This window comes from Telopea speciosissima, chromosome 9 (genome assembly GCF_018873765.1).
Source record: "Telopea speciosissima isolate NSW1024214 ecotype Mountain lineage chromosome 9, Tspe_v1, whole genome shotgun sequence".
NCBI classification, from domain to species: Eukaryota; Viridiplantae; Streptophyta; class Magnoliopsida; order Proteales; family Proteaceae; genus Telopea; species Telopea speciosissima.
In genome coordinates this window covers 21,649,414-21,793,592 of record NC_057924.1, presented here as the reverse complement: position 1 = coordinate 21,793,592, position 144,179 = coordinate 21,649,414, and the positions used below count along the sequence as shown (strand labels likewise).

Sequence of the window (144,179 nt, the reverse complement as noted above, 5' to 3'; positions counted from 1 at the left end):
AATTTTGCAGCTCTCTTTCAATAGATAAACCAAAAGAAAAGCAATAAAATCAAAGCAAACACAAAGCCAGATATTGTTTTGTCATCTGTAATCAAAGCAAACACAAAGCCGGAATAGTAGCTTTAAGATAGATTCTTTGCGATCTGTCATCTTCATGTGAAATCGCCTACACCAGAATCGTAGACAAATCAAGATGTTTCCAGGACTCGAGTCTCCTATTGTTTCTGCATTATTCCACAACTAGGAAATTGTGATTTCATGCTGACCATTATATATGGTCCTTCTTTCTTTCTTTCCCCCCCCCCCCCCTTTTTTTTTTGGTTTACTTTCAATATCGTCTCTAGCTTAATAAAATTTGTTTGAGTCTGGAGTATCAATGAAGAATGTTTGAAAAATCATATTTCTGTAGATAGACAGTAGGAGCAGAATTTTTAAAACTAAATCTGCTGGATGGAACATTTGAACCAAAAGCTAGCTTCCAGAAGATGAGGTTAGCACAGGGTAGCTGTGAAAATACGGATTGAACAATACAAGGTAGCAAACTTGTGTTAAGTATCTAACTAATGTGGTTGAATCTAATAAACTAGGCACAGTGAGCCTAAGTTTTTTTTTTTTTTTTTTTTTTTCAGTGAGCCTAAGTTAATGGTGGGGGGGGGGGGAAAAAGGGAGTTATATATTAGTGATGTCTTTTGTTTTTCCTGCATTATTTTTTGTGTTTGGTTTCAAGGGAAGTGCAAATAGTTCCTTCAGAAGTGAGATGTTTTACAGGAAAATGAAAATATTTCCCTTCACTTTCCTTGCAACCAAACAGAGCCTATGGTTACTCGCCAATTTCTCCAACTGCATTTGGTTAAACTTCATTGGTGGGAAAATCACATTATTAAACTAGAGTAGGAATTAAGATGGCCCCTCTAGTCATACTTCTTGGAGCAGGGCCCATCTATGTTATCTCTTAGGACCAATTTCAAAAGGTTCTGGCATTGGCACCACCATTTTTCTGTTTGTACTAATTGCCTTTTCTTTGAAAAACAAAAAATTTCTTTACTTCTCATGTCCAAAATAGCCAAGTGCTTCAGTTAGTTAAGATCATTCAGTCTATGGAATCTCCTGGCTTTCTAGAATCCAAAAGAATGGAGAATATAATTTGGTTTAATCTGTTGTGTTAATTCATTGACAACTTGATGGGCCTTTAACTCAAATTGGTAGAGCACTTGGAACATGAGCATGTTCCAAGAGGATGGTGGTTCGAGTCCACCAAGGCCCTCTTTATTCAACTGTTCATAGCATAGTTAGTTATGCCACTAATCCACTCAAAAACCCAATTTTAATGGCATCTTTGAAATTTGACATCTTTTTATACTTACTTTGGTTATGTTAATGAGATATTTTAATTTTATGCTAAGGTTGGTAAGAGAAAAGGATTTTACAAGTCTTTTTTGGTATAATTGACAAAGAAATGGCAATATTATAATTAACATCAAATAGGGAAGAACAGATTGTACCAAACATCATTTTCGTTCTGAACAGCGTTCTTGAGAACGTTACCAAACGGTCATTTTCGGTCTCAGAACGCCGTTTTAAACCAAGAACGCAAAAGAACATTTCTAGTCAAGAACGAACGTTCTTTGTTCAAACCGTTACCAAACGCAGCCTAAGAGTGGCGTGCCTAGCCCTATGAATCCAACCTTTGTTCCCAAATTGATATATATTATGATGCAAAGGTTTTTTTTTTCCTTCTTTTTGGAGACAGGAGGGGTATCCGATTTTAGGCCGACTAAATCCCCCTGGGCTCGTATATGACCCCCGCACCACGCACGAACCAGGAGCTTCTGGACCCTAGTGAGCCTCAGGCGGGTGGCCCCAAGAAATTATGCAACGGTGAAGGTTTGATCACGAGACCTTGCTTCCTGAGGCGGAGTCTCATGTCCCCTCCAAGCCAACTGCGCTAATCCTTTGGGGTTATGATGCAAAGGTTTTATTACCAAATCAGAAGTTTATTGCATTGTGTTCACAGATGATTTATTGTTGTCTTAATAGTGCTACATGAATAAATACAACATGTTTATGATGCAAATAAATTTATGATTACATGACAAAGTTGAATGCTTGGATGACCATGTTTATAAGGTGTTACCATCCTACTGGATACAATAAATCCAAGTATTGGTTAATAAAGTTGTGTAACCAAATTGGGTGACTTAGTATGCAAGTAAAGTTGAGTAGGTGAATTAATAAGGAAGTATGGGGGTTATAGTTTCCCATAAATAGTATATTAATATTATATTAACATTTATGTATAAATGTGATAAACCCACATGTGGGGGTTATTATGAGAATGCAAAAATTCATATGTCCAGAACCACATCCCTGAGAGAGATTGGCGGAAACTGCTATAGAGGAATTGATCACGACAGGACGAGACATGAGAAGAGACTCATGACTCAATAACAGGCCATGTAATTCAGAGTAAGAGAGTAGCGGTTGGCAATTCATCATTGTTGGAACCACAAACTAGTACTCGTCGAGAAGGAATCTATAAATATGTATGTTGAAATCTTCTACTAGTAGGGGCTTCCCGGTAGTGGCAAGCTCATCAAAGAGCTCCTTTGCACGATGAAGGAATTGAGTGATGGTCTCATTGTGTTTGAGCACCAAGTTTTGTAATGCAACATTTAGAGAGAGCAGACGAAGAGTATTTGGATTGTTAAAGGCAGCAGTAATTGCACCCCAGATCTCTTTGCTGGTAAGGCGTCCAACAGCGAAAGGGAGAGCATATTTATCAAGAGAAGTAATGAGTAGACTCATGATGGCGGCACCTTGAACACCCCATTCTGCAGCTTGGACTGGGTTAGCAGGGCACGGTTTATCTCCAGTAACATAGTCATAGAGGCGTTGTCCAGTCAGGTAAGTGAAAACCTGCGTCTTCCATTAGATATAGTGTTTGGAAGATAATTTGATGGAGAGGCAGTGATGTGCTCTAAAACTGGGTGTAGGAGGGCCGGTTGTTGAAACAATAGAGGTGTTGGGATCGCCCATAGCTTCCACTCGTTGGAGATGGAAGAGAAAGAAAAGAAAAAAGAAAATTAACGTTTAGAGGAGAGAAGCTCGTTTGAGCATATGGCTCTGAATACCATGATAGACTTTGGATTGTGATTGATTTCAATAACCTTAATTGTCTCCACAATAGTGGAGATATTTATAAGATAGTTACAAGAGATCCCAATCAATTAGGAAACTAGAGATTACATCTTGTGAGATCTTTAGAGATCCACAAGAAATAGGAAACTAGAGATTCATATACACTAGGAGATTACATTGTCACATGTGATAATAACCAAGTTGGTAAGGGCTACTTCTCCAAGGAACCGTGGATAGTAAGATGACATGGCCAGTTCGTGGTTGTTAGAAAGAAAATAGGGAGAGAGGATATCTCTATGTTGTTAATTAATTACTCATGAACAAGATGATTTTCATCTTCGAATGTCTCGAGAAGGTGACAGCAGAAAAATGCATAAGGTTGATGATGGTGGCAAGATAAATATAAAGAAATTCATAGAAGAAGAGATGTCCAACAGGCAACACCAAAAACAGCATATCAACAATGCCGTTGTGGAACATATACAATCTGACCCAAGAAATGGAAGCCAGTTGGAAAGGAAACCAAATGTGCAAAATCTTTTCTCCTAAAAATATTAAATTCCAGAACAAGTCCATTAAATGGACATATGAAAGTCCCCAACTTTTGCACAAAAAAGTTATTATGTCCTCATTGCAATTTCCTTACAACTTGATAAAGAAAAGAGAGAGCATGAGAACCATCTATAACTTTTCTCCTAGAGAAATATGCACTGAAGTGGGGACCCATGCCTCATGGAGGGTTCAGATTTGTCTCCACCGTCCCCAAGTGGGGAGCAGATCCGGACTCAGTGGGAGTGGGAAGGTTCAGAGGCATTGGAACCAAAGGATCGTAACAATTTTTTTTTTTTTTTTGATGAAAAAAGAAAATATCTCACTGGAAAGATAATAGTGTCTGAACAATATTGTGATGGAGAACAACTTGTTCTTTGTGGACTGCTACATATTTTGTTAGAAATATATGCAAACCTAGAAACATATATATTCCGTGGGCAAGTGATTGGAAGGCCTTTGGTTCCTTCGGCTGCTTGAGACAAGAGAGGAATTAATCTCCCTGGTCGAATCACGGAGGTTGGGTCTTGAAGCAAAGGAGGGAGGTCCATGTTGGAGCACCAGATTTCCTTGATGTTGTAATCTAGCCGAGCTGCATATTGAAGACCTATTTGAAGCCCATAAATTTCTGTCTCCAAAAAATCGTTAGTACCCAAGAAACCAGCAGCGGTCAATAACAATTTACCTTCCAACAAAATAGAACACATCCACCCTGATCTTTTCAGGGGAGATAGAGTAGTTCCTGCACAAATCAGAACATTGTAGTCTAATATGGGAAAGGACTTGAAGCAGAGATCACTAGGCAGATCGCTGATAGCAGAACAATGCATAGGGGAAAAGCGAAGTATGAGTTGGGGGTGAGATATTTAAGTCAATCAACCATTTGCGGATGTTTGAAATTACTCCGACCGGGTCTGGTTTAATAGAATTATGGACCACTTGGTTCCTGACATGCCATAAAAAGTAAAAAGTGATAATAAAGACTGAAAAGAACCACTTGGAAAGTGCCTTGCTTCGGAGATTATCATTGAGAATATAATTACAAAGGTGAAGTAAAGATTGATGGGAGAAGTAGTCCGTTCTCAACCCCAGAGGGCCAGTCATCCAGATATGTTTAGACCAGTCACATGAGAGAAAAAGATGCCATATGGATTTAGGACAAGAGCCACATAAAGCACAATGGGGATCAATCTTGATCCATTTTGAGAGAGATGCTTTAACCGGGATTCCTGCATGTAAAACACGCCAAAAGAAGTGTTTAAATTTAGGGTGAATGGGTAACTTCCAGAGGAAGCGCCACCAACCAGCAAACCCAGGATGAGAAGACAATCTCAACAATGATGTAAGAAATTTGGCTGCAATCCGAGTGGAAAAATTACCACTTTTTGAGGCAGAGCATATCCAAGAATCAGAGTTATTATTAAGAGACACAGAAGCACAAGCAGCAATATAAGCAATAGGGAATTGAGGAGGAAGTCAATCAGTAATAAGTCTATTCGGTGCGAAATACTTACAGACCATATCTCCCCTTGAAAAGTCTTGCATAACGTCAGTAAGACAAAAACCTGGAATTGTTTTAACCCACGGATCAGACCAAAAAAAAGAGTTCTTCCCATCACCAATAATGCGAAAAGACATTGATTTTAAGATGGGAAGTAGATGGGCAATACTGTTCCAAGACCATGATCCCCTTTTGATGACAGTTTTTTGATCAAAAACAGAGGAATTGGGAAAATATTTTGCTTTTAAAACCTTAACCCATAAGTCATTAGGAGTATTAATGAGTCTCCAACCAAGTTTAAGAATCAAAGATTTGTTTTGAATTTCATATTTCCTAAGACCGAAACCACCAGAAGCTAAAGGTAAGCAAATTCTATCCCAGGCAATAAGGTGATGATGTTTACCAGAATCAGTTTTACCATTCCAAAAATTGAGACAAATTGAGTCAATGGATTTACATACCTTTATAGGAAATAAGAAAGAGGACATTAAATAAGCAGGTATGGAGCTAAGAACAGATTGGATAAGCACTTTTCGACCTGCATAAGAGAGATGGTTAGCTTTCCAAGTTGAGAGTCTAGATCTGATCCTATTGACAATACCTGTTAATTCATTTGTCTTTGATCTTGAGTGAATAAGAGTAGTGCCTACACAGGAATTCTTAGATGAATCTTCAGAGATCCCAATAAGAAACCATAGCCTATTTCTCTCAGGCACAGAAACATTCTTACTGAAAAAGAGACTACTTTTTTCAAAATTGATTTCTTGACCTGACAGGTCAACAAACAACTCCAAAATGGCTTTAATAGTGAGAATGTCATCATCAGTAGCTCTGCAAAACACAGAAGTGTCATTTGCAAACAACAGGTGTGTGATTTCAGGGGCGAATCGAGCAACTTTTATTCTTTTGAAAAGATTCAAGTCTCTATAAACCTTAAAAAGTCGAGAAAGAACTTCCATTATTAAAATAAAGAGGTAGAGGCTTAGAGGACAACCCTGCCTAATGCCTCTGGAAGCAGTGAAGAAATCAAAAGGACTATCCTTCAATTTTATAGAAAAAGAGGTAGTAGAGATAAGATTGGACTCAATTATCGGGATTCTGTTCGAGAATCCGTTCAGTACAAAATATCACTTTTTGAAGTTGTTGCTTGAACGGATTTACCAATGGACCCACATGAGTGAGTTGCGTTTGAGAATCCATTCGACATTGTATTGTTTTACTGAGAACGGATTTACCAATGGACCCACAGGAGTAAGTTATGTTCGATAATTCATTCGCACTCTTTTGCTGTTTTAAGAACATTAAACCTTAGGGACCATTTATAGACCCTTCCTACACCTCCTAACACTATGTTCACGCATTCTTAGGCTATCCAACTACTATGGGGGAACATGTAATACGACGATCGATAACAAAGACAACAAACAATACGCGAACCATTGTGAGTGGGGGTTGGATCTTGTTTATCCTTGAGTGTTTTATGCTAAAATGTTATGTGTGACGCATTCATGTATATGATATCTTTTATGCATAAATACATGTTTTCATTATTTAACTATGAATGTGTTCATGTGTATGTAAATTGATGGCTATGCATTGTGATTGTGATTGAAAATGGATGAGATGGTAATTGATGGCTAAGCAATGCATTGACTCCTATTGCAGGGCGAGTGGCCAACTCATAAACTCCAAAAAATCCAGCCTCTGTTTCTCTCCAAATACAGCTTCTTGTCTCAGAAGATGATTTTTGAGAATTTTTTATATTCCATATGGACATGGCCCTACAAAGCACCTGGGTTTGCCCATAGTCCTTGGTACTAATTAGGTTAAGTTGTTCTATGACTTGAGTAATAGATCCACAAAAGAGATGCATGGGTGGGCGAAGCAGTTCCATACATACACGGGCAGAGAAGTTTTACTGAAAGCTGTAGTTCAACCGATACTAAGTTATGTTGCTGGCCATTTTAAACTCCCAAAATATATCCATGATAGGATTGGGATGGAAATGTCACAATTCTTTTGGGGGCGGTAAGGATGACTCCACTAAAATTAATTGGTTGTCATGGGACAAAGTGACTCAATCGAAGAAGAGGGGAGGTTTAGGCATTTAGGAACCAACGATTCACAATAGTGCTTTTTTGTCAAAACTAACATGGATAATTTTTAGTGAACCAATCTCCCAATGGGTCCAATTCCTCAAATCCATCTACTTCCCTAAGTATGGATTCCTTGAAGCTAAATTGGGTAGTTCTCCCTCATGGACTTGGAGAAATGTCCTTGAGGGTAGAAGGGTGTGTTGCAGGAAGGTCTTTTGTGGAAGGTTAGTAAAGGATACAAGATACAGATTTGGATTGATCAATGGGTACCTGACCTACCAAATTTCAAGATCCAACATCAACATAGTCCAGATTATCCTCTTAAATCAATTTTGGACATCATTCTCCAAGACACTAGGTAATGGAACCTTTGGCTTATTGATGAATGGCTCAACCCAATCAATAAAGAAGCAATTATTCTGATCTCTATCTCACTTTTCCCATCTGAAGATAGACTGGTATGGGGAGCGTCGAAGGATGGTAAATTTTTAGTTAAGTCTTCCTATCATGTTTTGTGCAACTAGTAGCAATTAAAAGAAAAGGAATGCCCTTCTTCTTCAAAGCTCATTTCATGGGAGATAACACCCTCTATTGTTTGGGCCTCTATGTGGAACTGTAGTTTTCTCCCAAAGATTAAATCTTATCTTTGGAGGGCGTGTTCATCGGCTCTTGCTACCAGTGATGGTCTCTTATGGAGAAACATGAAGATAGAACCGCATTATTCTAGATGTGGAGCAGATTTTGAGACGGCAGATCTCATTATTCTCTAGTGTCCCTTTGCAAGATCAGTCTGGTTTGGGAGTTCAATTACTTACAAAGTAATCGACGGAGGTGACCTTACTATTCAGGATTAGATTAAATCTTGGGGGGCCTTCCACACTCTTGGAAAGAAGAGAGCCAAGGAGATTGATGGGCTTTGCAGCTTTATCGCTTGACAGCTCTAGTTGGCGAGGAACAACTATTTATTTGTCTGACGGGTTTGATCCCCACAATATGTGATTCAAGTGGCCCAAGCAGCCCATGTGGAATTTTTAAGACTTAGATTCCATAAACTGGAATTCCTTAAGACTCAGATTCCATAATCAACCACAAGTGTGGAATCCAGTGCAAAGGCCCAGCCCAGTAAATGATTGTAACCTCCTCACCCATTCTATAAGTTGAATTGTGACACTTCATGGAGTTACAATGGAGCTAAAGGTGGGCTTGGTATGGTTGTTAGGAATCATGAAGGTAGTGTCGAATTAGAAGCTCAATGTTTCGTTAATGTGATTGTTGGAGAAGCATTGGCCATGCGTAAAGGAATGCCGGAGAGTATCTCACTAGGGTTAGACTGTCTTATGGCAGAGTTTGATTGCAAGGAGTTGATAGAGCATATTCAGAACCCAACATCCACATACCCCTTGTTGGTTCTACCTATTGTCGCAGACATCCTTTACCTATCTTCCAATTTCCAGGACTCTCACTTTTCTTTTATTTCTAGGGAATCAAATACTATTGTTGACGCCCTAGCAAGGAAGGCTTTGTCCATGATGTTTACGTACAACGGTTTGGCCGTTATCCACTCCATGGTTGAAGGAACCTATTGCCCTTCCAACCATGTGCTCAACACATTTTGATGACTATGTCTCCTTTCACCAAAGAAAAAAAAAACGATAAAAGTAAACTGTGAAATCAAGACGGAGGGGTCCGGCTCAGTAAAGGCACGTCCAGTTTATTGGATTTCACTGCTAAGACCCACCAAAATGCGATTTTCATGACGAAACTCCAAGTGCAAAGTATGGTTGTCAAGAGGCATTTGTGAAATTTTATAGGGTTGTAAGAGAGGGCTACAGGGGAGGTAAGTACACCATGTGGAAAAGGGAGTTGAGATGAATAAGTGAAAAAAAAAATTGGCTTTAAAAGATGGAGAGAAGAAGGAGATACGGCCATGCAAAGAGGGGTTCTTATAGAGATCCAAATGGGGGCAAAAGCCCTTGAAATGGGCCTAAAAATGGGCAAAAAACCCGAGATGAATTTGACACAAGGAATCTGGGCAGGCACGAGTCGTACAAGGGAATTTGGGTCAGGTCGTCTAGGTTTGACGTGGGAATCCAGGCCTGGCTCAGGTGTTGTCACGTGCACATGGCAGCCCCAATGCCATTTGATTTAGTTTTTAATTTTACTTTTAATGGTTTAAACTTAAATTGTTAATAACTGTTTGTGAAGCTTTCTTCGAGCAATTTCCATTTATATGGTGATCAAGCCCAAACTTTGTTGGGAATGTGACAAAAAAAATGACATGAAATGCGAGGGATTCGTAATATGGTTTTTTGTACTAATTGAGGGCTAAACGGTATTGGATTTGAATAAAATTACGAGTTAAAAATAGCTAGATAGGCCATTCTAAGAGTTTTGGCTCAAATCAAGAAGGTTCAGACACCAAAACCATGCCAGGGGTAAAATGACCATTTCACAATTAAGTGGAAACCAAACGTCATCGGATTTGAATATAATTTATGCATATGTTCAAAATATCTAGATAGGGCCATACCAAGAGTTTTGGGTCAAATTAGGAAGGTTTGAACATCGAAATTATGGTCAGGGGAAAATGGTCATTTTTGTATTAGAAGGCGGCCAAACAGCTTCGTATTTGAATGAACATTTATGTAAGAGTTTAAAATATCTAAATAAGGTTATCCTAGCGGTTTTGGCTCTATTTGAGAAGGTTTGGGTGTTGAAATAATGTCAGGGGTAAAATGATAATTTTGGCCATGTGATCGCCATGAGAGTTAGTGGACATTGATCATCATTGCCAAAAGGTCCCCCCAATGTTTCAAAATGGTAGTGTTTGGAATAAACATACTGTGAGAGAGAGAGAGAGAGAGACTTTTTTATGGTCTTCCTTCTGACTTAATGGATCTAATTACAAAATGTAATGTTAAAAACCACAAAAGAGGTTAACATAATTTCATAAAGGGTGAAGAAGGTATCTGAAATTATTAGAAAATTGAGACATCTAGGTTTAATACAAATCTAGCAACATATCGGGCAATTATCATATATATCATATATCACTTCTGTGATATTCAAGTGAAGTGCTATATATCTCTAGGAAAAAGATTGTCTGCCACGACACCAATGTGTAGATTCTTGTGCACATCCTGTTCTGTCCACCTATAAACCCCATATTATCTCTTCCTTAAATCCCCTTATTAGATGATTCGATTTCTCACCCCCTCATTGGTGGGAAACTACACTCTAGTGTTGTATGGATCCCTCTCCTATATCTATAATGCTTGTGTAACATTACAATGTGTGGATCCTAGTCAAGTTGGGGTTGGCCTACATATTCTTCAGACCATTGTGGTTCTTGAGGAATCTGAATTGCATAATCACTGCTTGAAATGTCAGAAATTCTGAATATGTTTAATATCCCACTCTCATTTTATGTTCCATGTTAATCTACAAAACTGCATTAGGCTTAACCATAATAATGGCTTGTCATGTTTTTTTTTGTTTTATGAAAACAAAAAACATTATATTACTTAAGAAGAAGAATTTACGTCAAGATTAGGGTAGGACTTGGTACATATGTTGTTGAGAGTTGACTGGGTCATGTTCATAACTTTACGATAAAAGAGTTTGTTACTACACCAGTTAAAACTAACACTAGTAAAGTTGGCAGTTTCATCAGCTAGATTAAAGTAAAGATTAAGTAAGTTCCAAGGTAAGTGCATAGAGTCAGTAGGCTGGAGCTTAGTTAGTAAGTTCGTGTATTATAAGCGTATCCGAACGTTGAATTGAAAAATACTTCTTATATCGTATATATCCATATATTTGATAATAAAAAAAAAGGTGTTTTTTAAAGGTTCCCGTTTTATACCCGTATAAATATGTATTAATCGAATATAATACTTTTAAGTTGAAATATTAGTTTATGTTAAAAAAAAAAACTAAAGATAAAATTAGAAAACACGCAAAAACCCCTCAGTTCTCAAGAAGGGGTAAAAACTTATCGTCTTCATTCCACTCTTCGAACCCTAGTCGTCTGTTGCGGTGCTGCGGTTGCTGCCCCATTCACTATTTCATCTCCATCTCCGTTTAATGGCGGCCGATGAGATTCAAGGTTCAATACCCCCTGCCCCCTTCCTATTCTCCGTCTCGGTTCAAGGTTAATTGCAGTGGCCCTTTCTACTCCTTTCGATCCGGTAAGTTTTTCGATTTTGTTGTGTTAATTTTTTTGTTTGATGAATGTCTTTTTGCTGCTTCTTATTGTTTTTTGTTTGTGACATCTTGAAGTGATAAAAATAGAATATGATTAAAATAGAAATAGGGGACAAAGAATTCCAGGGATTAAAAGAGAAACAGGAACAATATCTTGATATTAGAAAACTATTCATCCTTGTATTATTGTCACACCTCGAACCACCCCCTAGGAGGATCGGACGGGTGACCCGAATGTCGAACCACATCCGTAAATCCCCAAGGATCCAGAAGCAGTACTTACATGTCACAAACCACCAATAGAGGCAAAAGATATTAAATAAATATCAGAGGCAATGGAAGGTAAAAGAAAAACTACCCAAAAGATATATTATATTAATTACAGTACAATCCCAAGTACCTATGTTATATCATATACATATTCTTTTATGTTTGTAAGTACAGTACACAAGAAAATTTCGCTTCCGAAATGATAGAAGCAATAAAACTGCAAGATCTTCACGGGACAGCAAAATATGAAAGTTCTACAGGTTCATCAACAGCTTCATCACGCTTTGGTAAGTGAATCAATACCTGTAAAATCATCTAAAAGAAACAATCCACGAGGGGTGAGCTCCACCAAGGCCTGTGCCATGCCTAGGGCATTGTTCTTGTATAACTTATGGCCTTTAAACCCTATTTAATCATTTAAAAATGAATTTATTCCTGTTTTGATTAAGTAGGGGTTATACCTTAGGTTGCTCATCATCTGGTGTATGGAACAGCAACACAGGTCTGATAGTTGTCTCCGGATCGATAGGTATGATATTATCAGAGATTCCTCTTAAAAAAATGAGCACCGGTTCGGTGCACCACAGGTTTCTAGTGGATAAGTCCCAGGATCCATTGGGTTTCGGACCTACATTCGGACTTTGGGTCAGGGTCCGAGCACGGGCGTAACAATTATATCCTAATCGATTGTCTTTTCTTGATGACTCATGGTACCGTCAGATTGGTAGAAGCTTATAGATTTCAAGGCCTCAGACAAATTTCTGATCTGCGATACTGGCTCTATAAGTGATTCTGATCCTTCTCTCTATCTGAAATCACATTAACATCAAGCCTGAAATTATCCACTCTCTGGGAATCTTAATTAGTACATTTCTATCAAGGAAAATTGATGACGATCTTGAGAGACATTTGGATTTATTCTCAGCAGCCCAAGTGTATGGAGAAGAGAACTCAACTCATTTGTTAGAGACAAAGATGAACCCCACTGAATTCCATAAGACCACAGCTTTCCCTTGAAACAACAAAACCACCTCTTCATACGTTGGATCATGTATACATAATATAATATTTTCCTTGTTCTCCTATATACAAAATTCAGTAAGACTCTGTACAGCTTTTATTGTACTAAAGAGATATTTTCATGCACTTCCTTGAAAGATTTATAATGTTTCTCTATTTGAAACCATAATTGTAATCATGGATATAGAAATTCTTGTAGCTGAAATGAATAAAATCATTGCGTATTAGCTATTATGTTGTTTATTAGGTGGTGAATGTCTGTTACGTAGTAAATATATGCCCATATTTTTGCTTATAGAGTGGCCGTATTAAACACGTATGAAACACGTATTGTATTATTGCCGTATGCATTTTATTATGCTAGATTATTGAAAAGTATTATTGCCGTTTAGTCCGTTTACTTGTATGTATCCATTCTCGTTCAATTGCCGTTCCCGAACTTACTAACTAAGCTCCACACCAATTAGTTTATATCTAGCCAATAAGGGTGTTAAACGATCCAATCTGATTTGGTTGAGTGTGCTTAGGGGTAGAAACCGAAACTATATAATTTTTAAAAAAATTTGAACCATTTATTAAACAGATTCGATTTAAATAATTTTATTAGATTTCTTGTAATTTTTATTCAAATGGATTCTTTCTTTTTTTAATTTTTTTTTTTATTAAAACGGAAGTAAACTTAACATTAAATTGAATTGTTGATCATTATATGTTTTCTTTTTAATAATTGTAAGGTTGTAGTTTTTTATAATTGTAAAGTTATAGTGTTTATTGTTTATTGTTTATTATAACCATGAATAACTTAATTAACTTACTATGCAATATATTAATCGATTTTAACGGTAACCGTTTGTTTAAGTGATTTGATTTGGTTTAAACTGTTTAGTTAAATGGTTTCAATTTTGAAATTAAAATCGAATCATTTTATTAAATTGTTTCATAAATTTTTGGCTTAAACGGTTCGATTCAGTTTCAATAAACAATTTCGGTTTGAAATCCCTGAAACAATCGATGACTTATATGGATATTGCTAGCTTCCTCAAATGCAATAAAAATAGTTTATTCAGATGCGACAGACGAAGATTGGAACACTGTCTAAGTCGGAGAAATTTTTTATATACTTATCTGGACTCCGGAATAGGGGTGCCACCTAGCTTGAACCAGTAAAACCGACCCAAAAACCTGACCGAACTGAATCGATCCTTATCAAATTGGTTTTTGGACTGGGGTATAATGGGACAGGCTAAAAATCAGACCATACCGAACCAATCAATATCCAAATTAAAAATTGAACTGAATGAAACCGATAAAAAAAATCATAAAGTATGAGTTTTTTTATTTATTGAAAGAGTATGACGTTATGAATAGGTGAATTGATTATGCATTGATTTCAATATTAGTGAGAAAATTTTTGGTTTTAAGGGTATTTGTTATAAATAAATGAGTATAAAGTTATGAATAGGAAAATTGATATGAACCAATGCTTCCACTAATCTCCTTATTCACTATACAAAATTAGTTGGACATTTATATGAATGATTTGATAGTATGGTTCATTGTATGATTTCAATATTAGTTATCTTCTCATCTATTGATTTTAATATTAGTTGTCTTCCCCTTATAATGATAAACAATGATTTCTTACAAATTCAATTTATCCATTGATTTCAATATTAATTATCTTTCCTTTTTCATTTTTCTTGTTTCAATTAAAACATGAACACATCAAATCAATGTCTTTATTTTTGGTTATTTACTTATTTGACTTGGAAATACGATTTAAAATGTTTTTACTGAATCTTTCTTCACTATAAATTATGAATGTAAGATTTTATTATGGTTTAAACATGAAAACGAATCGATCTAAACTAGTATAAACTCGATACTAGAAAACCTAAATGAACCGTAACGATTGAAAATGGAAGTTTTTTAACAATTTGATTGTGGTCTCACTCATTTCCAAATCGAAACCGATTCAACCTGACTAAAACCATCGGACTGAATCAACCGTTTGACACCCCTTAGTGCGGGGGATGTAAATGTAAATATGAAGAGAGTAAGACCCATTTTGCATATGGCTCATAATAACTATTAAGTATTAATGTACTTTATTGACGATATCCATAGGTTAGCTTTAAAAACCCCTCGAATAATTGGACGAGTCTCTGTTTTTTCTTTCTTGTGAGAGAGGTTTGAGTCTGACTCTTCTCTCGACTCGACTCGACTCTCTGTATCTCTCTCCGCTCTTTGCTTTCTCTGAATTTTGTACTTTAATGGCGAACAGCAATCTACCAAGAAGGATTATCAAGGCAAGTCTCGATCCCTCTTCTAATTTCTTTGATCGCAGTCATTGTGGGGTGTTGTGTTGATTTCAGAAAATTTTCATACAAGGACCGTTTCATGATTTTTCCCATTTGTACTTTTCGTCGACAACCTTGCGTTTTGGGTTATTTTTCGTCAATTTAATTTTTTGAGTTTAGGGTTTGTGATCCTGCGTTTTGATTGTTAAGTACTTTTTTTTGGCGATTGAACAGGAGACGCAGCGGCTCCTCAGCGAACCAGGTGTGTTTCTTTCACTTCTGCTCTTTCTCTCCATCTTCCTTTTAGCCATCATCTTCTCATAGTATCTGTTCATTTCTAGGTGGCTTGTTTTTGTTTGTGCTTTAGTTGGTCTGCAATCTGAAAATTTGTAATAAGTTTACGGTTTTGATTATCTTTTTATGTATTTTTCGGATGTATTATTTCTCCATTTGAATTTATTGTTTTGGATTTGTTAGCTCTTTATTCACTCCCCCTCCCATCATCCCATCTCAGGTACTAATTTGTATAGATATGGACGTTATAATATCGTTGGCTTGAGACATTTAGTGAGTAAATAGCTAATTTTGGGAAAATTCTATCCAATTGAGTTCTTTTTGATCTGTTTGAGCAGCCCCTGGAATCAGTGCGTCTCCATCAGAAGATAACATGCGGTATTTCAACGTTATGATTCTTGGCCCTACACAGTCCCCTTATGAAGGTAACCGCAGGGAAATGGTCTTTTTGGACTAATTGCATATTTAACGTTTATGACCGAGTGGAAATGTTTATCAGATATGTATGTTTAACGAGAGTTCATCTGCTATGTATGTTTTCCTTGTTACGTGACTCTAAGTTGTTTGATTACATAACTGTCTCTGGAATTGAACTTCTGAAGTCGTGAGAGTTTTGAAATGAAGTTAGATAAAATTCCTTCTCCAAACAAATTCTGATGACTAAGGAGCAGATAGTTTCACTAGGAAACCATGTACCATGTATCTTTACGATTACTTGCTTTGTTTGTTGTTTGCCATACATTATCTGGAAAACATTAAATTTATCTGTAAAATTTTTGAAAATGTAAAATTTTAATTTTTGGCCAAGCAAATGGAGCCTGATCTGAACAGGAGGAATTGTGTTTCTGTATCAACGGTTATAAACTGGTTGATTTTTATTTTTTATTTTTTATTTGTTATTTTTTTTGTACACGAAGAAACTGCTATTTATTATTTAAATAAGAGAATAAAAAGAAGGTGTAAACCTTCTGGATCAGAGCATAGGGAGGAGAGACGAAAATAATAGGGCAAGGCTTTATAAACGAGGAAAGGAGTAAGGCTTATCAGAATTGATGGATTCTGATTTTGGTTGATTTTGTAGGTTAAAAAGGTAAGAAAATCTCACTTTTTAATTGTTATCTTCTTCCTTTGATTACCAAATATTTTAATGACGTTACAGCCAAAGCAATATAAAATATCTACTTCTTAAATCATCTTCTTATATTTCAGTATCTTCCCCAAAGACGATGGGATTCCAGTGACGAGGGTCATTCGGTTAAGGGTAGCTGAAGGTTTGGTGGAGGAAACTGATACAGAAAGAATAGTAACATAGAGGCATCCAAGACCTACTTTCAAGAGCTCATCGACATGGCGTTGTTCCAAGTGGCACGTCTTGTTGTTAGGCGAGATGTAGCTCCTTTTCCTTCTATATGCTAATTAAGGGAGAATCGAAGATACACTCCACGTGTTTGATAAATTAGCTGAACCAACAGTTGGTGCTTGTATAGAGGCTTATAATGAGCAATCATATTTTGAAAAAAAAAATTTACTTCATAATTTCTCTCCTAGAAACAAGCATTGGAAATGCTTCGACATGTAAAATATTACCATGTAAATTTTACACCGAAACAAACACTTAATGGAAAAAGTAAGATGTGCAGTTACAATAGCATATGCATATAGAATGCTATGGAAAAACCATAAAAAAACTGGTAATTGCTGCAAAAAAAAGGGAACAAATCTCTCATAGCAATTCATTGGTGAAGAGTATTTTTAGATGCAATATGGATTTCTATCCATTTTGGGTGGGCCTTGGTGCAATGGTAAGGTTGCTCCGTTGTGACCAAGTGGTCATGGGTTCAAGTCTGGAAACAGTCTCTCTGCGAAAGCAGGGGTAAGGCTGCGTACAAAATGACCCTCCCCAGATCCCGCAATGGTGGGAGCTTCGTGCTCTGGGTATGCCCCTTTTTTATGGATTTCTATCCATCATTGTATAGAAATGTGTAGAGTGCAAGTTTTTATGACTTCTGTATTGTCAAGGATGTCCCTTTTTATAAAGTTCATACAAAATATACAGAACGAAAACCCATGTATGTTTCTAGTTTCATTTTCCTCATAGGATTTGATCCCAAGAAAAGAACCATCAATCCAGCAAATTTTGTGCAAGCTTAAGCCTGATCTAAGATTAAAGACCCTATCTTTAGATTCTCGAAAGTCCACTATTGATGGCATGTGTAGTTATTCTCCACTCTTCATAGACTTGGCCTAACGTAAGGCTAGGTTTCACTATAGTAACCCCAAGTAGGATCACAGGTACAACAAAACATAGGTACTGATTTCAGACTTGTATCAGTAACAGAACTAAAGTGGGATGGATGAAGTGGAGAGGTGAGTCCGAGGTGTTGAGTGACCGATGTATTCCTTTAAAGCTTAAAGGAAAGTTCTATAGGATTGTTGTTTGACCGGCCATGATGTATGGGGCAGAATGTTGGATAGTTAAGAAGTGTCATGTTGATAAGCTTTATGTAGTAGAGATGAGGATGTGAAGATGGATGTGTGGAAAAACAAGGAAGGATAAAGTACAGAATGAATATATAAAAGTGGACTTGGGAGTTCGCCCGATCAAGTATGACCTCGGACAGGGACCCATGTTGCAAGCCCCATTTAACTGAGATTCTTCCGACGTATTGGGTTGTGCCTCTTTTCTCTTACTATCTTTGATCTTCCATTTTTCTATTTATTTCCTATTTTTCATTTTTCATCTCTTTCCTCATCCCTCTTTTCCCATCTTTTTCTTCCCCTTTTTTGGTTAGAACTCTATTTTCCCTACTTTGTTTTGTTTGGATCTATGTAGCCGACCCCATTAAGTTGGGATAAAGCTGAGTTTGTTGTTGTTATTGTATCAGTAACAGAACTAGAACTGAGACCTAAGAACACTAGGTTATATTGGTGTTCTAGCACCCAATAATAGCCGCACAGTACATAATGAATAATCCCAACCCAAAGGTATACTAGGCATCAGAAAAGACTTAAATTTCAGAAAACAAACTTGTAATCAATTAACACAGCAGCGGCCAAGGGATTGGGGGGATGTTACCATCTAATGGAAGGAATATGGGTGTGGGTCAGACCTCCAAAAATCAGCCCAAGTTGATGGCTAAGGACTGAGATATGGCAGGATCATAAAAATGGAAATTCAACTCTAAAATTTGTAACTTAGTGGATTTGGGTCAATCCAGCCAGCAGGTGTGCCTCCAAGCAAGGTCGAATTGGTCTCCTAGATGGGGTAATATATTCCCAAAATATCAGCAACAATGCCTCCTTAGTTGCAGAGATATAGCAGCACCAAAGTCTGTGAGAAAACTCCCAGATCTGGAAGCCGCAGGTACAGGTTTGGGTGACTTTTAATATCTCTCAGTCCAGCCCCAGATCAGGCCCAAACCCAGATTGAGTGAAGATCTTGATGGCCTGAAGTAGTTCTCCAAATCCCACCTCTGATAGTTGAAAGGTTGCTGATATCAGGATCTCGAGTTGCAGCAGTAAACTCCAGGAAAAACAGAACCGCAAGGCCTGAAACAGTGCTCTCTGACTAGCAGGAGTATCAGCAGTAGTGTGGGCTTATTCTGGACTTCAAGGATCAGTCAATAGCTCCAGAACTTGGTATCAGTTAAGTTCAGAAATTAAACAGAGAAAGGGGAGGGAAGGGAGTATCGATTGGAAGAGGAAAAAAAGGAAGAAGAAGGGGGATAGAATGGGTTGAGCCTCCCACTCTTCTCTGTGCATTTCACTCTGTCATAGGTCTCTCACCTTACTGTATCTCACGGCTCTCATGATCAATGGACCAAGGTTTCTTTTTCTCAATTCGATGGCTGCTGAATACAGCCCCTTGCTTTTATTTATAACTTCAGAAATTTCAATTGTGTGGGGAGTACAAGTTAAGAAACTAAAAACGTCCTAAACTAGCTTACATCTTCAAAAATAGAAATAAGAATAAAATCTAACTCCTAACTACTAAATGAAACTTCTAACTCAGCCATGGTTACAAAAGTAGTGACTTAAGAAAATAGTAACTAACTAGAGACTAACAAAATAGAAAGTGAATAAGAGAGATATGACTGCTCATCATCCCTTAAACCAAAATCTCCATGCAATGGTCTTGAATTCAATCTCCACCAGTTGTCATGGGGCCCACTTGAAATCTGAGAATATCTCCTTCAGCTGCTGGCTCGATACAGCAGAATAGGAACCAAATATGACTGAACTTGAATGGAATTAATGGACAGAATTTGACCATTGATATGGGCCAAATATTGGCCTACTTCAGAGTCCAATCAATGGACTTGGACCGCATCATGACTACTTAACTGAATTGATGTCAACATGGTGAAGGGCATCAAAGCATCTTCTGGGAATATCTTATCTATCCTGAATGAGCCTAGGGTTCTGAATTTGTTGCTGGCCAACAGTCTCTGCCAACACATGTAATATTTGTAAAATATCAAAATTTTTTCTAGAGCTGCTACCCAGGAAAAAATTTCTTAAAGTGGTGCCAGGAATAGCTTATTGTAGAAATAAGTCCTTATTTTTGTTGATTGGTTGAGTGAAGCTCTCCCTGTTTCAAGAAAAATATTTTGGGATCTAGGATGACTATCCAGTTTTCTTAGGTTGATATGTTGGCTAATGCATTATTTTATTTGCTGTCCAGGAGGGAGTTGCTAAGTTTGATTTGCATTGTGGGTGATGCAGATACTCGGCTGGATGGTTTGATTCATTGGGATTCCTAGACCACAAGGAACCAATTCCAAACCAGGTTTTGGTTCAGTAGGATATTTAGGGAGATTTATTTTATTTGAGAAAGTATTATGTAATCTTTTATTTTGGGTAGGATACATAGGAAGAATTTAGCAAGTTTTGGAGTTGTTTTTGATTAGGAATCTTAGTGGTGGTTTTTTTTGTTTTTGATAGGTAATAGCAACTTTATTTAAGGAAAAAGGAAATAAGGAACAATAGAGAGAATTTACAAGGCAAACTATGAAACAAGACACCAAGCTGCTCTTCCTTGGACAAGACCCAAGGAGGACAGTCTCAACTCAACAGTACAAGAGCACTAGTGATGAGTCCACACCATTTGCACACCCCATGCTTCTCTCAAATAACTGGTAGTCCTGGATTCCTTTCCTCCAAGGGGAACACATCAGCTTTTATGTCTCGAAGAATGAGAGGCCTCAATTTGGTATTGTGGTGGAATAATCTGAAATCTCTCTCCTGCCAAATACAAGACATTGTAGAGCAGAATGCTAGCTTACCCAAATTATGTCATTGGTCACCCCCGCTGAATTCCTTTGGCACCCGCTAGGCCTCTGGGACAATGTTTACCTCCTATTGATCAGAGAGGGAGCAAAGTTAATGTAGTCCTAGATTGGTAGGAGACCAACTAGGAGCCAATACGCCAGGATCTAATATGAACTGGTAGTCCGATTGGGGCAGAATATGATTTTAGGTCAAAATTAGGGTTAGAGTTAGGGTTAGGTTAGGGTTTGAAAGGTTGGTTATGCTAGGCAGGTGTAGGGGAGTCGATCAGTGAAGGTCCAGTGATGGTTTGATAAGTGGAAGTGCGAAGAGTTAAATGGCAGCCGGTTAGGGTTTCAGGTTTTGATGGCTGGAATTAGCTGGAAAGTTTTGGGGTTTAGTGGGGAATTAGGGAATATAGGGTTTGGCTGGGAGTTTGGGGACCAAACTCAGATCGAGTTTCTCAATTGAGGAGGGGAAGATTCAATCCAAATTTGGAACAAAGTTGATGGTTGGATTGATGTGTGGGTGATTTAGGGTTGTGGGGAATTGAAAATAAAAAGGGGAAAACTTAGGGTTGGGGCTGTAGAGGATTGGGAGAAGAAGTATGGGGTTGAGGAGATCTTAAACTTACTTGCAGTTGCAGAGGATAATCGGCAGCAGCAGAAACTTGAATAAAAATAGAAGCTTGGACAGAAAACTTTTTTGAATAAAAGTCAGATCTTCAACTTGAACTTGATTTAAAAAAAAAAAAAACAGATCTTGAACTTGAACTTGAAAGTAGAACTTGAGAGGAACCACTTGGGCTTCACAGCGTAGAGTGTCGATTGGATCAAACACCAATCCCACCAACGAACCACCCGGGCTTCACACTGCAAGGTGTCAATCGGATAAAACACCGATCCCACCAGCCTTGATCAAACACACAAAAATCTTCAATGAAGGAGAAGAGCAGCAAAAGCTTTTCATTAATATCAAAATTCGTGTTCAATGTTTGCCCCTTTACAACCTTATATAAAATATTCAAAAATAGACTCTTACACTAAAAAATAAAGGCCTAACCCAATCTTTAACCTATTAGGTAACTTAAATTGACTAAGAAACTGAAATAGACTCAAAACAGAGTCCTAATCTAACCCAACTTAAATACTTAAAAGAAAACTACTAAAATAATTATAATAGAACCATTGGTTGAACCGGTTCAATTTATGAACAAACACACCAAAATAAAACTAAGTATGGAACTAAAACAACTAATCGCGTATGCAACCTAATTACCCATAGTTTAGGCCCATAAAAGTGGTCTATTACATTGAAAACCCGTGGGATCAAAGGCCCAACATGTACACAACCCAACCCTAGACTCTTTTCTGTCAGTGCCTCATAAATTTATCTATTGTTTGGTCATTGCTTGGGTTGGGGAATATATGGGTTTCAGAGGCCTCCTGGTCAAGATTCAGGCCCACAAGTTTCAGTTTGATTGAGCCTTTTCTGATGAAATTTCCTCTTCGAAGAAGCCCTTCCGTTGTTGGTCTGATATCGAGAAGAAAGAAGAAAACTCCTCCTTTGATATATTTGCCCTTTGACCTTATTTACATAATTACCCTTCTATTCTTTAGTTATCCCATTCTTTCCAAAAGTTATTTTTTGATTCCAGAAATAACCCCGTTTAAAATTTAATTTCTTTTGTGTCCTCAACCCATTTCCATTCTCTTGTTAATTTTAATTTTTAAACTATTTACAATTCCCATTTAGATGAGATTCTCCTGACTTGTTGGGCTGTGCTTCTTTCCTCTTACTTTTATCTTTTGTCTTCTATCTTTCATCTTTCACTTTTCCGTTTATTTTCTACCTCTCGTTTGTCAAATATCCATTTTTCATTTCACATCTCATTTCCATCCCTCTTTTCCCCTCTCCTCATCCTCCCTTTTATTTTTTTTTTTGTATTACACATCAGTTTTCTCTACTTTGTTTTGTTTGGATCCATGTAGCCGACCCCATTAAGTTGGGATAAGGCTGAGTTTGTTGTTGTTTACAATTCTGCCACTCCATCCTCGATTTGGGCTATTTGTTTATTGGGTGGCCTCGTAGCAAACCCAATAGGGTATTTTGACCTGGGTTCCGCATCAGGATCCCTCTCCTTCTCGCCCATTCTCTTTTCGATTCCGATCTGATTTCTTCTCATCATGTTTGGTGTTCTCCTTAGTAATTCTGTCGTTCGTATCCCCTGTTCTTTTTTTCCTTTTTCCTTCTTCCTTCTTCCTGGTTCTCTGATGCAGCAAGGACTCTCGGTTGGGCCAAGGCAGGGCTGTATCTGCCCAAATCTGGGTTTATTGAAACCCATATCGAGTAGCCTATGCCAGCCCATTCTGCTACATTTTCAATAGAGATATTTCCCAGATTTTCTTGTTGGTTAAGGAGGAGATATTGACCAGATGGTGTGGGGCCCGTGGCCGGCTAGCTCGGAGAAGATTGAAGATTATTAGTCCTAGATTTTAGGAAGTTTTTTTATATCTTGTGTGGGAGGTTTATTAGCTAGAGATTAGTTTATTTTTATAGGTTATTTATTGGTAGTTTGATTGTTTCCTTTTCTATAGGATTCTTTATTAACTAATTGGATGGGGTTGCTTTGTAATTGTTTTTAATTAGGAAAGTCTATAATGCTGTAATCGATTTTCAAACTTAGAAATACAAGGATGTGGTTGGATTTTATAGCCAACGAATCGGGAAAAAAAAACAAGAGAGCTTTTGTTTGAAACCATGTTATGCTGTGAGATGCAATGGGGAGGGTGAGATGCCTATACCTATGAGTGGGTGAGAAACCCAGAAGAGAGTGGGAGACTCAATCCTATTTATCCATCTTCTTCTACCTTCTGTCTTCTATTTCTCTTATTTTCTATTGAATTCTGTATTGGTATTCTATTCTGGAAATTATTGATCTATCAAAGACCAATCAAAGGGAACCATTCTACAGGAATTTTGTCAGATTAGTGAATGCTGCTTAACCTGCTGATCGATAGAATACTCAAACAGAGCTTGCGATTTGTCTTGAAGATTTCTTGCTGAGATCCTGCCTTAGGTCTTCTGACTTAACCTTACATTATTATCTTTCGCACCTGATATTATTGCTGTTACCCTCCTCTGGTTTCTGTATTGTCAGTGCTCTTTGGATCTGGTTGAATCCACTGGAATTTCCTTGATACGACTCAGAAAGGTCCGAAACTTCAGGGGTTAGGTTGCACCCATATAGCGATTCAGACCCTGGTGCCCCTGCCTCACCCATCAACTCCCTTCGCCTCACCCATCAACTCCCTTCGCTAATATTTTGTGTACCTTTTAGTCGATTAATGGAGATCTGGGTGTGAAGATTTCGCACCTGAAATCTTAGATCAGGTTATTGCCATGTGAAGGAGCTCGATCTACCGAAGCGCCTGCTGGTTTACCACTTCCCTGTTCCCAGTCGAGAGGTTGAAGACAACCTCAAATCATGGGTTGCTTCTTAAAGTCTTATTACAATATTACCCCTCTTTGTATCTAATTCAGCTTCTAGCTTCTACCCATTAGTTGGTTTCATTCTAAGTTTGTTCTTCCCCTTTAATTTTATTCCTTTCTCATTCCTGTTCCCTTGCCTTACTAAGTAGGTCTGAAGATTCTGTTTAATTACCAAAATGCCACCCTCCTTTGAAAACTTCAGCTTTTGTACAGTTTTGCCACTATCTTGTTTAATTAAGTTGATATTAGTTTGGGTGGGCCCATAAGTGATCCGAACTGGGTTTTTAGAACCCCGGATTGCATCAGTGAAAACAAAGGGGTGAAATTGAAATGTATGATTGTTTCTACTCGTAGTCCCCCTCCCCCCTTCTCTTAGGCTTGGGTAACTTGGGCACTGGAGTGGCATTTTCTTTACCATCATCAGAAGTAAAAGATTTGTTGAGCCTTCAATATACTTTAAGGGAACCCGCTCTCTGCTGTTGCACTTAGTAGGATGAGATTTGTAAATCCTTTTTATGCTTTAGACAAGTGATACTTGATTAAAAAATATTGTTATCTATTCCTTTTTATATAGCTCTGTTCAACATTGTTTTTATGATTGGCGAGTTTCTGTTCAACATTCTTTGATATTGGTGAGAATCTTTCACTGAGAAAGGGTGAAGTATAAGAAGCATTCCAGGAGCAGGATCCAATATTGTATGTCTGTACTGATCCCTGTCAGATTGGTGTTGATAGGCCTATCAGATCTTGATCCTGGCAATATTCTGAGAGGAACAAGAAATGGAAGAAGAAAGATCAAAGGAACCTATATTAGGCATTGATTCAGGAAATTATCTGATCAGTATTTTTGGTCTTCAGATGAAAGAAGACGAAAGATTATGAAAACCTTTTTTTTTTTCACCTAAAGACTTTACACTGTTATTACAGTGGATCATAAATCGGCAGATCCAAGTGGTAAGATCAGTTTGGTCTTTGCCACCATTGATATGAATCTGGTAGGTCGGCTTATTCGATACCGATATATTTTGATGCATGAGGAATTTCTAAATACTTGGGAATTGAAATGTGGTACTGGTGGTGGGGTATTGCATTATCTGCAGTTTTATATTTTATATCTAGTGATTACTCCTCCCCCCCCCCCCCCACCCTTTCATTTCATCGTACCCTAAAAATTATCCCTGATATGATGCAAACACTTCTTGCTCGGTGACCCTGTTTAGGAGGAGTTTTCAAGTTGGAATTATTTTTGCCCGAAGAATATCCAATGGCTGCACCTAAGGTATGACTTTTCTTAACGATAAAATCAGTTAACTTCATCCGCGATCTGTTTTCTAATTTGGATATTAGGTTCAAGTAGTTCGTGCATTAGTGTTATTCTGAGGCTATTCAGAGGCTATCCGTTGTAATGGCTGTTCTAGTTGATAATCTGGGTTATAAACATGTGTTTCTCTTTTTTTTTTCTTTTAATTAAGAAAGAAAAACTGGTATGTAAATGCATTGAGAAGCTGCAAAGTACCTACTTTTTCATTTTTAGGTTTTTGCTTATAAAGTTTAGTCTAGGGAAAGGACAAGATATTTTATTTTTAAAGCTTCTGATGTGATTTCCTTGTACTCAACTATAATTTTGATGGTAATCTCTAATTAAGTGAGCAGATTTTCTTGTCATGTCACTTGTTCTGTAAGAGTTTATTTACAATGAAAAAATTTATTAGGACAAAGAAAGAAGAAACTCTGTCCTTTGTTTGGGTTGGTGTCAAGTTGAAGCGAAATATATGGAAATGAAAATGGAAAGCACCCTCTTGATAGGTTGGATAACTTGTTAAGGGGAAATGCCTTGAAGGGGACTGTGCTCTACGATATTCTGCTATTGCAAATACATTTGCAAAGTGGCTATTATGCCTCATTTTTATCTTTTCCGCTTTAACTATGAAGTCCAGCTTCTGAGCTCTCTTATGAAATTGTAGGTCACCTGACCTGCCTAAACTTTGAATTTAGGGAATCATGTGCTTCCTTATGTTTGGTTTTCCATAAACATTTTTTGATGGGGAACAATGGACAAGAAGTTTTGATGCAGTTATGTGTAGGGTTAATTAGGGAATTATTTTTCTTCTTCTTTTCATTGGAATTATTTTTGTTAATTTGTATTCCTTATTTTATTCTTGTTTAGTAGTAGTAGAAGCCCAAATTAGTTTGAACTCTATCTTTAGTTTGGTTACAGGATAGGAGGAAGATTTTTTTGGGTCTTATATACTATCATGTAACAATCGTAGTTCAGTTTTTTTTTTTTTTGTTTTTTTGGGATTATTAGAAGAAATCAAGGTTTACCTCTCAGCATTACAGCTGTGGTGCTGTCCCAAGTCTCTCCTCCTCGTCATTCTTCCTGGTTTTTCTTTCCCATGTTAAGTTACCATTGCCTTCTTATTCCTCTTATTTTCTTCAACTATTCCTTTTGTTTTGGTTATCTCGCTACTTGTGTGTTACTACCAGAACAATTGGGCTGCAGAAAAATGATCATAAATCAATTGAGATCTCACAGATTGGATAGAGATTTGGGGGTGTTTTTTCCCACCCTAAGCCGCCTCAGGTTGCAGAGACTGAAGTCGGAATATTGCTTGAACTGCGAGATTCAAGCCATTGAAATCAGATCTGGTTCTGTCTTCCACCAGATACGATTTTATTGACTTGGACTTGATTCCTTAGCTCGTCCTACAGGTGATATTCAGGTGGATTCATGAGGGTTTAGAGCTGAGATTCAAATTGGTGGCCGTCCCCTCGATCTCCCCTCTATCAATGCTATTAATGATTGCATTGATGACCTTGGTATCAATGACCTGAGATGGTCAGGTTCCCCCCTTGGCATAATAGGAGATTTGGCAATGATCGGACTGCCTGCAAAATTGACCGCATTCTTATCAATGAAGCCTGGCTCTCTTTTCCTCTACTCCCATGCCAATTTCCTCCTCTCTGGCATTTCTTACCGTAGTCCTTGTCATCTTCTCATTCATCCCTACTCCTCCTTTGGTCCAAAACCCTTAAAATTCTTTGATATGTGGACCTCCCACTCTCTTTTCCTTCCCACTATCCATGAAGCTTCAAACATTCCTGTCCACTGTCTCTCCCTGCCCCTCATTGCTTTTGCAAAGAAGCTTCGCCAAACCAAAGCGGCTCTTAAAAGCTGAAACTCAACCTCCTTTGGTAATATCTCCTCCCATATTTCCTCTTGCCGCTCCGATCTTTCCCCTGTTTAATCCCATCTTCAGGTTGATATGCTCAACCCTATGCTCGTTGAGGAGGAGAAGAGGCTATCTGCTGAGCTCTCTTCCCTCTCCCACCAAGAAAGCTTTCTCCGCCATAAATTTGGTATCAAATGGTTGGAGCTTGGAGGCTCAAATTCGGCTTACTTCCATTGCTCTCTGAAAGCCTGTTCGAACTCCAACTCCATCAACTTGCTTCTCACAAGGGATGGCTCCCCGCTTACCTCTGTCCATGACATTAAGTCGGAGGCTCTCCTCCCTCTTCAGCCTCCCTCCTCCCTCTCCCCTCTCCCCTCTCCCCTTCCCTCCGACCTCATCAACAAATTGTTCCCCCTTCCCTGGTTGATTCCCTCCAAGTTATCCCCTCTGATGATGAAATCACCAAAGCTGTTCTCTCTCACAAATCCGACTGGGCCCCGGGGACTCTGATGGATTCAGTTTGGGATTCTTCTTCGCTAGTTGGGACCTCATTAAAGAAGACCTCATCAAAGCTATCCGTAGCTTCTTAGTTCTTCTTAACCCCAACCAGCTCTCTCGAATCAACTAGACTTTTCTTTGCCTCATCCCTAAAAAAGATGGAGCTTCTTCCTTGTCTAACTTCGGACCCAATCTTGCTCTGCAATCTTCTCTACAAGTACATAGCAAAGATTTTGGCCAGCAGACTTCAACTTGTCATCTCCTCCTTAGTCAGCCCGAACCAATCGTCCTTCATTGTTGGCATAAGTATTGTTAACAATATCCTCCTATGCTCGGAAATTGTTCGAGGTTTTGACCGCAAATCCCATTCCCCTGCTACTCTTATGAAAATTGACATTCATACAGCTTTTGACTCCCTGAGATGGGACTTCATCTGTAATGTTTTTGACCCAGATGTCCTTCCTCCCTACTTTTGTTCGATGGATTCATACATGTATCTCTTCCCCCTCCTCCTCAGTTATTGTCAACGGTCCCCCTGCTGGGTTCTTCCCTTCTAAAGTTGGAATCCGTTAAGGATGTCTCCTCTCTCCCTTCTTCTTCTCCTTGGCTCTTGAGGTCCTCTCCAGGAGTATCCAAGCAAAAATGGACCAACTCCTCATCTCCCCCATCCCCAAGTGTAAACATCTGAACCTTACTCATCTTGCTTTCGTTGATGATCTGATGATCTTCTCTAAGGCTTCCCCCTCTTCCATCTCAGCCATTATGTCCTCTTCGCAGTTCTTTGAGAGACTCTTTGGTCTTTGCATCAACCTCCTAAAATCCAAAATTTTCCTCTCTGGGATCTTTGATTCAGGTGGAGACTACCTCCTACCATGTACTGGTGTGGCATCTATGGACTTCCTAAGTCTACCATTAAAGCAATGGAATCCCTCTTCCATGCTTTCCTCTGGAAAAGGAAAGAAGCATCTAAATTCCTCCACCCAATCAGCTGGAACTCCATTTGCCTCCCCAAATTTGAAGGAGGTCTTGGCCTTCGCAGAATCTGTGATTCTATATTGCGGGTATCTTTAAAGCTCATATGGAAAATTTCCACTAGGCATTATTCTATCAGGGTCAATTGGGTTTACTCCTACCACCTCAAAAATGACTCCATTCCCTTTCCCCCGACTCCTCTTGGGTCTGGCTTAAAATCCTTCTCCTTCGCCCCTTTGCCCTCAATGCAACTTCCTCTGTAATTGCCGATGGGTCCTCCATCTCCGTCTAGCTTGATCCCTGGCATCCCCTAGGAGTCCTTTACAACTTGGCTCGGTCGGCCTACTCTTCTGGAATCCCCAAATCTGCCCCTCTTTCCTCAATCATCTCCAATGGTTCTTGATCCCCCCCCCCCCATCCCCTCCCCTCCCCCTCGGTCTCTCCTAGGTCTGGTCCTCTCTCCCCCTCATCCCCCCCTCTCCCCTCTCCCCTCCCCTCTCATGCAGATAAGTTTATTTGGCTCCCCTTCTCTAATGGTCTTTTTAGCTTCAGATCCGATTGGAATTTTGTCAAAACCCGTCTGGAGAACCTTCAACCTTTGCCTCTCGACCCAAGCTTTCCTCCTCCACTGCAACATCCCTATTCCCGCCTCATGTATTTTTTGTTGGAATGACATTGAGGATATCGATCACCTTTTTCTTCTCCTGCCCTTTTACCTCCACTATCTGGAAAAAAGCCCTTGGTTCCCTCTGGCCCCATTGTAGGAGACCCCTACCCTTCGCTCGGGAATTGCTTTGGTTGGATATGACTTTTTCTGGTAGCTTTATCTGTGACATTGTTGGTAGGCTTGTGCTCGGGGTTGCTATATCTCACATTTGGATGGAGTGGAATCTCAGAAGATGGACCTTCAATTTCCGTTTATTCGACCTGATTTGGAAAGCCATCTTTTTTTATGTCAGCTCTAAACTTCATATGCTCCCACATGGTTCCCTATTTCGATTCCCCAAGGAACATGCACATTGTTGTATCCTGAGGATTAGATGTCTCTCCTTTTCAGTCTCCTAGCCCCCCTTCGTAGGGCTTGTGGCATGTATAGCTCTCTCCCCCCCCTCTCCCCTTTGGGGTTTTGGTAATGAATTTTTTATTCATTCAAAAAAAATAAAACCTTGAACTTTCAGTCCGGTTTGATTTCTTGTGGGTGAGTTCTATCAACCAAATTCCATATGGGTTTATCGCTAGTTTACTGGTTTCGTGAAGTAGGGGATAACCTATTTCCCTGAATTACATATAAGGACAGAATTGTCTTAAATTACTGAAAGCCCTTATTTTACAGAAGTGGTTTCGCTTTCATCCCATTCCTACTTATAATTCCAGAAAAGCCCCTCTTTCAAAGGTCTATTTACAACTTGGTCCTTTTCATTAGATACCAACTCTTAAGGTGCTGAATTGTCCAGAATTTACAGCTTGCCCACTATGACTTTAATTTGAGTTATTTAGTTTTCTTGTGGGCTCGTAGCAATCCCATTTAAGAGTTTCAGAACCTAGGACCACATCATTTGGTATTAGAGCCAAATTTTTTGACAGTTACTAACCATGACAGGGCAATCTTACATCACCAATCCCGAGTTAGGGGGCGTACCCAGTGCATGACGCTTCCATCACTACGGGGTCTAGAGAGGGTCATAATGTACCCAACCTTACCCCCACTTCACAGGGAGCCTGTTTCTCGTCTCGAACTATTGACCACTAGGCCGCAATGGAGCAACCTTACTATTGCGTCTAGGTCCGCTCTCTCTCACCAATCCCAAGTTGCACAAGTTATATTGGGAACTGGCTGAGAGTCAGTAGAAGACTGAGGCTAAACTTGATAAATTCATGAAAGAAACACAAAGCCTCTTTACAGAGTTTCATGCCTTCATGAAAGGACTGACGAACAAGAAGAAATTGGACAGTCTACACTAGTTCAATTTGGTATCTTACAGATCGAAGATACATCTTAGAGGCAACAACCCGATCCAACTATTCCCCAAGATGTCACACGACAATTTTCCTACAGGGTGTATGGAATCAAGGTTGAGATTTCAGAGTTCAGTGGTGAAAAGGGACCGGAGGATTTCCTTTATTGGCTTGCTAAGTCTGAATGGATATTCGATTAGAAGTCCTTTCCGAATGAGACATGTGAGCTTATCCTCAGCAAGTTTATTGGATATGCATGTTCATGGTGGGGACATATTACATTCAAGGCTTATTAGGCAACTTGGAAATGTTACTAATTGGGAGGCCATGAAACAAATTCTGAACTAGAAAGTCCGTCCCTCCTAATTATGAGAAGATGTTATTTCACAAACTGGTTAAATTTTAGCAAAGAAGCCTGTAGATACCTACATGATAGAATTCTACAAATTACTTTCTAGGTGCCAACTTCAGGAGATAGACCAGAAAAAAGGATGAATACCGAGATTCGACTTGAGCTGGCCAATGGTGATTTCAGGTCCGTTGATGTGGCAGATGCCTATGCCAAGATAGGTAAAGAAGTACAGTTATTTGAAGAACATACTAAAAAATTCTTTAGCTTATAGACCTCCACCCCTTATCGAAGAAAAGAAGCCTGAACCCTGTAGATTGGAAGAAAGCAAGTCAGAGGTTATAAGAGGCAGTGAGTGGTTGAAGAGTATCATATGCCTCCACCCAGTAAGTGTCCCAACAATACCCATCCTCTGCTTATGGTTGACTAGTTGTTGGCCAATATGAATAAGAAGGATGTGACTATTCCTGAGCTTCTTCCTTCTGATCCAGATAATGACCCCAATGATGGTCATGATGATGAGATTGAAGTTCACCATGCTAGTTTTGCATCATTCTCAATTAGGCTAGTTGAGAAAGCTATCCTCTTCAGACAAAAGGGTATTCTTCTGCATGGTGATGGTTTTACAGATGTTCATACGGTCGTTGATACTGGGGCGAAAGCAAATTTTATCTATATTGATTTTGTTCGAGCACTCAACCAACCATAGAAGCAGCTCTTCAAAAAGATTCATATGTGAGGTTTTGGACCTACAGCTTGAGGAGAGGCCAATGCAGTAGCTTGGGTACACCTGCATTTGGGCCATTGTAGTACCATATGCTTTGCCTACTCATCCCATTCGCACAGTATGTATTCTTTATGATCAAAGTTAAGCAATGAGGTCGTACGTACTTGATGTTGCCACATGCATTATCAGATATGTCTTGTCAGCAGCTGTCTCCAGTTATAAGTCACTCTCTCCTTCCCACTCACGGAGTTCCAGTTTGACCGTCTTCCCTGAGATACGTGCCACCCTTGGATCAAGATAACTATAATGGCATTTTGGGTTTGCGACCTAATTCGACAGAGTCGGATTCTTTTAAAAAAGGGAGAGCTGATGCAGTTATGTGCAAGGATAATTAGGGATATTTTTTTTATTGGAGTTATTTTTATTAATTTGTATTCCTTATTTTATTCTTGTTTAGTAGCAGTAGGAGTCCAAGTTAGTTTGAACTCCATTTTTAGTTTGGTTTCAAGATAGGAATAGGATTGTTTTGGGTCTTTATATACTATCATGTATCCAGCGTCCGTAGTTCAGTTTTATTTTTATTTTTTTATTATTAAAAGAAATCTCAGGTGTTGCAGCTGTGGTGCTGTCCCAATTCTCTCCTTTTCCTCGTTCTTTCTGGTTCTCCTTTCTCAAGTTAAGTTTCTTCGTTACCCTTGCTTATTCCATATTCTTCCTCTTATTCTCTTCAATTATTCCTTGTGTTTGGTTACTTGTTACTTTTCTGTTACCACTGGAATGGCTGCAGAAAAATCATCATAACTCAATTTAGATCTCTCGGATTGGATTGAGATTTGAGGGTGTTCTTTCCCACCATAAGGCGGCTCAGGTTGCACAGACTGCAGTCGTAATATTTCTTGAGCTGAGATATTCAAGCACTGAAATCAGATCTGATTCTGTCTTCCACCAGATACGACTTCATTAACTTAAACTTGATTCCTTGGTTCATCTTACGGGTGATATTCAGGTGGATTCATGGGGGTTTAGATCTGGGATTCAAACCCCGAACTTTCAGTCCGATTGGATTTCTTGTGGATGAGTTCTATCAGCCAAATTCCATATGGGTTTATCTCTGGTTTACTGATTTCTTGAGGTAGGGTATGACCTACTTCTCTGAATTACAAAAAAAGATAGAATCGTCCTTAATTACGTGAAAATCCTTAGTTTGCAAAAGTGATTCTGCTTTCATCCCACTCCTACTTATAATTCCAGAAAAGCCCCCCCCTCTTCTAAAGTTATATTTACAAGTTGGTCCTTTTCATTGGGTGTTTATTCTTAAGGTGCTGGATTGTCCAGAATTTACAGATTTTTCCACTGACTTTAATTTGAGATTTTAGTATTCTTGTGGGCCCACAGCGATCCCAGAAGGGTTTTGGAACCCAGGATCGGATCTGGTTTCCTGAATTGGTGTTCGATTGCAGGTTCCATTCTGATGTCTCCGTCAGAAAACTTTATTTTTTCTAGACAACCTATTGCAGTCTAATATCTACTAGTTTTGTTGTATTCTGGATTTGGGTCCTTCACCATGTTTCATGATCATTTATGTTTGAAACCATGGCATTTAATTATACCAAATGGCACTATGTTACATAGTAATCGGATTTCTGTGTGCTAGCAGTTCTGATTTTTGACTTTATTGTCCAAAGCATACTATTTTGTTAGCCCTATTTAAAAAAAAAATTTAAAAACTTGGCACTACCAATTAGGTATTTGGTGCCAGAAAAATGGATGTTTGATAAGCAAATCTTGCATGCTCCTTGTCATGTGGTTCTACTTCAGTTGCCAGTTTACTACACAATGTGCACTGGATTTACCTCATCATACTTGGTCCAGTGTTATAGCTCATCCATCCAAAATCTAATTATGGTTTCAAATTATTCCATTTATAGCTTGCTGATGCACAGTCAACAAGTCAACATTGTCTCCATCTGTGCCTATATATGATGATTCAACCTCATTAGATTATCCACAAAACTATTCAAATATGGAAAAGCGAAAACATTTTCAATTTGCCTTGTAGGCATGTCTCTTCTTTCAGTCTTATTTGGAAAACGGATTTTACACATGTACTTGACCTTCATTGATTATCCTTCTAACAGGTTCGTTTCCTGACCAAAATATACCATCCTAACATTGACAAGGTAAGAAATCCCTCTTCCTTTTGTCTCTTCTTTTGATCTGGAGAATGTTTCTTGCATCTCATTGGAATTTATCCGCTTATGCAGCTTGGAAGGATATGCCTTGATATACTCAAAGACAAATGGAGTCCAGCTCTCCAGATCCGGACGGTATTGCTGAGGTGAAAATTGTGCTTCCATAGATAAAAATGGCTTCCAACTTTGATGGATAACATGAATAGATGATTAATAAAATCCTGTTATAAGCATTTGTTTATCTGGAAAATTTTTTTAAAAAATGTTGAAACATTTAAGTACTACTTATAAAATCCTGTTATAAGCATTTGTTTCATACTGCTTTGAGGATGCTAATATAATACAATTATCATGTTCTATGAATCAGCATTCAGGCACTTCTGAGTGCTCCAAACCCAGATGATCCTCTTTCGGAAAACATTGCAAAGCATTGGAAGACGAATGAGGCCGAGGCTGTTGAAACAGGTACTGACTATAATTTATTTCAAAACTTATATCTTTAAATATTATCCAGAACCGCATTTATTTGGTCCCAAGGTGAATGGTGGCTTGAATCCTCTACATGAGGTGTTTGATGGTTCATTTTGAAATTAAGTTGTGGGCCTTTTAATTCGGATTTCAAGATTCAAGTGTGTTCATCAATACATCATTGACCAGACTTTAGGACAAGTTAATTCTCAAAGCCATTTTGGCTAAAAGAAATTAAATACATGCAGTTGCCATTGGAATTGCTGAAGATACTCCTTACAGTGGAGTAAAATGTTTTTCCTGAATCTTATCTTTTTTTAAAAAAAAATAAGAAACTCTTATCTATTTAGAATATACAACTAGACCTCTAATGCTTGTGGCCTTTTTCTTACTGTTTTGTTGCTTGGAATCTTGCAGCTAAGGAATGGACCCGTTTGTATGCGAGTGGTGCATGAAAACATGGTGGACACCTTTTCTCGCAAATTAACATTCTGTGATGTAAGTTAACAGTGGTTGTTATTTTCAAGTGAAAATGAAAGAAGAAAAAAATCATGCCTGAACTATCAGAAGATGAATCCCTTCAAGATCTTTGGCCACCAGGCTTCACTGAACTATCTGAAGGTTAATCCTTTCAAATTTGTAATAGTAGATAAAGATTGTTGTTCTCTTGCAATCTTTCTTGATCTTGTGATTTGGTTCAATGCACAATTCTCTCATGTCCTTTGGATGTGAATGAAAAACAAATCGTTAATATAGTTTCACTGCAAATATCGTTCTACCACCCTGCTAGTGAACACAACTTGTGTTTCTTATAACTGTGGTCTGGGTATTTTGATCGTGGTTTTAGGTTTTGGTATTTGCCTATGTGGGGTCAGTTTGTTACTATTATTTTACATCTCCATGGTCAGAATTGTGACCATTATTTTACTTCACTGCTTCCCGAGGAAAAAATAAAGTGATTATGTCATGTAGCAGGTGAAATAGTGTCCAAGGGCAGTAATGGAAGTGCTCCTTTTGTAATCAAAAAACCAAATTCTCCGAATCAGTCCACATAGCTAAGTGTTTGACCCTTTTTTTTGGCTGATAGTATGCCCTGTTTGATTGCCTTTGCCTTTTGCTTCATCTGCGGTATCTACAATGCCATAATCAAATGAAAAAACAAATATATCTGAATTGAGATAGAGTTTGGAGGGCCATCCACATTCGTTAGTGTCTTGCTTTAAACTCCCATCAAGTAGCAGTAATGTGTGACCTCCTGGTGAGTGCATTTCATTGAGAGGAAGAAGACTTGAAGTAGTTGAAGTCGGGGGGTTGTTAACTAACATACCCGAACTGGGGGATTGGGAAGAAATGTATGAGATTGGGTATGGGGTGAGGTAGACGCCCAGGTCTTTATATTAGAGAGAACTCGATAGGGTTTGGGCTTGTCCTGGTCATGTAAAACTCGATTCCGTTCCGACCAAATATAATATAAAACAAAAGACAGATCTGAAAAGAAAAGAAATGTAGCGTATCAGATTGCGAAGAAGACAAATAAAACATCTAGAAAAGAAGACCATGATGGAGTAGATAGAGCAGAGATTCTAAGACCAACATTACATCCATACCAAACAATACGTGAGAAAGAACATTCAAAAAACAAGTGCCAAAAGGATTATCAGTTTCATTGCACAACACACACTTAGTGTCAATCGAGAATAGTCTATTAAGGTAGCACTTAGTTTGGAGACCATAGAAATAATTTAAATCTAGGATGAATCTTTAGTTTCCAAATGATATTCCACAAAGAAGGATGGAGTGGTATCTCCTCCTTTAGCCAAAAAAGATGCAACTGTTTTTTTTTTTTTGGGGGGGGGGGGGGGGAGGAGAAGAGGAAGAGAAGAAATGAGTGGTAGGTTCCTGTGGCAATGGAAAGGGGAATTGAGGAGGGCAGATGAGGGATCCATGGGGCAGTCCAGAGTCCACATTTTAACAATATTCCCATTATCAATATGCTAGCATATCATATGTTTGAGTAGGGATTGCATTGAAGCCTCTGCAACGTAAAAACCTATCGACTGCGTGCTCTGATCCACCATGAGTGCTTACAAGTAAGTCTCTGAGCTATGGAGAAAAAAACAAAGAGATGTGAGGTTTCTGCAGAGAGTTAGATGCTGGGAGTACCATCAGCTCCCATCGATTGTCCGGGTCACTCGACCCACGCGCCCTGACAAGGCTCGATGATTGGGTTTCGAGGCAAAGCAAGGGTATGTTGTACACCGTGTTCGTGTTAGGTGTGGAGGTAGCAAGAGGCCTGTCCCTTAGAGTATTGTGTATGGTAAGCCGACAAACCAGGGTATTACCCAGTTGAAGTTTCAACGAAACAAGCGGTCGATTGCAGAAGAGCGTGCTTGTCGCAAATTGGGTGGATTGAAGGTCCTCAACTCCTACAAGATTAATGAGGATTCAACTTATAAATATTATGAGGTAATCCTTGTGGATGCTACTCACAATGCAATAAGCAGTGAACCAAGAATCAACTGGATATGCAAGCCGGTGCATAAGCACAGAGAGCTTTGTGGGCGCACTTCTGCTGGAAAGAAGTACAAGGGTCTCAACTCTCAATGGAAAAGGACACTTGCACCACAAGGCGCGCCCATCTCGAAGGGCAACCTGGACGAGGAACTACACCCTCTCCCTTCGTCGCTACTGTTAATCGCAGTGATATTACTTTTGTGTTTTGTTTTGCTTTGTTATTAGTATTTTTCTCTCTAGTTTGGGGTTTTCTGTTGTAGGGATGTTGATTTCCATTTTGGGAGATGAAAATTCTGAATTTAGAAGCGTTGAGCACGCACAACTTATTTTGGAGTAATTTGGACCAAGTTGCAAACAGATTTCACTTGCCTGCAAAAAAGAAAATGAAAAAGAAAAAGAGTAGGGATACCATGCTCAAGATATTTCCCCAAAATCTTGAGATTCTTAGGCAAAGGGGCTTCAATGATAGAGGAATTACGAAAATATTTCTCCTTTAGAGTTGGGACCCATAATTCCAATGGATTATTAGGACAAAATAGGGTCTATTAGTAAGATGTGTCTATATACCTCTCACCACTCCTACGAGTAAGATGATCAAGTGGTACAACGACACAAGCCTCTTTTACATATCCAAAAGCATTGTGCTAAGAGTTGTGGTTTCACAAAGGGTAAGCCGCATATCTAAACACCGGGCCTAGGGTTATGCCATAAGGTATAAATTTGGGGTTAAACTATGTGTAGTTGGCATTATCAATGGTGTATGATAGTGTATGCGGATGTACATGTTAGTTCACCAAAGCTAGCATCCAAAAGCACTCATTAAAAGAAAAAACATGTTAAAACAGTACAACATATATGGCAAGGACATTAAAAACTGACCTATTTTACACAAGTAAAAGTTAAGTTTCCAGCGGAGTCGCCACTGTGAGGACAATGACATGACGGGGATTGCCACGTGTCTTCCATCTCATCCTTCTTTGGGGGAGAAGAGAGGTGAATTGAATGTTGGAGTTGCCACCTAGAGAAGGGTCTAAGACCCAAAGTATAAATGTAATAACTCTCACGTAACGCCCTTTGGGGACTGATCGGTTCATTGATTTGGGAACAAGTCAAGTTATGGTCCGGGAAAGGTATTAGGCAACTAGTCCGCTCGGACTTACCTGTCTTTCTATTACTTGGCTAGGCAATGGTATAACATGTTTTTGGGTAAAATATGAAGTATGAGAAAGGATAAAATCTAAAAAACAAGAGAAAGGTGAAGAAACATACCTAAAACTTGGTTGCATGGTAAGGGCTAGTATTCGTGAAAGCAAAGAGAATAATAATCACCGACATTTGAATCATACAAATGGTAAAGATAGTAAGACAAAACTAGATGTAGACAGACAATGATGAATACAAGATAAAAATACAAGGGGTGTTGAAATACAATAGAAAGACTAAGACCTAGTCTATATACATGCATGAAGTATATCAAGACAAGACATAGGAACATGGAGAAACACAAAGGCGTAATATGACATATGAAGCATGAATATGTGTGAGAGATGGATTAACCAATATCAAAACATCATAGTATACAAGCATGCAAAACCTAAACTGGAAAAGAGAGTGTTTGAAAATGGGATGTGGGGACATGCAATCACATGAAGGACCCATTAAGTGTGTGCAAGTAGGGGGAGTCTTAGACTATAGGTGATGGGGATTATAAATGCAAGAGAACATAAAAGTGAAAGGTAGAAGACAACAAGGGCTTGTGTGATCATCATCTAGGTAGATGGGATTACACACCTCAAAAGAGATACAAAGTGGGTATAAGAAGAGAAATAAGACAAACGATAAATCAGGCGAAAAGACAAGTAAAAAGGATTTACCTAGTTGAAAGTAGCTTAAACTTGAGTAGAAGTGGAGGCTTCCATTTTGTGACTTAAGGGAATGATGTGCAGAGATAATATGGCCAATAGTCCAGGCTTCTTTGTCGCTCTTTTGGACAACACTTCGTCGTTGGACTCAGAAATCACCAAAGGGGGTATTTCTAAGCCAAAGACTTGAGCAAAAATTCAAGCATTCAGTGAGGAACCAAAGTTAGGGCTCCAAGAGTTATCATCATGTATCCCTTCTCAATATGATAGAGGGTGTATTTATAGATGTAGAGGGGTGTGTGCACTCCCAAATTCGTGCTAAGATGCTGGGTTTGATCCAGATCGTTTGTGAGGCATCAGAATGGATGTCTTTGCATCGATGATAGGTGTATAGTGAAAGTTATGGCCAATGGGTGTGAGAAAGTGGTTTATTTCCAATGAAGGAGTTATTTGGGACCTAAGAGAGACAAAATACACATCCATGTTGCCAAGTATAGGCTTGGGCGTGAAAGGAAATGAAATTGGAGCTAAACTTAGCAAGTTTGGGTTTCTTGGATTTGTACAAGATTGACATTGAACTGGGGTTGGGTCGATATCAAAGAGGGGATAGGTCGACATCGAGCTGTTGTCGATGAACAAATGTCGACATTGATGGGGGTACTTTTGGGTGTGGGCATGAATAGTCTGAATAACGATGTGAGATAATAAAAAAGCATTGTTCAACAGTCAAAGGGAGTGGGTCAATGTCGATGGAAGGTAGGGCCAATGTCAACTTGGGGTTTTTCAATGTCAACCTTAGTCTGGGTGTCGATAAGAGAGGTTTAGGCTATTTGGGCTAGTTGTGTGTTGGGCCAAGCTGGTTCCAAAGAGTTTTGGGTCAAGACTAGCATTTCTAAGGAATCTTGGAGGGCTCTGAGGCTCTAGTTTTGGCTCTAGTAGAGGTTTAAAAGATCAGTGGACGGATTCAGGAAGTTTATATTTGTGCTATATCTACAGATACATTGACTCTGCGCTTTAAAGGAAGCTTATCATCATCACAAGAAACCTCCGGGGGAAAGAACAAAATGAGGTGTCTACAAACATGTAGATTCGAAACCAAATCAGAAACGAATGGTTTATAACTTGTTCTTGGCTTAAAGCTATGGTTGAGCTCTTGAATCTTGATAACTCCTCAAACCATTGCAATTCTAGTATCACAACAATCTAAATAAGACATTCAAACCATTAATAACATAAACCTTGGTTACATAAACAACTCAGTTCTAAGCTTTCTTAATATGAAATATCCAAAAATCCTTCTAAAAACGGGATTATCCTCAAATGGATTCAATCGGTTTGGTTTCGGTCATTCGGTTCGGTTCTATACCTTGATGGTGTGATCCAAAATTGAACAAAAAATTGGGTCAGTTCTAGGATTGACAACCGAATCCGAACCTACTTGGTTTGGTTCGATTACGATTCTAATTCGGTTTCTCACTACAGTCCCAATTCGGGTCTAATTCGTTTCCAATACAGTTTCAATTCAGGTTTAGTTCGGTTCTTCAATACGGTTCCAATTCGGTTGTCCAATACGGTTCCATTCTACTAGGTTGTCAGTTCATCAATTGTGGCTGCTTTGCTGTGTTCTCAAGAAACTCCATTTATATAAATATTTAAATGCTCACAAAACCTTAAAGAACACATCAAAATTTTAGTTCCAAAAGGAAACACATCAATAAAATCATAGAGAAACACATCAAAATTATAGTTCCAAAAGGAAAGGTAATACCATCAAACCATCAAATAGACAAATACTACTCTATTTTTAGTAAAGTTCAAAATACCAAGCTAAGCCTTAAAAAAGGAATAGTAAGTCTTTCAAAAAAGAACAGTAACACCATCAAATAATTCTTACAAAAATTTCTCATAGCCAACCCTCAAGCTAGGATGAAAGGACACATAGGGTAAGTGTTTCAAAAAGAACAATTACACCATACTTCTCGTAAAAAATAATCCCAAGGCCATTCTCATGTAAGATGAACCCCTCACTCCATAGTCTACACTTCACCTTTAATGTCTTCAATCAATCCTCATCAATTGTAACCTGAAATTCATAGCATACAAACAAAATTACTCATTTTCATAGAAGCAGTAAATCAGTAGGGAAGATTTAAAAACATAAAATAAAATAAAAAAAACAAAAGGTTAACTTCTGTAATTTGCACTTGTTCTTTACTAACCTTTGGTTTTATTAGTGGTGACTGTTTCTAAACAACTCATAGTATGGTGGTAGATGCTGCAATAAGAGCAGGAGACAAAGAAAACACATCTCCTAATGCTTTAGACAATTTGTTATCATCCTATTCTTGATTTAGCTCAGCTACAAATTAAAAATAAAATAATTAATTACAATCCAAATTAACAATTCATAAGGAACTGCACATGGTAATTAAAAGAAACAAGATTACCACCAAAGTTCTCATTGCACATCCAATCACGTAAGCAAATCAAAGCCTCAACATTCGTAGGGACTAATTTACTTCGATATTTATCAATAACTCTACCCCCAACACTGAATGCTAACTCTGATGCAACTGTGGATACTAGAATCGCCAATATATCTCAGGCCAGTCAAACCAAATCAGGAAATTGAGCCTCATTTACTTTCCAATATGCAAGAATGTCAAAATCATCTTCCAATGATTTTGTTGGCTTTTCAAATCAGACTTGATATCGGTGTTGACAAGCTTGTTATTTTTTTTTTAAATGTAAGAAATTCCTATAAAATAGAAAAAAAGTTACTAATATTAAAAACAAAAATAAGTGAAACTTCAAAACTTGCATGTCAAGCAAAAAAAATATATATATATATACTTTACTTGAGAAAATTTCCTCTTGAGACCGGTATCATCATTAGTTAAAGAAGACCCTTATTCTTTTGACATGCTCCTATAATCCCCATAAACACATTCCAAAGGTTTTCTCACTTTATCAATAAACTTTGTAACCAAGGTATCATCTCCACCATGAATCTTATGATATCCCCACTGAAGAATTGTGAACTTGTAATGGGGATCTAAAACAACAGCTATTGATAAAATCAGTGAATATTTTTTTCAGTGTTTATTGAACTTCTCCCTCATGAATGTATCATATCTTCCATAAACTTCTCTTTTAATAAAGATCTATCATTTAGAATTTGATGCACTTCCACCACACAAGAAAAATAAAGGTTGGAAGTTGGATATTTCGAAGCTAACAACACATTTGTGATTTCATCAAAGGGCATAAAGAACTGTGTAATTTTTGAAATCTTTTTCCACTCATAATCGAAAGGTAAAAGTAGGTCAGATCCGAATAGTCCATAGTTTCAAATGCTTTCTTGTAATACAAAGCATCATCAAGCATTTTGAATGTGCAATTCCATCTCGTAGCTACATCTCCATGTAAACCCCGAGAGGTATTTATTTCCATTTGTTCATAGCATTCTTCAAACTTGATCTTTCTAGCTTGTGAACTTCTAATAAATTCTTTAGTAAAAAAAAAAAAAAAACTTCTAATAAATTTGACACTATCTCTAACCTTCTGAACGAATGTATCGATTAATTTGATACCACTTTGGACTATAAGGTTCATGATGTGAGCACAATAGTGCATATGAAAAAAAACTCCATTATAAAGCAATGCCTTCTTTGCAGTCAAAGTATTTCTCAAAAAAGAACCGTCCACATCATTAACACTTGCATAATCAACTGTTATGGAAAATAATATTTCTTCAAGCCCCCACTCAATCAAAATCTTCCTCAAAGCCTCGCCAATATTTACACCCGTGTGGGAAGGTGTCAAGATGATAAATTTTATCAAATTTTTATGCAAAACACATGATTTATCTATATAATAGGCTGTGAGGGTCATGTAACCACCATTAGAGATTGAAGTCCATAAATCAGTGGTCACTGATATCCTCCCAGCAGAATTTTTAACTGCCTCTCTAGAACATATATTTAATGACATCCACATATTTACTTGACACCCCCTCTTCACTAGAACATGTTGGATTAGATCTCTAGGGACTTGGTCATAGGCTTTTTCCAGGTCGATGAAGATCATATGAAGATCCTTCTTGCTATCTCAATATCTTTTCATAAGCCTCCTTAATAAGTAAATAGCTTCAGTCGTGGATCTACCTGACATAAAGTCAAATTAATTAATCGAGACAAGAGTCTCTCTTCTCAACTGGGCTTCAATAACCTTCTCCCAAAGTTTCATTGTATGACTCATTAGCTTTAGATATCACCTTTATTTTTATAGACCGGGACTGTACTACTTCTCCTCCATTCATTTGGCATCTTCATTATGGTCATAACCCTATTAAACAGTTTGGTTAGCCAATAAACCCCACAACCTCCCAAGGTTTTCCACACTTCTATTGGAATCTCATCTGGGCTTGTTGTCTTATCTTCTTTCATCTTTCTTAGGGCTTCCTTAACTTCCGCCACATTAATCTTTCTTACATAGTTATGATGTGTGGTATCATATCAAATAGAGTACTCGTCTAGGTCAATTCTACTTGACCTATTTCCATTTAGTAGGTCATCAATATATTCATCCCATCTCTTCATAATATCCTCATCCCTTATTAACACTCTCCCCTCATCATCCTTGATACACCACACTTGGTCGAAATCTCTAATCTTCATTTCTCTCATAAAATAATAAAATAGTAAAGGAAAAATCGAGAAAGGGATATAGTGGAAAACTGGAATGTGGAATATGAAAGGTTATTCGGTTACCAAAAAAAAAAAAAAGATATAGGCTTTTTGATTTTGTCGCTTTTACAGTTTTGGATACTTACCATATACCCCCCCAAAAAAAAAAAAAGATAGAGGTTTTTGGATTAAGTGTGGTATTCGATTCGATTTTGGTTCAAACCAGCGAGTTGTGACATAAATCGTAACAAAATTGAACCGAATTAAATAACATATACCAAACTCAAAACCAAACTAAATGAATTCGATTTTGCTCATTTCGGTTAATTCTGCTTGGTTTTGGGTTCGGTTTGGTTTTAACTCCCTTATTACCTATCAAATATAACCATTACCATCTTTAATAAACTATTTAATCATCAATCTATGAAACCTCAATGAAACCAAACAAAAATCAAGGCTCCCTTACCATAAAATCCATGTTTGAGTTCATCTCTTCATTCCTTCTCTTCAATCCTTCCATAAATACCTTAATCTTTTATCATAAACATTAGAACTACGTCCAAACCAGGTCTAATATGAACTTTATATGTAGGCCCGACAGCGGAATAGCTCGATGACACCGAAACTATTTTTGGATGACTAAAGGTGAGTAACTGACCATGACCTATTTAAATTTACCATGCATGGTAATTAATGCATATGGACCATTTAAAGCACTCTAACAAAGTCCATGTGTGTGTACAAAAGGAACGGAGAAAACCTCGGGTCAATTAGAGCCAAAACCAATTCTTGAGGACCATGACACAGAATCCAGCGAATGATGCCCACATGAACTGCAAGCATCATTCGCAGGTGTTGCTAAAAATAAGTAATTGTGAGTGTGGACCCACATGGGTATGAGTGGGACTTGTTTCCCCATGTTCCTATGAGGTGTGGAACCTACCGAAACCACCTATACCCTTGGGGCACTTAGCCTATGGGTCCACCTAGACCAAACTCAGGTTTAAAGTACTTTTAAGTTAGTACTTAAGTGGACTAACTAAAAAGGCTCTAAGTGGTTGAGTAATTACGTGACATCCTCATTCCCTCATTCTCATTTTCACATTTCAAGAGTGGGAGAAAGGGAATTTGTGGGAGAGGGGGAGAAGAAGAAGTACGAAGGGAGAAGAAAGACCACCAATTGTTGTCCTTCCATTCTCTTGAGTTCCTCTATTCATTCCATCCCCTTAGAGCTCAGCCCAGCAAAGAAAAATCATGGGGAGGAAGAGAAGAAGAAAAGAAATGAGAAGGAAAAGGAGAAGAAGAAGAGTTTGGGAGGCCTACACAACTATCTCATTCACTACTTGGTGAGCACGTACACCTCCTTCCCCTCTCATTTTCTTTATTTGGACCTAGGGTTTTAGGATTTGGGATGTGGATTTGGATTCTAGCTTAGGGGCTATGTGAAACCCTTATATTGGACTTCTAATTGAGTGCTTGTTGCACCTATTGCAACCCCCATTAGCCCCCTTCACACCCCTTGACCATGGTTCATCAAATCACCCAATTTGGGGGATTTTTAGGTTTTGAACCCAATGTAGCTTGAGGACCTCATTTGGGATTGAATCCTATGGTCCTATATGACCGTAAGAAGGTAGGAAGACATTCCCTTGAGCTCTCATGAGATTTGACCATCACCATCTCAAGCCCTAGCTGTTAAACAACATTTCTGGGCTTGTGCGATTGATGGGAGCGGTGGATGTGCCATCAACCAGAACACCCTCCTCAAGAATAGAATCTTTTCAGGGATGTAGTTCTTCCTACATCCACTGCAGGCCCTACGGAGGATGGACCTCATCGACCGCTACATCAACTGTACAGAGCATTTCAGTAACTATTTTAGGATTGAGCATGGGACTTGATCCTCGGACCAATCCTTGACTAATGTACACTTGAAACATGATTTCTTAGGGTACCTACAACCTACAGAACGGATATGCGGGTGTGCGGGAACCAAGGAAAGTATTTAATCACCAAGGTTGCGATGACAGTGAGTGGGTTAGTTACTTGGATTTTGTTTATGTAATGTTTTTCAGTGTACACGTTCATGCCATTACATGCATATGCTATGAATGATATGCCTAACATGATGATTATGATATACTCACTATGTCTGCTAGTTTAGGTATTTAATTCCTATATATATGCTAGTTTAAGGTTAGTTTCATTAGGTATTTTATCATGTTGAATGCTAGATGCTTAGGATTGTATACTTATACTTGAATGTTATGAATGGAATGTAAATGCAAATAAAGAATATGCGATGGATCATGAATGTGGAAATTGAGTATGTGTTGGATGTGTGTAATGGGATCCGGGTGCTATAAGCGGGTGTCAGACTTGGGATTGCCATGTGTTAAGTATCTCATGATCATATAGAATTAGGCTTTGGAAACAGGGTACGACATATTCCTCACACACATAACCATATTCAGTTGCAACACATATTACCATAACTATTTCCATCGCAGTTGCATATCTCATCATTTAATCACATTCGCATTCTCATCCTTATCTCACAATCATATTCAAATTTCACTAACTCATCACAATAGAATTTCAAAAGTAAAATACATCTTAGCATTTACACTCAACATGGAAGAATTTCTACTAAACCATCATGACCATTGAACAAATAAGTACTTATACAGCAATCACAAAATAAGGCATAACATTTCTATCATAGGTTGGGATATCCGAATTCCTTACCTTACGTTTAAAGTCGAATGTCCGACACTTGGTCTGAAATCCTAGACATCGGCACATCATCGCACATAATAGGGTGCCCTAGTATAGGTTTATTCATCAATTAATATGTCTAATGGATCCACCAAAAGAATGAGAACCAATAAGGGTTCAAAAAAATTTAAAAGGTAAAAAAGGTAGATGCAGGTTCTGGATTGCATCTATCATTTCTAGGTATAATAGAAATGGTAGATGGATCATGCCAAAAATGGTAGATGGACTCCTGGGCTACATCTTTCATTTTTTCCCAACAGCATCTTCTATTTTTCATAAAATGCCCAAATCTTCAATTGATTTTGCGAACTTGGGTTCTTGGCTCAAATGGGCATACCCAAGGGTCTTAACATGCATCCTTAGCTATGAGCATCACCTTAAACTAGTGTTTTAGGTCTTCCGATCAAATGAGTGCATAAACTCTAGGGTGTGATGGGTTATTTATACACACAAGTAGGGGATTTAATACATGAAAGTGTACAAGAGATGTAGATGTGTTCAATCAAGGCCTCCATCGGTTGATTAACACCTAGGCATGAAGGAATGATTCAAAAGTCCATCGCATATCGTAAGGCACAAGTGCTTTTGATCTATTATAATATGTTGATGATATAGACTCGTCCTCACTGAGACAAGAAGCCCAAGATCTACCCGTTGATCGATGATTAACTTCATACAGATTAATTCTTTTACAACTTGTTGAGGGGACAATGAGATAATAAAATACACAATATAAAATGAAAAAATCTTATTATGTGAATGAACTCCTGATCACATTAATGAGGAAAAAATGATGAAAATTACTTTTAATGCCCACACTAACAAGTCTTACTTAAATTATATGCCTCCTGAATACTTAAATGTAGCTACCTAATTACTGCTTGCAAAATGAGTGTTTTCTCAAGGATTTCATATTGAGGAATTGATCTTACCACTCAAGATAGAAAACACAAAAGTAAGTTTGTATTTGATGTAAGGCATGAAAATTTTTTTACTTCTTACTAGGAAGATTGTCATAAGATCTTCCTTAAATATGAGAGTCAACGTGGAGGACTCTGGGTTTGTTTGACTGTATTTTTTAAAGGGATCATAAAAGGAATATGACCTATTTATTGATGCGATATCTATGGTCATTCCACTGGTTTTCAAATTGATAGCAACTTTGTGAATTGAGCTAAGATTCAAATTTCCAACTTCACCTCAAGGCCTTCTATAATTTCATTTTTTTTTTTCAAGGAGAATTCGACTTCAAACATCTCAAGATTACTTCTTAGAGCAGAAAAAGTATATTTTGCTAGATTTGCTAGAGTATGAACCTCGATTACCGAATTCAGTTAAGAATAACATTAAAATATTTCTAATAGTTTAAAATTTTCAATAAATAGAAATTCTATTTAGCGCATTAAGCTAGGATTTTAAGATCCTACCTGTTTGAAAAAGACGGCTGACAAACCATATAATATCTAATTAGTTGATGTGTGATAGTCAAAGAAAAAATAAAAAAGCTTTTATGTGTAAGTAGATTTATAAATAAAATGATAAATTATAGATATAGGGTCAAGTATCTGCAACAAAATTAAACAGATGACTCACTTAATTAATTGTGTTATTCATACTCGGACAATCAGAGACAATATAAACAGATAAGAAAAACATGTGATATATTGTCTTGTGAAAATATGATCCAAGTGAACATGTTTGAAGTTTTGAAAATTCTCAGTTGTCTGATTTATGGGGATTACATTAAATTAGGAATGTAACCTACCCATTGAAGAATTTAGGTTCATTCATAAGTGGATCATATTTAAAATGATTTTTTCTTTCGAAAATGAACTAGCACTATTTTTAAGTATCGGAACCTAGAGGTTTCTAGAAATAAACCAGATTGGCAATAAATCCAATCTAAGAGATATAAAATGAATACAATTACTTTGTATCCCATGAAACAAACAATCAAAGCAGGGAAGGAAATGGATATAGGGTGAAGAAGAAGAGGAAAAAGAAAATGAGAAATGAAGTAGGAGAAAACCACAAATTGTTCAAGTGATGCATACATTTCTCCCTGAAGTTTTGTTCTCATGGTGCCAAGATCCATTTGGTCTTTGATGATGTCATAGTAACCCTTGACCTTCCAAACAAAAATCCCAATAATTAGAGAAGATGAGATCTGAATTGAAAATTCATAAAAGAAAATAGAGAACATTTTGTTATGATAATAAATGAAAAATGACTAGTACATAAATCTCTTCAGGTTTAATTGACACAACAAACATTCTTTTTATATCTCTCCTGAATTAGAAGACAGTCATAAAATAAGAAAATCAATCACTCAATGGAAAAATTCAATGTAACATAGTCCTCTTTTTTATGAATAATTGAGGCCATCTTCAAACTATTTTACTTCTCCCTAAGTTGAAATACACCAAAAATTCTTATCATAGTGGATATATTACTTTTGCAGTACATCAAGGACAAACTCTAATAGCCATTTCTCAGGCAACTTAGTATCAGAAATGACTAACAATGGATGATATGATATAAGAAAATCATAATTGTAATTTAAGATCATGATTTTAATCTTAAGAGACAGACTTACAATTGGGGTCTTTGAAGAAAAGGAGCATACCAGTAATGGGTGGATCAATTTTATGTTTTTCAGATTTTACAGTCTTTCACACACACACACACACACACACACACTATATATATATATATATATATATATATATATATATATATATATATATATATATATATAGTAAGAATACACGTGCAAATGCAAATGTGATCATACGTGGATTCTAAATAGAGATATTAGAGAGTGGAACTAACAAAATCAGAATTTACTTAATAATATATGCACTTATATACCTTCGTTTCGTTGTAAACAGTGATAGAGAAATACAGAGATAGAGACATAGAGAAATAGATAGATATAGTTTTAGATATATTTTTTTTCAATTTTGAAACCATGAATTTTAATTAAAAACAAACATAAAAATGAATATTTTTAAATTTAAATAATAATAAATATTATTAATTAAAAATAATTATTAATACTAAGGGTACCCAAGATTAAGAAATTATAAAAATGAATGACTTATAGATTAAGAATAGAAAATTGGAATTTTAGATAAGAATAAAAGATAAAAGTGGTAATTGAAAGATTTATTTTAAATAATAATAAATATTATTAATATTAATATTAATTAAAAAAATAATTAATACTAAGGGTACCTAAGATTATGAAATTATAAGAAAGAATGATATAAAGATTAAGATTTGAATAATGGAATTTTAGATAAGAATGAAGGGTAGAATAGGTAACTGAAAGGTTTGCCACTAATTAAAAATAATAATTAATACTAAGGGTACCTAAGATTATGCAATTATAAAAAGGAATGACCTATAGATTAAGAATAGAAAATTGGAATTTTAGATAAGAATGAAGGATAAAAAGGTAATTGAAAGATTTATTTTAAATAATAATAAATATTAATATTAATTAAAAACAGTAATTAATACTAAGGGTACCTAAGATTATGAAATTATAAAAAAGAATAACATAAAGATTAAGATTTGAAGAATGGAATCTTAGATAAGAATGAAGGGTAGAATAGGTAACTGAAAGATTTGCCACAACGTACTTTTATATAATAGTATGCTAGTATGATATATACATATACATATTTAGAAGCTTTATGATTGTTTGTACCACCATTTTGATGTTGAAGTCTTCAATATTTACATGTTCTTTGTGCTCCATTGATCTTTGTATCAATTTCTCACCTACTTGCAGACAAGTGAAATCTGAAAACATAAAAGTGATCTACCCAATACTGGTACACTCATTTTCTTCAAAGACGTCAATTGTAAGTCTGTCTTTTAAGATTAAATCATGACCACAAATTGTAAATAGTAATTTGATTATCACATATGATGCATGAATGCATTCGTTCAGACCATCATCTGCAATCACATCTAAAAAGTATGACAAGAAGCTCATGGATCAAGGGTATGAATGCTATTTGGCCTAAATAGCATTGGCTTGGAGTGGGGGTGCCAATTACAAGCCTGCACCGATAGGACTGACCGATATCGACCGATCAAAAAACGTGACCGACACGATCGATTTACAAACAAGTCAGGCTTATGGACCGACCGATTTATAATCAATCGTTCTTGGTGCAAGATTGGAAACCGACCGACTGACCAAAATTGATTTTTAATATGGTGGAATGAACTCACCATTTTGCATGAATTGATACATTTAATGTCCTGTCCCATCACGTTACTCACCTCACCACTAAAGAGTACAACTGTACTCAAATATCAAAATTCTATCTCTTTCTTTCTCTCTTCTCTCCTCTCTCTCTCTCTCTCTCTCTCTCTCTCTCTCTATTTCCAATTTAACAGAGGTGAAACCCTTTTTTAGATAAAACAGAGGCAAAACTAGAAACCTAAAACAGAGGCAAATGCAGCGGCAAGGCAGCGCCAAATGCAAAGCACTGAAATCTCCAACAGGGTCTCATGTAGGAAGAAGGCAAACTGGATCACATCGTCAAGAATGTTATTCCGAACTGATGATGGGCCAAGAGATTACCCAAGTCGGCATCTGAGATCTCTCTCTCTCTCTCTCTCTCTCTCTCTCTCTCTCTCTCCTTTGTTGGATCTTAAAATGAGAAATTATTGACATGAGAAACCTTAGAACAGATTGAGATTTTTTTTTCACTCGATTGTCACAAAACATAGTGTTTCTGTGATATGATTTCACCCTCTCTGAATGGGTTTTTTGTTATATAATTATTTGGTTTTGATTGGGTTGAAGTTTGTCCAACTTTGTGTGGAATCTGAGAAGGGATTGATTTTTGTTTTTCTTCCATTTGGATCTATAATTGTGTTGTCAATTATGGTCGTTTTTTTTTTCTTCATTTGGGTTTGTAATTGTGTTGTATTCGTAGTGGATTATGATTTCTTGATTTGCAGACAATGATGATGATTACTGATGACCAAATGTTGAAAGTTGCCATACCTGTTTATGGCCCGCTAACCGATCGACCGAATGTTATCAGTCCATGCCCAGCTTAGGAAGGCCCGTTTACATAATCGGTCGGAAACGGTGCAAGTGTTAAAATTGGGGATGCCCGATTGGGCCCGATCGAAACCGACCGCAACCGACCGGTTGACTTCCCTAGCTTGGAGGGCCAAATAGTACAATACTATTTAATTACCACTTAACCAAATGAACATCTTGTAACTATTTAGCGTGGAGTACAGTATTATTTACCATTTAGCCAAATGAACATCTTGAAGGGTGCGAATGTTATTTGGCCCTCCGAGCCAATGCTATTTGGCTTGGAGTATAGTACTATTTACCACTTAGCCAAATGAATATCTTGTAACTATTATTACTAAACGCTTCTGTACTTTCGTTTTACTTAATGAAACATAATTTTTTTTCTTTCTGCACTCTGATGTTGTTATGTGATATCAAATAGAGTTGATTGTGATTTAAGCCACTGCATCGAGATCCTGGTGATTTGATAGGATAACAGGCATTGTCCTAGTCATATCCAAAGTATTATACCTATATAATACACCTAGTTTGGGTGGGGTATGACACTATACCTTGTGCGCCAGGATAAATTGTACCTTGTGTCTGCAATCAGTGGCGGTGTGACCCGTGGCGGTGTGACCCATATAAGAACATGTTTGACATTGGGTATTGGGTGAAGGGGTGTAAAGGAATTGGACCCTTGAGTATGTTGACCATAAGTTTGGGGAGAACGATTATAGAAACGGGAACCACTAGACCACCCGTGATAACGTCCACAAAAGCAGCTAGCCGAGCGGCCACAAGAGGAAAAATTACCACGGCCGTCAATATGGGTACCCTGTAAATCATTAATGACAAGCTTGGCACTAGGAGATATGCCATCCGGGAAAGAAATATCATCCTTAATGTGGAATTCTTTAGTGTGAAGCATACTATGAAGGTCGTGGTAATTGATTGGTACCAAGTGGTAATACAGCAGTGCCTTTGTCTTTGAAGCCTATTAATGAGGACATCATGCACTTGTCTTCTTATTTTGTATCTTGTGCTTTTAGCTTTGTTCCAAGGGAGATTAACAACATTGCTGACTCCCAGGCCAAGAGGGCACTATTAATAGCGTGTTAGGACAGTTTGGCCCAATTTTGATTCATGTTTTGGAAGATGTGTCTATCTCCCCCCATGTGCAATCATCTCATAATATGAATAAAATTCCCCCATCCCCTCATTGAGGGTGTTGGGGGTGTTGGCACAAAACAAAAACTCTCTCTCTCTCTCACACACATACACACAAAAGTTTTTTTTTTTTTTTTAAAAGTAAGAAAAAGGGTAATAGAAAGCTAGTCGGTCAGATGTGCACCATATTTTTTTATTTTTTTTGGAAAAATTACTTTGATCCACTAGATAAGAACGGAAATTACAAGATAAGCTTCAAATTTGTTTTACAACCGCAACTTTCTATTTCAAAAAGATTTACTTAATCCCTGAAGTTGATTAGTACTCATGCCAAGATTAGAATAAAATAAAAGCAAACTTTGAAAATTGCCTCATCCTCATTTAACTATTTTAAAAACTATGAAAGCCAATGAAAGTGCACCTTAATTGTAGGGATAGAAATCAAAGCGGTTATCATCCCCTTAAAAAATAAAAACAAAGCTATAGCATAGAATCCAGAGGGAAGTACATCTTAATTGTTGGAATAGAAAACAATGGAAACATATTTAAAAAAATAAAATAAAAAAAGATGATGGTACATTCACCCACCATCATAGGGTTTTTGTATGTTGCAAAATACCCTCCCAATTTTTATTCCCGCCCTACAGTGAATGGGATCTTATTCACAGTTGGTGGAAGGAAACTCGGTTAAAAAAAAAATAAAAGTGAGAGAAACAATAAAAATTGTTGGAATAGAAAACAATAGAAACATATTAAAAAAATAAAATAAAAGATGATAGTACGTTCACCCACCACCTAGGGTTTTGGTATGTTCCAAAATACCCTCCCAATACTTATTCCCGCCCTCTCCAGCCCTACAGTGAGTGAGATCTCATTCAAAATTGGTGGAAGGAAACTCGGTCCAAAAAAAAAAACAAAATAAAAAACAAAAGTGAGAGAAACAATAAAATTTATTGGAATTGAAAACAATAGAAACATATTTAAAAAAATAAAAATAAAAAAGACGATGGTTCACCAACCCCTCTTAGGGTTTTAGTATGTTCCAAAATACCGTCCCAATACATATTCCCACCCTCTCCCACCCTACTGGGTGAATGGGTCTCATTCACAATTGGTAGTAGTAAACTCTTTCAAAAATAAATTAAAATCAAGTGACAGAAACAATAAAAATTGTTGGAATAAAACACAATAGAAACATATTAAAAAAATAAAATAAAATAAATATTATGGTTCACCCACCATCCTAGAGTTTACTAACCCCTCCTAGGGTTTTTGTATGTTCCAAAATACCCTCCCAATACTTGTTCTCGCCTACAATGAATAGGATCTCATTCACAATTGGGGAAAGGAACTCCATCAATAATAAAAAAAACAAAATAAAAAACGAAAATGAGAGAAACAATAAAAAATAAAAACAGGTAGAGAAAATTGAGCGCCTTTTCCCTCCTATTTTTCCCATTGTGGTTTAAAAGTTTAAAATAGATTTTTGGGACAATTTTGAAAGTTTAATCTATTTTCTTCTTGCGTGGCATGAGTATTAACTAACTTTAGGAATTGAATAAATCTTTTCAAAATTAAAAGTAATGGATGTAAAAAAATTTTGAAACCTATTTATCTTGTAGTTTCCGTTCTTATCAAAGCAAATATAAAAATTTATCTTTATCTTTTTTTTTTTTTTTTTTTGTTGAAAAGATGTGGACATTATGAGTATGCATATGAATATGATGCGTTCAGAGTTTATGATTAAAAAAAAAAACAGGGATTATCCCTTCAGATTCCAAGTCCTTTTTGTTTGTTTATGGTTTTTTTTTTTTTTTTTTCCCTTAAAAAAATACTCACTGACAGACATGGGCTTTCCAGATTTCCATTCTAATAAAGCTGGTTCTGTACAAATCACGTTTAATTTAATTCCTTTTATATATAGAACCCTCTCTTACACCATCCCAAAGGCACACACAAGTTTCTGAATAATAACTTCCTTTATCGTTTGTAGTGTATTTTTATCTAAGACTAAGCCAGAACCACAAGGGGCGCCGGCAATGGCACCAGCAGCGGCCGCAGCGGTGGCGCCTCTCCTTCCCTACTTCAAAGCCCAAACTAAGGCAATCTTGACTCAGACCTCAGCCACCATGGCTAACAACAACCACCTTATTACTACTTCTCCCACTCTATCCACTTTATGTAAATCTAACGAACTTAGGCTTTTACAACCAGTTCCAGTGAAACGAGAACAAGTCTTGAATCGCGTCCGTTGTTTTTCCCCACCTTCCGTGGGCCCAGACTCCTCAGCCGTTGATCCTCTCCCTCTGAAGATCGGAATCATTGGGTTTGGGAACTTTGGTCAGTTCATCTCTACAGCTTTCAAGGGACAGGGCCACAATGTGTTGGCTACCTCTCGCTCTGACTACTCTGATTACTGTCAACTACACGGGATCGAGTTCTACAGGTGAGTTTCTTTCAAAAGCTCTATTCCATCGTGTGCTTCGCGCTACAAGGGTTTAAGTTGTATATGGTCTTTTCTGATGACACTTGTGTGGGTCCAACAGAAACATCGACGCCTTATGTGAAGAGCAGCCGGACGTGATACTAGTGTGCAGCTCCATCTTATCTACAGAGACAGTCGTCCGTGGAATCCCCATGCATAAGCTGAAACCCGATACGATATTTGCTGATGTCTTGTCGGTCAAACAGTTCCCCCGAAACCTATTTTTAGAGGTAAGGAGATATTTAAGATTCTTTATCGACGGTCCGATTTTGTTAGGCACACAAAAGTAAATTTGAATGCTTATGGTCCTTAGGGATGTAAATGGATTGGATTCGACTTGGATACGGATCGGACATGATCGGATCCAGATATTCTCTGGCCGAATATGGATGCCTATTTTGGTGGGATCAGCCCCTGGTTTCATTGTAAACCCTTCTCTCTTGTATGGGAGGAGGTCTTTATCTTCTTTCTTTCAATAATATTTTAATTTATTCGATTGGCCATAAAAAAAATACCTCTAAACGGATTCAGATGGATTCAGATGCTAATCGAATTTGGATTTTCGACCATCCGTTTACGTCTCTGCCTTGTGTAACTTGGACCTTCCTCCCCCCAACAGTTACAATTCACTCTTAATTTTTTATTATTAAGTATTTGGATTTTTTTTTCGAACGGATTTTTTTTTTTTTGAATCTCTTTAAACGAATATGGATGTCCCTAAACGGATACGGATGCGGATCGGATTCGAATTTTTTGTTATCCATTTACATCCCTAATGATCGCATTGGTGGTGGTGGTTCTTAGGTACTTCCATCGGAATTCGGGATCGTCTGTACACATCCGATGTTCGGACCGGAGAGTGGCAAACACGGTTGGACCGGATTACCATTTGTGTACGACAAGGTCAGGATTGCCGAAAATACAATTCAAGAGCGGAAATGCGCTCAGTTCTTGAGTATCTTTGAACAAGAGGTTGGTCATTGCATTTCAACCCAACTCAAGCCCGATCTATTTGTTTCTTGGACCGGGCTTAACTAGTCCATAGATCCAAAAATACTTAGATTTTTTTATTTTTTACTTTTTTTGTCAGGGTTGCAGAATGGTGGAGATGTCCTGCGAAGAACACGACCGGCATGCCGCCGGTAGCCAATTCATCACTCACACAATTGGAAGGTAGAGAGAACCGTCAGATTGAAGACTTGTTTGAGATTATAGATTATTAAAAGTTAAGACATTATTATGCTAATTAACTCAAATATGCATGATTTGTTTGATTAATGATGGTTAGGATCTTATCGTATCTCAACTTAGAATCCACACCCATCAATACCAAGGGCTACGAGACGCTACTGCAGCTGGTAGTTTCTTATTCTTCCTCATCAAGTTTCAAGAATGTGTATTTTTATCTTCTTCATTCCGTGTATGCTCCATTTCCCCAAGTTCCTCTAATAGAGGGGGGGTGGATCCCACCAGAGAAAAGTGTTCGGACAGGGGTAGGATGGTCACTTCCATGAGTCTGGATCAGCTACCCAAATGGAGACGGGTGGAGACAGATCTGACCCCTTCATGGAGCATGGGACCCACACCCTTGAGACGGGTCCCACACCCCAATGGAGGATTCAGATCTGTCCCCACCCGTTCCCATGTGGGTAGCAAATCTAAACTCCACTTTCAGTCTTTCACCCCCTCTATTAGAGGAATTTGGGGAAATGGACTTGCCCAAGAAATGGAACAGAAAAAGGTCCAATGCGAATGTCATTTTGAATTGTACTAATAAAGTTCTAAGCAATCATAATTTGTGTTATTTTTTATTGGCATTAATAATTAATTAATTAAGTAAATAATCCATCTTTTTACTACAGACTGAAAATACAGTCAGTGATAGCTTTGACCTGTACCACGGGCTCTTCATGTACAATGTGAACGCCACCCAGCAGGCAAGTCTTCAAAACTTGAAGGAATTTCTATTGATACCCCTCAAAATGTCAAATAGTTTATAACTTCACTTTTTAGCCTTTTTTGTATAGCACATAAATTGTTTTCAATGAAATAATAATGTCATTTCACATGTGTACTAATATAATACCTTTGATTAAAACATACCCATTTGTGCTATGTTTGGATGTCAAGAAAAGCTGAAAGAAAAATCAAAGAAAAAAATCAATTTTTTTATTTATTATTTTTTTTTTTTTCTTGACTTCCAAACGTAGACTTAGTGATCTGGTGCATCCCATACTATTTTGTTGTAATATGAGTAGTTATCAGTTGCACTCTGGTCCTTCACATTGAAGATAGTCTAATCTTGAGTTGTGGAATGCAGATCGATAATCTGGATAGAGCATTCGAGATAGTGAAGCAGAAGCTATTTGGGAGGCTGCACGATATTCTGAGAAAACAGATTGTGGAGAGGGTCCCACTACAAGGGACCTCGTCATCACCATCATCATCATCATCAACAAATCCGCAAAGAGAACATAAGAACCTTGTAGCACCTTACTTTTTAACCAACAGTGAAAAGATGAAGGATCTCTCTTCCTTTGCCATGCCTACTCTTCCACAGCACAATAACGAGTCTAATTTGGTCCCACGCTAGAAAAATATCAACTGTGGGTCCTAGAATAGTTGAGAAACAATTGTGGTCATCCCATTACTTACTATCCAATGTAATAATGATCATACTGTTTAGCTATTTTCCGGATTGCTCAAACAATCGGTTAACCGTAAGATTGATCTACCGTACTCAAATGTTATTGATGGTGAGCGCAGGCGTGTCAGAGTCCTCAAGATCCAATATGAGAGATGTTTGCACCTCTAACTTCTATCAAATTGTGCAGGTTATCCTCTTGCCTTGATTGCTCCGATGATTTTAAAGGAAAGTCCAAATTGTAATGTTTAGCAGGAAAGAAAGGGGAATCACAGAACGGTTGATGGTGAAATAAGAAATCGAGAACTTCTATTGATTCTTGGTATGGATACATACAAAGGAAGTACCACTCCACAAGAAATTACCGAAGAACTTGATAGAGAAACAAAGAGAGACAATGATCACAGAGATCAGAGGAAAGGAGAGTTAAACTAGAAAAAATATAAATGCAGGCAGAAAAATAATTAAAAGATAAATTGCAGGTTTTGCTGATTGATCGAGAGATCCGATCTTCTTCTTGAATTTTTGCTTGTATACTTGTTAAGATGGAGTCTTCATTATGTGTTGCTTGAACAGTTTTTTTAGTCATTTGAGGCCCACGTTCTCTTGGAGTGGTTACCACTTCTTTAGAAGTGGTGCAGCTGTGGGTGCCTCGCGGTTATAACCGTTCTGGCTCTTCCCACGGCCTAGAAACTTATTCGTTTGACCGACCCTTTGGGGCTTAAATGTGATCAGTCTATTACTATTAGTTGATTGGTAGTTTTAATTAAGGTGTAAACAATGCCCCTTGCAACTCCTTAGGACAATGCTTATAAATTCCTTATGGGGTTGCAACTCTGTTTTTGACCGTTGATTACGTCTTCATCAAACCATATGATCGGCCTCTAGGACCCCTCTTCCTTTCAAATGTACTTTATTTCTTCTGGAGAAGAGACGTTTGGAATGACGCTTGAGTTGACAGCTGCAAGCGAAGGTAACGTAAGCATTAATGCTTCCTTCCTCCAATTCGGCGGTGCTTCCAATTTCCTAGGGATTGGATCAGTTTGAAATTTTAAAAATGCTGATTCAAATAAAGAAAACACATGTAGGCCCTAAAACTCAAACTCGGATGGAGATTAATTTCTGAACCATCCTCCATTTGGGCCAAGATTTTAAAAGCAAAAAATACTTCCCAATTTCATCTATTTTTTACCAAAAAACTTTTAGCAAAAGAGGATCTTGGACTTGGAACAGTATTGCCAAATTGCTCTCGAACTTGAGGAATATGGTTTACAGACACAGGGAATGGCAAATCAACCTCGTGTTGGTTTGATCCATGAATTCCCTCGGATTCAGGTAATTTCCTACCTCAAACCATTAATCCAGCTTCATGTTATGTCAATGTATGTGATTTTATGACTAATGATGCTTGGGATCACTTAAAGTTACATGCTTGCTTTTCCCCTTCTTCAGTGGATAATATTCTTAGGCTTAATACTTCCTCCAATGATGACATTTGGAAATGTACTTCAACAAAGAATGGAAACTTCTCTACAAAGATGGCCGCTAAGTACATTACCAATTCTTTTCCTCTCAATCCCTTGATAGCCAAATGGTGGAAGTTTTTTTTGGAAACTTAACATTCACCCTCGTTTTAAAATTTTCTTTTGGCGTGTCTTAAATGCAGGACTCCTTGTCAGAGCATCACTTTCATATTGGATGCCCGTCAAGCCTACATGTGTTTTCTGTGGCTCTTGTGATGAATCAATTTGACATCTTTTCTTATCATGTGACTGGACTAAGCGTATCTGGGCTTCTGGTCCTCCTGGATTGAGAACTGAGCATTTCTCTAGCCCATCTTTCATCCATCTTGTTGCCTCGTTGCTTGGCCCTACTATTGATAAACAATCTTTAACCTGGTTTTTCTCTATTTTTATTTTAACATGTTATTTCATTTGGAATGTAAGGAACAGAGTTATTATGTGTGCCTCTACGGCCAACCCATTGTGGGTTATTAAAAATGTATTAAAATGGTCATCAAACTTGAATATCACTCCCCCATCAAGGAACCCATCCATGATGGCCACTCCTCCTCATACATCTTTTATTGAACTTACCCCTATCTCTGCTAATTTTGGAATGCAAATATCTGGTATACTGGTCGCAGGAGTTTATGAACCAGATCTTAATTTAGCAAAGTGGACCTTTAATATTTTGATAGATGGCCAGAGAATCCTAACTGATGTAGGTAGTCTCACAACAAAAGATGCAAAGGAAGCGGAGCTTTTTGGCATTTGGCAAGGATTGAGAAAAACCAGGAAAGAAAACATTAGCATCAAACAGATTTGGCTATGCAGCAAAACCCTTTTTGACATATTAACCTTTACAACAAACTCACCTTTACCTTGGAACCTTATAAATATGTTTTTTGTACTAGCTGAAGAAACGGAGAACTTCTCTAGTATCAAGTTTCTGTTGCACAGGAATAGTGTGACTAAACAAAATCAGATGTAACCCGTCTCTTAAGTTTTTTATGTAAAACTTTATTTCCATAAAAAAAAATAAAGAATACCAACAAGAATAGATGATTATCCCCTTCTTTTGTGGTGTCCCCTGGACTTTCCTTTGCGTACTCTTCTTCGTTTTCCTTTCTTCATTTTATTCCAATGGTTGAAAGTTCTCAATACCCTTTCGCAGCGTCAGTAGCATGGGCTGGGATGAATTCTACCCCTGTTTCCATTGACATTCCAATTGATTCAACACCCTTAACAATTCCTTCTCTTTCACCAAAGAAGCAGATTCTTTCTTACTTCAAACAATTAAAGAAAGAAAGACGTTCTCCACCTAGGGACTTTGTTAAATATGAAGCCCTCTGCCCATCACATTCTCACTTTGTCGTAGGCCCACGCATTCCATCCCCGCAAATGCGTAATTCACTAATTCTTTGCTACTAAGCGAGCCCAAGCTATTCTCTACGGGTCTTCCATCATTCCTAAATGGACTGCCTTGACCCTTTTCTAGTTTTTGACCCACATTTTTGCCAGCCTAGAACGTCTGGTGTAGACACCTCATTTTGTCTTTTCCCTTAGAGGTTTCTCATGACGATGATGAGTACCTTATAAGATGTACAACCGTTGTATCTATGGATGTAGTGTCAGTGTGCACTGGCTGAATCCGTTTATCGATCGTCGATTCCCCTTGTCGGAGCCCAAACCAAAGCCTCCAAGCCCTCCAAGATCCCTAACCCAGACTCCTTGGAACAAGCCTGGCCTAGCACAGAACCTGGCCCAAATATCCCCATTCATCCCTGTCGACACTGAAACCTAGGTTGACACTCAAAGACCCCGAGTCGACATTGACCCTGTAAACATCGCAAGTGTAATCGTAACAGAAGCGTAAACAAGATCACAGTATCGATGGAGAAGTCATTCAAATAATAGAACGAATCAGGGATAGATTATTACCTAAGCCTAACAAGTGTAAGCCCTCCAATCGATGATAGCCCTTTCACGATCGTTCCATGCACCACGCAAGCTTTGCGTTCCCACACGGTCAAGCTGTCTCCTCCACACTTCCAAGAGCACAAAGTATGGACTATCTCTAAGATCAAACACTACGAGAGGGGAAGGAGAAAACGGTTTAGGAGGGAGAGGGAGAGATCCACGTTTGGGTGCCTTGTGCATTCCTTGTGTATGATTTTGCAATCCCAAAATTAAATATGAATTGCTCCTCACTTCATCCCAAATTGGTAGCTCACATAGGCAAAGCATATTGAGCTTCCTAATGGGACTCGATTGCTAGCCTATCTAATCTTTTTCCACAAGGAAAGATATGCATTGCTAGGGGAATCCAATCTTGGGTGGAATATTCAATATTCCCCCATTGGCTTTTCTTTTCTAACAATCTCCTCCATACTACTGTAAGATCCCATCTTACAAGAGGATCATGAAAAGGAAACCATGATCAATCGTTATAGCGTAGATGAGTGGAACCGAAAGGAAAGGGGTAGGATTGCAATGGGATTCCACTTAGCTTCTAAGAAATGTAACATCGAAGATGCCAAGAAGATGTAATAACCTACGCCCAAGGTAAGTAGTTAAAACACGCATCAATCCCCCCACAAAACAATGTTGCATGGTTCAATATAAGGCATGTGTACGAGATTGTCAATCCTCAATGAATCGATACACCGATCGAGAGATTCAATTACCTTGATTGGGCCGAGAGAAAATATTTCAAGCACAATGTTTAAAAAAATAGATAATGTTTTATATGTATAACTAAAATATTTCAAAAACATTTTGAAGATGCTACCAGATCCGGATTTGGGTCCAATCCTGTATAGAATACTCTCCTCAACATACTTCCAACGTATGGGCTGTGGGTTCCATGTTGAGCATCTCTTTTGAATACAGTCAGCCATTGAGAATCCAGTGCACCGATATATAGTCAGAGAAAGACATCAACCGTTCGTACACCAAAACTCTCAACATATGAATGTGTCGCTAAGGACCCTTGAGGTCAAGGGACCAATCGTGAACTACTCAAGAGAATCTCATTTTCTTTATAAACTGACAGTACACCACATGTGAAATTCTCAAGTGATCCAGTCCAATGTACACACCAAATATACACTCACATTTGTGTTTTGGGAAAATATCCCCCCTAAGCACACACAATGTGACCACCATGCCCGATGGGATGTCCAGTCCCATCCCCAGTGGTGAACAGTTTTAGGTATGAATACCTAAGGATAATAACTGAGCTCAACAACTGATCATGCTAATCAAAAACAAAATTCATTTAACTCAATAGAAAGAATTTTGTACATCAATGCCAGTCACCCATGGACTTCACCCCCCATATTCCCAACATGTTTTTCAAAAACACTAGGAGGCAATACCTTAGTCATGGGGTCAGATAGGTTATCTGCAGTGTCAACCTTAGCTATGGCTACGTCACCACGCTGAATAATCTCACGAATCAAGTGAAATTTTTGCTCCACATGCTTGTTCCTCTAATGAGCTCTTGGCTCCTTTGCTTGTGCTATAGCCGCCCTGTTGTCACATAATAGTTGTATGATTTGCTCCACTAGCTCAGGGACCACCCCCAAGTCTGTCAAGAATTTCTTGAGCCAAACACCTTCCTTTGCTGCTTCACTAGCTGCCAAGTACTCAGCTTCTGTTGTGGAATCAGCTGTTGACTTCTGTTTGGCACTCCTCCAAATCACTACACCTCCACCAATCACAAAAACCATCCCAGATGTAGACTTTCTGTCATCCTTGTCAGTTTGGAAATCTGAATCTGTATATCCAACTACTGACAACTTATCACAACCATATACAAGGAAGTAATCTTTGGTCCTCCTGAGGTACTTGAGGATCCCCTTGACAGTTGTCCAGTGTTCTTGTCCAGGATTGGATTGATATCGACTCACAATCGCTACGGCATGATAAATATCTGGCCTGGTACACAACATGGAGTACATCAGACTTCCTACTACCGAAGCATAAGGAACTCTTTTCATAGTCTCAATTTCTTCAAGAGTTTGAGGACATTGTGACTTGGACAAATCGATTCCATGTCTGAGAGGCACATTACCTCGCTTTGAATCCTGCATGTTGAACCTCTCAAGCACTTTGTCAATGTAGGTAGATTGTGACAATCCCAACATCCTCTTTTTGCGATCTCTCATAAGCTTAATTCCTAGGATGTAGCTGGCTTCACCCAGATCTTTCATTGAGAATATTTTGGATAACCACATCTTTACAGATGAAAGTAACTCTACATCATTCCCAATGAGCAGTATATCATCCACATAAAGGACAAGAAAATAGACAGCAGTCCCACAGATTTTCTTATACACACATGGTTCATCAATGTTTTGTTCAAACTCAAATTCCTTGATAGTTTGATCAAAATGGATGTTCCATGATCTGGAACCTTGTTTTAGTCCATAAATGGACGTCAACAACCTGCATACCTTATTTTCCTCTCCTGGGGAGACAAAACCCTCCGGCTAATTCATGTATATGACCTCATCAAGATAACCGTTGAGGAAAGCAGTCTATTTATCCATCTGTCAGATTTCATAGTCATGGTATGCAGCAATCGACAATAGAATCCGAATGGATTTAATCATCGCTACAGGTGAGAAGGTTTCATCATAGTCAACACCCTCTTTCTGAGTGTATCCCTTCGCTACCAGTCTTGCCTTGAAATGTTTCACCTTTCCATCCATACCTCTCTTCCTCTTGTAGATCCATTTACGGCCAATGGATTTTACCCCTTCTGGCAGATCTTCAAGAGTTCAGACATGGTTAGAATCCATGGAATCTATTTCACTACGCATAGCTTCCTACCATTTCAATGAGTCAACATCCTTAAGAGCCTCGGCATAAGTATAAGGATCTGTGTCTGAACAATCAGACATCATGTGGAATTCTTCCACCTTTTGATCCTCCTCCATGAGAAGGTTCAAACGAGTTGGTGGTCTGATAGAACTCCCACTCCTCCTGGGCTCTTGAGGCTGTTGCTCAACTGTGGGTACATCAACTGAAATTTCTGTCGACGCAGAGGGTACTTGGTCATCAATTATTTCTTTAATGACCACTAGATCTGATCTTGGTGAGATCATGTCATCCTCAAGAAATGTCGCATGCTTACTAACTATGACTTTCTGATTAACAGGGTCATAGAAGTAGTTGCCTATTGTAGTCTTAGGGTATCCCAAGAAATAGCATCTATCTATTCGGGATTCCAACTTATATGTCTGTTGTTTCCTTACATGTGCTATGCAACCCCACACCTTAAGATGTTGAAGACTTGGCTTACGCCGATACCACAACTTAAAAGGTGTTTTGGTCACAGACTTTGTTGGCACCCTATTCAGTATATAGATGGTAGTTTCCAATGCGACACCCCAAAAACTCAATGGCAGTTTCGAATAACTCAACATGAATCAAACCATGTCCAACAAGGTTCGATTCCTCCTTTCTGGAACTCCATTCTGTTGAGGTGTTCCTGGGGCAGTCAATTGGGTTATGATCCCAGTTTCTTTCAGATAGTCCCTAAACTCATCTGATAAGTACTCTCCTCCTCGATCAGATCGGAGGCACTTGATGCAATTACCCAACTATTTTTCAACCTCCGCTCGAAATTCCTTGAATTTATCAAAGGTTTTCGACTTGCAGTGCATCAAGTAAATATAACCATAACAAGAGTAGTTATCAGTGAAGGTCACGAAGTATTCATAACCATACATCGCCTGAACATTAATAGGTCCACATACATCTGAGTGTATCAATTCTAACAAGGCTTTGGCTCTTCTTCCCTTATTAGAGAAGGATTTCTTGGTCATTTTTCCTTGTAGACATGACTCACAGGTTGGGTAAGGTTCTACCTTCAATGATTCCAAAGACCCATCCTTCACCAACCTAGTTATCCTTTCTACTCCAATATGACCTAACCTTAAGTGCCAAATATATGTTGAATTATCTTGGGCTGATTTTCTTTTCAAAGAATTATTGGAGATCTCATTCACTTCTAGTACCGATTTTAAGAGATATAATTCGTTATCTAGTAGACCAGAAGTAATAAATGAATTATTAAGTCGAATAGTTAACTTATTACCAAAGAGGAAAGTATAATCCTCCAAAACAAGCCTATATACAGAATCAATGTTCCTCCTGAAATGAGGAACATAAAAACAATCTCTCAAAATTAAAGTACTATTATCAAAAACTAAAGTAAAATCTCCAACGGCCTCAGCACCCGTACTCGTTCGCAATCGAACTTCATCCTTACTCAGTCTTCTTGTCAACTTGAACCCCTGCAACAAGTTGCAATATGGGCGCTAGACCCCAAGTCCACCAACCATGTGTTAGTAGGTTCTTCTGACAAATTAGACTCATAAAGGACCAAGGTTTCAGAAATACCTTCTTCCTGTTTCTCTTACTTTTTTTTAGCAGCCAGGAAAGCACGACATTCCTTCTTCTAATGTCCGTCCTTCTTACAATAGAAATAAGTCCCCTTGCCCTTGTTCTTCTGAATTCCCTTGTTGCCAACCTTAGGGTTTTTGCCCTTGTCAGCCTTCTTCTTCTTCTTGCCCTTGGGCTTTGAGGAAGAAGACTTGTCCTTTGTAGTCAAGACCTCCACTTTCTGCTTCTTGGATGCAGCTTCCACTTCTTGTAACATGTTGCCCAGCTCAGGGAGTTCCACAGAAAGTTTATTCATGTTATAATTAACAATAAACGATCCATAGATCTCTTGAGACAAAGAGTAGAAGATGACATCCGTCTTATAATTCAGCTTGAAGGACGTCCCAAGGTTCTCCAGTTCTTGAAACAAGTTCCACATTTTCATGACATGGTCAATAACCGGAGTACCTTGAGCCATCTTCGTGCTATGGAGGAGTGTCACTAGTTGATGATGGGCATGTCTTTCTTCTCTCTAATACATCTCCTTCAACTCCTCCATCATGTCCTTGGTCAAGTACAGATCCTTGACCAAATCAGCAATGGTCTTCTCCAGAGAACTCAACACGAGGAGTTTTGCCTTAGAGTTCTTCTGTCGAAACAACTCATAGGCAGGCTTAGAATCAGGGTTCTCCTCATTAAGGAATTCAGGCTCATCTTCGTCCAGGACAGACATTAGACCTTCTGCAGACAAGAGTAACTTGATGTTCCTCCTCTAGTCAACATAGTTAGGGTCGGTCAAAATATGGTCTTTGATAAGGTCGGCATAGTTTATTTGGGTTGACATTTTTAAAATCTACATGATGTACAAAATTAATAATCAACATGATCTACAACCATTGAAATAATTGGGGTAAGAATAATCAATGGTCAATCACACCCCAAGCTTCCCTCTAGCTTGTAGAGCACAAATTGGAAACCATCAACCCTCATGCTCCTAACTTAGTCTATCGGAGTTCATCATTCGCATCTTGGTTGGGTGGGCTATTCTGTCTATCACTTGGACTTCTAATGTAATTTGGCCACCTGAGTGTCATGCCAATTTCTATCGGCTGACACACACTCAAGTCAAGTGTTTACCCTTAATTTTGGAGGAAACTATGGTGTTTATGGGTTAATGCCTATTATCATAGTACATATACCACTGACCACATTCTCTACCTATCACATGTGAGATGAGTGCAGACAATTTCACCAATTCACCGAAATATTATCCTATCGGCATCTACAAGGGTGGATCAATGAAAATTCTACACTCACCAACTAAGGGAGGCCATGAGAATCCCACCAACCAGGGTTTTCCATATCACACTTGTATTGAAAATGAGGAAAAACGAAAACGCATATAAACCACAAACATACATTCAATGTATAAACATAATAGCCCATCCATCCAAGGAAAACTATAAATATATAAACACCAATGGTTATGGGGTAGCATCTTTAATCAACATGAGTTCATATCCAAGACAAACTCACTTTGATTAAAAAATGGATGGGAGCAATCATAGCCTCATATGTTACTCCCACACATGGTAAAATTAGTGTGATATTACATATGCAACTAACTATTACAGTGAAATTTCAAAACTGTAATAAATTTGGACACTCCAAGTGAGCAAGTCCATCCTTCAATCTTCTCTCCAACGAACCGATAAGATCCTTGATCCACGATCCATGATCCATGATCCACGATCCACAATGGTCTCCAAGTGGTTACAATGAATAAACTTTTAAACTAATTCCAAAAATATTACAATTCTTTTCAAATAATCAAAATTACTTAACAGGAAACCAGTCCACCAAAATTGGACTGCCTGGAGAAAAGAAGTAAATTACATATAAAATCACATCCATGCCATGCCTAGAACATACATACATCTAATGCATGTAATTTTTAAATCCCATAACCATGGTCCTCATTACATATATGATGCTCTAAAATAATATTCCAAAATTTTATGTGAAGATTGTCCAAAAACACATAAAATCATCATTACCATGACAATCCAAATCATTATGAATTTATAATCATGTGCATCCCATGCATCCATCATGCAACCATTACCATGACAACTTATGTCATAATGGTTATGTGCATTACATGACCATTACCATGACAATCCAATGTCATTATGATCATGTACATCACATAACCATTAGCCATTACCATGGCAACTTATGCTATAATGGTCATGACACATACCCCCACAAAGCCATCACATACATGCTTAAAATAAAATTAATAATCATAAAATTATAATAAATCATTATGCCTATTGGGGAAGGTGGGTGAAGGGACGAATCTCTCCACCCATCTTCTCTAATGAAATTCCCTTCCACCAGTAAAACAGGATTTTTTTTTTTTTAATAATGAAAAACTGCTACACAAAATATAGCAAAATAAAGGAAAAATCATGAAACCAAGTGCACAAAGGCACAAGGCACAAGGCAACACCGCACGCAACAAGGCTGCCCACGCACGCACGCGGCTGGCAACCATGTGCACATGCAACAGGCACCCAGGCGCACACGGACAGAGGGGGCATGGGGCAGCATGGGGCTGGGGTGCGTGCGACAGGTGGGGCGCGTGCAGGCAGCAAGCCCGCGGCCCCCTTGTTCATATGCATCTCATGCCAATTTTTTTTTTTTTAAAATAAAAACTTGAATTAAATTTAAGAGCATCACATAATAATGGAAAAAAAAAATTGAAAACAACCCCATCGATAAAGAGGCTTGGATGCCACTGTAAGCATCGTAACTGCGATCGCAACAGAAGGGTAAACAAGATCACAGTATCGATGGAGAAGTCATTCAAATAACAGAACAAATCAGGGATCGATTATTATCTAAGCCTCACAAGTGCAAGACCTCCAATCGATGATAGCCCTTTCACGATCATTCTACGCACCATGCAAGTTTTACGTTCCCACACGATCAAGCTGTCTCCTCCACACTTCCAAGAGCACAAAGTATGGACTATCTCTAAGATCAAACACTAAGAGAGGGGAAGGAGAAAACGGTTTAGGAGGGAGAGGGAGAGCTCCACGTTTGGGTGCCTTGTGCATTCCTTGTGTGTGATTTTGCAATCCCAAAATTAAATATGAATTGCTCCTCACTTCATCCCAAATTGGTAGCTCACATAGGCAAAGCATATTGAGTTTCCTAATGGGACTCAATTGCTAGTCTATCTAATCTTTTTCCACAAGGAAAGATATGCATTGCTAGGGGAATCCAATCTTGGGTGGAATATCCAATATTCCCCCATTGACTTTCCTTTTCTAACAGACCCAACCCTCCATCGACATCGACATATCCCAATTGACTATCGAGCAAAGCATTCCTACTGTCTAACTTACCTCGACATTCAAAATTTTAACATCGACAGTTGAGTCACCCTCCTCGATATCGAGTGCTATTTATCGATAGCCACTTGATGTCGACCTCATCCCTCCTCGATTTTGATTCGACCTCAGTTCATTGTCGAATCTGTGCAAATCCAATAAGACTAAACTTACCATGTTTAGTTTCGATTTCGATTCCTTTCACGATCAAGCCTATTTTTGGCACCTTGAATGCGTATCTTGGCTTCCTTAGGCCCCAAGAAACACTTCCTATGGTAACTAAACACATACCCACCCCCATTGGCCATAACTTTGACCAAATACCCACCGTCGATGTAAAGACACCAACTTTCTACGATCTGGATCAAGCCAAGGATCCCTACATAAATTTAGGACTGCACACACCCCTCAACATCTATAAATACACCCCCTCTCAGGTTGATGAGGGTCCCTAGTTCAACTCCTTACTGTTTGGTGCTTGCTTGTCCCAATCTCAACTCCCCCATTCAAGAGCCTTGAGTCCTTATCCTTTGGCTTCTTACTTGGCCTTAGCCTATTTCCTCCCTGTCCCCTTGAATGCTACTATCCACTTGAGACTTCAAGATCAAAGCCCTAAGACATCCATCCAGGAATTCCGGATTGACAAAGAAGCGTTACATACGAAGAGACAAGAGAAGCCACTACAAGCGACGATACTTGCTCCATGTGCAAACCCCCTGAATCATAAAAGGGAAATCTCCACATCTCCGTTTTGGTCATCTTTTGTTCTCCATTCTTAAGTTTTGTCATTTATGTTGTTTTATTATCCATCACTTCATTTTGCATCTCCGAAGGAATGTGATCCCATCTCTCTCAATGGTGATCACACATACTCCATGCCTTTCTTCTATCCTTTATGTTGTAGTCTAATTGCATGCATATCTCTCCATAATCCCCATCCCCTGTAGTCCAAGACTCCCCCATGCTTGCATTCTTATTGTAGAATTTTTATGAATATCCACATGCCATGCATATGCTTTCACGCTTCAATCCTAATTTTCATACTTCTCCATGCACATGTATCAAACTGTCATCTTTGTTTTCATATATTCATCATTTCATGGTAATTAGCTAGTGTCGATCATGCTTAGGTTACCTAGGATTTGTGTCCTTTGCTTTACTTTCCCGTATACTTACCGTTGCCTTGCAGCCGAACTTTTGGGTATATGTTTCTCACTCATTTTGTACTTTATTTTCTCACTATTCCTTGTACTTTACATTCTCTCCCAAAGCATTACAATCCAATCTTGCCTAGCAATAGAAAAATTGGCAAGTCCGAGCAGACTGGGGTGCCTAATACCTTCCCCAGACCATAACTTGACCCGTACCTAGACTACCAGACCTTTGTCCCCAGGAAGGGCGCTTCATGATCGAGAGTCATTATATTACAATTTTTAGATCCTAGACCCTCCTCTAGGTGATGACTCCAAACCCTTCACTCCACCTCTCTCATAAGAGAAGGGGGACAAGGTGGAGGAGACGTGGCAATCCCCTTCCATGCCATTATCCTCATAGTGGCGACTCCACTAGGGACTTTACGCTATTACTTATGTAAAATAGGTCAGACTTTTGTTGTGCTTGGCATATATGTTGTACTATTATAACATCTTTTTTCTTTTATTATGTGCTTTTGGATTCTAACTTTGGTGTGCTAACTTGCATCATGATTTGCATACACTCTCACACACCATTGGTAATGCCAACAACTGCATGGTTTAACCCTAATACTTACACCTCGTGGTGTAACCCTGGGCCCAGTGTGTACACACGTGGCTTACCCTTGGTGAAACCACAACTCTTAGCACCGTACCATTTAGTATATCAAAGAGGCTTGCACCACCATACCGCTTAATCATTTTACTCGTAAGAGTGGTGAGAGATATATAGGAGCACCATGCTAAGGGAACCCTTTTTCGGTCCTATTATCCTTGAATCTAGAGCACAACGCATAGGTCACGACACACTAACTGTAATATTGTTGGAAACCAAACCGACACTTGGTTCACCTTGTTCTTAACTGACCTGATTATTCATGATCTCATCTTGGGCCCGCTTTGCCAATTTACAGTCCTTGATGTATGGGTCAACCTAGAACTTGATCAACTTAGCGCCTACACTTACTAACCCTTGATTGGGATTGGCGTGTTTGTTGTGAACTTGTTTGCGTATCATATTACATATCATACCTTTCCTAGGGTGACATAACTGGGGTACGAGGTTTATCATAGGCCTAGGTTCTTCCCAAATCCCCTTTTGATCTAATCGTGACCCTATCTTAATTAGGAACCATTACTTCGGGGCGGCAGGATACCAGTTCTACAACAAGTTGGGTTAGGATCAAAAAAAGATTGTTTCGCGTTTCAAGTTCCCCTAAACTAGAGATGGGCGATACCGAAAACAATCGTACAGACATGGAAGAGCTAAAGGCTTAAATACAACTCCTAGTAAGCCTAGTAACCAAGATGGTACATAGTGTCACTACACCAACTCCACCGCAAGCCATTCTGGACCGGAGTCGCACACGACTCCATGGAAAGTGGCAAACACGGTTGGACCGGGTTATCATTTGTGTGCAACAAGGTCAGGATTGCCAAAAATACAATTCAGGAGCGGAAATGCGCTTAGTTCTTGAGTAACTTTGAACAAGAGGTTGGTCATTGCATTTTAACCCAACTTAGGCCCGATCTATTTGTTTCTTGGACCGGGCTTAACTGGTCCATACCAAAAATACTTAGATTTTAATTTTTTTTTCAAGGTTGCAAAATGGTGGAGATGTCCTGTGAAGAACACGATCGGCAAGCCGCCGGTAGCCAATTCATCACTCACACAATTAGAAGGTAGAGAGAACTGTCAAATTGAAGAATTGTTTGAGATCCTAAATTATTAAAAGTTAAAACATTATTATGCTAATTAACTCAAATATGCACAATTTGTTTGATTAATGATGTTTAGGATCTTATCATATCTAAACTTGGAATCCACACCCATCAATACCAAGGGCTATGAGACGCTACTACAGCTGGTAGTTTCTTCTTCTTCTTCATCAGGTTCCAAGAATGTGTATTTTTATCTGCTCCATTTCCCCAAGTTCCTCTAATAAAGGGGGTGAACCCCACCTGGGCAGTATGTTCAGGCAGGGGAAGGGTGGTCACTTCCACCCCCTCTATTAGAGGAACTTGGGGAAATGGACTTGCCCAAGAAATGGAGCAGAAAAAGGTCCAATGTGTATGCCATTTTGAATTGTACTAATAAAGATCTAAGCAATCAGAATTTGTGTTATTTTTTTATTGGCATTAGTAATTAATTAATTAATTAAGTAAATAATCCATCTTTCTACTATAGACTGAAAATACAATCAGTGACAGCTTTGACCTGTACCACAGGCTCTTCGTGTACAACGTGACTGCCACCAATCAGGCAAGCCTTCAAAACTTGAATGAATTTTCTATTGACACCCATCAAGATCATAGTTGGAAAACTCAGTTTTGACTGGGGCGAGTCACACGAGTAGAGTCAAAATTTTGGAAAAACTGCTCAATAGTCGTATAGACTAAGTCAAGGTAAAAAATGATGAGACTGGGTCATAAACTGTCCGAATCAAATAAGACGTGGTATTTTTACCCGAGTCATGACAAACTCGATAAGTTTAGTCGTTTTTTAAAAAGTCATAAATTCGGTTCACTTAGAAACTGAGTTGAGTAAAATAGTAAATCTGTATTATAAAACAGTAAGAAACCCTTAACTCCTCAACTCCCTTCTCTTGCTCAATTGTATAAACTCAAAAATGCATTAATATGTGATTCCTTATTTTTTCTGGTTTTACCATATTTTACTGTATTTTTCTATTTCTTTAATTAATTTATACATCTTTATTGCATTAAAAAATTAAAAAATGTGACTTGCTTTGACGGGGTTTGACAAGGCCGAGTCACCAAGTTTTTCTAAAAGACAAGTCGAGTCAAGTCCTCGAAGCTGACAATTGCCACCTGTCGTCGGACAGCACCACAAAGCTGGCCATACCAGGTAAGAACAATCATACGCGACCCATATTTGTGGTAGGTCACGGGGTCCTGCATATCAAAGCAAGGCAAAATTCAGGGTCAGATCAGAATCCCCAGGGAGGCAAACAAAACTCTACAAAATAAAGAACACGGATATCAAGAAAGCATCACCACATGGGCACGGAAAGCAAATCAAGCGAAGGTCTCACAAGAAACCTAAAATCCAATCAATGTTAATAAAGAGCACAAAGATCAAGCATAGGGTTACCCCATGCACAAGAAATCCAGAGATGAACCTAAGCCAAGGTCGCCTTTCCTCAGTGGATCCCAAAGGCCCAAAAGCGGTCAATTTCATACAAACAAGGAGTCAGCATGCAATTAGCAATTCTCTATTGACTAGCAAAGGGAATACAGAGGAAAATGGGTCAAACACATGGAAATTCTCCATAGAACCTAAAATCTATATCACTACCAACATTAGATCAATACAAGGCAAAATTTCACATGTTAGGCAAAGCAATCAACATCAGTTCAAACCTTGACATCAAGCAAAGGCAAGCAAAACAAACATGCCTATGTACATAGCAAAATTCAAGCAAGAGAGTTGAGTTCTTACCCTGGGAGACTTCCACGTGTTATTGCAAATGTGTGCGGAGGTGTCATGAAGGAGACGGCCCTCGTACCATGGAGCCCTAGCGGTCTCCTCACAGTTGCTCAAGATGTCCTCATCCGTATCAATCTTTGGACGGCAAGTGGTATCATCCCCCATCCGGATTGTGATCCTTGGCTCCTCAGCCGTTTGGGAGTCAGCGTATCCCCTGAAAGCATGGGCCTCTTGCCCTTATCTTGCCTCGACATGGTAAAGAGAACAAAGAAAATCAAGGAAAAAAACCTCACAAATGGAGCCTCTCCCAAAATTCACTTGGATAGGAAGAAAGAGGAAGGCATGACGATCAATTGAAGTCCAAGAATGAAGGATTTCACTCCAAAATGGTCACACACAGCCTAAAATGGGGAAAAACTTGCAAGGAAACCCTAAGCACTCGGAGAAGGAAAAAAATGGAAATGAAAATGGAAGGTGACTCTTTGTATTCATAACAGTAAATTTTGCCCAGAATCAACATCGAACCACCCTTCTCTCGACATCAACATACTGTCAATAGAAACACCTCGATGTCGACGTGGGCTCCCAATGTAGATGAAGACATTTACAATGTCAGACAATTGTCGTATATGATCGAACTTCCACGCGTTTGAGTTCGGTCATACAGCATTCCTGCACTTCCTTACCCATTTTTTCACCAGATTCAAAATTTGGGTCCACCCCCATGGCGACTTGGCACGTCCGGCTCGCCAATGTGCACCCTACACGTGGCCCATGACCACAATCAAACATGATTCCCAATCTCCAATCACGCCCGCACAACCGACGATTGCCAACTTGGGATCTTAATCAGTGTATCCTGCTTGCCCTTTCAATGAAAAATTTTCCAGTCACCCCTCACCACGGCTAGAGTTGTACAGGCACCTGCGGTGAATTATGAAATTAGCCTTACACCACGCCCTATCAACGACGAATTACTTTGAAGCGTTTGTACTATTGGCGACCTCAATTGCACCATGCCCTATTAACAACAATATGTCCCCGCATGCCCGTACCACGACAAATATTATTTACAACCCGACGGAAGAGCCCATACTTTTAGAAATCTCGTCCCCCAGCCAACGTAGCCCATACTATTGGCCGCCCAAGCTTTACTACTAGTTCAACTAATGGAGTCGTACACAAGTACAACTCTATCCACCGCACTCCAGTGTCCATAAGCAAGGCACTAGCGAGTTTTCGCTCAATCCAACAATTTGAAGTATTCGCAAAATCACTTCTTTGACGTACAACTGTTTCATAGTCTTAGTCAAAGAGGGGAATTCTGTAGACACCTCATTTTGTCTTTTCCCGTAACAATGATGAGCACCCTCCAAGATGTAGAGTCATTATATTTATGGATGTAGCGTCAGTGTACACTATCCGAATCCATTTATTGGTCATCAATTCCCCTTGCCAAAGCCCAAATCAAAGCCTCCAAGCCCTCCAAGATCCCTCTGAAAAGGCTAGCCCTGACCCAGACTCCTTGCAACCAGCCTGGTCCAACACAGATGCTGGCCCAAATAGCCCAAATCCTACCTATGGACAGTGAAGTCCAGGTCGGCACTCAAAGACCCCGAGTCGACATCGACCCCACCTTTTATCGACATTGACATATCCCTTTGACTGTCGAACAGAGCATTCCTACTGTCTAACCTATCTCGACATTCAGAATTTTAACACCGACAGTCGATCCATTTCCCTCAATGTCAAGTGTTGTTCATCAACAACCACTCGATGTCGACCTTACCCCTCCTTGATGTCGATTCGATCCCAATTCATGTCGATCCTGTGGGAATCCGAGAAGCTCAAACTTGCCATTTTTAGCTCTGATCTTGATTCCTTTCGTGACCAAGCTTATTTTAGGCAACTAAGATCCCAATATTAGCTCTCTCAGACCCCAAGAAACATTTCCTAAGGAAAAAAATCACATGCCCACATCCCATTGGCCAATATCTTGACCAAACACCCACCATTTATGCAAAGAAACCTCCTTTCGATGATCCAGATCATACCATGCATCCTTACACGAATTTGGGAGTGCACATGCCCCTATACATCTATAAATACAACCCCTCTCACATTGAGGAGGATCCCTAGTTCAGTTCTCTGCTGGTTTAGTGCTTACTTGCCCTAAGTTCAGCTTCCCTACTCTAGTGCATGGAGTCTCTAGTCTTTGGCCCTCTACTAAGCCTTAGTCTATTGCCTCTTCTGCCTCTTGAATGTCATGATCCCCACTTGAAGCTTCAAGATCACAGCTTAGAGTCACTTACTCAGTGATTTCGGTGCTTGATAACGAAGTGTCGCATACAAGGAGATAAGAGAGGCCATCACAAGCGGTGATACTTGTTCCATGTACAAACTCCCTGAGTCACAAAAGAGAAACCTCCACACCTTTGGTTTTCGATCTACTTCCAATTAGGTAAGCTTGCTTTCCTTCTTTTTGTTTTATTCGAGTTTTCAGCGTTTATTTGTTTTGCATCTCCTGTCAAAGTGTGATCTCATATTTTTAGATGGTGATCACACATCCTCCTTTGTTGTATTGCCTCTCGCATGCATGCATTAATTCATGATCCCCAACCCTTGTAGTATAAGACTCCCCTTACTTTCCTTCATGCTACAAGTTTGCACGCATTCATGTGTTTTGCGTGTTTTTTTCTCTTTTCCAGATGTCATTAGTTTTATCTTTGTATGGTTATCATCACGCTCAACGAGCTTAGTCTCTGTTCCGTCTACTTTGATCTTTTCTATAGCACATATGCGCTTTAAGATTTAGTACCATTAATGTTCTGCCATCTATTTCACTTCACCATGTGAGTTTCATGTTTGAATCCATCTCCACACTGTCGTTATTAGCATGTTTCACACGACATAGGCTTTATTTACTTCTTCGTATACTAACCCTTGTTTTGTAGCAAAACTTCCCGGTATGTCCCCTATCTCTACTTGTATTTGTTCCACTTTATTTTCATTCTTTCTTATATTTCACGTTCCTACTTAGAAGCATGTTATAACCCTATCCTGCCTAGCAATAGGAAGATCGACAAATCCGGGCAGATTGGGGTGTTTAATACCTTCCCCAGACCATAACTTGATCCGTACCCAGACTAACGGACCATTTGCCCCCAAAAGGGCGTTCCATGAGAGTCATTACATTACAATACTAGGTCCTACACTCTCCTCTAGGTGGCGACTCCAACAATCAATTCACCTCTCTTTTCCCCACAAAAAGGGATGAGGTGGAGAACACGTGGTGATCCCCCGCCATGCCATTTGTCCTCACAATGGCACGACACCTAAGCCAAGCAAACCTGACTGAGGTGGCATGGCACCTAAGTTGAGCATAACCCACAGAAATGGCACATCCAACTAAAATCTTTGCCGATCAAAACAGGCCGAGGAGGTTGAGGCCCTCGACCGACCAACCGAGGTGGTTCAGGTCTACAATCGACCAAAATTGTCCCAGGTGGCTGAAGTCCACAGTCGACCAAAACACACCGAAGTGGATGAGGCCCATGGTCAACAAAAACCTGGACCAACCAAAAAGGACCGGGGTGGTTGAGGTCCATGCTCGACCAAAACCCAAGTGATAACCAAGGCAGGAGTGTAATCCATTATCGCTCGAGATAGATCGGAGAAGAACCTCCAGTCGACAACAGTCTTGAGACTGAAAAATAGCTGAAAACAGTATCATATAGGTATACCAAGCTCTGCCAACCCTGGGTTGACTTGACCATTCTGCCTCAAATGATCCTGATATTTGAAAGGTTAAACCACGGTTGGCTTAGGTAAACATTATTGGTATATTTGAACCCACTGAGGGTGCCAGTTCAGCTTTGGGTCTCAATTGGGTTACGCAAGTTGCAACCAAGAGTGAATGTCAACAACCATAACAGTTAGGATTTGGGTTTTGATTTTTGGTAAATTAGGCTTTGGGTCCTAATTATTTATTAGTGTTATAGATTCCATAAATAGCAATGTTAAATTCACATTTCTCTGTGGATGATTGTATAGACAGCTTTAGTGCTTCTTTTCGGGAATGAATTTCTGTATTAGATGAATTCCTACTACACATTAGATGGACTCACACTCCCTTTACAGGTTGGGGGTTCCAAACCAAACAAGTTTTGCAGTTATCTGAATTATCTAAAAATTTCCAGATTCCCACTAACCTTCCAACTCTATTTCAACCATTGGATTCGTAGTTACCCTCATTAAACCTCTTTCAGCTTTGGCATTACATCGCCCGGTGTGTGGTTTAGAGTCTTTAGACCCATTGAACATTCAGAGTCTCAGGCTTATCTGAGTTGCTTTGATCGATTTCTGGAATTTCTCACTATTCCCAAACCAGGAATGCACAGATCATTTAGAATATAAAGTTCGTTTACCAAAAAAAAAATTTAGAATATAAAGTTCACTAACAATAGATATCCTTATGGAACTTTCTCAAGATAACATACATTCTAAGAATTTTCAAAAGCTTCCAAAGGAATTTTTTTTTTTTTTTGTTTATCAAAAATCTCCCTAAATATATATATAGTTTTAGTTTCCTCCGTGATCATAAATTCTATTACTCTTATAGATTGAGCCAAGGAGCCATCCACTAGATAAAGTTGGAAGAATGTAACTGCACTCTTTCAACATTTGCAAGTGAACAGATATGACCCTTCCTGAAGCATATAATAGTATAAAGGGCTAGTTCCATAGTATAGAAAAGATCACTCCATTTCAAGCTGCGAGCAGAAAAGCATACTAGATAAAGTTATCAGATGTCAAAACAAAACTTATAGACTAAATGCATTGTGCTAAGCAACTGGTTTTATGTTCCTACTTTTAAATAAAGTGGGATAGCCAGTGAAATACCACTTAGGGGTCCAACCCAAAAGCTTAAGCTATTAGGTGGAAATCAGTAGATTTGCAAGTACAGAGAATCAAATAGGTTCAAACAATACAAGGGTGCATGCTGCTATCTAATCAAATTAAACTCTAAAATTCACATGGTCAATCCAAAACATGTCCTATGCATTTAATAATCAGAATTGACGCATCATCCTTCCGCATGGCAAAATTAATTGAGCTGCCTAGGAATCTTTTCCTACTAGGATCGACATGAAAAAAAAAAACCTTTTTGCATATAAGAACAGAAACTGATCGACAAAAGTAAAACAGCAAAAGTTTAGTAAAAACTGATCAACAAAATACCCCTGATGGCACACAATCAAGCAAACAATTGTAGGCGGTCATTTGTGATAAAAATAACTGCTTCTGTATTGAGGTTTACCAGCCAAAAGAACTGTTTTCATTCTTTATGATACGTGACAAGAGTTGAATCACCTCATGTTCCAAAATGAATAAAAATGAAATGTAGCTTACCCAAATAGAACCCAGTTTCATACAAAGCGAAAAGTGAAAGCTCAAGTGGGCTGTCTAGTAATCTCTTCCTACTTTGATCATCGTGCAAAGAATCTTTTGCATATCAAAACAGTAACTGATCGACAAAAATAAACACAGCAAAAGTAAGCGAAATTCCCTTGATGGCATACAGTCAAGCAAACAATCATAGGCGGTCATTTGAGATAAAAATAACTGCTTCTGTTCCTGACGTTTACTGGCCAACAAAATTGTTTTCACTCTTTATAATATGTGACCAGAGTTAAATCACCTCATGTTCAAAAATAAATAGAAATTAAATGTAGCTTACCAAAATAGAACCCAGTTTCATACAAAGCAAAAAAGTGAATGCCACCCCCCCCCCCCCCTTTTTTGGACAACACACATATTTAGAAATTACGGAAGATGATGTGAATGAAATATAAGGGGATACGTACAGCACCATCCACTGCTCCAACACTGCATTCAAAGTAAGTGTATGGGTTAGCTCACATAAATGGTATTAATAGAATACACACATGTGCATGCATGTTGTGCTTATAAATAAAGTTAAAATAAATAGAAAACAGGAAAAATTCATTTGAACAGCCCAGCCTAGACAAGTTTTTCAAGGCAGTCGATCTCATTGTCCCACATGGAATGATGATAGGACAATTCAAACCATTGGATAACTAGTACAAACCCTGTATTAGTCGCATCTCAAATTTACAGAATCAAATACCTTGTTTACTGGCATGAATCCCTTATGTATGTCCATGCACACTTACGTTACTCCAATTACTGTGCACTCTCCTATAGTCCTGATTTTCAACTGCTATTTAGCCAATTGGCAAGCTCTATTCGAGCAGAAATTTTACATGTGAGCAACCTTGAGTCTACCAGTTCAAAATTTTGGGCCCCATCAGACCTTGGGTCTACCAGTAGTCCACAAATTTGAGCTCCATTCTGATTAGTTTTATATCAAATCATACTCTATGATAAGAAAATAAAATTTCTACAGGTATTTGTCACAGGACCAATGAATAGACACGTATACATGAACTTTGGGATCCCTGAACATAATATTTGAAATGCCTAACAGTTGAAATGCTTACATATTATACATAAATATAACATAAGCTAAGAGACAAATCATGGTCACCTATTTCTGCCACATAGACTGATGATATTAGGTTGGATAGATGGGGAAAATTCTCAAGTAGGCCACGTGTCAAAATTTATTTAGTTATTTTTTGGGGTGAAAGGGTTCCTCTTTGGCATGACCCATTAAGGAAAATTTTCCTAAACAGTCCAATGGATAGAGGACAATGTGGATTGGCTATGCATCAAGTTTAAAGGTCAAAATCAATCATATCGTCCACCAAGTATGGGATCTTTTCCGTCAGATTCTCAATCTTGACCAAGATTGATCCATCAAATGTGGATCGATGATGGTGTAATTCCTTTAGGCGAAAACTTACGAGGAGTCTTTGGAGATGTGGAAAATGCGGCCACAAATTATAACATCCAATAATATACCCGGTGGTACATTTAGGACAAGCTTCCTAAAAAGATTGTGCAGGAAAAAAAATCTACCACACACATGTATGAGATTTTCCCCCTTGTTTCAAGGGAACGTTCGAAAGCAATTCCTGAAGCATTATGCTACTACCATCTGGCAAGTCATATAGCATATTACTAAGTAACGACATGGACAACTTTTCACCACTCAGTTTAATAACTGGAGTAGACTGGAATGCTCAACTGAGCTTGACCAGAACTGGACCCTTTTTCTGTTTGGTCTGGAGATAGAACTACCCAGAACAAAAAACCAAATGAAACCATCTGATTTTTTGCCTGGATTAGTTAAATGGAGAGAGAGAGAGAGAAAGAGAGGGCTTTAACTTTTATGATTGTTTTCCAAATTTTAATCCTTTTTAATTCATTTTTTATGATCTGTCAAAACAGGATTAGACCAAACCAGGCCTCTTTTCGGTTTGATGCTCAATTCAGTTACAAAAACTACGCCTCCAGTTCATTTGGACACCAGCAGACATTGCCACATGGCTGGTAGCCAGATCCAACCCTATTTATATATACATATATTTTTAATAGCTTATGTATTTAATCTTAGAAAACATTACTTTCTTAAACCATTAACATAGTGTTGGCAGAATCTGTTGCAATCAGAAATGATTGTATTATAACATTATAAATTTCCCATAAACAAAAGTGCTTGTAACTATGTGGTGCAATCAAAACTGTCCAATTGGGCATAGGAAGACTTTATTTCAGGCCATGGTTGGGATCTAAGCGCCTTGAGTCATTTTCTTATGGGTTATTTGTTGTATTGGGCCTTAATTATAAGGCCTATAAAGTATAAAGTGGGGGTGAGGTGCATGCACGAGATTAGTGTCTTAAGTGTTCAAGTTAAAGTAGGATATTTATTAAAAGTCTAGAGTTCTGTTTTGACTCTATTAAGTCAAGTCAATGTGTAAGAGTGATTAGGAGTCCTTTTATGAGACTTATTAGGAATTTCGAAAGGTCATATATTTGTATACCTCCCTCCATCAGTTACACGTGATTTGATAATAAAAATTGAAGTTTTTTCAGTAGGTTTTGAGCTATCGAACTCTGCAAACAGGACAGATTTTCCAGATCTGTCTGATTGCTTCGCTTCACTTGTAGTTATGAATTCTACAGCAAATCAGGTGCTAATTATTCAATCCTTTCTTTTATTTTTCTTCTTCTACATCTGATTGTTTATATTCTATCTTCTGCTATTTATCAAATCAAATTAAATATTCTGCTTGTTTCTTGCTGGATATTATTTATGAGAATCAAAATCTTTTCATTGGATTTATTTACACCATATCTAAACAGTTCCTCAGATGTAATCATCCGTACTTGCTATAATCTCTCAGTTCTTGAATATATCTTGGAAATTAAGCCGATTAGGATTCATCTCTATTTTGAATTCCAATTCCAAAGATTCCTATGTTGATTGATTGGCCTGAATTACCTTGACACTCGGATCAGAATTTGGGCCTATCCCAATACCTAGTTTCAGAGCTATATAATTTTTCCCACCATTCTTCTATTCTAGTCAGATATTTATTCCATCGATACAATTTCCTCATACTGGACGGTTAGCAGTTTTTTGGCTCCAAATTCTTTCTAGAACTTGAATTGCATTACCGTGAACAAAAGACATATAGGAGGAGAGTAATCAGAACGTACCACAGAAAGTAACGGTCCTTGTTTGAACTTGTTATGAAAGGAAAATGCAAGTGGTTTTGGACTCTCTCCAGGTCCTCTAATAAACCCACTGCAATTGTTCAATAGAAAGATATGGATTAGAAAAACACATTCACTTGATACAAATAATTCAACAAAAATTGCAAAATTTTCATTTATGAGCCCCATTTTTAAAAAAGGGTAAGAAATGAACTGTCTAGTTAACAGGAGGGGGGGGGGGAAGAATAGGTGTTTGGAGGGAGGGGGGGTGAACTCACACAAGAGATGTAGAAATGAGTGGAGTTCTTCTAACATCATATATGGCAATAAGACCTCTGTACTTCTCATCACCACCTTTATAAGACAAAGCTAATCGTTCTCCAGAAGCATCCCAAGCTATCTTTTCAATGCCTTGACTGCAAGATAAACAATTATATACTAGATAAATAACCAATAAATCCATCTGGCATAAAAAAAAAAAAAAGTGTACCCAGTGCACAAGATTCCCACCACTGCGGGGTTTGGGGAGGGTCATAATGTACGCAACCTTACCACCGGTTCATGGAGAGGCTGCTTCCCGACTCGAATCTGCAACAACTAGCTCGCAATGAAGCAACCTTATAGAAAAGGGGGCATTTTGGCTAGAGGAGAGGGAAAACCTTGGTTCTTGATTTTTTTTGTCACATCATCACACAGTACTACTGCGGTTGCCACATCACTACGAAGAGATCGATTATAGCTTATTATGGAAGATTTGGCTACAATCAATTATTTCAAGTAAAGTCACTATTCCCAAAAACTATTTTTTGAAAAAAAAAATTATGACAAATACTTGTTGTATGGGGGTTGCTTTTTCAAGTCAGACACCGAAGGCCAATCTACGACCTCACTGTGTCATTTTTTTTCCTGTTTATTTTATTTTTTATCTTTCCGGTAAAAAAAATTTTGATTTTCATGCAAAAAAAATGTTAAAAAATTAGGGTTAATATAAACTATATGGGAGTCAATTATATATAAGTTAATGCACGTCATAGTTCATATCAGACAGAGAACAATGCACATCGTCTCAATCAGACCATGAGTGGACTCAATCCAGCACGTCAAGATGGTCAAGTTCATATCAGTTAGAAGTCACATACTCATAGTATTGTATTTTTGGGAGTTGGGATGTGGAAGACTAGGGTAGTAGGGTGTCTATGACTTATGTATTATTCACTGTACTTGGGTGGGTTGTCTATGTAATATGCATTGTTCACACTTCACTGTACTTTGTAGTTAGTAGTAGAAACTTTAAGTGGAGTGGGCATAATGTGGACAAAGATGTAAAGAATAATGTAGTAGAGGTCAAAAGAATGGGAGACAGGATTATATGAATCACACTAGTTTTGGAGAAAGAAGTTGTCAATATTGTTTGTGCCTTTGCACCCCAAGTAGGATTGGATGAAAGTAGTAAGCGTCTTTTTTGGGAAAACTTGGATGACCAATACAGGGTTTTGGTCAGGATGAATAAATTACTATTGGAGGTAACCTGAACGGACATATTGGGAAGGATGGTAGAGGATATGAAGGTGCTCATGGCGGGTATGGGGTTGGGGAGAGGAACGAGGAGGGGACCTCAATCCTAGACTTTGCTGTAGCTTATGATCATTCTGTTGTGAACACTTTTTTTGAAAAAAGAGAGGAGCACTTAGTTACCTTAAAAAGTGGGAATCATACCAGCCAAATAGACTTCTTCCTAACGAGAAGGGTAGACAAAATGGTGCTTAAAGACTGTAAGGTTATCCCCTGGGAGAGCCTAACCACCCAACATAGACTATTGGTCCTGGATATGTACATCAGTAAACAGAAGCGTAGGAGGAACATTTGTACCCTAAGATACGGTGGTGGAGAATAAAAGAGGAGTCCCAGAAGACATTTACTGATAATGTAGTCAAACAAGGAAAGTGGTACTTTGAGAGAGACAACAATGCGATGTTAAACAAGATGATGGCTTGTATTAAAAAGGTTGCCAAGGAAGTGCTAGGTGAAGCGAAGGGTAGTCGTCAGCCACTAGGGAGACTTGGTGGTGGAACGTTGAGGTTCAAGCAGCCATTGAGACCAAGAAGGTTGGTTTTAAGAAATGGCAAAGGACTAAAGAATCAGAGGATAAAAAGAGGTACTATGATACCAGAAATGAAGCTAGGAAGAACGTAGGGATGGTTAGGGCGAAGAAATATGAGGATCTTTATACCCAACCTTAACACTAAAGAAGGTAAGAAAAGCAAATTATAAGATAGCTAAGATGAGAGAAAGGAAGAATAAAGATCTCGACCAGGTGACGTGCATCAAGAGTGATGATGGAAGAGTGTTGGTAAGAGATGAGGACATCATGAAGAGATGGGATGAGTATATTTGCGATCTACTAAATGGAGATAGGTTGAGTAGAAATGAACCGATCGATTACATCTTTCATCAAGACACCACACGCCATAGATATGTAAGAAAGGTTAGCATGGCAGAGGTTTAAGATGCCTTAAGAAAGATGAAAGCAGGCAAGACTCCCGGCCCTGATGAGATTCCAATAGATGTGTGGAATAACCTTGGAGATTGTGGGGTTTATTGGTTAACCAATTTGTTTAATAGGATTATGAATACTAAGAAGATGTCAGATGAATGGAGGAGAAGCATCGTAGTCCCGATCTACAAAAATAAAGGTGATATCCAAAGCTGCAATAACTATAGAAGCATAAAGCTTATGAGTCGCACTATGAAACTTTGGGAGAAAGTTACTAAAGCCTGTTTGAGAAGGGAGACCCATATCTCAGTGAACCAATTTGGCTCTACGGTAGGTAAATCCACGACACAAGCTATCTACTTATTGAGGAGGCTTATGGAAAGATATAGACAGAGCAAGAAGGATCTCCATATGGCCTTTATTGACTTGGAAAAAGCCTATGACCGAGTCCTTAAAGATTTAATTCGGCATGTTCTAGTGAAGAGAGCGGTTTCGAGTTAATATGTGGATGTAATAAAAAGGATGTGGTGACTAGTGTGAGATTTATGGGAGGTCAGCGCAAGGAATTCCCAACTACGATTGGGCTACATCAAGGATCACCTTTAAGCCCTTATCTTTTTCCACTTATCATGGACATCCTAACCAAGAGCATTCAAGACGAGGTCCCGTGGTGTATGCTCTTCAACGATGGTAACGTTTTGGTGGATGAGACAAAAGCAACGATTAACGCTAAGTTAGAGCTTTGGAGATCAACCTTGGAAACAAGAGGTTTTAAGATTAGTAGAACGTAGATGGAGTATAAGATGTGTAATTTTAGTCACACTATGATGGATACGGACATAGTGCGAATTGAGGAAAGAGAGATACCGCAAAGAGACTATTTTAGATATTTAGGGTTAATAATTAATAAAGAAGGTAACATAGAAGACAATGTTTCACACAGAATTAAAGTGAGATGGATGAAGGGGAGAAGTGCATCCAGAATGCTGTATGACCGACGTATTCCTTTAAAGCTTAAAAAGGAAAGTTCTATAGGACTAGTGTACAACCGGCTATGATGCATGGGGCATAACGTTGGTCAGTTAAGAAGTGTCATATTGAGGAGCTATGTGTGGCAAAGATGAGGATGTTAAGATGGATGTGTGGAAAAACAAGTATAAAGTAAGGACTGATCGTATTAGAGCGGACTTGGGAGTTGCTCCGATCAATGACAAGCTCCAACAGAGTCATTTGAGGTGATATGGCCATGTTCAATGGAGGCCTAGGGACGCCTCAGTAAGGAGGAGTAATTTGATCTGATTGACAGAGCTAAAAGAGCGAGGGACAGGCCTCAAATGACCATAGGAGAAGTTGTGAGGAAGGACATGCATAGTCTAGGTCTTATACCAGGCATAGTACTAAAACTCATGAGAACTCAGTTTTTCCCAGGGACGAGACAAGATGGCATACGAAACGAGAAAGTGTGATATCTCGTCGAGATCTCGACCCAAACTCCTTTATACGAGTGCCAGATCTAGAGATCTTAGCGGGAAATCTTGGTATACAAACACCTATCTATGCAAACCTTGGGATACAAACATTTATTTATGTCAAATAATATCTTAAGTAAATGAAATATTTGACCATAGGAGAAGTTGTAAGGAAGGACATGCATAGTCAAGGTCTTGTACAAGGCATAGTACTAAAACTCGCGAGATCTCAATTTTACCCAGGGTCAAGACAAGATGGCATACGAAACTAGAAAGTGCAATATCTCGTTGGGATCTCGACCCAAACTCCTTTATATGAGTGCCAGATCTCGAGATCTTAGTGGGAAATCTTAGTATACAGACACCTATCTATGCAAACCTTGGGATACAGATACTTATTTATGCCTAATACTATTTAAGTAAAGGGAAAATTACACTACTACCCCCCTGAGGTTTATATTAAATACAGAGCAACCCCCTGTGTTTCTAAATTATACAGCCACACCCCCTGAGTTTAGGTTAGTTATTACAATCAGCCCCACTCCGTTAGTTAGGTGTTACGGCGTTGGTAAAATTTGCGTTTAAATGACTAATATACCCCCTAATGGGGTGTAAGCTTACTATTTTGCCCATAGGGCATCCCTAACTTCACACCCCTTTTCCAAGTTCACTATTCTTCACATTCCCTCTCTTGAGAGCTCTCTGCAACTCTAATGGCGCCTGGAAATGGAATAAGCAGTCCCTGCCTAAACCCATCTCCTCTTCTGCAAAACCCTAAGTTGAGTCCTCGTCGACGACAAACATATTCCGATACCGGTCGATAAGTATTCAAATCAATGTCATTGTCGTCAAAGAAGCACCATTTGTCATCTTCGTCAGAAATCCATGAGATCTCTTGCCTGAAATCTTGGTATGAGCTGGAGCTCTTCCTCAAACGACTCACATTCATCGAAATCGAAGAATCAGAAGTAACAGATCCAACAGATTCACCCAAAAAAAAAAAAAACAGCTCCAACAGAATCGTAGATTCTCAAATCCGAAGAATATTCAAACCATTGACGTCTTGAGGTTGTTGATGGAAGTGGGTTCTCTGTAACACCTTCTAAAATGTGAGCGGAGACGCCATTAACATTATCCTTGATTCCTTGTTGAAGGAAGAGGAGCTATCATCGTTTCTTCTATTAAGAAACCCACAAGCAACAGTAAAGAGAACAAGCAATAAATTGAGTGAATCTCAATTCTGCGAAGCAGAATTGGTTCTGAAAGTCTGAGAAGCAAATGAAAGAAGCGAAGGCAGAACAAGAAACAAAAGTAAGAGCCATAGTGGGAAGCAACGCGAAATCCTATTCTTCTCCCCGTCTCTTCTTCTACGAAACCCTATTTCCCCATCTCTTCCTTATACTGTGCTTAGTGGTGCTGTCGACGATGGCGGGCAGCAGTTCCTCTGGCATTGCTGCAAATCCTCATCCTCAGTTGAGCTGTTGTTGTTCCTCTACAAATTAGTACGGTGATTCTAACAAATCCAAAGATTTACTGCTTTCCAGTTCCCACCATGGGTCCAGAACCCTCTCTCTCTCTCTCAATAATTGCTTCTGATGAAACCCCGGCTGATTTCAAGCGAAGATCGTCTCTGTTTTTCAGGATTTCAGGGAAGTTAAAATCGCAGGCGAAAAGGTATAGACTTCTTGTTGTGGTTACGAATCAGGTTGTCGGTTTTATGGCATCTGACGGCGTTCATGGCTGAGAGTTGGAAATATGAGGAGCAACCATGGCGGCAGCAATGGTCAAAGGCTCAAAGCCCTCTGCTTTGGTCGATTGAAGAAGATGGGACTTAACCCGTCATTTTGTTAATTGTTAAGCGGTATTTTTGTCCTTTAAATTGTGTTATTTAACTATTTTTGGTTAATGATCTTAGAAGAGGGCAAAGTTGGCAATTTACATTGTATTATTTAACACCGTCCACTTAGGGGGTGCAATTGTATAATTTAGAAACACAGGGGGTCACTCTGTATTTAGTACAAACCTCGGGGGGTGGCAGTGTAATTTTCCCTTAAGTAAATGAAATATTTGTATTTCATATACTTAAGATATTATTCATAAATAAACAAATACCCCCTATTTGAATCCAATAAAAATAGTTAAAAATCAAATTCCAAAAGGAAAAAAAGTTAAACCCCCAGTTCAAGAACAAAAACTGGATTTTCGGCAGTAGGTGCAATTTTCAAGTTTCTAATGTTGGGGTTTTTCTCAAATCTAAAAATTCAATAAATTTTAATATGGTAAAACATTGCTAAAAACCAAAAGTGCGGAAAAATATTCATTTGTTTTGATGTTCAAAAAATATTTTCAATCAAAACGATTTTAAGCTTCCAACAAATCCAAGATTGCTTAAATCTGATTTATATTGAAAGAGTTATGTACCGGTCAAACTTAATTTGGTGTGTGCGAATGCTGTCAAAATCGCTCTGAATGAAAATATTTTTTTGAACATCAAAACAAATGATTATTTTACCACATTTTTGGTTTTTAGCAATGTTTTACCATATTAAGATTTATGGAAATTCTAGATCTGAGAAAAAACCCCAACATTAGAAAGTTGAAAATTGCACCTACCGCCGAAAATCCAATTTTTGTTCTTAAGCTAGGGGGTTGACTTTTTTTCCTTTTGGAATTTTTTTTTTTAACTATTTTTATTGGATTCATAAATAATTGTTTATGTTGTATCTGTCCAAGTTTCTGGCATAAGTGTCTGTCCTGGTTTCCCACTAAGTGAAACTCCTATTTGGACTTTGTGTTTTGCAAAATCTGATAGTGTCATTGTGTTTAAATGGCCTAAAATAGACTCGAGTACCAAGTTTCAGACCCAAACTAAGTATAAAACCCACAGAAACCAGGTTTCGACTTGAAAAAAAAATGCCCCAACTCGACCGAGATCTTGAGATATCTCGAGTCAACTCGGTTTTTCCTAGGGTCGAAACCTAGTCGAGTTCCGAGTTTTAGTTCTATGGTATCAGGTATGACCTCAGATAGAGCCTATTGGAGGGCAAGGATCTATGTAGCAAACCCTATTTAGCTGAGATTCTCCTGACTAGTTGGGTTGTGCTTCTTTCCTTTTACTTTTTTCTGTCACTTTATCTTTCACTTTTCTTTTTTGTTTTTACTTCATTCATTTGTCATTTTCCAATTTTCACTATTCATCTCATTTCCCTTCCCTCTTTTTCTATCTATTCATTCCCTTATTGTGTCTAGTCATCTGTTTTACCTACTTTGTTTGGATCCATGTAGTGACTCCATTAAGTTGGGATAAGGCTGAGTTTGTTGTTGTTGTTGTTCTTGAAACTTTAAGTCTTCAACTATTTCTTGAATAATTATTATGTGCCTTCATCTATTGTTGCATAATTTACTTGTTTTACTTGCCAATTATGTCTTTTAGCACTTAAATAATGTGTAGAATAGGCAATATTACATTAAGGCGACGTTTACTGCCAACCAAGGGTGCAAATTTAAAACACCAAATTGGGTTTTTTTTATTTTACAATTTGAAGATTTAAATATATTAATTAAGCCTAAAACAAGCTTCCCTTAAAGTTTCAGAGCCAATTGTGGCCATTTGGCAACCGAAACATCATATCAGGAAAAAAAATACGCAAACTTGCCGAAATCTCGGTCATCTCGACCTGCTCGAGACACCTTGTCGAGACGAATTTTCTAACTATGATCTTGATACTACTAGCAAGAGTATGATAAAAAGGGAAAACTGTGAGTCTATATTACGCCGTGTAATATAACTGAGGGAACTGGTATCACTTGTCCGCTAACCACCAAACCCCCCCCCCCCGATTCCAGACTAAGAAAACATACAACACACGGCACAATTTGTCCCACAACACATGGCAAAATAAAATTGAGCCACTAAAAATTCCCTTTTGAAACAAATATGAAGACGGTTCAATACAATCATTTCTGTTGCAAATTTGAACAGAATATCAGAAATTTAAAAGGGCAGTTAAGCCAAACAAGTAAAACAACATAAGAACACAGGAAAAAAAAAACACTTTTTCCTACCTGCCAGTCAATGATACGATTTCTGGCAAGTCAACTGGTAAGAGGTGCGCATCTGAGAAAATCAACAATGGACAACAAGCAAAATAATGATTCGTCTTCAGAACAAATATAAATAGCAGAGAGTTGAAGAAAAAAAACTTAATGGAAAGACATAAACTAAATAAAAAACCTGTAAGCGTTTAAGATGGTTCCAACACAGCACATTTCTTAAAAGAGGAATGCTATAGTAATCAGAAGCATCAAGGTTCATATCGTGACTGTTTACAATTTAAGTAGCTGCATTAATCAATCAGTTCTGGATACATCTGAATTCTTTCAAAAACAGAAAAGGAGAAAATAAATTCAAAAGCCTGACTGGACCAAAGCAGCTCAATGCAATCCAATGATGAACCACTCTTCAATAAAACATATTCCCTCCATCCCACAACGACAGTCCTCTTTTCCTTTTCAGTTCATCTCATACTGTTGTCCACTATTTTAATCAAGTAATGGATTTTTAATGACTCACTACCTCACCCCATGACATGTATTACCACATTTCAAATTTTTTTAAATAAAGGGGAGAAGAATCCCTACAGGGAAAACATGTGGGAGAGTAATATTGGAAAATAAGCGGGTCATAAATGCAATAACCCATCCTCCTTAAAATTTGGCAATTACATGGAGGATAGTCATTGTGGGCAGGAGGGAGTAAAAAAGCATGTACAGGTATAGCAACTTCTTGCATACAACACAAGGACAAAAATAAAGCATTATGAAGCCCAATCTATCCAAAGCTCCAACAGGTTTGCGAGATTGATATATTCCAAAAAATTCCCATATACTCAAATTTATAAGAAAAATCTAAAATGTAATGGTAGAAACAAAGATACAGCAAGAACAGAGACAAAAGAGTAGAGCATAAACCCTCTTCATAAGCAATCAATAAATCTTTCTTAGCAGATCACAATTTTCTCCTTTCATGTATTTATTCATTTTTTTATCAGCAACAACAATAAGGATCAAGGATTTCATTATACAGAAGAACATGATTATTGTGCTGAGATGGAAATGTGATATCAAGAAAAATACCCCAGAAACAAAATATAGGAATTGTCCTCACTCCTTACCCAGTGATGGAGGCCTTGATGAAAAGTGAATGGAACCCAATGCAGCAGATTCCAAGAAAGCAATCAATATCATACGTCCATCAGGATCCCATGCTGCCCCCTAATAAGAAGAGAAAATTCACAAAAAGAAAAAAGAAAGTACATGATTTTCATTTTCTATTGGGAAAATCAAGATACTATGTCACAGGATTGCATAATGGGTTTCGGGCAGCCATGATGGGACAACTTTTTATTTTAAACGGAAAAAGGCAGGCAAAGGATGGATTCTAGCCTATGGATTGTCCAGTTCTTAAATCAGCATAATCCAAGGTTTATTTTGCCTATGTTTCTGATATTTATTGGACAGCATGGGGAAAAGAAAAAAATATCAAATGGTCCCAGAGATGCACTACTGATCAGTTGTTAAGAGTTGTCTGATCATTCTAGCTTTTCGCTCAGTCAATCTTTGTGGTGGGGCCAATCCAATGATAGGTCCTCACACCTGCGCCTCTTACTGTATGACTGATGGTCATTTTTAGTCACCACAGACTCAATTTATGGGTCATGAAGCCAAAACGTAACTCCCTTGCCCTTCTCTTTCTGATGCAGTTAAGATTGTCCAATTTGGTCAATTGAGCCTCAAAAGACTTTATTTTGGCCCATGGTTAGGTTTTATAGACCTTAGGCTTCTTATTTTTGGGTTTATTGATATAATGGGCCTAATTTACAAGCCTATAAAGTGAGGATAGTGTTAGTACACGGGATTGGTAATTATATTGAGTGTTTGAGTTTGATTAGGATTCTACATAGAATTCGTAACATGATACTGATGTCACTCTAATCTCAGTGATGCATGCAAGAACTTAAGAAAGCCATTGACATATTAGAGTGCAACCAGAAGAAGCAGCCAAAAAAGAAGGCTGTGGAAGGGCCCACAATGTCTATAATTTTTTTCATGTTTCGTTTCCCAAGAAGATATACATTACTCGGGTATTATTTACTTGAAGTATCATACGCTACTTAAGTTCTAATTCAAATCCTTTATTTTATAGGTGGTTCAATCCAGTCATATCGCAAATTATACTTTTCTAACAGTCAGTACTAGAAGTAAATGCAAAGTTATTTTCACTTACTGTGACAAACCCAGTAGATGAAGACCAAGTTTCTGATGTCCATGTGTTGGTTTCCCAAAGATAAAAGGTTCCATCACTATACAGAAAATTATAGTTAGCATATCATAAGGTTAATCATGATTAACAGGCATGTCACTAAAAACAAAACTTGAAGTGGGAGAATAGCCATACAATTTCGCAGTGAAAAAATAATCCCCTGTTGGTGACCACTTCAGCATGGATATGCCTCCTAATCCCCGTCGAATAGGTGTTCCTACACCTGAAAATTATAGAAAGAATGAACAAATGGAAAGTGGGTAATCATTACTTACTACACAATGAGTGTGCATAACTAACACAAATATTTTCTAAATCTAGTAATTAAAACTTCACTTCCACTCAAATTCCTTGGATTTTAATAAAATAATAAAAATACCGCAACCACTAGGTCGCAACGGAGCAACCTTATCATTGCTAAAACCTGAGAATCTTTGGCAAAATTTGTTATATGAATCAAGTGAACTTTCATTTGTAAATCCATCCTATTAAAAGGGTTGTTTGTTGTTCTTTGATTGGTAAATCCGCCTACTAAGAGGCTTCTGTAATCAAGTTAAAAAAACTCAAATTGTGAGAAGCTGCAGAGGGATTGATCTACTAAGTAAGGATCAAGTTAAGTGTGAACCTTGGAACACCTAAATTTGGTTGTGAACTTAGAAAACAACTGTAAGGGTTTGATTAGTACATTGAGAAGACCAATCGATAGTGGAAAGCCAAGAGTGAGTAGCTCTTTGTGGTAGATGCAAGTCAAAAGGACCAAACCACCTAAATTGTTGTCTTCCTTTGTGTGATTGTAAATTGTTTCCTAATCCGACTACCTTCCTTTAGAGTGAATCAAAAAAACTGCCAATACCTATCGAAGACCCAATTCACCCCTCTCTTGGGTTGCCATATGGTCCAACAAGTGGTATCAGAGCAAGGTTTTCTTCAAAAGGACCTCACTGCCTGAAGAGTAAATAGCATCCACAAGCTACTCATTTTAACAAGGTCTTTCTGTCACCCAACCTCCATTCATCAATGGACTATCGAGTTGTGGAATTGCGTTGCCAACGGATACTCTGGACCGACATAAAAAACTGAAGGTATGACTACTCTGGAATCCACTTGGACTGAAGGAGAAAGAAAAAGGTATATTTCTTAAGCAAAATCTATAAATGCATTATTTTGTGCATCGAAACCTGAAAAGTTTGACTATGTGTCTACTTCACAATCTGTGATCTCCTGAAAGGCAACTCCGCCTACCGCTACTCCTTTCCTCATTTCTATAGCCCTACCCACTCCATCTGATGAGTCACTTGGCTCTCCGCCTCTGATTCCACATCAGCAGGCATGTAATCATCACTATAAGAATCATCAAAGTCAGCCCCTATTGGTGGATGTCTCTCTAGCACTGCCTCATCAAACTCCTATCTTGCCCTTCGCTTTTCCAACCACATTGGTCACGGTGTCTAGGCGACCCAAGACGTTGGACAGGGTCCAAAATCAAGGTGACACCAACAAGGCGCTCGCCTAGACGCCCAAATCGACCAAGACACCACCTTGACAACTATGTTTCCAACTTCCTCTGTCTTCCTCCCTTCATGAGGGCATCCATGGCCTACTGTACCTCACTAGGGACCCTAGAACATTTGGCTACATTCCTGTAGCCAGTTAGCCACTAGGCCGATGTCACTTCAGTCTAATGGCCCCCTCCGAATTTATCATCTGGTCACAATAATTACATTGTGACTTTTCTTGTCATTCTCTATAGGTACTCCATGCCTCCATGCTATGTCTTCATTTCCATTATAACCCATTGTGCAATCTATTTAGTACTTATATTGTTGCAACAAAAAATGCATATATTCCACTCAGCAATCCAAATGGAAAAAGTTGCAACGCTTTATTTGTTGCTTCCCCATTTACAAAGATATATGGTTCCAAATTTCTTGAAATCATCAAAATTGTAGAATATTTTGATTCTGCAGAAGGCAAAACTGAAATGTCATATACTTGATTTCTGAACTTAGATTCTAGTTGAAACAAGGGAAATGTTATGTTGAAATCTGGCTAATTCTTGTTTCGGGCATTTCCAACTGAATCGATACTTTTAACATGTTTTATTTGTTATATTTCAACAGATTCCAATGAAATAGCACATTTGGAAGTGTATAAATAACACATTCATATACAAAAAGAAATGCCATATGCTACCGAAAATTAAACTGTATCACAATAAACTTTTATGAAACAATGCAAGAGGAAAACAAAATTAGTAAGTCCATGAGGGAGCAAAATCAGACAACAAAATTATAGCTAAAATCATTTAATTACCTATTAGTTAATCAACAAGCTACTCATTGAACTGCTTATCTAAAGGATGGTAAAGAAGGGGGGGGGAAAAAGCTGATAAGAATATAACCAAGATTTTACATAAAACAACTTAATAAGAAAAAGCATTTAGAATTACCTTTAGCAACATCCCAAACGGTGAATGATGAACTGTCATATGAAGCAGATGCCAAATATGTGAAGATATGTCAAGGATACTTCAGATTTAAACACTAAAAACATCATTTCGAAGCTAAAAGTTGGTGTTCTTCCAAGCACAAGAACTACGACAATCCCACGGCAAACAAGAAAATAATCAATTTGAAAAAAAATTGAAAGATCATAAAAAAGGAATATTACAAGGGCAGAGCTAGAAAAATAACGCCACTTGTAGGTACAAGCGTACAGCACTACAGCCTCCCTTCAAGGTGTCTATTTAACCTCGAATCTCATCTGAAGGGTGTTTCCTATGAGATGCTAAAGCGAAGAAAATTAATAATTGAAGAAAGAAGCTCAGTAGCTTGCAGCAGCCATTACACTGGCTCGGCTTAAAGGTAAAAGAGGGAGGGGGGATTATATTCAACAACGTATTAACAAGAAGTAAAAAGGGCTACCCAGTGCAAGGGCTACCCAGGGTCTGGGGAGGGTCATAACATACGTAGTCTTAACCCCGCTTCATGGAGAGGCTGTTTCCCAACTCAAACCTGCAACCACTAGGTCGCAATGGGAGAACCTTACCGTTCTGCCGAGGTCCACCCTCTACAGGAATTATCAAAAAGTGAATACAGTATAACACCACTGATATAACATACAAATGTCAAACAGAACTTGGATCGGATATCTTCCATTAGGACTCCATGAGAGTGCACTAATTTGTTCATCATTAGGACTTCGAAGAACATCCACTAGAGTCCATCGAACTCCTGAACCTCTAGAAAGCGTGCCCAGAAATGATGCAACTCCAGATCTCACAGGTGCTGCATTTCCTGGGTAAGAAGCAGACCAAATGCAAATTCCACCCCTGAAAAGGGAAGGCAAGGTGGGGATTGAAAAAGAGACCAATTATTCAAAATTTAAAAAATACATAACAGTAATATGGTGATGGTACTTCCTCAATATAACACAATATCAACAAGTATGTTTGGCAATGATGGTACTTGCCTGCATGCTAGAGAGAGTGTCCTCCCTCCATTTGGCCTCCACTCAAGAATTTGAACATCTCTTTGGGACTCGCTGGTCAGAATGCATGGATCCTTCACCTCTGTTCACAAGAAGCATGTTGGATAGCACCGTTCAATGCAAGTTTCCACAGGCATGCCTTAAAAAGACACTAAGGGGGGGATGCTATTTTAAAGAAAAAAGAAAGAACAGAAAGAAGAAAAAAAAAAAACAGCAATAGGACATTCATATTTCAAGAACAAACAGACAGACTTCTGACCTGAATCCTCATAATCACGAATTGTAACTTGATGTGGACCAGAGATAAATGCTAAAATATGCTTGTGTTGGTGCCAGCTCAAGCCCTGAACACTCACTTCTGATAGCAAACTCACCTATAACAATGAAATCTCAACCCATTCTTCCATACCAAGGGTTATCAACATGAAATTGCGGGGAAACTTTGGCAGCAAAATTTAAAACAGATCAAAATATTTTTTTTAAGGTTTAACTTAGATTTACAAAACAAAAACAAAAAAGAACTCCCGACACTTGGGTTGTTAGAAATGTGGAAGGCCATGTTTTGATGGGTTTTTCTAGGCCTATTGGGCTCACTGATTCTTCTACTGCAGAACTTATGGCTGCCATCCATGGCCTTAAACTTGGCATCTCTAAGGGCTGGTTTAGTGTAATTCTTGAGGGAGACTCCAAAAGTGTGATATCAATGTAGCATGGCCCCATAATCCTTCCCGGGGTCCTTGGAATTATGTACATCTCATCAGGAAAATTAGGGCCTTATTTCCTCAAGGAAATTCTCCCTTTGTTGGAGACTCAGATCTGCAAATTCTTTGGCCAAGCAGCTAGCCAAGGAAAGGACTAACAGGGATAGTTTAATTATGAATTTACAAATCATAATGTAGTCTCCCTTTTTATTTCTGTTTTTCCTGTCCCGGGCTCCCTTATGTTTGTTTGGGAGTGTTGAGTTATGTAACCCAATAGGGGCATTATAGAGTTTTTTCCCTATAGTCGATTCCTAATTTGAGTCGGCTATGAGAGGTATTATTGTAATTGTATTCTCTCTTTTATTATAAATAAAGGAGCATGGTGATCATATTGATCACTCAAACATTCAGTTCTAAAGCTGCTAACACGGTATCAGAGCCAAAATTCTGATCTAAAAGCAGTTTTTCCAGTTTTTTTCCTTTTTATTTCTTCATTCCCCTCTCCATGATTTTTTATTCTTCTCCACCACTCTCGACTCTTCCAGCTCTTTAAGGGCAGCACTATGAGGTGATCTCTTGAAGATTTTGATGCTGCCCTCATTCTAACCTCATCGAAGATGATTGAAGAATACAGGTGTGACTAGATTCTGCTGGCAGATTTCCTTCCCCTTAGAAGATCGAGTTCTTCCTCTAACTGAAGATCGATTTCTTTTTTTGGAGATTGCTTCCTGCTGTTATTGGTACACTTCCATTCCTGTTTGAAGACTGCAGAATTGATCAAAATCAAATCAGATTCAGCCCTGCAATTTCTCCAAAAAAACAGGTTTTTCTGACCTAATTTTGGGTTTCTTACTCATCAGAAGCAGCTGATTTTTGGAGAACTTCTTCCCCATATCCAGAGGGAAATTCAACCCAAGTTTCAGCAAATTCTGACGGTTAATTTTGTGGGAATTTCAAAACCTGTATATCATATTCTCTTGACATCATGTCTGATCTTACAATAGCTGAATCAGATGGTTCTTCTTGCAATGAGTACCTTCCTTTTGCCTCTCCCACATTGGATGGGACCAATTACCTGATGTGGTCCAGATCCACTTACTTACCATTGCTGGTCATGGTTTCACAAGACATATTACAGGCAGCCTTGTTAAACCCGATGAAGAGGGGCCTGCACAGGATCAATGGCTATCTCATGACTCCATGGTAATGTCATATCTTCTCAATTCCATGCAAGCTTTTGTAGCCCCTGGTTATCTTCTCTTGGACACTGCTGCCCAGATATGGAAGGCTGCCAAAGAAACCTACTCCCAAGTTGGGAATGATGCCCAAGTATATGAACCGAGGAAGAAAATTCATTATACAAAACAGAATGAGTTAACTGTCTCTCAATATTATACAGAGCTTTGGAAGTGCTGGCAAGAACTTGATCATTACTCGGATTATCAGCCCACCACTGCTAGTGATATTGCTGCCTATATAAAACACGTTGATAAGATTCAAGTTTGTGATTTTTGGCTGGACTTAAATATGATCCAATTAGAGTCCAAATTCTCAGTAAGGATCCTTTTCCTACCCTAGAACAGTCTTTATGTATTGGTTCACATTGAAGATCGACATCATTCAGCTATGCTCAACCCTGCAACAGTGCAAAGCCTTACACACTGGGACTGGTTCGACCTCTACTACTGTTGACACTTCCAAAGCTGTTAAAGAAGCTGTCAAATGTGAACATTATGGTAAGCTATGGCATACTAAGGCTACATGTTGGAAGTTACATGGGAAACCTGCTGATTTTGAAGCAAATAGAAAAAAGGATGGTGGTAACAAGGGTTGTGGTCAACCTACTGCCAAGGCAAATCAGACTGAGACTACTACCACACCTCCTGCAGATACTGGTCTTTCTATAGAAGAACTTCAAGCTTTCCGACGGATGTTGAAGGCTTCCTCTGCCTCTGCTACCCAATCCGCTGCACCTGCTGCCTCTTCTGGTTCTGTTTCTAACTTTGCTTTGGGTATTCCTATTAGAAGTCAATGTGCATCGGCAGTCTCCAGCCCATGGATCATTGACGCCGGTGCCACTGACCATATGACAGGTTGTTCTACACTTTTCCATAAATACACTCCTGCTGGAAAAGATACTGTCTGTGTTGCCAATGGGTCCATTTCTTCTATCTCTGACAGAGATCTATTTCTTGTTCCTCTAGTCTCACTCTAAATTCTGTTTTACATGTCTCTACCTTCTCCAATAATTTATTGTCTATTAGTAGCCTTACAAAGGATCTCAATTGCAAAGTAACTCTTTTTCCATCTCATTGTGTCTTACAGGATCTGGTGACAAGGAAAACGATTGGGTTGGTAAAGTGCATGGCGGTCTCTATTAGCTTGATGTTGGTTCCCAGCCTTCCACTACTATTCTTGCTCCCCTTCACCAGTTACATTCAGTCTCCTCTAACTTACATCAGTGGCACCATAGATTAGGACATCCCCCCATTGGGACTTTTTCTCATTTGTTTCCCAACTTAGTTCAAAATTGTAATAAGGATGAGTTTATTTGTGAAGCCTGTATTTTGGCTAAGCAAGCTCGTTCTATTTAACCATCATTAAATAAAAGTACTTTCCCTTTCATATTGTCCATTCGGATGTATGGGGTCCTGCTCGGAAAGCCTCTATTTTTGGCCACCGATGGTTTGTTATTTTTCTTGACTGTCATAGTCGTACCACCTGAATGTATCTGATGCAACACAAAAGTGAAATGTTTTAGCGTTTTCAGTTTTTCCACAAATTAGTCAAGACTCAATTCATCTCCACTTTAAAGATTCTCCGCAATGACAATGGCAGAGAATACATGGAAGGGCAGTTTCAAAAATATTTGGCTAATCATGGAATCCTTCACCAAACCAGCTATGTCGACACACCTCCCCAAAATGGCGTGGCTGAGAGAAAGAATCGCCACCTCGTTGAAATGGCACGTGCCTTGATGTTTGACCGCAATGTCCCATCTCAGTACTGGAGCGATGTTGTGCTTACCGCTGCCTATAAAGATCAATCGGTTACCTACTTGGGTTCTATCCTCTCCTGCTCCGATTGATGTTCTCCAAGGTGCCTCTTCCTTTCTCATACCTCCAAAGGTTTTCGGGTGTGTATGCTATGCTCGCAACCATCATCCACATGGGAAGTTGGATCCTCGTGGTGTCAAGTGTATTTTTTTGGGTTACTCTACGACTCAAAAAGGATACAAGTGCTACCATCCTCCCACTCGCCCTGTGATTGTTTCTATAGATCTTGTCTTTCATGAGTCTTTACAATACTATTTATCGCCACATCTTCAGGAGGTGTTAGACTTGGCTTGTGAAGATGTGCTGATTGCATTACCTGTTGCCCATACATCACCACCTGCTACCCAACCACCTGCCTATCCATCACCATCTATTACACCTATTTCTCCTGTTCCTCTTCAGGGGGAGACAATCATAGTTGTCACGGCGTGTAGGTGACCCAAGGCGTTGGAGAGGGGCAAAATTTAAGGCAACACCAATTAGGCAACCAAGGAGCCTGGACGCCTTGACAACTATGGAGACAATACCAGATCAAGTTCCTATTCAAGAAGGACCTTTTTTTGGATGCAATTCAGGGGGAACAACCTACCCCTGCCTCTATTAGAAGACAAGTAGAAAAACTTTAGGGAAGACTTGATCGGCCAGACCTTTGTATTTTCACTTGAACTTCTAAAAGGCAAGTTAGAACCACCACCCTTGCGGCACCTTTACTCCTCCCATCGCCATCCCTTGAGCCAGAGCCTACTAGTCCTTCTGGTAAGTCTTCTTCTTCTCTTAAACTACCTATTGCTGTCCGTAAAGGTATTCGATCATGCACCCAACATCCTATATCACATGTTGTTTCTTACGATGCTCTTTCTCCTTCCTATCATGCTTTTGTGTCTTCTCTTTCCTCTATTTCCATTCCTCAAAAGTGGCAGGACGCATTTGCTAATGCAAAGTGGAAAGCATCTATGGTGGAAGAGATGAATGCCCTAAGAAAAAATAATATATGGGACCCTGTTGTTCTTCCTCCAAGAAAAAAACTAGTTGGATGTAAGTGGGTGTTGGTAGTCAAGTAGAAGATGGATGGTACAGTTGACACACACAAAGCTAGACTGGTGGCCAAGGGTTCGACACTTTGACCCAGACCTATGGGATTGATTACCTTGAGACTTTCGCTCCTGTTGCAAAATTGAGCACTGTTTGTATTCTCTTGTCCTGTGCTGTGAATTTTGGGTGGGGATTTGCAGCAACTGGATGTTAAAAATGCTTTCCTTTATGGAGAGCTTGAGGAGGAAGTATATATGGAGATTCCTCCAGGTTTCTCATCTGAAAAAATTCATGGGAAGGTCTGCAAATTGAAGCATGCACTCTATGGGCTGAAACAGTCTCCACGGGCTTGGTTTGGCAGATTTCACAAGGCCATGATCTCAGTGGGAAACAAACAAAGTAACGTTGATAATACTTTGTTCATTATACGGTCTGGTGACAAGGTCACTATCCTCATAGTTTATGTTGATGATATTGTGGTGACAGGGAATGATGGTGCAGAGATCTCTCGTCTGAAGAGCTTCCTTGGCCGTGAGTTTGAAATAAAGGATCTAGGGGCATTAAAGTACTTTCTTGGGATTGAATTTTGCTCGTTCTTCAAAGGGTATCTTTCTCTCTCAAAGAAAGTATGTCTTAGATCTTTTATCTGAGACTGGTTTGTTGGGTGGCCATCCCTGTCATACACCAATGGAAGCTGGGACTCGACTGAAGGATAAAGATGGTGAACCGGCCGATAAAGGTTGTTATCAGAGGTTAGTGGAGAAATTAATTAATCTCTCACATACTCGACCAGACATTGCGTTTGCGATGAGTTTGATTAGTCAATTTAAGCATAACCCCTATTCTTCACACATGACTGTTGTTCTCCGCATTCTTCATTATTTGAAGTTAGCTCCGGGAAAAGAGTTTCTTTTGTCTTCCCATGATCATCTCTGTATTAAGGCATATACCGATGCAGATTGGGGTGGTTCTTCTGATCGAAAGTCTACTTATGGGTACTGCTCCTTTTTGGGAGGGAATCTTGTCACTTGGCGCAGCAAGATACAAAATGTTATGGCGAGGTCCAGTGTTGAAGCAGAGTGGTGGGCTATGGCCCAAGGAATCTGTGAGTTGATATGGATTCAAGGTTTACTTCAAAATCTTGGTGTTACTGTTCGGCTCCCAATGATGTTGTATTGTGATAATAAAGCCGCAATTAGCATTGCCCATAATCCAATGCAGCATGACCGTACAAAGCATGTGGAGATCGACAGACACTTCATCAAAGAGAAATTGGAGAGTGGACAGATTTGTATGCCTTTTGTGAAAACCGATGATCAACTGGCTGATGTTTTCACTAAAGGCTTGTGTGGGAAATTATTTCATCCTATTTGTACAAGTTGGGCATGTGTGATATCTACATACCAACTTGAGGGGGAGTGTTGAGTTATGTAGCTCGACAGGGGCACTATAGGGTTTGTCCCCTATAGTCAATTCCTAATTTGAGTCGGTGATGGGGGATATTATTATAATTGTTTTTCTCTCTCTTTTATTATAAATAAAGGAGCTTGGTAATCTTATTGACTACTCAAGCATTCAGTTCTAAAGCTGTTAACTGGGAGCCTTGGTCTGTTGTATCATTTTCAGCTTCTTTTCATGATAAATTCCCTTTGATAGATTGGATACGGATTACAGTTAAGGTATGTGTTGAGAACCGTGGGATTAGTATTTCATCTTAATTTATTAGGGTTTTAATATTATTTCCCTTTTTGCCCTCTTAGGGTTGTAACTCATTATAAATAATAGGACCTCTGTCATTAATGACAAGTCAATTCATTTTCTCATCTCTGATTCCGAACTTGGTATCATAGCCCAAACCCTTAGAAAATCTTTTTGGTTTTTCGCATCGCCCACTCCACCACCGCCGCCGCCGCCGCCGCCTTGAAGGCTTCACCTCCCCATCTAGCATGGTAGACGTTGTCAACACCATGCACCATTAAAAAACTTTTTCGCCACGCCTCTCTCATCGTGCATATGTTCCGCTGTCGCTACCTCCTTGTTTCCGGCCTTTTTTCCCTCACCGTCAGACCCTGCAGCTCTCTCTCTCCGCCGCGATTTGCTCGCCGCTCCAAATCCACTGGCCTCTTCCTTACCGGTGCTGCCTAACGTTGTGACCCATTGTTCACCGCGCCATTCCTACATCCCCTTATTGGCTGCGCCGTTGTGACCCGCGCCGTTGTGCCCTCTTTCCGTCGATGCTGCACACGGCGCGCCCCCTTCCGTCGGCCTCCTTTAGCAGGCGCTGCCATCGCTGTGACCAGTAGGTCACCGCGGCCTCTCCCCTTGGTTACGTTGTCGTCACGATCCCGTCAGGCCATCACCATGCCAATCTCTACTGTGACCCTCTGTCGCCACGCCTCCTTTCCGCTGGACTTCTTCTACTGCCGCAGCTGCAACCCGCCTGGTCATGCCTTTTTTCCCGCTGGCTCTGCTACTTGGGCTACTGACCACTTATTTTATGTTAGCCTTTCTCCGTGCTTGCTCCCATGGGCAATGATACCACCAGTGTGACTTCAACAGGTACTCTCCCTTTGCCCCCTCTTGGATGTTCCACCTCCACGAGGCATTCTACCGCCCTTCAACCTGGCCTTATAAAGCTCAATGGCCAGACTATCTCATTGGGTCTCGTGCCTGTCTTCTCACCCTGCGCGGAAATAATTATGCGGGCCTTATTACTGGAGAGTCTTCAAAGCCTACAGATCCTACTGTTGCAGCTCTTTGGACATCTTATGACGCCCTGGTGATGTCATCTTTTCTCATTCATTCCATGGAAGCCTCTATGAGTCCCAACTTTGTTCTCCTAAATTCGACTAAGGAATAATGGGATGTTGTTCACCAGGCCTACTCCCAGGCAGGGAATTATGCTCAGATCTATGAGATCCGACGCCAAGTCTAGAAAACTACCCAAAAGGAGCCCTCCCTCACTGCATACTACACTACTCTTACTTCTCTGTGGCAACAGCTGGATTTTTATCACCCAATTCCAATGATTCACCATGAAGATGCTCGCACTTTTCAGAAAGAGAGGGAAATGGAATGGATATATGACTTCTTGACTAGACTTAATCCTGAGTATGATTTGGTTCGTGTGTAGATCTTAGGGTATGATACACTCCACTACCCATTCTAAGTTGGATCCTCGTGCTTTAAGTGTATTTTCCTGGGATACTCGGCCTCCCAAAAAGGGTATAAATGTTATCACCCTCCATCCCACCACCTCTATATCTCCGTGGATGTTACTTTTCACAAACATTATTCCTATTTCACACTTCTTCTTCAGGGGGAGAGTTCTAAGGAAGAGCAAGTATCTGTTTCTCCCATGGTTGTTGCTAATATTGATGATATAATTCCTGCTAGTTCTGACATCCCTGTTCAGGGGAGCCTGACATTACATTTCAGGGGGAGCCACCAGGTGCCAACACTAATAATGAGAAAGGCCCCTAAAATGTAATAACCTATACTCGGAAGAAATCCAAGCACAAGGAGACCATAAGAGACCAACCATTACCCATTGTGGCGCCTTCTCCAGATGCATCCTCTCCTTCAAGTAATCCTTCTCCTCCTATTGATGCCACTAATGATCGTCCCATTGCCTTATCACTACAAATATAACTATAAATGTAACGTCATTGTAATTGTCGCTACCACGGAAATGGAGCTATAACTATCAATACTGATTTAAACGAAGATAATTTTCAAGCAACTATTAATGTGATTATTCCAACTATATTTAGTATCATAGGTGTAATGATCGTAGTATTGATTGTTCTGTCACTCTTAGACCTATTATTCGGATAATTAGAATTCCGATAACTAGAAAAAGAACTTTCTAGTTCACTCGTAAAAGAACGATCATTGTCAATCTCAAAATCTCATTTTCAATATCCAAATATATAGAATAACTGTTCCCATTACTATCCCGAACTAAAAAGTGTCATCGGAGATAAAACTCCAAATATCACGACATCGAATAAATGATCAACATTATGCAACTAGAATCTGTCATTATCACTCCAACTATGAATGTTTTTATCTATATCATTTAGAACGGGGTCTTCACTTCACTGTATTTCCAATAGCACCAAGCCTGTCCATTGATTTACTTAGCCCACATCTGTGTTCTAACTCCTTGTTAGACAATATCGAATTGAACCACCATTTTTCCATAGAGCCTTCCCGCTTTATTTGAATGAAAATATAATAGATGAATAGTCATTCGATGAAAAAGAATTGAAATATTTCATTTCCTGTCGGAATAAACATATAGATTTAATCACTAGGATTATTAATTAATCACGAGTGAGTACTAATACTTACTACTTACTAATAAGTATTGAGTATTGAAAGAATTCTCTTTGTAGGAATATGGGGTATCGCTTCACTATATAGGATGGAACCCCTTCTTCAATTAGAAATAGAAAGAGAGGTTTCTCCCATGTCGTGTACAAATTCTCATCGAAAAGATAACTATTTTCCTATGAAGAATTTATTTTCGTATAATTTCGTTCGTATACGTATAATATTTCTATTGCAAGACGGAAGGAAAAGGGCAATATAGAGGATGGGTAGACGAGGTTGTGATCATTGGCTCTATCCATAACCCAAAACTACGGGATATAAAAGATCCACCAATCCCATGGATCCATAGGCTTAATTATGGATCCAACAATAGAAGCATTTGTTTAGTCTTAGATTTTGTATTTAATTAAGATCTTCTATATCTAGATCTAGATTTGTATAAAGTATTTATCTATATATGCTATACTATATATATATGCATAATGTATGCAATAGGATCACATTCTTTATTCGGCCCAATCTTTTCCTATAAAGGAAAAGAAAAGATTGGGCCGAGTTTTATTGCAATTCAATTAAGGGAACAAAGAGTAATTACTGGATTACAAAGTATCCATTCGTTCTTGCACTCAAAACCCTATTCTCATTTTGTATCCTACGAATCCCTTTCTCCTTCCCATCTTGCTTTTGTCTCTTCCTTGGCATCTGTGTCTGTTCCACAAGATTGGAAGGAAGCCATTAAAGATCCAAAGTAGAAAGCTGTCATGGTAGAAGAAATGCAAGCCCTAGATAAATATGGTACATGGGAACTTGTCCCACGTCCTCTAGGGAAGAAATTAGTCAGGTGCAAGTGGGTGTTTACAGTCAAGCAAAGGGCTGATGGTACGGTTGAAAGGTACAAGGCTCATCTAGTAGCTAAAGGCTTTACCCAGACCTATGGGATAGACTACCAAGAAAACTCTGTACCTGTGGCAAAGATGAATTCGGTGAGAGCCTTACTGTCGTGTGCAGCTAACCTTGGCCAGACAATGTAACAACTAGATGTCATGCCTTCTTGAATGGCGACCTTGAAGAAGAGGTCTACATGGATTTACCTCCTAGATTTGATTCTGCTTCCACAACTGGCAAAGTATGCAGGTTACAAATGTCCCTTTATGGACTGAAACAATCTCCTAGAGCCTAGTTTGGTCGGTTCTTGAAGGCCCTGAAGAAATTTGGGTATCATCAAAGCCAAGCTGATCACACTCTATTTGTGAACCGGAATGGATCCCAAATAACAGCCTTGATTGTGTATGTGGATGATAAAGTTATCACTAAAAATTGTGATATAGAGATCTCCCATATTAAAGATCAGTTAGCCACTAAGTTTGAAACCAAAGATCTTGGACCCCTGCGACAGTTTCTTGGGTTCGAAATTACAAGATCAGACAAAGGGATTTCTATTTCTCAACGAAAATATGTCCTTGATCTCCTTAGCGAAACAGATATGCTTGGTTGTAAGCCTACTGATTCTCCTATTGAAGTTAACCATCAGTTATGCAGTGTTGTGGGAGATATTGTTGACAAGGAACAATACCAAAGGCTTGTTGGTCGGTTGATCTACTTATCTCACACCAGACCTGATATTGCCTATGCCGTGAGCATAGTTAGCCGTTTCCTTCATGATCCCAGGAATCTCATCTTGATGTTGTTTACCGGATTTTGAGGTACTTGAAATCTGCCCCTGGAAAAGATCTCCTCTTTTCAAACAATGGGAACCCACGGCTTGAAGCCTTCACTAATGCTGATTGGGCTGGATCCATTGATGATGGAAGTTCTACTTCTGGCTACTGTTCATTTCTTGGAGGTAATCTAATTACCTGGCGTAGTAAGAAACAATCTGTTGTATCCCGATCAACTGCAAAGGCAGAGTATCGTGCCACGGCTCAAGGCATCTGTGAGTTAATGTGGCTTAAGGGATTATTGGGAGATTTGGGTGTTACTACTGAAGCTCCTATGCGCCTCTACTGTGACAACAAGGCTGCCATCAGTATTGCCCATAATCCAGTTCAGTATGACAGGACCAAATACATTGAGATTGATCGCTACTTCATCAAAGAAAAATTGGAGCAAGGCCTTATTTGTGTTCCGTTTGTTAGTTCTTCTAATCAACTTGCTGATATGTTCACCAAGGGATTAAATTGTAAGGTGTTTCACCCATTGGTCTCCAAGTTGGGCATATATGATATATTTGCACCAAATTGAGGGGGAGTGTTGAGAATCGTGGGATAAGTATTTCATCTTATTGTATTTGGATTTTAATATTATTTCCCTTTTCCCCTTTTTGCCCTCTTAGGATTGTAACTCATGATAAATAAGAGGACCTCTGTCATTAATGACAAGTTAATACATTCTCTCATCTTTGATTCCGAACTGTATGCTTAGCTAAGGCTGAGTCATAATACAGTCACAGTCCTTAGCCTCTACATACATTGAATGTAGACAGAAACGTTAACCCTTATCCTCAACACTCTCCCTTAAGTTAGTGCATAGATATCTCTCATGCCCAACTTGGATAGGCAACATTACATAAGGGTTCGACATTTACTGCCAGCCGAGGGTAAAAATCCAAAAAACCTAAATTGGGAGCTTTTGTTTATACAATTTGAAGATTTAAATATGTTTATTAAGCCTAAAATCAGCTTCCCTTACAGTTTTGAAGCCAACTATGGCCATTTGTGCACCGAAACATCAAAACGAACAAAAAAAAATGGACTGTCTTACCAAAATCTCGCCAAGATCTCAGTTGTCTCGACCTGGTCGAGATACCGTGCCGAGATGAATTTTTTAACCTTGTTCCCTCCAAGGAACGTACAATATCATGAAGTTGAGTAACGATCATCAACAGGGCCTGCCCAATCAGCATCATTGAAGGATTCCAACTTCCAATTATTATTGTTGGAGAACAGAGTGCCTTTGCCTGGTGTTGATTTCAAGTACCTCAGAATCCAATATACTGCCTCAAGATGAGCCATCTTAAAATCATGTTAAAAATCGGATTACAACTCCCACAGCATAGGCAACATCTACTCGAGTATGAGAAAGGTATATCAGTCTCCTAACAAGACGCTGACATCTCTCCTTATCTATTGGGTCACCTCCTTGACTGCAAAAGTTGTCTTTGGTATCGTTTTAATTTATTTTCTTTGAGACATAAATATAAATAAATGTGTTTGGTATGATATATGACCTTATTTCTTATTAAAAATAAATCAATATAAGCATAAATTCATAAATAGCTCGAGAGCTATCATAGAGCTATTTATGATTTATCATTGTTGGAACCGCTTCCTTTAAAAGACCGACCTTATAGTAAAGGGAGAAAACAATATGTATATCATACAGGAGCTCTAACACGGCAGACCATCCAAAGGGGGACACAGGTGGATAAATAATTTTTTTAACACCCACCCGCTCCCAGAGGGATTCGATACCGTGACCCCTGTCTGCTCTGATACCATGTTGGAACCGCTTCTAAAAGACTGACCTTATAGGAAAGAGAGGAAACAATTTGTATATCATACAGGAGCTCTAACACGGCAAACTATCCAAAGGGGGACACAGGTGGATAAAAACTTTTTTTAACAATCACTATAAACTGTTAATAATTGTTTATGTACCATTAATGAGCATGTGCATAATTGTTACTTAAGTAGGGGTAAAATGGTAAAATTAACAAAAAACTAAACAAAACCTCTTTTTCTCTCTCTCCAACCCCACCCCACACCCACCCTCTCTCAACATATATTAGGGGTGTCAAAACCTAGTCCGTCCGAAAACGATATGAGCTTCTTGGATCATGTTTCAGATTGGGGTTTTGTGAAATCGAAACCAAACCGGACCGTGTTGAAGCCAAAAGACATCGAACCGAACTTAAAAAACCGGATCACAACTGATATAACCCAGTAAGAAACCAATACCAGCTTGAAATCCATTAAAAATACACAATTTCTTCACGCTTTTAAATATATTTACAAGGCAACCCGAAACCAGACCGATTCGAATCCAAAATCAAACCGAAATTGGTGCACCCTTAGTGGATCATGTTTTAGACTTGCTCATTCTCACACTAAAATCGAATCGAACCCAGTCCAAACCGACCAATTAACACCCCTAATATATATATATATATATATTTATGGGTAAAGTTGTTTGTAACCAGGTCGGTTACAAGTGAATGTTGTAACCATTTTTTCTTTTTCTTTTTTACCCTTAATTATTCTCCTTTTTGTAAAGCTTTTGGTAATTTCTCTCTCTCTCTCTCTCTCTCTCTCCCCTCCCTCTCGGTCTCGATTCCCCACTTCTCTCCGCCCTCCTTCTCCCTCTACTCTCCGGCTCTGGTTCCCCCACCCCCACCCATATTAAAGGAAATGAAATTCCATAGATTAGCTTTTGCGATTATATATATTAGTTCACAGAGGTGTTCATTGATTACCCAATATAATTTCCCCGAAGAAATACTCCCCTTCAACACCGTTTCAAAGTTCCCAATTTTTTTTTACCAACATGTCCGCCATTAGCAAAGATTCAAAGAAGCTTTGCAACATAGTCTCGCCCCAGCCTCCCATGTTTCTCTCTCTCTCTCTCTCTCTCTCTCTCTCTCTCTCTCTCTGAAAGAAACACCAAATTCTCAACTTTTTGGAACCTGTCAGATGTTCTCTTTCTGATTTCCTTTTACACCCGTCCGCCTCAAGGAATTGCAGTGGCGACTTGGAGTTGCAGCGACACCCAGAAGGCCCAGAGATTGGTGGGATTCCAAGTAAGTACCTGAGTCGGGGGCGTCAATCCTAAAGGAATTACAGTAGCGTCAATCTTCTGGCCCTATTGTTGAGAGCCGGGTCAATGCATTGGACGAAGTGGCTGCAATAATGGATCGTAGGGGTTTGCAGCAGCAACACTCTCTCCCTCCAAAATATGTCGAGAACCTCCTCAAATTCCGATTTACATCATTGGCAACAAACAAACTCTACTTTGCTTTTCAGTTCCAATCCGAGACCACTAGGGAATGTGTCTTCCCTATCTCATCTCCTCGAGCCTCAACCATACAGGAGATTGGTGAAGATCTGATGTTGCTTTCGGCCATTTTTTTATTTTTTTAGATTTTCTCCTTTTCTTTCCACCCTTGTTTCGTTCGTAAATCATAATTTATATTGCTTGCTTCCGGAGAATATTAAGTCCGAGCGCTCCAAGAGAATGGCAGCAGGTCGGCGATTGTTGCTTTGGTTGTTGTACGGCCCTTATAGACGAGATTGAGGTCATCCTCACTTCTCTCGAGAAGATGAAGTCAAACTCGTAGTCTGTTGGTAGCGACTTTGAATCGGAAAGTGAGAACTCAGAGAACTGGAAGGATTCCATCAACAATGGTTGGAGGAGATCGGAGAATGAGAAAAAAGGGGATGTCTGTGCCGGAATTGGAGAAGCATGATGATAAGAAGAGGGGTAGGGAAAGAAGATTGTAAATTTACATTTTTAGTCCTTTTAAATAACTGACATGTCAACTTATAAGGGACAAAAATGCCCGGTTACAATTTCTGTTTGTAACCTTCTTGGTTACAAACAGACGCACCCTATAATTATATTCTTTACTTAAGTATACCAACCTATTTTTCATTATATAATCTATTACGTCTAGTAGTAACCAAACAATTATTGTTTATAGCCCATAATAGGTCATAAATATAAATGTAAACTATGCCAAAGAGAGCCTAAGTTAGTGATTAAATTCAATCGGTGAGTCTACAGGTTTGCATCTGAGCATTCCTATCTCATCAAGGAGATCTAGGACATATTTCCTTCGGGAAATGAAGATACCCTTGTTGGATCAGGCTACCCTAGTTCCAACAAAATATCTGAGTGGTCCTACATCCTTGGTTTCAAATTCCATCTTCAGCACAGAAATCTCTGCATCATCATTGCCAGTTCTCACTATATCATTGGCATAGACAATAAGAGCAATAACTTTGTCTTACGTGTGTTTGACAAACAGAGTGTAATCAACATGACTCTGTTTGTACCCAAACTTCTGCAAAGCTCTCTGAAGCCGGCCAAATCACGCCGTGGTGACTGCTCAAGGCCATAAAAAGATTTTAGCAGTCTACACACTTTCCCAATTGTGAAGGTGAGGTAAAACTAGGAGCAATATCCATATACACCTCCTCTTCAAAATCAACATTAAGAAGGCATTTTTCATAACTAATTGTAGAAGATTCCAATCCAAGATTTGTAGCATAGGATAACAAGGCTCGAATAGAAGAATGGGTATCCTCAAGTTTCTCATTTTGAAAAGAGCATTCCCTTCTATATTGCTGCAGTTCCAATCCTTTCCTCAATAGCCATGTCACTATGAGCTTTCCCTGGTTGATTAAGAAGGCCTTGGGGATATAGAGAATTAGGAGAAGAAAATTAGGGATGGGGATGATTCCAAACTTACTTGTAGTTGCAAACAGTTATTGGTAGCAGCTTGTTGATGGAGGAACTTGAATAAAAATTGAATCTTTGATTGAAACTAGAAAGTAGAACTTGAAGAGAACCACTCGGGCTTCACATCGCAAGGTGTCAACTGGATCAAACACCAATCCCACCAATGAACCACCCGAGCTTCACACCGCAAGGTGTCAATTGAATCAAACACCAATCCCACCAGCCTTGATCAAACACACGACAAATCTTCAATGGAAGAGAGAAGCAAAAAGCTTTTTCATTATCAAAATTTGTGTTCCATGCTTGCCCACTTTACAACCTTATATAAAAGACTCAAAAATAGACTCCTACACTAAAAAGGAAAGGCCTAACCCTATCCTCAACCTAATAGATAACTTAAATCGACTAGGAAACTAAAATAGACTTAAAACAAGATCCCCACTAAAGAAAACTACTAAAGTCATTTAAATTGAACCGTTGGTTGAACAGGTTCAATTTATGAACAAAAACACCAAAATACGGTTGGAACTAAAATAACTAATCCCGTATGCAACCTAATTACCCATATTTTAGGCCCATAAAAGTGCCTTATTGCATAGAAAACCCATGGGATCAAAGGCCCAACATGTATATAACCCAACCCTGGACTTATTCCTAAGCAAAGAAGCCCAATTTGGTGATAAATCTGCATCACATGCGTAAAAACATGTTCAGTCGACTATTCTCACAAGGGAGGCCAAAGCCTCGGCGGCGGCGATGGTAGAACTCCTTCGGTGGTGAAAAGAAAAAATACCCAAAGAGTATTGGACTCTGATAACAAGTTGAAAAGAAGAGATTAGAGAGAATAGATTGGCTTGTCTATAGTGACAGAGGTCCTTACAATTTAATGATGGGATACGGATTACAATTATGGTATGCTTGACTAAGGCTCTGAGAAGACGAGAATAGAGAGAATAGACTGGTAGAACTCCTTCGGGGGTGAAAATAAAAAACACTCAAAGAGTATTGGGCTCTGATAACAAGTTGAGAAGAAGTGATTAGAGAGAATACATTGGCTTGTCTGTAGTGACAGAGGCCTTTCCTATTTATGGATGGAATACGGATTACAATTATGGTATGCTTAACTAAGGCTAATTCATAATACAGTCACAGTCCTTAGCCTCTACATACAATGAATCTAGACGGATACGTAACCCTTATCCTTAACAGATATCTAGTAAAAAATTCACATTTAGAAAAACAATTTTTCTGACAATCAATAATCAAATTCACACCAAACCATTCTGAGAAGAAAAAATGCAAATAACCTGTAGAATACAAGAAATGGACAATAGGAAGACAAACATTGTTATGAACTAAAGATATAGTGAAACCAATAAGCTAATATCAATCTGAACTCCATAACCAACTTACATCGTTGGGAGGAAGGTAGCGTCTAATGTAGTCACTCAATATTTTTCTGAAAGCAGTTAACCCTACTCTGGGAAGATTATCTCCATTTTCTTGTTCAGAGCCAAGCTCAGTACTGTGCAAGAGAAGATCTGATTGGAAAGGAACAGGACTGAATATAATTCCCTGTTTAACCGATATCAAAGTCAACAGAAAATAAATAAACGAACACAAAGTAAAAGCAATAAATCCAATTAATAGAAAGGTTAAAAGCTCCTTCAGAATTTCAATAGATAAATTTTAACATCCTTCTCTAAAACAAATTTAGCTGGTTTGCAAAGCTTGAACAAAAATTACAATGCACTTATGCAAGAGTGTAAATGGGACTATGGGAAGTTCTTTACACTGAACTACTGATAGGGAGGTTAAATGGGACTATGGGAGGAGTGCCAAACATTTGTTGACATAGGATCGATATAACAGTGCATTGCAACAATTGTTACCCCATGATGAGAGAAATGAAATATATTTGGGGGAAACATAAAAAGAAAAGAGTATGTAGAACTTACAAGAACTTTCCCATAGGTGTCTTTGGCTCGGCCATCTGAGAGGCTTTCAACGGTGACTATAAAGATGATGGACCAGTAGCCATGCATAAGAAACTGTAGAATTTCACGTAATCGAGAGGTATAAAATAAAAAGGCAGAGCAAGAGATTCTTACTCAAATCTCGATTGATTTCGCAGAGCGTGACCGATCCAGGAGGAGGGAAAGCAGGCATTTCAATCAAATGGCACCGAGCTTGATTGAATGCTTTGAACTCCTTCAATGCTTTTAACACAGACAATTTCTTATTGATCTATAAGTCCATTCTGCATAGGTTTACAGATTTCAAATTCTATAAGACTAAAATGGAAAATTGCAATTTCAAAATAAAGCAACCAACATTTTTAACTTTGACTTCTATTGAGTGAACTTCTAAAGGGAAAAAGAGATTTTTATATCAATAAGAAGACGGTGAAGTTACCTCTATTGTATTTTCATTTGTCACATCCAACTATAGTATGCAAAGGCATTCATAAAACTTCGTTTTCAGATCATGCAGGGTTGTTGCTCAATTGGGATTGCGACATGTGTAAATGACGTGCCTTTTTGTCTTTTTTCTCCAACAGTTGTGTGACCCATGAAGCAACAAAAAAGTTAGACTAGTATGTGAGAGCAGCATCAAAAGAACAAAAATCGTCAACAACAGAACCTCCTTTAAGGAGAATTTTACAGAAATCAGGAAAAGTGGCAAGAAACAACTATAATTTCTTCTCATACAAGATGTTGATATTGCATGGAAAGTACAAAAATCATGTACTAAACCCATAAATATCAGTCATATTAGCAAAAAGTGAAAAAACAAAAATTATTAACTTGCATGAAATTTTTCCACTTCTAGATGGTGATAATTAACAATGTAAGATATGAAGATGATTACTAAATGGAGAAGAGAGAGCTCCAGTATGGACGAAGATCATAGGCTCCATCTTTCAATCTGGTTGAGGAAGGAACGTGTCGAAGGTAGATTTTGCTCTACCGCAGCAGCAGAATACTAATTCGTACCTGTCTTAGCAAAAGTAGTTTCAAGGAACTACTTGATTACCAATTTACCATTTATAGAGGCTTGTTCATGTTTGTATACTTTTGACTGCATATTGTCAGATGGAAAGCATTTCTTTTCTTTGATTGCTTGATCCTCAAACTCTAAAATAAACTACAGCCTGAATTGCATGGTTTCAGTTACAAAATGAACTCTTAAAAAGGACTAAGAGATATAAATTTAAAATTATAAGAAAAAAGTAAGGAAATGAAAAATCAATAGAATTCTGAAGTCTCTCATCATGGACCTGGTAAAATCAAATCAGCACTTGTCATGATCAAAAAGTTGGTCAGGCAATCGGATCCTAATGGAGTTGGTACAAGAGTCAGTAAGTGGTCATTAGATCTACTGTATAGAAATGACTCCATTATGGCTGTCAATTTTTTATCTGGATTATACTAACTAAAGGGCACCTGATCTAGGGCATCCATCACGTAAGAACTGTGAAAATCTGACTACAGCTGTGCATGAATACTGATGTGACTCCATTTGTCCAAAGAATCTAATTTGCTTCTGTTTTATTGGAGTCTAAGGAACCTCTTTCCTGGTGTCGCTCTCATTCCTATATTTTAGCATCAAATTCCATACTAGTAAATCCCAATAATAACTTCCCTCCTTTACTTGAGAGTGACAGTTCTCCTCAGCGTTGCAATTAAACCATAGAAGAAATTACTGATATGAATTGGAATTTGTGTTTTAACCAAAGAAAAAATTAATATGATAATAAAAGTGGATGCCTATATACCACAATTAATTACACAAAATACAAAATTCTGTGTAAAACATTGCCTTTGAAAATGCACAAAAACAAAAAAATAAATAAATAAAATTCAAGCAAAGGGTTGAAACCCGAAAATAAAATTTTAGTCAACCACGATTTTAAAAAAATGAGATAAACCTGACGTAGAATATAAAATTCACCAAAACAAAATGAGAATTTATTCAAAGGAAAGATGTGGTATGATGACGACCATGAATTTGCAGGAATTTGGGTAATAGCTGACAAAACCTTTGATGAATGATGAGATATTCACATTTAGCAGACTCACCACTCATGTTATTCGTAACCATTTATACGGTTTACGATAACTCCAATTTGAACAATACAAACTTCAAAATTCATCATTATACATCTTAATCATATATCATCTGTTATGGATTTAGAAGTGTCTTGAACATTGGCACTTGTCCATATCCAATAATGTAGGTGGCAGTCAGCATTGCTGTGCACTGCAGTAGCATGAGTTTCAACTCCATCCTTTATCATATCACAAATTCAGAATGACAATATGTTTTGAACCAATAAACCAAAAAAACACAAAAGGTCCTCACTTTCAATTCTGTACTACATAGCATACACAAGCTATGAAAGCTTTCAATAGGTTTGACCGGTGCAAATGTCAAGTTATTTGGGGGATCTTAAAACACAGTGTGCAATAAGCACCAACGACATTGTACCCAGCTTGGTTTGCTTTGTAGCAGTACCAGAGCATACAGTACACTTTGTTCCTGACCTGATGGTCCATATAAAGATGTTGGGCGTATCCAGTGCACGAGGCTCCCGCCAGTTAATGTGTTCGCTAGAAAATTTACTACTCAGAATCTGACAGACAGTAGTGAAGGACAAACAAATGAAGAACAAAAAACAAGAACGGTTGGTTGTCTGGTCTATGCATATCCTAACCCTAAGGCTGAAGAGAAACATAGGAGGGACTGTGCGGGAGAGTGACTGAGTGACAGGCACTCAGGCAGGAAAACAAAAAAAAAAAGTTAACCTTCCTCACCAGAACGGCGGCGATAAACCCGATTGAAGCGATTCGAGGCAAGCTTTTCCGACGATTGTTTTCAGGTTTTCCGTGGCCGGACGTCCTCTGATCTTGAGAGGCCTTTAATAAAAATGAGGCAATGGCCGCCGTTAGAAAGTTAAAAGAGATGTCTGGGTCGGGGAGTGGGTTGGATAAAAATCCTCTACAATTCTTAAATCTGGCAATGCTACCTTTAGAAAATGACACGTGGATAAAAACGATCGTGCGGTTCTTATTGACTGTTATTTGTTTGCCTCGATCAATGAAACAAACCCGTTTGAGATCTGGATTGAACACTAACCCGCCCAGCGACAAGGATACGAAATCCCCAAATCGAGCCAATTTTCCAAGTTCACTGTTCTTCACATTCCCTCTCTTGAGAGGTTTCTACAATTCTAATGGCTCCTGAAAATCGAACAAGCAGTTCACGAATCATGATAATAGAAAAAGGACATGAAAATAGGAGGATGAAATGAAAGAAGAAAGAGAGAGAGAGCGAGAGACATAAGGGAATATTCAAGCGTTATGGGGGTTGTTTTTCGATCGATTCGATCAAAGTGATGGATGAGACCATTGCATCTTGGGCACTCTTAGACCTGTTGGGGAAGCATAAAGTACATGAAACATCTCTTGCAGCCAGCAACAACGAGAACATGATCGCTTTCGTAGCGGTAATCGTCCCTTGAAGAAGAAGTTGTGGAGGTAGAAGAGGAACCCTTGCTATCATACTCACACCCATTAGAATACGAGGTCTTCTCTTTAGAATAGAAATCTAAACCACCACAAGGCTTTTCTGTCTTCCTCAGATCTTCTTTCGCATTCGTTCTATTCTCCCAGTCCATGTAAATCTCCTCGTCTATAAAAGTAAACACGCAATCCAAAAAAAAAATGCAACAAAATTTTGAAAGATATTGTGTTGTTATCTCTCTCATCATCAAAAACCCAAAATATAAACAAGTATACTTGATTCCATTTTTCTTCTTTTTCCTTAAGTTTCCTTTCCTATTATCATGATTCTGGAACTGTTGGCTCGATTTTCAGGAGTCATTAGAGTCGCAGAGAGCTCTCAGGAGAGGAAATGTGAAGAACAGTGAAAATTTTGCTCGATTTGGGGATTTCGTATCCTTGCTGCTGGGTGGGTTAGTGTTCGATCGGGTTCTCAAACGGGTTTGTTTCACTGATTTAGGGCAAACAAATAAGAACCGCACGATCATTTTTATCCACATGTCACTGTCTAAAGGTAGCATTGCTAGGAATTGCCAGATCAAAGCATTGGAGAGGATTTTTATCCGAGTGGGTTTGGGTTTCGAAATCTAAAATAGATAGTTTGAGAGACAGGCGAGTGGCAAAAAGATCCTCTCCGGTAGGGTTGTCAACCAGTTAGGCTTGGTTGGGCCTCACGGTGCTTAAGGCCTGAATTGCGATAGCCCGTTTAAGTATTCAGGTTGGGCCTTATTGGGCTCGATCGGTTTAGGTCAAGTTTCGCATTATAATTGGACCTTAACTGAGTTGTGGGTCCTCTTGAAAGCAATAGAGTCAAGGCCAGAGAAGAAAGGATTATAGGCAATCAGGTGATGATCTAGGACAGGAGGGGTCACAAGAGCAGGGTGAATATGATCTACTGGTCGATGGAAAAAGATTGAGACGTAGAACTGGCCATGGGGTAAACGGGATAGGAGATCAATCCAGTGGGGGATAGGTGCTAATAGTTTGAGGAATCTGGCAAAATGAGATGGGACTGCCAGACGGAAATGGATGTTTGTTCTTGTTGGGGCATGAAAAATGGTAGAGGTCTGCCGGAGGTAGTGAAGAAGGGCATAAACAGAGAAATTCATGGTTATCTTATGAACAACCAAAAGGTGCCAGAAGAAGACTACAAATTCCTTTTCAAAGCTAAAAAAGTGGGTGATTGTGAATGGGGTAAGGTAAGGGTAGTCTGGGTGACAGACTTGCCAATTATAAGTAAGACATACTTATGGACTAAGACTGCAAGGAGGGATTGGTAAGTCTGAGTGTTGTAAGTGACCATGGCTCTTCCTGAAATATCAGAGTAAATTTCAGGGGAAGAGTGGGCAAGAGAGCCGTAAGGTCTGGTATAGGAGGCGGCTGAGAAGGGTCGGGGTCATGGGGATTTGACCTAGAGGATGAAGGTCTAGATGATGGCCAAAGGGGCATACATAGAACAGGGATGGAGGTGTGGATAGGAACCTTGGTTCGTGAGAGGAAATCTGCAAGAATATTCTCCTTTCCTTTGATGTGCTTAACTCTGAAAGACCATTGAGAAAACCAATCTGCACATCTTAGGAGTTGAGGTTCAGGAAGAACCTTTTGCTTGAACTAGAGCATACGAGGGAAAGAGGACATATCCATTTCTACTTGGAATGTGTAGCCGATGAGATAAAATTAGAACTTTTTGATACCTCGTCGAACTGCCAAAATTTCTTTAAAAGTGGAGTGATAATGTTGCTCAACAGGCTTAAATTGGGAACTTTGATATCCACAAACTTTGTGAGTTCCATTGGGAAGTTCTTCAAGTAAAACTGTAGCCTATTGGTCATCACTAGCATCAGTCTGTAAGATCCGTAGACCGTCAGACGGGATCTGAAGAGAAGGGAGCTTCTGGGCAATGTGTTTGAGGGTCTGAACAACCTGGGTGTGTTCCTTTGACCATGGAGGAGGATTTTTCTTGAGGAGTTTGTTCAAGGATCCAGTGAACTGAGTTTGTCGGGGGATGAACTCAGTCATATAGTTGATGATGCCGAGGAACTGTTGTAACTGAGAAACAGTGAATGGTCCATCAAAGAACTGCAGGAGGGATTTACTAATGTGGGGCTGAAGTTCATATTTGCCTTGGTTAATGACGATGCCAAGGAAATCAATGCTTGAGACACCTATTTCCATTTTCTTTGCAGAGAGCATGATTCCATGCTGGATGGTGAGATCATAAAACTGTGAGAGAAGTTGCTGGTGCTCTTCTTCTGTCTTAGAGAAGAGAAGGATATCATCAATGTAGATGAGGGCTTGCTTATGAATTGGGGCATAAATGTTCATCATTGCTTTTTGAAAGAGGGATGGAGCAACCTTAACAGCAAAAGGCATAACATTCCACTGGAAGTGAGACCCAGGAATACAAAATCCGGTTTTGGGGCGATCCTTTGGATGAATGCCTAGCTGCAAAAATCCTGCCTTAAGATCAAATTTGCTGAAGATTCTAGCATGTGCTAGCTGTAGCATGAGAGCTAGTCTTGTAGGAAGAGGGAACTTATCATCAGCTAATAATGCATTGAGAGGCTGGTAATTGATGACAAGTCTGAGTTTTCCTCGGGTTTGTTCAGCACGCTTGTTAACATAGAAAGCTTCACATGCCCATGGGGATGAAGTTGGTGCGATAAGGCCTTGGGCTTGGAGAAGACTGACCTCTTCTTAGGCAAGTGTAAGATGTTCTGGATTCATCCCTGCATGACTGGCTTTGGTGGGATTAGCATCTTCATTTTTTTTTAAGGGAAGCTTGATGAAGAACTGGGGATTCTACCATAATGAATGGTCACACTTAGTAAGGAACTCAGTGTGAGAATCAACACAGCATTTGGAGACCAATTATTGTTTGATATCTGCAAAAGGAATAGTTAGAAAAATGTTGGGGACAGTGGTCCAGAGAAGGAAATACTTTTTATATGTTAGACCTCGGGCACTCCATTGGAGAGATGGAAATTTAGAGAGGAAGTCGAAACCAATAAGAGCATCACGGCCAGGGAGAAAAGATCCTAAAACATGATGGCGAACTGTCAAAGTGGAGAAGATCTTGAAGGTAACAGGAGATTTGGAAATAAGGTCCACAGCAAAAGTTTTACCATATGCGATAGTAAAATATTGCTTATGGGATTTCCAATAACTGGGGGGTAACACATGTGGGGCTAAAATGGTCATGGTAGCTCCTGTATCAAAGTATCCTATGATCTTGACTGGTCGGTCATAAATTGTAGGGACTATGTACATTGGGGCTAATGGAAGAAGGACTATGGTTGCTGGAAGGGCCAGAAGGGGTGTGAAAGGAAGGGAGAGTGGATAGACGGGGTCTAATCCGTCAGACTCAGAGGTAAAATCGGATTCATCATCCAAAAAATATTCTTCTTCCACAACAAAAATGAGATCCGGGGAGAATTCATCATCGATGGAGTAGAGAGACTCCACATCTGCATCTCTATCATCTGAAGCATTATACTGGGTGAGCATATGCATGAGTTTGGCCTTTTTTTGTTTATCTGGGCAGTTCTTCGCAAAGTGGCATGATTTACCACAAGAGAAACATCTGTCTGTGGTCTTGCCACAAAACTTTTTTCTCTTAAAATATTTGAATCGTCTGCCTTTGTGTGATTTGGTGGATGGTCGAGAGTGCTTGTGATGGTAGGAGGGAGATCTGTTGATCTGGTGCCTAGAATGATGGGATTTCTTCTTTGGAGGACAAGTGCAGTGCTGGTCTTTACATTTGATTTTCAGAAATGAGGTATCATAGGTATCCCTTAACGTTTCAGTGGTCTTTTCCCATGTTTTGAAAAATTGTTGTTGGTCACACAGTTTCTGGAGAGCTGTCTGGATTTCCTGGTAGAGGCGACCAAGAGAAATCTGGTGCAATTGAAACCCTTGATTGTGGAGATTCTTGAATGCATTTTTTCCCAAAGGTTCTAGGAAAGAGTTAAGGAATACTTGCTTCATATTGACATCATCCATTCCGCCAATGATATAAAAACGATCCATCATCTGAGTGAAATGTCTTTCAAGGTCTGATTTTTGGAAGAAACAACATTTCATCTGAAAATATTCTTCTCTGGCCTTGACTCTATTGCTTTCAAGAGGGCCAATGAATTCGTTATATAGTTGAAGAACAAATTCATCAACACTAAGCTGGACCCATTGTAATTGACGGTATGGACCTAAGGACATGCACCATTCTCGGAGGGTACCGTAAGTGCGGGCTAAGAACTTTGTAATGGCCGTCCGTGGGGTCATGCCTTCTTGAAGGAGTTCAGTAGTAAGCCAGGCATGGAATTCTGAAATCTTTTGAGGCCACCTATGTAACAGGGCACCATCAAGAGTAAGCAGTTGCTTTGGATCCTGGTTCTGGTAGGGATGGGAACCTGGGACGGGTATCGAAGGGGCTGGAGGATGGTTTTCCTCTTCTTCAGAGAAAACTTCAGTGGGTTGAGTGGGATCATCTTTGTCCTGCTGATCACCATGCTGAGAGACAAAAATGGGGGGCAAATCGTTCTTGGAATCAAAAGACTCATAAATGAATGTACTGGCTTCATCTGGTGCCTGGATGGAGAGAACAGGGATTTTTGGTGGAAAATATGTGGTATAGAGTTGCTTTAGGAAGGTGCTCAAAGAATTCTGGTGTTGAGCAGGGAGTAATGGGGAACAAGCAGGTGGGGTGGATGGTGTTTTAGTTGGGGGAACATAGGGTACGAAAGCCGGGGGAGATGGTCTATGGTAAGTTGGTTGAAAGGTGGGTTGGGGGTAAGATTGAAATGGTTGGTATGACACTGGTGGTCCTTGGGGTAGGGAAGAAGGTTGAGATCCTGATCTTGAGGAGGATGATGACCTTGATGTCTTTCGCTGGCCTAGTCGTCTTTGTTCGTATTGAAGTTCCTTAAACATTTCTGTCGGAAAACTATGGTGCCTAGGAGAAGCAACATACTCAATGACAGGAGGAAAATCTGAATAATAATCTTGAGACGGCTGTAAGGGGGCCTGCGCCCAACTGAGCTGGTCTTTAAGCCTCTTCTTTTCTCTTTCTCTTGAAGAGATGAGACTAGATGCATAAGCTATATCCTTTACTGTTGTAGCTATATGCATCAGTTCCTGGTGTAGCGCTTCAATCTTGTCTTTCAAATAAGCAACATCCAGTTCTTGTTTATGGAGAGCCAGAGAAGTGTGATCTTGGGATGCTGTAATCTTCTTGGGGTATTGGTTCTGAACTATTGCATTTTCTGCTTGCCAGTTAAGCTGAGCTTCAACCGGGGAATTGCTAAGCTTATGTCCATGTTGATCAACTGTGTCAGGTGGAGTAATCTTCTACCTGTGTTTGCGCTAGTTTTGGTCCTCGTAATCAGCAGTAGGAGGGAAATTTGTGCTGATGGAGGCTGAGCCTGAGCCTCCTCCACTTCCTAGCATATAACAAGGAATTGCTAGAGCCGTTGGGGCTGGTGGAGCTAGAGGATCCCGGGGTGAGCAGCGCGAGGCCAGGGTTGGAGATGTCGGAGGAACCTTTGGAGAACAACATCCTAATGAGCACGGTTTACTGGAACCATACTCAACAATGAACTGATATCTGTCAGGGTCATCACCAAGAGGGCCAACATTCGGGCATCCATTTTGGTAACGGAGCCACAATGGATCTACAGTTTTCTTTTTGGGCTTAGGGTGGTGACGACGGGGAGTGTCATCTTCATTATCTAGATGGTAGCAGTCTGGGCAGTCACAGATATTGAACCATTTGTGTCCAATCGAGCTTTGAAATCTATAAACAGGATTGCCTTGTGCATCAAAAGCGTCGATGGGAACACCAACAAGGCGATCCGGGAGTTCTGTAGAAAACAAGGGGAGCAACGGACCCATGTCAGTTGGTTTAGGGAAGCTGACTTGTGTGCGGCCACCTTCAAGCCGTTTGTAAGTGGGATCTGTGGATTGGAGGAGAGGAACACTGTCCTCTTCATGAGTAGATTCATAGGCTGTGATCCAGGAATCAGGAATCAGCCTAGCAAGGTCAGATTGGCTCATCTGTCGGGGGACGTGTGTCATAGTCGACGTCCACTCAGAATCAATTTGTAAGAACAGAGCAGAATCATTGCTGGAGTGACCAGTATGTAGATCAAATGCATGGTTCTGCAGGCGGTAGCAGATCTGGTAGTACAGGGTTGCAACTATGAAAGAGGCAACCTGTGGTGCTCCATTGATACGGATAAAAAACTTCAAGGCTGTGGGAAGATTAGGATCTTTCAGGGAGATATTGTAGCTTGGGTACAGCGTGTAGAAGATCGTACCGTCATTTAGAGTGGTGTGAACATTTGTGATTGCAGCATGTTGATACAGCTTGAATCTGATATCTACGAGATCCAGTTTCATAATCATTGGCAGACCTTTGCGTCCATGTAAGGTGAGGGTCATCTTGACCGCACCTAGATGGAGGTGAGTGTAACCCAAATTCAGCCATCGGCAGATAAGATCCGGAGGGAACTCAATCAAAAAATACTGTTCTTTACCTGAAGCATCGACCTGATTTTGGGAGAAAGGAGAAGCCTGGACATATTCTTTTAAGCCAGGGGATTTCTTAGGGGAAAGAAGAATCCATACCTTCTTGGTGAAGGACAAGGAATCTTTAGGGAAAACATCATATGGGTTGAGAATAGGGAAATTGGTCGGATGGATTTGTTAGTCAGTAAGGGTATAACTGAGTTCATACAGGTAATCAACCTTGGATGCATGGGATTGGGGAAAAGTAACAAAGGAAGAGTTGGAGGCAGGCATTCGTGAAGACGAAGTACGAGGTGGGTCAAGAGCCATAGATTGTATGGAGGGTTTCACTTACTTAAAAAGGATACACACTCTGTCCGAATGGTGAAACAATGAGTTATAAAAACAAGTACTTTGTCTGTCAAAAATCTGAGTAAAGTATATAGAAGGTATTCCGAGCAAATAACAGGGTTTAAAACGGCGTTCATGCCTGAATCCCACACCGTGCTCAAGGACTCTTATCTGAGTACAAAACACTCTGAAATGTGCAGACACTTATACTCAGCCAGTTTTGATAGAGAAGATCCATTAAAACAGCGACTCCAGAGCATAATTAGGCCAAGCCAAAGGAAGATAAACTCATATGTACCACCACCCAAAAGAGGAGTAGAGCCTCCCTAAGGAAACAAAAAAGAAAGCTTAGAACATGACTCTGATACCAAATGGGGGCTGTAATCTGTTGATGATAGAATGAGTGGTAGAAGAGGAGTAGCAAACCAGAGAGAAGTAGCAAATGTTATTACTCCGTTTCTTACAACATTATGTTTACAAGATATCTATCCGCTATTTATAAGCATTTGCGGACTTAACTGATTCTGAAATCTGAATATACAAACCACACAAGGGAATAATTTACAGACACGTACTGACTCTTGTGACTCAAAAGTCTTAAAGCAAATAGTATAGACTCAAAAGTCTTAAAGTAAATGGTACAGACTCAAAAGTCTTTAAGCAAATAGTACAATAAGACAAGAAGACATCACACTCCTAAGGTGAGTAGGACAACTGGTGGGACTAATCCGAGCCAGAGGAAATTAGTCGGTCTTGGAGATAAGCATCAACTTCGTGCTCTGCATGGTGCATCATAATATGGTGGATGACAGGATGATGGAGATGGGTGGAATTGACATCCCAAGCCGTGTGAGTGGTATTGATGAGGATGGGAGGTATGGTGGCGAGGTCTACCTAGTTTTCGGTGCACATGGTAAGCATGAACCTGTGCCAACTTTCTCTAGTAGCATCTGTATCATCACGATGAGGGAAGAGGTCAACATCAGAGGTGCCAATAATGGAGAAGAAAGGACTATAGGCAATCAGGTGATGATCTAGGACAAGAGGGGTCACAAGAGTTTCTTCCTCGCTTCTTAGATTTATTAATTTTTTATCAACGGTGAAATAAAATCCTAATCATGTGGTCCTCAAAATATGAGTAAATAAGTTAATTAAGATATCAATCAAAGTTCAATGTCTTATGGGCTTACTCATGCTACATGGGATCAAGCTACTACATCAATTTTGATATGAGAGTGCGACCACATTATATTATAACATATATGTGTGTATTAATAACCTAATCCATCGACCAAGAGCTGAAAATTTTCAAGATCCATATTAAGTTAAAACCCAATCGATCATCCAAAGACCAAACACGGCACTAAAATTTATAAATATTCAGTTCACAAGGTTTCAAAACTAGCAAATAGGTCGGGCTAGGCTTGGTCACGTTAGGTCAAGGTAGCATTCGGTCGGTCCAGTCGGGTGCCTGATGGGCTAGGACCCCACACCGGTATCGCCAAACTGTACCTACTAGATTTTTTCAAAAACGACACTTTATGGGCTTTTTTACAAAATTTTGGGTGTTTGAGTCCTTCCTAGCTATTGTCTTGGGGTTTTTCTTTTTTGTGGGTTTCATTGTGAGTGAGGCTCCAGTGTCTATCTGTGTCCCGTTATCATCATCGCCATGGATTGGTGGAGATTTTCAATGTCTACACCTTGCAACCAAACATAACCGGACGAAAAGGGAAACGTAGGGGCCATGGCCGAAGTGGAACTCCGAATGTTTTGGTTTCCATTGCTTTGAGGCAGTGAAAGTGACACTAGGGCTATGTTTGGTAAATGTCTGAACAAAGAATGCCCGTTCTTGACTAGAAACATTCTTTGGCGTTTTTGGTCTAGAACGGCGTTCTGAGACCAAAAATGACCGTTTGGTAACGGTCTCAAGAACACCGTTCAGAACGAAAATGGTGTTTGGTAAAACCTGTTCTTCCCTATTTGATATTAATTACAATACTGCCATTTCCTTCTAAATTACACCAAAAAATACTTGTAAAACCCTTTTTTCTCTTACCAACCTTAGCATAAAATTAAAATATCTCATTAACATAACCAAAGAAATTATAAAATACCATTAAAATTGGGTTCTTGTGTGAATTAGTGTCATAACTAACTATGCTATGAACAATTGAATAAAAATTAAGCCTTGGTGGATTCGAACCACCATCCCTTTGGAACATGCTCATGTTCCAAGTGCTCTACCAATTTGAGCTAAAGACCCATCAAGTACTCATTGCTTAGGGGACGCAGGATAAAGTATTCTTAATTAATTTACTGTGTTTTACCAAAAAAAAATTTTAATTTCCTGTCTTAAAAGTAAGTCACCAACGCCAATACTGTTCACTCATGAACCAATAACTGTCACCCTGATGTAATTTATCTCAAATCAAATCAAGAGCACCATTTAAGGCCAGTATATCTGCACCCAAGTGGAACTGAACCTAATATCTTGTTCGTATTCATACTTCAACAGCATAACTAAAGGCACACAAGACTGAACTCCAACTCTGTATTCTGCATGGTTTATAAAACCAAAAACTAAGGAGAAGCCAAAACTCTAATTGGACAGCATCTCCTTTGAAAACCCAAATCCCTGTAATTGTAATCATCCATAGATCAACCAGTTGACACAGGTCATTTCCAAAGTCTCATCTTACATAGACCCATTAATTTCATCCTGCTTACCTCCATCCCAAAACTATAAAAATGCTGCCTTAATAGTAAGGTTGTAAGGAGTAAATAAACCAATTAAGGTTAGACTAAACTAGAAAACTAGCTACTGAATGGAAGCAGATGGAAAGAACTCCATCTGTGTGATATCCGTAGGGACTTATTGTTTCTAAATCACGAAAATAAAGTAGACCAAAATCTATGGAAAGGAGGAGTAGGGACTTATTGAGTTGACACACTACCATCATGAAATAAAAAATAATGAACTTAATGTTGTAACTAACTAAAACTGCATAGAGTATAATCACCAAACTTTACCCTAATTTAAGGGAAAAGAAAGGAAACCCACTAGTAAGTGAGAACTTCCAAATATCTCTTGAGTCATGAATCATGATCATAATTTACAGTCCACATAATAGGAGCCAAAACAAGAAGAAAAATTAAGCTAGAGAGATCATAATTTACAGTCCACATAATATGTCATGAGTCATGAATCACGATCATGATTCAGAAACAGGAAGTTTTTGTTCAACTTAAAATTTGAATTGTATCATCTCTTCTCTTCTCTATACAAAAAGGTTGGAAAGTCTTGGAATCTGTGTCAAGCTAGAGAGATCGATATCTCCCACATTGTTGCACTCCACAAAAATAAGATTAAAAACCCATTTAGGTGGAAAGAAGAGAAGAGGAAAGAAAATCATCTCCTCAACTTGCGAAAAGAGAAATTAAGAAAGTGCTGATTATGGTCTGAAGGGGAAAATCTCAATTCATCAGAAGCCTAAGAATGGCCAGCATGCATGTACTGAAGAACCTGATACGTGGCCATTCTAATATCATTCATTCCCATCTCATTATAATTTGGAAACATTATATTTACCAATTAAGCAATATCTGTCTTAATTGCTCCTAGTCAAGTGAATCCATCACCATATATTGAAACGTACTCCACTCTTGTAGGATGGGAGAGCCAAGTTTAACTGTACAAAAATAGCTGATAGAGACCAAACTTGCCCAAGTGATCTCTGTATAAAATACACTGCCTTAGTCCCTCACTATAAGCAAAGGGCACAACTAATGCAAAAAGAAAGAGACACAATATAACCTGCTACATAAAATCATTTTAACCATAAAAGAAAGAGACAAGACATATGCTACTTGTCCTTCCAACCATCTGTTTTCTGATTTTTCGATTTGCCTAAAAGTTCTATGGGCCTCCCAACAACAAAGCCTTTTTGAATTGGAGAACTAAGAAAGTGACACTATTGGGCTGGGCCAACTGAGCCAAGTCCACTCACCTGGTCCAAACCCAGATACTACAATTCGATTTTATCACAGCTTTTGAGGAATATTTGGAGAAAAGAATTTTAAAAGGAGAGGAAGAGAAGCACTGAAGCAGACAAGGCTCTAAAGTGAGAGTGTCCACATATGCTTAAAGAGCCAATAGAGACTTAGAAAGTTAAAAAGGTTATGAATTAGAGAAGATCAAGATTGGGATTGGAAGTTGGAATTAAATATCACTTGAGATTGATTTGATTAATTGATAATGAGCAACATAATTAAAAAAATTAAGACTGATTTGATTATTCTTCCTCAAAAAACTCAAAAGATTTTAAGTCTAATCTTCCTTTATTCTTGATCAATCTGGATTGTATATAATGTATGTATCTTTGCGATTTCTATTCATCTTGGGTTTTAAAACATAGAGTACAGATTGAGTTATGGTTTTATGCATATAGTGCCTACACATGCCCTAGGGTTATATTGTTCACATAAACTGTGGGCTGTGGTTCCAGTGCAAGGTCTTCCTAACCCAAGCTGCTGGGGTTGAATTGGGATCAAACCATACTCTTCCCATTGTAGGAATTGATGCAGCAAAAGTCATGTTGCAGGAAGCTCTTTCAGAGATGTGGCAGCAAGAAGCAGGGAGGCTTCTAAGCATAATGGGCAACATAGGCCAGCATTTGCTCTTAATTAGGAGCTTGAACAGAAGAACATTTTTCTCCTTGAGATGGGTCCGGTCCCATCCACCAGAAGACTTCACTGACCAAATCTGATCCTTCTCACCTTCTGATAGTCATAACTCAGATATTTGTTTCTTGGTTACTAAAGACAGTAAGACACCTGCTTATTTCAAAATTCAAACCAGAGCGGTGGAGCGAGAGAGATGCACTTCCCATCATCAGCTTTAACAGTTTTTGAGTAGCAAGTAGAGGTTAATTACAAGATGTATTGTCCAAAAATATATCTTGCTCCTTTGAGTAAATGAGTGCTTTGAGGGAAGCACAAATGCATTAAAAGGCCAAAATTATCAGCTGAAGTCCATGAGTCAGTAAAAGTTCAGCACAAGAAAAATAATTCATTACCCATTACATGAATAAACACAACTTTCCATTAGGAATCACATAGACATTGAAAAATGGAGGTCTGCAACTGAAAACCTCTCTGATATTATGGAAACCCTTTAAGCAGTCGCTTTGGGTTAAAAAGGTGATAAGGTTTCACCAGACTAAGGAAACTTACCCAAGGCATTTCATGCAAAATCACAAATATTTTGTCAGGCAAGGAAGGAATATCATAGTATAGCTCTGGATTACACGACTGCTATAACAAACTAACACCTATTGACCAAATAGGAATTAGTAAAACAGTTGCAGCTTTGCAGGTTGGGGAAAAAAATAGAATAAGGGAGGAATAAATCAGAAATCCAAAGATCGCAGGTTTTGGAAATCCAATTTTCTTTTTCATGGAATAAACCCTAAACTCCCTGAAATCTCAGGGTTTAGAGATTCTGCTTGAGAGAGAGAGAGTCACCTTCGTTGTTGTCAAGTTCAGTTGCAGAGGGGGTCGTGCTAGAGAGGACTACTGATGTAGCAGAGGGTTGTGCGGAGCTCGGCAGAAACCTTCAAATGTTAGGGATGTTGCTCCAATTCCTGAGACACAAGGGAGAAAAATCGATACAGATCTAGTCAGATCTTCATCCCAACAACGATCGAGAGAGAGAGAGACAGAGAGTGAGAGGTAGAGAGACAGAGAGGAAGCGAGAGAGAGAGAGAGAGGAATAGAGAGCGAGAGAGAGATGAGATCGACCTGGAAGTTCTTCGCCTGCTACTTCTCTTCCCTTCTCTTCCCCAGATCTGTTGCAAGTTTGTCTTCAAGCCCAGTTGCTCACGGGTTTTGATTGTGAATCGCGATAAATTTCGTTCTTGTTCTTTACAGTAAAGAACGTTCTTTACATCAAATATTCCTCTGGTTCGTTCTAAAAGAATAGAAAAACAAACCGTCAAGCCAAACAGAAATTCATGTTTTTTTGTTCTTAAAGAACGAAAAAACAGTTCTGAACGCTGTTCAGACATTTACCAAACGTTGCCTAGGACTACGTTTGTTTGTTAACAAATATATTTAAAAGAAAAAAAGATATATGATGGATCTTGGAAAGACTGGCCCTTAACTGAACCCAATTGGCCATATGAGAGGGTTGGGTTGCCCATGTCAAAGTCCAACCGGTTGACAAATAAGGTGTCAATTTAGGACTACAATCAGGAATTGGATCAAAATAGACCCATTAAAAATTGGAACCAGCTTACCCATTAAGTTATTGGTTCGGTTTTGGATCTAAATTTTGAAATCAATCAGTAAACAAGGCAGGTTGATCCAGAGACGGGTCTCCTTATGGTTCTAGAACCAAAAGATAAGTTTGAAACAGACTGAATTGGAATCGTCAATGTCAAGGAGAAGGACCCTTAGGGAATCTATTCTGTTGTATGTTCCCATCATATGTTGTCCATGTGTACAGTCCCTCTCCTGGTCAGTTATGGTCCATGTCATATAGTATATATATGTAACTCCTGATTAATGAATACATACAATACCATTTATCTCAATATGATATCTGAAAGATCGCGTGCTTCGCCTTACCAGAGGCACTTCCACCATTTCAGCGTATCTTCTTGAAGCTCGATTGCTCGCTGATGCACTGGCGGCCACAGACAATCCCATCTCTAATGAGGATCTCGTTCTTGCCGTCCTTCGTGAGGTTGGTGATGAATATAGGGATTTTGCGACTTCTGTTCGCATATGTGCAGATCCAGTGTCTTTCTTGGACCTCTTTGGCCTTCTTCTAAACCAGGAATCGTACTTAGCTTCAACTGCTGCTGCTGCCACGGCCCCGATTTTGACTGCGAACACTGCTTCTAGAGATACTGATCGTTCTTATCGGTCTGATAATTGATCTCGCTCTCGTTCCTACCGTGGTGCTTGTCGTCCACAATACTATACATCTCAGAATCATCGTCAGTCTTATGATAATCGACCTAGAGCCGATAATATGAGAAATTCTGGTTCTAGCTCTTACAGTTCTGGTTCTAAGAAGTCTCGCCGACAATATTCTTCTCAGCAGCGCTACTACAATAATCAGCCTACCTCACCACCACAATATCAGAATGCCGAATCATCCTCTCCTTCCTTCATGAATGGTAATCGTCCTTCATGTCAGATCTGTCGCATGGAAGGCCATCTTGCCTCCCAATGCCCTCAGCATTTCAACCACGCTTATCTTGGTAAATTCTGCTCCCCTGCTTTGTCCTCTTTTGGTTATCCTACCTCTTCTCTGTGGTTACTAGATAGTGGTTCTAACAATCACATAACTGCAGACATGTCCAATTTAGCCATCTGTGACTCTTACAATGGCACTGACTCTGTAGTTGTTGGTAATGGTCAAGGTCTGTTGATCTCACACTCTGGTTCTTGCAATTTATTTTGCAATCATAGATCCTTTTGCTTAACTGATGTTCTATATGTTCCACGAATTCATTGCAACCTGTTACCCATTTCCCGCTTTTGTTCTGATAACTCGATCTACTTTGCTTTTAATAATTCTTCCTTTGTCGTTAAGGACTGCCAGACGCACATGACACTCTGCCAAGGCCTGAGTGACAATGGCCTTTACTGGCTTCATCTTTCCAAACCATCCCCTGCTGTTGCTTCCTCACTAGAGTCCACTCCTGCTTCATCCACTACTGTTGCTTCCTCACTGGGGTCTTCTGTTGCTGCACCATCTCTTTCGTTCTCTGCTACGTCTGCTCCCACTGTTGTTGATTGGCACCGGCGCCTGGGTCATGCCTCAGAGCAGCGTGTGTGTTGCATTCTCACCTCTTCTCTTATGCCTATTACTAGTACTATGTCTCCTTGTAATGCCTGCAATTGTTCTAAGTCCCACAAATAATCCTCTGTAGATTCCAATACTATTAGTACTGGACCTTTGGATCTCATCCATACTGATCGTTGGGGACCGGCACCATTAGTCTCCTTTGATTCCTTCCGTTATTACGTGGTATTCATTGATGACTACAGCAAGTATAGTTGGATATATCCTCTGTGTAATAAGTCTGATGTGTATGCTGTGTTTGTATGGTTCAGAACTCTTGTAGAAAAATTCTTTCAAACACATATAAAGGTGTTTCAAATTGATTAGGGGGGGGGGGGAGAATTTCAGAAGCTTACTCCCTATCTTGCTACTCATGGGATTTCACACCGGTTCTCATGCCCACACACTCAGGAACAAAACGATGCTGCCGAGCGCAAGCACCGGCACATAGTTGAAACTGGATTGGCTTTGTTATTTCAGGCCGGCATGCCTGAGTTGTTTTGGACCGTGGCATTTCAGACCGCTGTTTTATCTCATTAACAGGCAACACATTCCTATCTTACATGGTGCAACACCCTTTGCGCAGCTATTTGGATTGCAACCCGATTATACCTTTTTACGTGTGTTTGGATGCTTGTGTTACCCATGACTCCAGCCCTAAGCACAATCCTAGCTAAAACCTCGTTCTTGTCCTTGTATATTCATTGGATACTCGCCATCCCACAAGGGATACCGCTGTAATGACCCATCCTCAAAACGCATTTATGTTTCGCGCCATGTCCCATTTTTAGAAGGCACTTTTCCCTATTCCACTTTGGTTCCTTCACGACCAGCATTCAATCCCCTATCCGCTTGGATCTATACCTCTCCACCCATTGTGCTACCATGTTCTACCCTGCCATCATCCAATGCTGGGCCCGCTTTTGTTGCTGAGCCTCATTCAGCCTCTGGATGTGCACCCGTCTTATGGCCTACTGAGCCTGCTATTGCACCTAGGCCTATTATTGACACTGGACCTCCAGCTACTACTGGGCCAGCCAGTGCCACTTCTGGTCCCACGGGTCCTGATGCACTTCCCATTAGCCATGATGGGTCCTCTCCCGATGGGCTCATACCTTTGTCCTTTAATTCACAAGAGGTTCCGGCCTAGGCAATGTGTAATACCTTACCACCTCCTGGCACACATCAAATGATAACACATTCCAAAACGGGATCCCTTAAGCCCAGCTCTCGGTTGAACTTAGTTGCCATGGTGCCCACTTCTGAACCCGAGGTGCCGACTTCTTATACATAGGCCGCTCGCTGTTCCCTTTGGCGCACTGCCATGCAGGAGGAATTTAATGCCCTAATACACAATGGAACTTGGGTCTTGGTTTTACCTTCATCATCTCATAATGTTATCGGATGTAAGTGGGTGTTCCGAATAAAGAAAAAGCCTGATGGCTCTATTGAGCGTTATAAGGCTAGGTTGGTTGCAAAGGGATCACCAATGCCCCGGCTTTGATTTTGGTGAGACTTATAGCCCGGTTGTCAAACCAGCCATGATACGTACCGTCTTGTCTCTTGCGTAACCAGTGGATGGCCAATACGGCAACTGGATGTCTCCAATGCCCTTCTCCACGGTGATCTCATTGAGTCTGTCTACATGACCCAACCACCAGGGTTTGCGGATAGCACGTTCCCACATCATGTTTGCTACTTACGCAAATCTCTATATGGTCTCCGTCAAGCTCCGCGTGCTTGGTATACCAAGCTCAACACATTTGTACTCTCTCATGGATTTGTGGCGTCCCGCACAGACACTTCATTGTTTATCTACCACAATGCTCATGTGGTGCTTTATTTCCTCATCTATGTGGATGATCTCCTAGTAATTGGGAATAATGTGGCAGCCATTTCAGTATTTATTAAGGCCCTATCTAGTGCTTTTGCGTTGAAAGATCTTGGGCCACTACACTATTTTCTTGGAATTGAGGTTGCGCGATCCGCAAATGGCCTGCTCCTCACGTAGCGCAAGTATATTGCAAACTTACTTGAGCACACTCACATGTCCTCTGCCAAGCCTATATCCACCCTAGTGGCCTTTGGTTCTCCATTTTCTATTAGCTCGGGTGTACCACTTGATGATGGGAACTTTATCGTCGCACGGTGGGTGCCTTACAGTACCTCTCTGTCTCTCATCCGAACATTGGTTTTTCGGTAAATCACATTGCACAGTTCATGCATGCCCCGACTCATTTCCATTGGTTTGCGGTCAAATGGATCTTGCGCTATCTATGTGGGACCCAAACCCATGGATTGTTCTTTAGCGCGGCCTCCAAGGTTTCCTTAGTAGCCTTCTTTGATGCTGATTGGGCTGGCTACCCGGACGATCGCTGCTCTACCTCAGGTTATTGTATTTTTCTTGGGTCTCATCTCTTATCTTGGTGTTCCCGAAAACAACGTACTGTTGCTCGTTCGTCAACAGAGGCCGAGTATCGAGCTGTTGCTGCTGCCGCCTCGGAGCTAGTTTGGGTTCGCTCCCTCTTGGGGGAACTTGGCGTCTTTTTGGCCAGTGCCCCGAGCTTATGGTGCGACAATATCGGGGCCACCTATCTGACTGCCAACCCAGTGTTTCATTCTCACACAAAACACCTTGAGATAGAATTTCATTATGTTCGGGAGTTAGTGCCTTCTGGGCGTCTTCACGTTCGCTATATTTCCACCATGGACCAAGTAGCTGATACACTTACTAAGGGGCTGTCGTGCACACGCTTCCTACTACTTTGTGACAAGCTTGCTGTCTATGATCCGCTGCACTTGCGGGGGGCGTGTCAAGGAGAAGGACCCTTAGGGAATCTATTTTGTTGTATGTTCCTATCATATGTTGTCCACGTGTACAGTCCCTCTCCTGGTCAGTTATGGTCCATGTCATATAGTATATATATGTAACTCCTGATTAATGAATACATACAATACCATTTATCTCAATAGTCAAGACCCATTTCAAACTTGCATTTTAGTAATGAAGATTTTCTTTTAAATATTTTGGTTCATATTTTTATGTGTATGCTTATCGATTGATATTTGATAATTTTATTTTTAACAATGAATGTTTAACAGGATTTTCTTATTAAAATCCCCTTAGGTGTCAAAATTTTATTTTTATGAGTAGCTCTCAAATTAAAAAAAATAAAATTGGTAGATACTATCAAATACTTTATAACCTTATTTTTTTACCCTTCTAATATACATATTTTTTTCCCCGAGGGTAAATACTATCATTTCACATATGTATTCGAAAAATGTGCATTAAAATGACTGCTTCTAACAATGACCCAATGATAAGTCACTTTTAAATGATTTTTGATAAGTCTTCTATTCCCCTAACTTAAAGAAATTTTTATAATAAGACAAGGGGCAATTAATAGAATATGTCAAACTCTAACTACACCTACATAGGAGCCATTTAGACAATCCCATGTTTAATTATTTATGTACTTAGGAAAGTACATTTGGTTTTCTCAAAAAACAAAAAAAAAAAAAAAAACACAAATAATGTTTATTTGGTTATTTTTATGCTTCAGTAGAAAAATTAGAAATTTGAACAACACGATAGTGTCTGGGACAAAATAGAAACCGCGACCAGTCCATCCATTATTAAACAATTCTAGATCTCAAGTTTGGAATCAACTGTATAAAGAGGGCAGTTCTGGCCTTGACCCCTTATGACCAGAACTGATTAGAAACTGGAGCGATTATCCAAAACCAGAGGACCGGACCTACCCTTGATTGACTCCCTTACTAACAGTATGCTCTATTTTTATGGAGTATAGCTTGGTTAGTAGGGGCTGTTCAATTCACTTGAACTTCAATTTAACCTGGTTTAACCAATCAAAAATCAACCACTGCTTTAGAAATTGGATCGGAATGGAAAGTATTGGTCACTGAGACTCGGAATTGACTAAACCCTGATTTCAATTAGCCCCATTTCTTAAAATCCGAGTGTAATCAAATGGACAATATGATTCTGTTCCTGATTTCAAGTTCTTAAACCTGACTTGAAGTGCGTTCAAATGTCTGATTTTTGCACAGTTTTGTTAAAACAGGAGCCTTTCCCGAAAAAAAAAATCCTCTGCAGTGCAGGCTTGAGAGCTCAACACATGGAAGATGCGACATCCAACGATACCGAGCTCGAGAAGAAAAAAAAAAAGTCTTGCATCGAGCTCGCATCGTTGGATGAAGCTTTTTTCATGTGTCGAGCTCTCAGGGCCGCACTGCAGATGCAGAGGATTTTAATCTGAGGTTTCCTCATTTTTGGCCAGTTCTAAACAAGTTTTTTAAGCTTGATTTTGGGTATGGATCTGTAAGTACCGTGGTCCTCGGGACGAGGGTTCCTCAGCCTTATGGCGACAAGGATTGGCTTCGATGAATAACGGCATATCGTTCCGACATATCATCATGGGGATTGGGATCATACTTTATAAAAAAATGGAGTCGCCATCTAGGATTAGAGCCTAGGACCCAATGGGTGTAGCCCCATCCAGGATTAGCGGAAAGGACTACGTGATTCCATATGGTCTGGTCAGAGATTCAGGGTAAGTAGTCAAGTTACGAGAGTAGGAAGGTGTTAGGCACCCACCTCGCTCGGATAAATCGGTCTTTCTACTAGATGCTTGTTTTCGAATATTCTCCCTTAATAATATATCCTATACTAACATGCAAGGCTAAGTTATGATGCACTAATCATGACAAAGAAAGAAAAATCATGTACTATGTACACTAAAATGAGTTACTTTAATTGTCTGCATTATACCAAAAATAATAAGAAGGAAAGAGACAAATATCTGTCAAGAAATACAAGAAATAAATGAAAATGTACCAAATACGAAATATGTGATGTCCCACGGCTCAGGTGGAGACGGACGATCGGCTTGCCTCTCTCTTGTCGGACAAAGTAAGGACTATATGAGATGGGTTTCGTTACTTAGACTTCGGGTAGAGAAACGGCTGTATAAGAGATTCTCGTTATCTGTATACAGACGGAATAATGGCTATAAAAGGAGGTTTTTGTTATCCGTATACGAACGGAATAACATCTGGACTAGGAGGTAAGAGCTCTTCACTCAAGTGGGTAATCGATGGATCTACCCACAACTCGGAACACTACTCAAAACTCACTCACAAAGGCTTGAAAGAGGGCAAAAATCGGACTGGGAGGGTCTCCCTAGGCCTGGAATCCATGAAATGAGGGGAGGGGGACCCTCCTTTTTATAGGGCTAGATAGGTCCTCCAGTCCCCCACGGTGCCTTGGATGACGTCATCCTGCTGACGTCAAAAACCTCCACGGCGGCGTGGCTCCGCACACCATTGTCGTGGGACATTGTCCACGGCGCCATGGACAGTGTGGTCCCCCTCATTTCACCTTTTGGGCCTAAGTGGGCCATTTTTTGGGGTTCAGAGTGTATCTGGGCCCATAGGCTTGGTCTTTTTGGGTTTTTTTTCTCCCTTTTGACTCTTCAGAAAATTTTCTGTAGGGGGGCTGCCTGCCCCCTAGACCCCCATGGCTCGCAAACCGGTTAGCGGGACCGCCGTGGTTAGAGAAGGTGAGCAGCACCTCCTTCAGCATTTGGTAAAAGGGTCTTATAAGTTATTTTAAGGATGTTAGGGTGATTTGGCTTAGATATAGGGACAAGAGTCCTTCTTGAGAGAAATACCGATGTCTGTCCGTGTCCTGTTGTCATCATTGCCGGGGGTGACAAAATTCAGTGTCTACAGGATCAAACCAAGCAAATTTGGTTGATCCAACACAATTTAAGCCCAATGATTTGATCCAGTTTTTAACAAGTGGTCACGGGTTCAAGTCTGGAAACAGCCTCTTTGCAAAAACAGGGATAAGACAGCTTACATTATGACCCTCCACAGACCCCGCAGTGGTGGGAGCCACGTGCACTGGGTACGCTCTTTTTTGGTTGTTTGATCCAGCTTTTAACAACCATAACTGGGATTGTTATCATGAATTTAGCTCATCTCCAGGGAGGTGTGCACCCAGGGTGCTGCTAGGGGCATCCAGCAGTTGAGCTGTGCCACACACATGTCGGCACACGCCTAGGGATGTGTGCGGCACAACCTAATGGCTGGCAGCGCCCTGGGCGTTCCCTGCTCCCTGGGGACGATCTTGATCCTGTTATCATATGTGAATCCAGATCGTCCCAAAAAATGAATGCTGGAAAGAAGCTAAGCACAAAATAAGTTTTAAAAATTCAGAATTAGGAATGGCTCAGTCTTCACTGGTTGAAAAAAGTTTTGGAAATTAGAAGACAAATCCAAGCAATTGCTTAGTCACAGAAAATTGAAAGCATTATTAAACCTTCAGAATAGAGAGGCATTTTTCCAAAGGGCCAAATTACCAAACAAAAAACATTCCATCTGTAATAATTGAAGCACAAAGAATTTTTTTTAAACTCAGCCTCTAAGTCTTAACTCAAAAGTCAGTCCCAACATGCTTCCAAATGACAGTAGATTCATGAGATCTTGGCTCTTACGTAGGCAACTGAGGAAATCTTTTTCCACTGATAACAAAACTCAAGCAAAATGATCAAATTTCCAATCCCTAAATAAGAATTAAGCAACACAAGGTGACAAGAATAGCATCCAAACTCAACTTGGACTTTGAAATAAAAGATAAACAACTCAAAAATATGTGTGGACATAAAATTAATGACAATCCAAAACCCAATGCAAAACAACATTATAACTGGTAAGGCTCATGCCACCACAAAGCCAAAAGACTAAAAACACCCCTGTAGACCAAAAGAAGAGAAATTAAAACAACAATCAGCAATTATCTAACCCAATTAATGCAATCACACCATAAAAGTTGTTGTCCATAAACCCTATATGAATTTCTCCTCCATTTTGTGACTAAGCATACAAGTGGCTTGGCTTTCTCTCCAGTTCCTCTTCCCAAAGCTTGTGGTAAGTATGAATGAGGAAAAATAGAAAAGATATGAACTTAGAGTCAACCAAGTCACACAATATTGAAGAGTCACCAAAAGGACTTTGAGAAACATTTTCAAGCATGGGTCAACACAATTGATAGAATGCCATTCTCATTAATTCAACCATATTCATTCAGAGACAGAGAAAGAGAGAGGATTGGCATAGCCTTTTATTCTCCTCACATAAATCCAATTTCGTAACTCTAAACAAAGAAACTTGTTTTGAATTATTAAATAAAAAATATAAATCTTCAAAGTCCACATAATTTTTGAATAAAAATAGAAATAACTTAGAAAAAAAAAAGGTTGGACAGCAAGCTCCACAGCAGGTAATGTGCCACGAGAAAATTCCCAAATCCACGGTGTCTAAAATCCTACCATGTTTCCTGTTGCCATTGTATGAGGCCTGTGTTTCAAGACAAATGGGAGTGCTTTTGATGGTCATTTAGAACCAGATTCAATTTGGAATTGATTTTTTTTTTTTTGGACATATAAGTATGTAAGATTATCTCATTTCAAGTGGTGGCCAAACAATGCCTTGATAAACCCTAAACTACTGAAATTTTGACATAGACTGATAACCTTTCAGCAATTTTGCAACAGGTCGCTCAAATGATGTCAAATTTGTGCACCCTTAGGATTTTAGGTTGGCAGATGGGAGAAGATTAACAATGACACCAAAGGACTAGGCAATTACTGATAAAAGACATCATCACAAGTAGATGGCCTTTTGATTTCTAAAGTTTTGGATTTGAGAGTAAACACCACAAACCCTTGTCGTCCTAGTCATTTATAGTTGGTTAAAGTAAGCTCAACTGAACTAAGCCTTATCCCAACTAAACGGGGTCAGCATTTATGGTTGCTTGAAGTCGCTTTTGTAAATCCTCAACAGTAATTTTCCCCTTCCTGAAACCTATTAAAGATTACCTAAGTACCATATAAACATAGACTCACAGTAATAAACTGGGTAACATAAAAATCGAATTTGTAAGAACAAGCACTATATAAACATAGCATAGCAATCAACATAAAAAATGAATTTGTAAGAACAAACACAAAAATTTCAGATTAACGAAAGACAACTATTTTCCTAAGAAAAGATAGTTCTCCACTTCGACAGTAACAACAAAGACAAAAGTTTCAGATTAGCGAAAGATCACTATTTTTAAGATAATTTATTTCTCCTCTGCTACAGTAAAAATGCCACCCACAGAATTCTCTTAGGCAGAAAGAGGTATTACTATAATAGTAGAATGTCATTAAAGCAAGGTCAAGGCAGCCATCAACTGGATTTAGAAAAAGAAAGAGGCCACTCAGTACCACTGACTTTATTGGAACAAACAGAGGGACGTACATAATGACATCACAAGCACCACACATCCAAAATTGGAGTTACAATCAATTCCCAAAATCAACAACATAGAAAGTAGAAACATACAAATGCAAGATAACAACAGCATGAGCACCAACATTCAAAAATTGGACTTACAATCAATTTCAAAAATCAACAATATAGAAACATACAAATGCAAGATAACAACTGTCATCTTGTAGAAGGATTCCAGAGGAATATGTCATTCACGGATTTGTTTAATATACAGAGTAAGCCATTGCAAGAACCCACTACTTCGGTTTCGTACTCCAGAGACTTAAGCGAATGATCGAGCTCTACAGCTGCTTGTTGTTCACAAACATCTAAGTCGACAGAGAAGAGATTGGAGCCTGAGAAAATGAAGCTAAGGTTGCTATTGCTTGCAAGGGATTGACTGAGGTGCATTTTGACGAAAGCAGAATCTGCTATAAGAGCACACCAGGGTTTGTATACGCACCTGAACCTTAAAAGGGACTTGACAGGAAACCTTGAAAGTATGATCGCAATGAGGTCCTCTGGGAGGTTCTTGATTGGCATTTCCTCCTCTTCGCTACTCTTCTCACTGTCATCCGGCAAGGATAGGGACTGGGCGTATTTCTTTGGAGAATAGAAAAGACGGATACCTCTTTCTTTTTTCCACTTAATACCTGTGCTTTATCCGTGACAGCTTGAAGCGTCAAAACTCGAATTATGATTCCCCAAGACAACAACAATCATCATTAATTCTTTATTATGATTCAATGATTCCCCAGGCGTCGAAACTCGAAATACGATTCCCCACCACACCAACCCCCATCTTGTCTTTTCATATTCGAAGTTTAGAACGAGAGGATTTCACATACATCTTTGGGGGTGTGGCGTTTATTTTGTGCAGCCTGGCATGCACCGCACGCAACAAGGTAGAGTTCTTTGGGAGGTCCTTATTCGAACCCGATAGGTTGGACCCAATGTGTATTGTGCACATTGTTTTAAAACATGGAATCAGGGATGGATTTGGTTATTGGTGATTTAGATCCGACTCGGATTGGAATAGAAGCGGATCTGAATCAGTGCTCAAGAACCTTAGAATTGGTCCTTCGATTCAAAAACATGATATTTCCAAGGGTTTTGGTGTGTGAATTGGCTACGTCGAATTGGTGGAACTAAGATCGATCGCATCCAATTAGATTCTCGATTCTTAAAATCCTATTTGTGTAGAGGGCTTGGGCTGAAAGTTAAACAAGCCCCAGATCATTTGGGTTCACACAATGCATGCCACAATCCAACTCAAGCAAAAGTCCAGCCGACTAACAATATGCGTGGTTAGTGTGGAGCTTATCTTGGTAATTTGAGGGCTTTACTTTTATTTTGAGCTAGTGGTACAGGGAGCGCACCAATCAAGACACACAAATTGGCATTTTTTCAAGGGTTAAATACACATACCCCCTAAAATGGACCTAATATTCCGTATGCATCCCTAAGGTTCTAACAATTTCACACGCACCCCTTGAAAATTCTACTTGTACACCCCCTACTTTTCAACTTAAAGCCATTTAAGTCCACACCGTTAATATCAGTCGTTAAATGCTAACGGATCTAAAATTGAAGAATGTGATGTACAATTATATCCTCACTAGGGTATAATTACCACAATGCCCTTATGAATAGTTATACCATTCTCTTCCATTTTTACGCAAAAGAAGAATGAGGAAAGACCAAAATGCCCTCATATTTCCCAAATCATCATGATATAAATAGATTTCGACCTATTTATCTATTGATCGAAATATACCAAAAATAGGGTGTGAACTGTAAGGGAGTTTCACTCAAACCTTTATTTTAAACATTTTTTGAAGTATTTTCAAATTCAAAAATCTTTCCTAAGGCCATTTCCCTAAAAGGTCTAAGTAAGGTTATACCAATAAGCACAGTTTAGGTCCTTTTGGGATTGATTGAATCAACAATGCCCTAGACATGAGAATCACCTTACATATGCTTAGGATTACAAGATATACAAAGCTACAAATAAAATCCTAGGACATAAGGAGTAATTTCCATTTGTTGAAGTCTTCAGAGTAATCACTTGAAGCTCTTGACCCACTGTTAGTTTAGACGATCTCTAAATTGATCTTATTGGTGGAAGCTTGATCAAGTCCAATTGTATTTTACCATCATCATGCCACAAATGGACTAACTGAAGTGTAGAACACTTCAAGCCAAAATGGGTGGACTTACAAAAGGCTAATGGTGACCTAGAAATTGTCACTTACTACTAGGCCTGTAAACGGATCGGATGTGGATGTGATCAGATCCATCAAATACGGATTGGACGTGATCGGATTCGGATGCGGATCGAATTCAGATTTTCAACCATCCGTTTACATCTCTACCTTGTGTGACCCGAACCTTCCTCCCCCTAACCGATACAATTCACTCTCAATCCATATCTCTTAGATCATGATTCTCTTTTCCTCATATTCTAGAATCTATTGAATCTTAAAAAACCCTCAAGATCATTATTTACTTAACTTTTTATTATTAAGCAGATTTTTTTCCAGACAGATTTTTATTAGAGTATTCAGATTTTTTTTCCAAATATCTATAAACGAATATGGATGTCCCTAAACGGATAAGGATGCAGATTTTTAAGCCCTAGTCACGGTTGAGGCCTTGAGCTAAGTCCAGCCCAGCCTGGCCCAATCCTGTGTTAGGTTATGCTTTACAATTTATTGTTTACATTTTGCAATTTTTTTAGTATCTAATTATCTATTGGTTTATCCCAAAAAAAAAAAAACTAATTTATCTATTGATCGAAAATTTTTACAATTTTAAAATTGGGCTAAGTATTTAAACCTAAAAAAAAAAAAAAAATCTAATAATCAATTGAGTATAAAATATACCCAATCACATGTGTCTCATTTTTTTAATGCATAAGACGACGTAAATGGCAAAAAAAAAAAAACAGGGCAAGTCAGGGCCAACCAGGCCCTAGCAAAAATCAGGGTCAATCAGGTCCAATCCAACCCTTAGCAAAGATCAGGGTCAATCAAGACCAACCTGGCTCAGCCTGGCCCGATCAGGCCGGACTGGGCTGGGCTAGGTTGAGCCCGGCAAGGTTGGGCCACAACCCAACCTAAGGTTGGATTGGGCTTAAGTTGAGCTAGGAGGACTCAGGATTGGGCTAGGGTTTTAAAAACACCCGACCCTATTTCACCCTTACTTCCAACAGTCAATAAATTCTATAATGGGAGATTCCATTCCCCCTGCCAACGTGTACTTGATTCTTCCCATAAAAATATTTTTATGTAGCATTTCGTTTCATATTACCAATGAAGATTTTTGGGACATGCATCTCCGCGTGCGCCAAGGCATACATTTTGGCCACCAGTCAACCTAATCATTGGATGTCTCATTGGACAATCTTGGGCGATGGACTTCTTGGAGAGGCCGGATGATTTATTTTGTTTAGCTTCGTTGACGTGGATTACAAAGGGATGCAGATTTTTTGCGGCGCGATGCCTGTAGCGGCTTGAACGGCGCTGACACAAGGCGCAACGCAATGACCGCCTTACCCCAATCGGACAAGGCATTCAGGCAGGGGTAAGGCGGACATTGCGAACAACCCTGTGTCTGCACCGCTCTGGCTGCTACAGGCAGCGAGCCACAGAGGATCTGAATTGATTACAAAGTCTAGATGCTTTTGTGAATAAACAACAACCACAAGGTCACCCCAAGGGGTCAGCTCAATTGGCAACAGATCAACTTCTCAAATAAGAGGTCATCAGTTCAAACCACCTTGGGGCCTATCCTCCCCCCCTCCCCCCTACCCCCTATTATACAAGCTCTTAATCCAAAAACAACCACAAGGTCCACAATCCCCCAGTATCATTAATTCTCAGTTCTGCATTTGCAATGAAAAAACCAAAGTTCAAAGATAGATTTTGAATTTTGAAATAGTCCAGCAC

General features: G+C 39.1%; 3 protein-coding genes, 1 long non-coding RNA gene and 1 pseudogene across 4 annotated transcripts; 4 read left to right on the top strand and 1 right to left on the bottom strand.

The window, feature by feature from the left end:
- The first annotated feature begins 14,914 nt into the window (after positions 1 to 14,914).
- Positions 14,915 to 35,182, top strand: LOC122640791 (ubiquitin-conjugating enzyme E2 36). The gene is made up of 8 exons (XM_043834038.1): positions 14,915 to 15,086; positions 15,312 to 15,339; positions 15,710 to 15,796; positions 25,352 to 25,410; positions 33,945 to 33,986; positions 34,071 to 34,144; positions 34,366 to 34,463; positions 34,884 to 35,182. Exons 1-8 carry the CDS (start codon positions 15,051 to 15,053, stop codon positions 34,919 to 34,921), a joined length of 462 nt encoding a protein of 153 aa, XP_043689973.1. The 5' UTR covers positions 14,915 to 15,050; the 3' UTR covers positions 34,922 to 35,182.
- Positions 35,183 to 36,542: 1,360 nt separating this feature from the next.
- On the top strand, positions 36,543 to 37,194 carry LOC122639471 (annotated as a pseudogene).
- Positions 37,195 to 54,573: 17,379 nt separating this feature from the next.
- Positions 54,574 to 59,402, top strand: LOC122638751 (arogenate dehydrogenase 2, chloroplastic-like). Its single transcript, XM_043831601.1, has 11 exons — positions 54,574 to 54,980; positions 55,081 to 55,249; positions 55,824 to 55,991; positions 56,110 to 56,192; positions 56,308 to 56,377; positions 56,882 to 56,956; positions 57,340 to 57,600; positions 57,706 to 57,789; positions 58,870 to 58,998; positions 59,088 to 59,212; positions 59,330 to 59,402. The coding sequence occupies exons 1-11, from the start codon at positions 54,574 to 54,576 to the stop codon at positions 59,400 to 59,402; spliced, it is 1,644 nt and encodes a 547-aa protein (XP_043687536.1).
- Positions 59,403 to 79,411: 20,009 nt separating this feature from the next.
- Positions 79,412 to 127,076, bottom strand: LOC122640905 (aladin). The gene is made up of 15 exons (XM_043834189.1): positions 127,063 to 127,076; positions 113,721 to 113,828; positions 113,568 to 113,623; positions 113,023 to 113,184; positions 96,286 to 96,400; positions 96,009 to 96,108; positions 95,689 to 95,868; positions 94,987 to 95,045; positions 92,673 to 92,760; positions 92,502 to 92,577; positions 91,390 to 91,489; positions 90,281 to 90,332; positions 82,531 to 82,668; positions 82,256 to 82,343; positions 79,412 to 79,495 (listed from the first exon to the last, which is right to left on the bottom strand). Exons 2-15 carry the CDS (start codon positions 113,776 to 113,778, stop codon positions 79,433 to 79,435), a joined length of 1,335 nt encoding a protein of 444 aa, XP_043690124.1. The 5' UTR covers positions 113,779 to 113,828; positions 127,063 to 127,076; the 3' UTR covers positions 79,412 to 79,432.
- Positions 117,002 to 142,296, top strand: LOC122640906. Its single transcript, XR_006329775.1, has 3 exons — positions 117,002 to 117,197; positions 131,405 to 131,410; positions 142,282 to 142,296. It is a non-coding gene; the product is annotated as an uncharacterized LOC122640906 (long non-coding RNA).
- The last annotated feature ends 1,883 nt before the right edge of the window (positions 142,297 to 144,179 follow it).

Excerpts from the sequence above, each read along its gene's own strand:
- LOC122640791 (XM_043834038.1), top strand. The coding sequence starts at position 15,051 with ATGGCGAACAGCAATCTACCAAGAAGGATTATCAAG. Across the intron at positions 15,087-15,311 it reads TACCAAGAAGGATTATCAAG|GAGACGCAGCGGCTCCTCAG; the intron begins GCAAGTCTCGAT and ends GCGATTGAACAG. Across the intron at positions 25,411-33,944 it reads ATCCAATGGCTGCACCTAAG|GTTCGTTTCCTGACCAAAAT; the intron begins GTATGACTTTTC and ends TCCTTCTAACAG.
- LOC122638751 (XM_043831601.1), top strand. The coding sequence starts at position 54,574 with ATGGCACCAGCAGCGGCCGCAGCGGTGGCGCCTCTCCTTCCCTACTTC. Across the intron at positions 58,999-59,087 it reads ATGAATTCCCTCGGATTCAG|TTACATGCTTGCTTTTCCCC; the intron begins GTAATTTCCTAC and ends GATCACTTAAAG. Across the intron at positions 59,213-59,329 it reads TCTACAAAGATGGCCGCTAA|GACTCCTTGTCAGAGCATCA; the intron begins GTACATTACCAA and ends TCTTAAATGCAG.
- LOC122640905 (XM_043834189.1), bottom strand. The coding sequence starts at position 113,778 with ATGCCTGCTTTCCCTCCTCCTGGATCGGTCACGCTCTGCGAAATCAAT. Across the intron at positions 113,185-113,567 it reads ACACCTATGGGAAAGTTCTT|GGAATTATATTCAGTCCTGT; the intron begins GTAAGTTCTACA and ends TCGGTTAAACAG. Across the intron at positions 96,401-113,022 it reads GCTACCTTCCTCCCAACGAT|GTGAGTTTGCTATCAGAAGT; the intron begins GTAAGTTGGTTA and ends TCATTGTTATAG.